Below are 120,977 nucleotides of genomic sequence, written 5' to 3'. Positions count from 1 at the left end.
TGAAGCATGCATCAAAGGCTCTCCCACCTTTACAACAATGCGAATACTACCAGTGTCCACATCTGTGGCCCAACAGCAGCATCTCCCGAGAAGAGTTTCACCTTCATGGGTTCGAGAACCTCTGATTACAGTCAGTCTCTCTGCTGGACTAATTACAGCATGAAGGAACCCGAAAATGATGCCCCTGACCAAAAAGCACTGTTATTTGGTTTACTTGTCCCAGAATGCTCAGCTTTGGTTCCCAGGACTTGTGCAAACAATTCACACTTTCTAGGCAATGCGATAATGCCTGCATGTGTACATAATTGTACAGCCTCTAATTGCCCCTCTTGTGCTTTTCACTAGATTCTTCCCACAAAACATGTCAATCAAGGAAAAGTTAATAAGTATGCAAGACATGGCTGTGGGACAGCTATGTTTATTCTAAGATCGCTTCAGATTTGAAGCCCAACACTTTTGGAAAGCTTGCTCAACACAGGCCTGTACTTACCTATACAGCAAAACCCTAGTTATTTTTTCTATCATGTCTGTGCTACTTAATGGACTATTACAAATATTATCATTTTTGCTCATTTTGCTTATAAAGGTAAGCAAAGGTCTGACTATAGCCATTGACAGTGTCTACAGTTCCCTGAAGCAGCCACCAAGTGACTGTCAGTGCACTATAAATGGGTAATTAGTGGCTAATATCGATTAATAATTAAATTATCCTGGTCCCACTGAAATGTAATTCCAAGAGCAATGCCTGCTCCTTTCCATTGTTCATTTATTATGTACAACATTATTCGATGTTGCAGCTCAAAATATGAAATGGTCCTGTCATTGTTCATATGCCCGTGAGAATGTCTTACAATGGATTTTTAAATTTTATTTTCCCCTATTGTGTTGCATGCAGTCATGACCTCCAAGCTCACCCCTGAGTTTTTTCTTTCATTCCTAGGGAAAATATTAAAGGTTCATGAGTAAACTATGCAGGAACTGGAAATATGTCATAACTCATTTGATAATACAGATATTGTTGATCAGTTCTACTGGATGAGATGCAAAATCTATTATGTTTCTTTTCTTAATCTGTTCTGATTTGACTTTGCAGCCATCAGTGAAATATGACGGAACAGATGTGTCAGTGAGAAGAGCATTGATCACTCAAGCGCCAATTCAAGCAGTATGTTACTGATGACAAGACATGTTAAATATCAGGTAGCATAGTCGTTCCAGTGGCTGTCTTTGTGCTCAGAGGTTGCAGGCTTGAATCCCTGCTGCGATACCCTTGAAGCAAATTACAACCCCTGACCTGCTCCAGTAAAGGTGACCTGCTGGGCAAATGGTTAAATAAGTGTAGGTAGCTTAAAAGTGTCAGCAAAATGAATAAATGTAAGTAAGCTGGGCTGATATTAACCAGGCTCAGAGATAAACACTTGGGACGCCATGCGGAGACCTGATTTTATCCCTAGTATGTAGGCTCGTATTGTTACCTCGAGCTAAAGGATTTAAAAGACTTTCATTAAAAGGATTTTGCAAGAGGAAATGAGTCAGTCTTGTTAATATAAGCAGCCCAGATAATAAACACTCTACAAACATTTTGAACCTCACTTGCGTAGTTTATGAGAAACACTTCTGTTAAGGAATGCCTCATGTCTCAGAGGTGCTGGTAGGAAACAGCTGTTCGGTGGACTCAGAAGGGCACCCTGTAAACGTTCTGACATTGAGAACACACACTGTATCAGAGCTACTGTCTTTTCACGGGCCAATGCTCCATAGCTTCATGCCTGGGACATCATTTGCTATTGAAATGTTTTATTTGCCGTTATCATTCTTCCCTTTAGATTTTTTTTCTTAATCATTTTTGTATTTAAAAAAATTATTTATGAACATTCATTCACCGTGATCCCTAATGAGCTGGAAATCACTGTTATGAAAAGCTTTCTAGATGGAGATTGTAATTTGATAACAAATACTGAGCTGTATTAGATCTAAGGCCTTGGAATGTAATCCAGTGTAATTTTAGGCTTAAATTCAAAAGTTAGCATTTAAGAACAAGCAATTAAATTTCCTTGATCGATTATTATTTTTATTATTTTGTTTGACAAATAATTCTTTTGTCCAATGCAGCTTAATGTTTTCACCTATTTTCACAAGAAATATATTTTCACTGGGCCAGTGCACTGCTCAAAGGGCCTTAAATTAACAACCTAGAGACTATAAATTATGGCCCTTTCTCCACCTACTGCCACACAAATTTTCCAGCTTCTTTGCACATGATGAGAAAAGTTTTCAGAAAAAAAGTTCTTACTCTTCTTCTTAAAGAGTGTTAAAAAACACCAGCCTGCGCACTGAATGTAGGATGGAGATTCCCAGGGGAATACATGGGATGGATGTCAATACTGAGATCCTCGCAGAGCCTGTGCTGCCAGATGAGAAGCTACAAGGCTTTTCTGACATCAACAGGAGGCATGTGGTCGGCGTTGCCGTCTCATTTCCATCGTGTACGATGAAGTGAAACACCCCAAGGCGCCATTTCCAGGGGGCTGCGTTGCTGCTCACAGAGCACCGCCTTCCCATCTTTGGTTCATGTGGAAGGCACATGAACAGCACATGAAAAGGGACTTCGAACAGGCTGAGGATTTCCTGCTTCTTGAGACCTGCCCTCAACCTTTCACCCTGAGGTGTCACCCAACTGAACAAACAAGTGAAAAGGGCAACGGGGTCCGTTATTTGTTCTCAGGGTGAATAGAAGGGCACTGATTTGGCAAAGCCACCCCCCCAGAATGTGGCAAACTGCTGTGTAGAAGGATGAAATGCATTGAAGGAGAGGAGGGGAGTAGAGAATGATAATAGAGGTGGACGGAGGCCCAGAGGTAGGGATTTATATCTGATATTGGATTGGTTTTGTCTGCTGTTGAGTCTTACAGCGAAACGGTCGCCCCCACCTCCGTCCTCTCGTGGCCTCCCTGCACAACCCCTCCTTCTGATGGAATGGGTCAGTCATGCATGGAACCATTGTCTAGCCATAGCCTCAAGAGCCACAGAACACCGCAGCCTGAAAACGTTGCATTGAGGCCAAGCCAAGCGAGGAAGTCCAGCCCCCTGCAGTCCAGCTGCCTGGTTTCTTTGCCCCACATCGCACTGCCTCAAACAAACCATTAAAAAACGAGCCAGTGGAGTGCAGAGCCTGTGGCCGAAGTTGCTGCCCATGGTGGCAAGTGTCCTTCAGGATGGGGCGGGGATACTGTTGCTAAAGGTCCCGCCTCCATATTGTTAGTCCTGAGGCCATCTTGCAAAAGAACACCTTCATTTCAGCGACCTCCAAGTGCCTCAAAGCCATACAACCCGACATATATTCAAAGATTGCAGGGTAACACTGACATTGTAATGCTGACAAGAGCTGAAGCTGATCGCATAGGCAGAGTGCAACATGTCAAGTTCTTCCCTCCCGGTGGTCACAGAAATAAAGCGTTAAACTGGCTCATTAAGTTCAAGGGAGAAAAGACTGTTAAGCATCATGGCATCAGCCAGTCTTTAAAATGATTAACAAAACTGACATTTAGATTTTTCCATTTAGTGGACTTTTCTCCAAAGTGATGTGGAGCTCAGAGAACACAGATGTTCACTCAAAGCCTTTAAGGCATTCTGAACAGTGTGAGGAGTTTTACAAAGAATATTACACATATACAGCAAAAGAGGCCTTGCAGTCCATTCTGCCCTTCTCAGTTTTTTTAATAGTCTCTGCTGGAGGGGAAAGTACGTCTATGGTTGTGGGATAACAAAAAGTTGAGAAACACCACTTTTCTCCAAGAAGTTAACACTTTACGATCAGGGATAAGTGTTCGGCTCATATACATAATTTTCAAGACTGACCTTTGAGCTCAGAGCAAAACACAAGATGGTAAAAAATGTTATGTCTTTAAAAATGTAATAGGATTTGTATCAACATGTTTTCTGTAAAGCCACTTGACATTTTAATAAAAGTGTCAATAAACGAATAATACCTCTAACTGCTTCGATACTCCACTGGGTAACTTCAGCTTAAGCATTAGCCGATGCCTTTATTCAAAGTGATTTGCAAATGTGCATTGAGCGTTATTCCAATTTATACTAGAACGGCATCTAGACCTTTTCCCATGTTACAAATCAGACCTTTGACAAGGTCAAATGAAGAATAAAAGATGCAATTATTCCACAATTCAGTGAAGTGCAGCTGTTATATAATTACAAAACAAGACTCAACCAAATGATTAATTTGCATAAATAACTGAATCCTCGCAATAAAAAATTAGCTGCATGGGCAACAATGGCGAAAACAGCTTTAATCAGCTGTGGCTTTCAATGTTAGGGATAAAGCGGATGTCTTTGCTTAGAGTCATAATTTGAGGCCTCATCTTACACAGTAGGACCAGTTCGAAAAATATCCCTGCACTTTGGGAGTTATGTGCTTTGTATTCTTGTTTTCCAGCCAAGTTCTTGCATCTCCTACTTAGCTATGTCAGTTTTACAGGGATGAACATAGACACACACCTCCACTCATTTATTGCCACTCTACAGGCTCCACGGGGCATGAGGTGTTTGCCCGAGAGCGCTGTTTGCTGATTCCACCCGTAGCCATGTGGACACCTGGCTGTCGCTGTGAGCAATGAGGGGGAGCAAAGCCAGGCTATCTCACCCACCCAGGGAACACAAGTTAGGTTAATTTATCTTCCCTGATGTTCCTTGCCATACATCCTAGCTCCATTCTCCGGGTTTAACGTACATCCATGCACGGTAATTTTGCCGGCTCTTAATATGCTTTGTATTTGTCACGGGGCAAGTCTAAGTTCAGCTGTTTCCACACAACAGACCAAATCTATAATTTGACCGCTGGCTTTTAAGCACACAGACAAGAAGGAAGACACCTGCGGTGTAAAGGGGATTTGCAAAAGCAGCACCTGGAGGTGAGGGGGTGGGCGGACTCACGGGGTCGGAGGTCACCAGCTGTCAGCAGTTCCACTGGTGTGTGTGTTTGCCGGAGCCATTGGAGAACAAACATGAACTCTAGGGTTTCTGTATCCACAAGCAAGTCGGTGAAAGGTGTCTGATGTTGCTATTGAAAATTTTGGACTCTTGTTGCTTTTGAGAAAAGGATCTGCTAAATAAATAAATGCAAACATATTTCTATATATAGTATATATATCTTATAATTGTTATATGTTCTCATTTGTGCAGAAATTCCTCAAAAGGCTCCAAATACAGTACATAGGTTACTTATACCTTAACAGCAATCACTGTGGCAGGAAATAGTCTGCAACGCTGTGTTTTATTTCTGCATAAGTATATGTAAATTTAAAATGCAAATATAATTTTTCTAATTTTCAGCCCAGCCAAGGCTTTTAGTTTTCATTTTACGGTAGTTATACTTCAGTCAGTCTATTTTTAGCAGTGCTGGAAAAAACATGATTGTAACAGAGACACAGCTGAACATAGATTTGTTTTTCTATCAATATAAATAGTCCCATACAGTGCCATATAGCATGATAAATAACAATATAACTTGAAAAAATAATATAAATAACAATATAATATAACAATACAAATCAGCAAATTAGTTTTATTTAAAAAGGGGAAGGCACTGAATGGCTATGCATTTGTGTGTGTAAACATATGCAAAGCATGCTAAATAATGCAAAACTGACATTTGCAGCAACTTCAGAAGAAAGAATATTTCAGTAAAAACTAGAATTTTAAAAAATATTTATTGTTTTCCAGCAGACAGCCACATAAACTTACAACTCTATAGTTTACATTTCACACTCAGTTCATTCTTTTGGTCACAATTACAAAAAAAAAATTAAATATTTTTTAAGATTCTTTATAATGTTGTTAGCAAGTTATTATTAGCAAGTCTGAAAATGTTTTGAGGGTACATATATATATATCATTTACTTTTAACCTTGAATTGCACTGCAACCCAAAATGAAGCACAAAAAATCTACACAACTAATTTTCTTACTGGAGATTTTTGAAAGAATACTGCAATAAGAAGGCATTAAAAGTTGTTCTATGTCCTGTTAATGAAGATCCCATTCTCATCTGAAATGAAGTTTAAAGCTACAAAAAGGAATGTACATTTTTAGCTGTTGCGAAAAAGATTAAACTTCCCATGTGCAATGAATCTAAAATGGCATTGTCAGCCTCTTTATGTAAATATTCAACATTGTGCACTTGGTACAAGTAACTTTGAATAATAATAATAATAATAATAATAATAATAATAATAATAATAATAATAATAAATTTGCGTAATTTTTATTTCAAATAATGTAAAGTACACGGAACAAAATTAACCAAGGTGTACTTTGCTTGACATTGTGGAAAAGCAGGACTACAGGTAAAGTATTAAACCTCATAATCATAACAGAAATGAAAAAGCCTTCGGTGTTTCTACCTACATCATTGTGTCACGACACCACACTCACAGCCAAAAAAAGCATGCATTAGGTCTTAATACACCGTGAAAAAGCAGGTTATGTCATCACACTGGGCAAAGACTCGAGTCCTTCAGATGATTTTAAGCCAAAGTGAATTTCTGTGCATCAAAAAAGAGTCTAGAATGGGTATAGGAGCCAATTAACATTATAGCATTACGTTTATTTTGTGTAATTGTATCAAGGATAAGTAATGCTAAGTAAGTAGTACTGGGGATACTTTTATCCTACATCATCACATAACAGCACTCCATCATGACACTCTGATTTGTCTTGTACTTATACATTAATTTTAGGTTCAAAATTATTAAATATTTCTGATTATTATATTGACATTGTTAATAAAATAAAATTAAATTGTAACATATACATTACAAATATATAATTTGCATTAAATGTTGCACTCAAGGTAATAACCACCTTCCAGGTAAAATGGGTCTGTGAATACTGTTGCAAATTGCAAACTGCAGACCAAGCTGTTATGCAGGGGTATTTCCAGAAGGAGATATAAGAATTTGGACATTGGCTGCAATGAAATTGGGGAAAAATAGAGAAAAATGCAAAAAAAAAAAAAATGTCTTCAGGTAGTTTTGGTGCCAAATGTAGCTTATTTTTCCTTTACAGAAAATTGTATTCTCACACCTGTCCTGGAAATTTTGGCATAGTAGCCCAGTTGGCGAGAGAAGGCATGTTATTTTCAATTTCCATATTCCAGAGGCACATGAATGCAATAGTTTTGGCCACAGTCCCCGCTGCAGAGAGACGCAGCTTATTTAAATGGAAATGGAAATGGAAAACAAGTGTCCCAAACTGATAATAGTTTTCTCCTTGATAAAATGCCATCCCATGATGACCTGTTGTTGCACCATATTGTTAACACTCAGTTAAAAATATGACCAGGTGATGGCATTTCTCAAACAGGTTACTAGGACTTCCAGGGAATCAATATTTGCCGACACAAACAGGTGAACAGACTGCAAAGCAACACGCTGTCTGGGATACCATCTAATATACTGCAAAGCCAGGTACTTATAAATATGTCAATAGCTATAGAGCTGATTTACAAAATAGAAACAAAGTCTAAAAACCAAGAGTCATCACAGATATGTCACCGAGCACAAATACAGTGAACACTTATGTTGGCGTGTAATACACGGAAAGAAAACATCACGTCTGACTTTCAAGCTGAATGTTTAATAATGATTTCAGTAACTTTACATCAAAGTACTGGCGCAGTTTTTCGATTAGCTGAATTCAAGAGACAAAAGGCTACACGGTTATATTTATTCCTGAGGGACGGTGTCATGTGAATGTTGAGTAAAGAGGTCACAGCTGGAGTTGGACACCTTCAGTGCTCATTCCTGGACACACAGATTCAACCAGGGAGCCCACAGTATTACCCTCAACACCAACAGTGATTTCCAAACCACTCCTTCTTCTCACACTACAGTCACTAAGGGGAGTGCAATTCATCAATAAAAGAAGGTGTTTAAATGCACTGTGTCTTTTCAATTACCCCTTTTCGTAATTGCCATGTATTAATAAATGTGACAAATGAAGTAAATGGACCTAACACTGAAACGTTTGTGGCAAGTGGTGTTTAGCAGTAACAAGTCAGTATTTTGATGATGTCATCTGAGGTCATATTGAAATAATGATGACCAGCAGCAAGCAAAAGTCCAAAAATGGCCAAAGGCGTTAAGAAATGAATATCTACTACTGGATAATGATTTCAGTAGATCCAGTTTACAAAACTTTACATACATTACATATATTTTTAGCATCTACATTATGTTCCTTGCTGAAGTGCCTTTAAGCTAGAGATGATATGTTAGCAAATTTAGTATCTCTTTAAACTGTGATTGTAGAGATAGCTAGCAATGTACCACGTAGAATATAAAAGAAATGAACCGGGGCGCACAAGACTTGACCATTTTATGACGGATTCCCCATATTTGTTTCTCTTAGCTGTTCTGTGACATTAAGGAACTCTGACATATCATTACAACAGACTAAGCAGCCTTCGTTAATATTAACTAAATCATACATTGACATTTTGCTAGTAAACTAAATATAAGCAGTTATGGTTGTCAATGTAAAACACAGTACAGCCCACCAAGGCAGCCAGGGGCCTCCACTAAGGTTTTTCATGGCGGCTTCATAAAAATGCACACAATACATACAGTATGCTATCGGCACTCAGAAAGAAACTAGGACCACACATTTAAGAGCATCTTGATTATTTAGGCCAACTGTGTCACAATCAAAAGCTAGTTATATGTCTTTATTTTGGGACAAAACAATACAAAGTTATGGATCATTACGCTGCTGTCTGTCCAGCAATTATGGCAAGCTATAAAAGAAACTCCTCCATTAACTCTTTAATGAGAATGACCTACATCTTGCCCTGACTCATCCATAAAAGTAGGAACATTTGTTACATTTTTTGCTCTGGATGTACATTTAAAATACACACACATTCTAAAGTACTACAAAAAGTAATTGCAACTGTTTAAAATGTTAAAAACATACAGTAGATATAGAGTAGCTATAGAATCATAAAGCACTGCATTCAGGTAGCATACCAAAAGGGGGACTTCTTGCATGCAAAATGATCGTTCCTACTCTGTTTTCTATTATTTGAAACATAAATAATGATATTATGCCTATTTTAACAGACTCCAATTCCTTAAAATAACACTTCATATTTTCCTTGCAGAGCCATGTTATATACAAAAGAAAAAGTTTCTCAAAAATAAATAGCCTCCACAAAGCAATTTGTAAGACATAAAAATATGTAGAAACTACACTTCTTTGAATTTCCAACTTAGGCCTAAAATTCATTCATTTTCACTGAAAGCAAAATCAGTTTTTTTTTTTTTTTTTTTTTTACACTCTTACAGTTTTAAAAGAGTCAGGAGAGCTATATCTCCCAAAAGAATCACAAAGTCAACACAAACACCCTTTGCAAAAAAAAAAACGTAACAGCAAATAAGAACAGACACAGCTATCAACTTGAAAAAAATATATATATGATTTACATTTTTATATTACAAACATGACAAAACACAAAATAGTATTTTTATACATCTATGCCTTATATAAATATCTATTTACTTTAGATGGTAGTAAGAAGTGTAACATTAACCAGCGCGAAAGAGAAATTCAAGCAATCAATGGTACATGGAACGGAAAAAAAAATTTTTATCAATAACCACAGCTCTGCAAGAGCTGCTTCGAGAGAGAGCTACTAAATTACAGTACCAATCTTCTTCATTTAAACCAGAACCTGACCTGAAGCTAATCCACTCACTTATTGCCGTTAAAGACAACTGCTTAATTCATTGGTTTAATTGTGCAGTGGAAAAGAAGCTTTCAGCATGAAAAGTCACTCACTTGAAATTACATTTGAACACCAAATTGTGGTGTGATTAAAAAAAGTCAGTCAGCAAATCACTGAAAAATGATCGTGATCATAAAAAAAAATTCATACAAAAAAGTCCAACTAACCCTAATTTCAGTCAAAAGCCAAAATCTGTAATACTAATATTGTGATTTGTCACCTCATCCCTTGCAAGAAAATATCCTTTTTGAAATTCAGATGTTATTTTCACACTGCAACACAACACACTTGACAGGGTGAACAGTGATTTTTGCAGTAGAACAGTAACGTCAGTGAAAACATTCATATGTTCTATTCCTACACCTGAAATTGTGCAAAACTCCCTTTGCAATCCTTTGAAATCTTGCCTTTTGGACCGGCTGCAGCAAAGCTCAGCAAAACTTCTGTGCACCAAGACCTAAAAAATAGCTTTTTCTCGTGCATTTCAAAAAGAAAGAAACACTAAACAATATTTGTTTTGGCAGTGCAATGAACTATAAAGGAAAAAAGACGTGAAGACGAACACTCCTCCCGTCTCTAGGAACCTTCTGTTGGCAACACAACCACAGGAGGACCCTCCATTAGGAGCTACGGAATGCTCTTTCTCTGTCTTTTCTACTTCCGTCTGCTTCTCAAGATCATTTTGGCACAAGGAGGTGGGCAGAGGCTGGTTACACAGCAGTTTCCTGGTCTTCTCGTTGGATCATCTGGTAGTGCTGCCGGTTCTCTAGGTAGGCTGCCAGCTCGGGATCCTTGGCTTTCTCTGCCCTGTGTTTAGGAGTGTCGCCCTGGCAAGAGAGAGCAATGTAAGGGACATCTGCAATCCAGGTGGTGGCACATGGCCGACCGCTAGCACCTCACCGGGTAGTGCAGTGGATAAGGACTCAGAAGGATTTTGCTTTGAGTCTATGGAAGAGCCTTCCTGCTGGACCCTTAAGCAATAGACAGTCATTAAACTTCTGCTGTGTCTTTGGTAAACACTTACAGTGCGGTATCTGCAGTGAGAACTTTGCTTACATTTACAGTTACATTTACATTTATTCATTTAGCAGACACTTTTGTCCAAAGCGATGTACATCTCAGCAAAAGTACAATTTATGCATTACATTGAGAGAAGGAGGCATAGCTGCAGAATGAAAGTCTCAAGCAAACCTAGTTTGTTCCCTACCACTTGCTGCACCAAGGTTCATCATTCAAGTAGGCGCATAAGACACAGGATAGACAAATCCCGATACCCACACCAATTTTTTTTTTTAATTAAATATTATAAGATGCAGGGGGCGCGGTGGCACAGTGGGTTGGACCAGGTCCTGCTCTCCGGTGGGTCTGGGGTTCGAATCCCGCTTGGGGAGCCTTGCGGCGGACTGGTGTCCCGTCCTGGGTGTGTCCCCTCCCCCTCCAGCCTTACGCCCTGTGTTGCCGGGTTAGGCTCCGGTTCCCCGCGACCCCGTATGGGACAAGCGGTTCAGAAAATGTGTGTGTGTGTGTGTATTATAAGATACACAAATGAGCAGTACAATACCAGAGTAATGGCTGAATAAAGGTTGTATCTGGGGATGCTTATGGAGTTACAATATGTGAACAGTTACACCATAGATGAGCTGGAGAGATCTCGGGCAAAATGGATCTGGAAAAGGTGGGTTTTCAGACCCTTCTTGAAAGCAGACAGAGTTTGCGCAGTTCGGAGTGACAGGGGAAGGTCATTCCACCACAACGGACCCAGAACCGAGAACCTCCGAGCTTTGCCTTTCGTGCGTGGGACCACCAAGTGAACAGAAGCAGATAAGTGAAGGGGCCTGGCTGGGGTGTAGCAGTTGATCAAGTCCTGTAAATAGCCGGGAGCAGTTCTATTGATGCATTTGTACACAATAACCAGGGTTTTGAATTTGATTCAGGCAGCTATAGGAAGCCAGTGCAGAGAGATGAGTAGAGGAAATACATGGGAGCGCTTTGGCAAATCAAACACAACTCGTGCAGCAGCATTCTGCAGAGGTTTGATGCCATTAGCAGGAAGGCCACACAGAAGAGAGTTGCAGTAGTCCAGACGGGAAGTCAACATGGCCTGGACAAGTAGTTGGGCGGAGTCAGTAGTGAGGTAGGGACGGATCCTACGAATATTATGCAGGATGTATCTGCATGCCCGGGTTGTGGCTTCCATATGTTGAGAGAATGACAAACTCGCATCAGCCGTTACTCCCAGACTCTTAGCTAAGGAGCTAGGCGAAATGAGTGGGTTGTCCAGTTTGATTGAGAGGTCATGACAGGAGAACAGGCCAGCTGGGAGGTAAAGAATCTCTGTTTTGGAGAGGTTGACTTGGAGGTGGTGATCATACATCCGTAAAGAGATGTCTGACAGGCAGGCAGCAATGCGTGCGGAGATGTCTGACGCACCAGGTGGAAAGGAGAGGAAAAGCTGGGTATCATCAGCATAGCAGTGGTATTTAAATCCATGGGAGGCTATGATCGGACCAAGGGAGGAGGTGTAGATTGAGAAAGGAAGAGGACCCAGTACCGAGCCCTGTGGAACACCAGTTGAGAGAGGCAGAGGAGAAGAACGAGAGCTCCGCCAGACCACTTGATAGGATCTGTTAGAGAGGTAGGACTCAAACCATCTTAGTGCCGCACCTTTGATCCCAAGCTAGTTAAGAGAGGAGAGTGGTTGACTGTGTCGAACGCTGCAGACAGATTGAGGAGGATGAGGACCGAGGAGAGGGAGGCAGCTCTAGCAGCTTGGACAGTGTCAGATACTGCCAGAAGGGTGGTCTCAGTGGAGTGACCAACTTTGAACATTTATTCATTTACCTGACATTTTCTTCTTCAAAGTGACTTACAAGTGGACCATTTTTAAGGTAAGTATCTCAGCGGTGCTGCAGTAGGAGCTGGGATTAAAACCTCCAACTTCTGAGTTCAACAGCCACATCTGTAACCACCACACTACACTACACTACACTACCTGCAGCCACTTTTATCACAAGTTGTATGGAAAACAAACATCCTCTTAGCCTGAACAAACATCCAGATATTAACATGTGCCATCTCGTTCTTTACTGTTTATTCTGTATGGAAGTGGGTGCTCTTGTGAAATCCTATCCTTCAGTACCCAGTTCTATTCTGCCTATGTGTGATGGATACACACAGCCCAGTCCTCTGGATTTGCCTCGTTTCAACACAACCAGTGTAACTAACATGACATCTCTTGTCAAGCTGAAAGAGCCCTTTCTGCATCTTCTCCTCTCTGCTGAAGATGTCCTGGAAGTTGTTCTGCTTAAAGGAAGGAGATTTCTCTCTGAAGAGTGTCGTGGTGAGCATCGACACTAAAACAATTTGCTTTCCCACTCTCTGCTGACAGCTCTGCATAATCTCGCCGGGATGGCGGCGAGACGACATGACAGCGGAAGGACGCATCAAACGACAAAAATGAGGACTCGTTTGTCTTTTGATTTCTGTGTGGGTGTGTGCACATTCACTAGGCCGAGCTGCAGGACTCAACAGGACGAGAAGTCGAGATACTGCCTTCACCCTCATCACCACCACTGAAACAGCAGCGTTCATCACCATCTGTTGTGACCAAGAGGTGCAGGACTTGAAAGATTGATTGGCATGATCTGATGAGTCGTTTTTGCCATATGAAGCATTTACTACAACAGTTGCCTTTGCATTCGTACCCTGCTGCTATATTTATGGCTATTTATGAAGCAAAGCTGACTCACCATTGCTACAAGAATTGTGCACGTTTTTTTCACCCAGCCATGTAAATTTATGATAAGGCAATACCCTTGTTTCTTGCTCTGCCAAGTGCTGTGCTCTCTGCCAACTGATTCTTAATTAAAATCTGAGATCGGTGGATGAGACGTGGGCTTTTATTCTCTATTTTTCAAGGCCACAAAGAGTTTAGACTCATCTGGATGTCTGTCTCCAGTTGTCTCCCCATATCTTTATCTCTCTGGTTTCTCGGGTTTTAATTGGTTACCCCTGCCAACTGGACGTTGCCCCGTAATGAGCTCTGTCACTTCACAAGAATCCACATCTATCCAGCTGAATGAATTATGTGCCCCCCCATACTGTCTCTCCAGCTCACTCTACGCTGCTATAACTGCAGATGCTTACATGGGCTATGTGATTATTACTAAACCTCATGTACATCTGTCTACCAAAATATTGTTCAGACTTAAACAAATGATGAAAAAGGAAAGCGAACACAGAAGGACCGTGTGTGGAGTTTTTTTACAAGGAATATTTCCCAGAGCCGCAGTGCTTTTGACAACTTTCTGTACTGCCTTTGGTTTCAGCATTAAGGAATACAAATATGGTTTAGTGTACTTTTAAGTGGCTTTTTAAAGAAACAATAGTGAAAAAATAATGGTACAAATGTGAACGATCACTGCTTTGCTATTCTTGTTATGTTTTGCCACAGTGGGTGTCCATTTTGATTTTCTTTTTGGTTTTCCACTCCCCTTCACTTGGATTGAATCCCCAAGTGTCCAGCAATATTAGTCAAGCAGAGATGGACCTAATTCACTGCACTGGGAAAGGCAGAACTTCCGAGATATTGAAAAGACACTTCCTGGAGGCCATTGAGAAGCTTGCTCTATATTAACCAGCTGCTCTAGTGTGATTTTGATAGTGCTCTTGCTCTTCATCTTCTGCCCTCTTGTTGGTACTTTGATAGTTTTCCTTCTTTTTTTGTTGGTATCACCTTTATAGTGCTTGTATACTTGTTTGGGGGGGTGCAGTGGCGCGGTGGCGCAGTGGGTTGAACCACAGTCCTGCTCTCCGGTGGGTCTGGGGTTCGAGTCCCGCTTGGGGTGCCTTGTGACGGACTGGCGTCCCGTCCTGGGTGTGTCCCCTCCCCCTCTGGCCTTACGCCCTGTGTTACCGGGTAGGCTCCGTGACCCCGTATGGGACAAGCGGTTCTGAAAATGTGTGTGTATACTTGTTCGATTGTTCATTTTATTTGATTAAATAGTGTAAAAGTAGTGTGGTAAGGAAGGTGGCGGAAAACATTGTTTTGGGTTTTTACCCCTTTTGTGTCCAGGTTGAAGTGAGAAAGTGGTTTGTCTACAAGGGTTAGGTTAGTTAGGCTTTTTCATTATTTTGTGATTACTTTTTACTTTCTGTCCGCTTTGGTAAGTTTTGCTTGTTGGCTCCTTATTTTTGTACATTTTGATTCACTGCCCTCTCACCAGGACATTGTTGTCTTGGTACAAAAAACCTTCATGTTACACTCTTCTACACCCCTAGTCAACCTTGAGGTTGTAACACTTAATACAACTGGTAGCACTGGTGCCTCACAGCTCCTGGGCTGTGGATTCAGATGGTGGATTCAGCTTAGTCTCTGTCTAGTTCCCCGTGTTTGCATGGGGTTCCACCCACAAGCCAAAGACAGGATTTTCAGGGGCAGTGAAATGGGTAGCAGCCAGTAGTGTATTGATTAGAGCTGCAGCCTTCTACTTGAAGAACCTAGGTTCAGATCCCTGCTCATGCTATAGTACCTTAAGGAAGCTATTTGAATTGTTCCAGTAAAATTTACCAAGCTGTACAAATTATTTTAAGTAGCTTAATGTACAAACCTCACAAGCCATCTTGGAAATCCAGGGCAAACAAATACACTCCTTTAGAGCTGCTCCAGATAGTGCGCTACAAACTGCTGATGTTCACAAACCATACAGAGTTGTCAATTAATTGTCGACTCAGAATACACAGAAGAAACAATGTTCAAAACAAAAAATAGAGACCCTGATGAACTTTCTGCCCAGTGTCTCAATGTGCATGAAGTAAACTAGTCCCAAATTCCACAGGGTTGAACTGTCCACCAGAACAGTCACTGCTGAGAGCTCCCCAGGCTCAAGAGCTGGGGAAAAGAGGAAAATAAAACATCTCAGGAGGTCAGATAGCTGAGGAATTAAAAATAAAAACAACCCCTAAGTACGCAAACAAAAAGGAATGACAACATGTGGTTGCTTTGACCATATTTCTTCCAAATGTTATCGTGTCCTTTCACCAGTTTGTAGGGATAACTGATCTCCCTCCCTTGTCAGAATGAAGCCCGCTTGTTTCCACTGCAAAAGGGTCACAGTGACAATGGACAAGTAGCACAGCCCACATTCAAACTTTTATAAAAGAATTGCCCCAGACACTTCAAATCCCATTGTGCCAAATATTTCAGTTCTTTGTATGGTGGCAACAGCCAGGTTAAGATATACTGTATTTCCTTAATTTTATGCACTGGAGTCTGCCTATTGCATCAGAGGGCATTGTGTCTGGGGATTGAGTCCCTGAGAATGCGTGACAATGTCAAGCCTGAGCATGCGAAAAACACAAGGCATTCTGTTTGCAGAAAAGGGATGAGGGTACTTACTGCATATGTTGTGAGGAATGTCTCGGATTCTCATAACTGTTTTCAGCACACCTCTTGGATGTGCCAATCTCAGAGAGTACTGAAACTCTAAAAACTAAAACAGACCCTTTGCAAACAAACTTTTAAAAGACAGACTTGATTTGTCATGTGCTACCAATCAGGCTGCTTGATTATATTGCAGCCCGTTCTATCTTGATTAAGAGCAGCTCCAAGAAAATATCTTTATGTAACCATAAATGATTTATTAACCACTATTTTTGGGACACCTCTGTCCAAATGTTGGATCTGTACACTAAGCTTCTTACAGTTGGCATGGCGGGTTTGGCCAGTGCCTGCTGTGTGGTAGGTCTGAGGTTCGAGCTCCGCTTGGAGTGCCTTGTGACAGACTGTCGACAGACTGTATTGGCGGGTATGGCTCCGGATTGCCATGACCCACTTAGGACAAGCGGTTGTTGACATTAGTTGGCTGGGTCGGTTGGCTGCTTACAGTAATTTACCTATTTATACAACTGGGTCATTTTGGCTGTATCAGCTTTGGTTAAGTACCTTGATTGAGGGTAATACAACAGCAATAAGTATTAAAACCCAGATCCAATAACTGTATAGCAATGGCTTGCCAAAATATTACGCTACCCTCTGCCTTTGCTTTATGTCCATGAATGGGCTCTTAAATGGTCAATAAACGACTACTGATCCAAAAGCAATGGAAATATTCATGTATAACTGCAATTCCTTCCTTTTTTGTAGGTGATTGAGAAATGATTGATTGTCCCACCTGCAGGTCCGTCTTCATGAGGGATGCCCCGGCCTCCACCAGGTAATGGCAGATTGTCCTCTGGCACAGTGAAGCTGCTTTGTGTAGAACTGTCTCTCCACTGGAACCCACAGAGAGATCGGATCATTACCCGTGCCTTTCCTGAGCCCAAATCACCCAAGGGCTAATATTACCATATCAAAAGACCTGTCGGACCAAGTGAGATAATGTGTTTCTGCAACCAAGATCCCCGGTTCCGCCTCCTGGCGTGCAGTTGCTCAATTGCGGATAAAGAACTGGCCTTTTTATCACTTGTACAGTATAGCTTGATTTACTCAATACCAACACAAGTAAAAGTGAAAACAACAAGTTCATAACTTTTTGGAAAATTCCATACCTCTCTTTATCTGCTACATCCAAGATATCAGTGGATGCTGTTTATAAAAAAACAGAAAGAAGAGAGGAAAATGAAGCATAACAACAGTAAAAGAATGAGCAGATGTGACCCACAATAGATTTTCCAGATCTTTGCTAAAAACTTCTGCATTTCTGTAAACGTGAAGATTAAAATCTATATCTATCTTCCCTCCGTGGCCAGTCGGCATACTTATAGCTCTATAAAAGCATTATATTATGATAGTCAGTAGTCAACTGTCTTTTTTCTTTCTTTATGTCATATATTTGTTTTTCTTGCCTTATACCTGTGTTAAAGGGCTCTGTGTCACTGCATGAGAAGAGCGCTCTATAAAAAAATAAAGTGATTGAAATTGATATAATGATATGGATTAACACATGGTAAATATATGTATATATGTATAATTAAACCCTGAATTTTTCAGCATGTGTACATTAGAGGCTATAGGTGGAGTTCAATGTATTTGCAAAATTACTGTAGCAATGTAAAAAATGTAAAGGCAATGATGCTCACTATGTATGGTATCATGTAGTATTGTATTGTTAACATTTTGTTCATGTTTAAGGATCATTTATATGGGCTATCATATACTAGCATCAGAGTACATATAAATAACCCTGAAATCTTCTTTACGAGATATTAATTTACATTTATTCATTTAGCAGACGCTTTTCTCCAAAGCGACGTACATCTTCTAGAAAGTATAATTTATGCATTACATTAGGAGAAAGAGACATAGCTGCAGATGTGTGACTCATAAGTACAGTTAGTTTCCTTCACCATATGGACTGACGTTCATCGCACAAGTAGCTGCATAAAACTTTACCAGAATATCACCGATTCCTAAGCACCTTCCTAGTAATTTTTTTTTTTTTGAGATATACACAAACATTTACGTTACATTGCAGGAGTGCTCTGTAAAGGACTGATCCGAACATTATCATGAACAGTTATACCTTACATGAACTTAAGAGCTCATGGGAGAAGAGAGTCCGGAAAAGATGAGTTTTAAGACCCTTTTTAAATGTGGACAGAGATTCAGCAGTTCTGAGTGAGAGGGGAAGGTCTTTCCACCATAATGGAGTCAGAACCGAGAACCTTCGTGTTCCAAGAGCCACCGTAATTTTCCTTATGGATGCTCCTCCATAAAACATTAACTTTTTTCAGGTTAAACAGACAGAGGTTTAAAATGAAGGCTATTCTTCATTGATCTTATGTGTTTTGCTTTTTGGATGGGTGCAGTGAGCCGATTGCCCTACTGTTGTCAATGATGTATTTGACGATCTCCTTGCTACCAGCATCCACAGCATGGTGCAGCAGTGTGCAGCCAGAGGAGTCCTGCACAGCCAGGTCCGCGCCCAGTTTGTGGAGCTCCTTCAACTGGAGAAAGACACGGTGGGTCCCATTACTCTCGTGTCATCCTTAGATCCAACCCAACACCTCCAAGACATCAGCTAGTCACTCATATATGGGAGTGGGACTGACGTATGGGACTTATGAGACTGACTATAAGGCTACAAGGACTTACAATGGCCATCCAATCAACCTTATGTTATTTAAGTTGTGAGTTCAGTCTTAAGGTTTAACGACCACCACTCTGCTGTACAAGAACATTGGCTGGCCATGTCAGCACAAGGCACCATATTTGTTATTGAATCAGTCAGTGCGTCTATCAGTGACTGTGTTTTATTTATTTAACATTCAAGTTAGATCTTCTCAATGGCAAGAAAGCAAAATGCGAGTGGTGCAGAAAAGAAAATGTAAAACATCTGATTTAGAAATAAAACAAGAAATAATTCTGTAGGATAAAATGTAATTATAATATTGCCCTGCGGTTCCATTATTCTGCATTAGTAGCATTTCAAGATAAATACTGTGTGGAATTAAAAGAAAAATATAACAAAGCCCTGTTATACAACATAACGTTCATTCATGTTAATGGCGTATACAGCTTTAAAGTTCCTTTAATAGAGTATAAGGGGATCTGTGACAAGGTCATCGGAATGGAACCCCTTTGTTAGTCAAGGACCACGTATACATGACATGGAGAAGATTCTTGTCTTTTTAAGGGAGAGGTTCATTCCACTTTTCAACAAGTATCAGTGTCGAAATTACAATTCAAACATTATAAATTGCACCCTGATCAAGTCCTCATTCAGAAAATCCAATTCAATGCCAGTTGCCACCTGTCAAGAATGTCTTTTTTTTTCCCGCATGTGTTTTTTCTGTTCTCTGCTCTTATGTTGTTTGTGTTATGTTTTCATTTACAAGGTGAAACATTTTAATTGGGTGGCCCTTGAGATTGAGCAAAATTAGATGTAAGCACATAGAAGATTGATCCCGCCGTGCCTCATCCAGCAGAGATTGTGCTCCTGGTCTCGTTCCAACATATGGATTAACATTGTTACATTTATTAATTCTGCAGTCTTCTTTCAGATAATACACTGGATTACGAATGTTTACACTGCAAATTGATTGCTACATTGTCTTGTTTTCTGTGACTTTTGTTATGTAAACTAAATAGCCTAGAAATGTTTTCTCTTAATTATTCAAGTTTTGTCTCATTGAAAGGCAATATTTCTTCATATTAAAGCATATGAACAGTTCGGTCATTGTTATTTCTTTATGTAAAAGGATCTTTGCTAGATGGAATGTATAATTATAATTTCTAATTTAATTAAATTAATTTAAATTAAACAATTATGGCTAATCTATATCACTTGTCATCTCAACAATTAAAAAAATCAGATATTGTCTAATTTGCAGTAAGTTTTATTATGCATTTACACTTTACATTCAGATGGACACATTTTAGAACATTTCCAGAGCACTTCTAAAAGATGATTTCGTTAAATTTGTAGATTCACTACAGCCCTCTGGTATTTTGCATCAATTTAAATGGAAGATGGATTCATGGGTCAAAAAATTCTGGGATTTCCTCTTTTGTGTGAGTCTGTGGAGGTTACCAGGCATTTTGTTCTGCTGAAAGTGCACAGTGATATTTTTAATCGGTTGTAAAGACATCTGGTTTTACAATGCAAGCTAATAAATGCCTTTTTCACATGAAATTAACTGTAAGCAGAAATGTTTAATTAGTGGATCCTGGGTGAGATTTGATGAAGACGCCCCTTTTTCGGGACAGGTAACAGATTGTGAACGAATTTAAAATCATACACACAACTCTGTGGATGAGAAGCTGACACTTTAACCGCGGTCATGACAAGACCCTCTCACAAAGGGAGGTCCCAGCAACACTTGGATCTGATGTAGCCCTCACGGACACTCTTTTGTACTCCTGATTTCATGAAGGCATACCTTTACGTTAACGGCGTTATCACGGAGCTCATCTCAGCTCGCACTGTTGCTGCTGGCTTATGACCTTCTCCACACATCTATTCGCAAGGAGATTCAGGAATTCCTTTTGTAGCGACTTGCCACTCACACGTGACGCATTTTAGCTGGGTTTTATTTCATCTCTGGTATTTTGGCTAAAATGGAACATTTCTCATCATTTTCATCATTCCATTTACAATATTTATATCTGTAAGTGCCACTGCCAGTCGTGACCTTATACCTTTACAGGAAAACATTTAAAGAATATCCATCATTGCGCTTACCTTCTGATGGTCTTTGCTTTTCACACATTCAAACAGTATTTCTGCTGATACTGAAAAAGAATAAAAATCAATGTTTGATACGGGTCTGCTTCAAATCTGCATTCATATCAGATTTGCTCTGCGTCATTGTGCCAGCCTAGCCCATTTCCATCACTATTCTGTATCTGTAAACCAAGTTCTGGTGAAACAATAAATCATGATGAGGCTTGTTATGGGACTCTCTAAGTTCCTTTAATAAATCGTACAAAGTGACATATGTACATGTTTTGCTTTCACAATTAATGTCTCGAGCGTTGTACTGTTTCAGAAACTATAACTTTCTGAGATCTACTTCTGACAATCCTGTCTATGCTCTCCAAATTCGTACAAGCAGTGCTGAGACATCAAGGGACTCTAGGAAACCGTTTGTGCAGAACCAGGTCGAGCCTCAGCAGCGCATTCTTTCTCCTGCCAGCCAAATCTTGGCCCACTCCTGCTCCAGAATATTAATGTTGTGGCAAATGAGACACAGCAAAACGAGTATTTCAAATACCATAAAAAAGAGAAAAAGGAGAAAAACCAGGGAAAAAAAAAGTCAGAACTTTTGTTGGGGGGCAGCCACAAGTACTGGCAGGTTCTGCAAGCCATCAAGGAAAGGATGAGTAGTTCATATTGCTTTTGTGATTCTTCTGCATGAAGTATTTAACTCAGATTTTTAAAGGGGACGTCTACTAAGTAAAAATCTTTCCACCTCACATAGTCAAAGGAGAGCTATTCCAAAAGGGACGGCTCCAACTAGAACGCATTAGTGCACAACTAGCACACTATCGAACATGTGAAGTGTTTAAAATGATAACTTTTTTTCATATTTTCTTATATAATTCACTTCTCTTTATTACAGTCCATCAGGGGTTAAATGCAGTGATGTTGCTAACTTTACCTGTGTTGTTTGCGACAGTCCTCTCAGACCTGAGGAGAAAGAAAGAAAAGGTCAACATTAGTCAATGCTGTTATTTAACAAAATTAACGGTTTATCTTTCAAACAAATACTTGAGATGGGACTGTCACACCTCTTTGCTCTCATAATGGATGTTGAACTGGATACTTTTAAGTGGAGTCACTAGAAATATCGATGTTTCCCAGCCTTGTGTGTTTGCTCTGAATTAGTGAGAACCGCTGCTCTGTTATTACAGTTAAACACACCCTTTTTCCATTGTTAAAAGAAGCAGAAGCAAACGGAGGGATTCCAATAAACTCTTTGTTTTCAGTTCTTGTAAGAGTGTCGGCTCGGGTCATTAGCTGGTTCCTGAAGGAAAAGCCCGAGGGTTTCGGTGGTTTTTCCAGGCGCACCTTGTTCACCTCCTGGCCCAAGATAAGATGAGTCTGGCAGGAGGCTGTGCACTCAGTGAGCCACACGATTCCTCCCCCGTTCCTCCTCCCCGGCCTGCATGCGCTCATGGGCACACACACACACACACACACACACACACACACACTCCAATTCCATCTTTCCCGTCAAGCTGTGGGAGGCCTCCCAGGACGGACAGAGAGGCCGAGCATGGAGCCGCGTTGCTGTCACTGCCAGTTAGGCTGCGCTGGGCCGAGCTGTCAGCTAGCCTTGAGCGAGGCCCCGCCGTTAATCCTCTGCAAGCAGAGCGGTCGGGGGTCCGAACCGATGGGGAAAGCCAGGCCTAATGATAGCGTTGTAGACTGTGTTCTGGACAGCCCTTTGAAGAACACACTAGTCCAACCTCATTTTTCTATCTGACTGCTTTACTGAAAGGCCCTGCTCTTGTTCTTTTGAACATTATGAGTGTCTTGCTCATAGTAGGCGTCTGGCCATCCATACAAAGAGGAAAATCATAATCACATGCAACATGCATGAAGCCTCTACTTCAGTATTTTTTCTGCAAACTTTCCAAGAAAAGTATTGCCTGCAGATATATAATTTAACAGACTACACAAGACTACACTTTGTGTTTTATTTCACGGTTTATAACACTTTTTTCCTAGGATGTACGTTGCACCTTGAGGAAACAAGTTTATCCACTATTTGTATAGCTCATATTTTCTCGAAAAAAGCGTTGCACAAACCGGAATTCATAATTGCCCCTCCACTCTTACATTCCCCCTTCTCTCAATCCCTTGCTTTATCATTATGCTTTGAGATTAAGACCTGAAAGAGATTTCACTGTGACCTACCGTTGCATGGATTTCCAGTCTGCACTGTGACTTATTTACAACTTGATTAAATGCAATTGCTTTAATAAACACAATCAACAAACTCCAGGTTCCAGCCACAGTTTGGCAATAACCATCTTAAAAGGAAATGCATTTAATTTTCATTTCATTGTGGTCTATAACCCAGTAGTGTTTGGCTACAGAAACTGTACATTAAGATGTCTTGATAAACTCTACTAAATCCATTACAGCACTCTGTATTATTATTATTATTATTATTATTATTATTATTATTATTATTATTATTATAAGAATACGAAGAAGAAGAACAAGAAGAACAAGAACAGCAAAAACTATAATACTAATAAGAACTGCAGTTTACAGATCTGAGTCTCCACAAAATTTTTCTGAAATGCACAAAAACACAATTGTATGAACTGCTGAGCTCTTTGCAATGGATGCTAAATGAAAATACGATGCGGGTAAATATAGCAAACAGGCAAAGGAGGAGGACATCTGAGAAAATGGGATTAATTTAGAAGTGTCTGGAATTAATCTGTAATTTGACAAGCCATCGTCATCTTTTTTTGGGAGGTGATTCTAGACAGTGGTATGATGACAGTGAAGGCATCTTGTGCGAGCAGGTAGTTCTTCTCTGAAAACAGCCCTTCAACTCTCTGGGACACTGGGCAGAGCTTTGGCAGCAAAAATGAAAGAAAGAAAGAAAGAAAGAAAGAAAGAAAGAAAGAAAGAAAGAATGGTTGTGTGTGCAACAAAGCAATGCCAGCAGCGTGTTCCGATCGGGAGAAATCAGTCTCGGAAAAATGCATTAAGGATTCCCTTTCCGTCTGTGATTCTGCCTCGGAGTCCCTAATGAGACAGCTTTATCCTGTTAGGATAATTAAAGGGTGGTTTGGCAGCCTGAAACCCCAGTGCTTCTTATCTACCACACATATCCTGTTTCTGAGACTTTTTTTTTTTTGGTTTAAATTAATTCCCAGATAAATATTTGATGAAAGCTAAAACTAACTCATCTTTTTCTTGTAGCAACCCTTGACAAAGCTGCCATTCATTGACCATAACAGTCTCTCTGATTTTATTATAATAACTTGAGACACACTTAAAAAATAGCTAGGAGAATGTTTTTTTTCTAACTGGAGGGAGAATAAAAGCATGAAAACTCGTAAGGAAAAGCCACTTCGGGGCAGCAGGTGGTACAGTAGTTAAAAGCTTGCAGCTGAAGTTAAGAAGGTTACTAGTTGAAGTCCCAAGACAAATCTCTGTTGTTGTACCCTTCAGAACAGCATTATCCCCAACTGTTTCAGCAATAATATCTACATGTTTATTTAAGATTTTAAACTGCAAGCTATTGACATGGGTTTGGATAAAAGGAGCTGTTAGGCATTTAGAAATACATTAAAATTTAAAAAGGCAGAGCAAGGAAGTAGTGCAGTGGGTTCCACTTCAAGTCCCTAGATGGTCGGTACTGCTGTGCCCTTGAGAATGGCTATTTTATAACATCCAGCTTTATAAAGCTGGGCAAAAGACTACTGAGGTGAGCAGGTCCCAGAGTCCCCACCTTGCATTGAAAGGACCTGGGTTCAAATCCCATTTCTGCGAGATGCAGTACTTTTCCGGAACTGATACAATAAAAACATTATTGCCTGAAAGGGTAAACAATTTTAAACAGCTTAGTGCAGAAACTTAACATTTAAGTCATCTCGTACAAAGGCAACAGCTAAATAAATAAAAAACATAATAATGAAATCATAATCCACTTTGGCTGAAAGCACTCTCTAAGCAATATTGTTCAGACCCATTCATGTTCACAGGACACAGAGTCTGGCTTGTCGAAGGACAGCCTGTGGTGAGTGACACCAGGTTGGAACATGTAAAATTGAGCTGGGACCTGGGCACATTCCATCACGTCTATCGTGGACAGCACCTGACGCTAACAGTCATCGGGATCCATGATGGATACGTCTGATGGCCCCGGAGCGTACAGAACTCCAGACACACTCATTACCTGCATGACCCTGAGGCTAAATAACGTTGTGCTTTGCAACCGCAGAACTGTCAGTCAAACAATGGCTGGGATTCTAGTGCTTCAAACATACTGACATCCACAGCCAGATGTGCCAGAGGAAAGAAGAAAACTGTTAATAGCTAAAACACTGTATACCGAGGGCAATAAGTGCATGTCTGAAACGGGTTAACATAAGCAAAACACTGCTTTTCTCTCCATTTCATTTCATGTTCACCTGTTACAAATGCAACTTCTAGTGGTTAAAAGGCACATTTCCGGTGAAAAAAGCCACAAAAAAGGGATGTGATTCTAATAATGACAGAGTTCCATAACTATAAAGGTCCCCATCTGGCACATTTAGTGGAGTCTTTCTGTTTGATTTGGGGACTCCAGGCCAGGATAACAATGCCATGTATTCAGCAGGTTGCAATTCAATGTCTCATAACCATTAGTAATAAGAGGCCTCAGATTTCGGTGCTTCCTTCCATGCGGAAATGCAGCTTCTTCTGAATATAGTCTAACTCAGGGTAGGGGCTGGACTGCTGTGACCTTGATCCAGACAAGCGGTTAACAAAAGTGACCTAGCTAGTGACCGAATTTAGTCTATAAGAAACCGGAGGACGCATGGGGTCAGAGTCATGGTCACATGTTCCAGGACATTGAACAAGAGCGGCAAGAGACCAAAGAGCTGGAGACACAGTGCTGATGTTCAAGCCAAGACAAGAAAGAACCATTTTCAGCACAGACCACGGCACAGGAAAAGTGTTTCCCAAGACGTCTCAACCGAGAAAGCGATTCATAGGAATCAGGGCAGATCTAATAGGTGTCTACTCCATATGTCATTTATTGCAGCATTTTGTTCAAAATCTGGATATTTTGAGTGTATCAGTATTGCTCCGTCTCTTTCAGTTTCCCACATTGCCTCATATGGGCTTCCAGCAATAATTCTCAGCACGTAACTTTGCATAGAAATTGCCCAAATTTCCAAGGTCTCCCCCATACATATATTTGGCAGAAGGAGTGACTGTGTTCACTGATAAGTGAATAAACAAAGCACTGGTTGGGTTTGGGACTAGGTGTGCTCTTATGCCAATTTCAAGCCCCATCCAGAGAAAGTTCAGTACAAAGAAAACATGTGGGGGAAGAGTTTTAAAAAAAAAAACCGTTTGGTTTTTCCAAAAAAAATTAATATACGTCTTTGTTTCCGTGGGGGAAAAAACCCTTTTAATTGGCAGTTCTGTGAGCTGGAATAACCCAGTGCAAGTTCGAGCATCTCTAAAGTAATCCAACAAAATGAAATGGCACTGCTCGTGTTTTACCCGAGGCAAGGAGTCACAAGGAAAGGGCCGTTCAGTAAGGCACAACCACTTGCCTTTATTTTCCTGTGTTTCAGATCATTTGCGTAATCTTAATTTCACCAACAAAAGGAAAAGAAAGTGTGTTTCTGTCAACTCCGCCACACTGCATTTCCTATTAACACGACCGTTGTGCAGCAGCTGCTCTGACATAGTGTGATTAGGAGGCAGTCGTCCCCTTTCAGACAAAGAAATAGCCCTCACTATCGCATAAAACCTTTATCTGAGGGAAAACATTAAATTCTAAATTAATTCCCTCTTACAAACCAATTTATTATGGGCTGTCAAAGGAGAAAAGCTCCCATAAACTAGGAGTGGAAAACAAAGAAACTAAAGGCAAATTGCTTTAGTGCAGCACCTCAACTGAACACTCACTCACTGAATATCAGCTGCTCAGTATGTACATCAGGTAACATAATTCTGAATTAAAACAGGAGCATTACAGCATAACTGAACACTGTATGGCAGCTGCAAGCATTTAGTTAGCAGATACTTTTTGGACCTTCTGGACCTTCTGAATGGAAGGCAAGTGTAATATTTGTTACTATTACTGTTACCATTATTTATTGTTATTGCTGTCACTGCTGCTGTTGTTATTTACTGTCATTGACACTGTTTTGTTTGTCATTGTTTTGTTTGCACAGTATTCCTATTGTCTTTGCCCATAGACTGTGGAGAAGCATTTGGGAAGATTTTCATGATACATGTACATGGTACTTGTATCTATGACAATAAACTTGAAACTAGAACTTAAACTATTACTACTGCTGTACAGTGTCAAGCTCTACTGTAACGTTTCTGTTTAATCGTACTATTAGGTAACTAAAATTCCACAAACTGACTGAAAAGAACATTGCAGTCACAAAGAACAAAACGCTTTAGATAACCGAATCCCTGCGTAATTAAGCCGAAACAATATTTTAAAATAAAATCATTTCTTGCATTTTCTTTAGCAAGTACAGTTACATTCAAAAAAGCTTATGAAATCTTTCAAACATACTGGATTTTCTCTTGCAGTTTTTGTTTAACATCACACTCGTGCAAGGGAATGTAAGGTAAAGAAATACACCAAAGCTTGGTACACGGAATGTCTTTTTCACTGTGTATGTGCTTCAGCACTGTAACATTTTGTTTTTGAAGGAACAAGACAAAAGTAGTGTTTCTTTAACGATTGTCTATAAGTATCATAGAGACACCTGTCGAAGAGACGCTCACTGAAAAAATGTGAAAACAAGAGCATGGCGCTGGATGCTTTAAGCTTAGTCTCTCTTTTCAAACCGCGAATCCAGAGCACAAGTTTGTCATTGTAAGGGGACAGATAGGAATTCTGAACGGCTGACTGCACATTAAGGTTTGCGTAGTTCTCGGAGTCCGTTGCCTTGCATTCGGAATGTCCTGGATTTGAACCCCTCTTCCTGTTGTTGTGTCGTAGGGTGACGTACTTACCCTGAATTGCTGTAGTGAAAATAACCCAAGAAATAAAGTTTAAATAAATTAATTATTGTAAACACACATTGACTGAAACCATTTATCCCAAGCAAGATCACGTTGAGCCGGAGCCTAACCCAGCAACACGGGGCATAAGGCTGGAGGGGGAGGGGACACACCCAGAACGGGACGCTAGTCCATTGCAAGGCACCCTAAGCAGGACTTGAACCCAAGACCCACCAGAGAGCAGGCACAGGCCAATCCCACTGTGCTATACACCAACGGGAGTGACTCTAGAAGAAGGTGTGAGCTAAATGATTCAATAATAAGTAAAGGAACTATGCAGAGTAGTCTGTGGTCAGGTTCATACATAAAGGAAGGGGAATTGTTCATTGTCAGGTTGGGGGGGTAGGATCTGGAGCCCTTGGAAGAAAGCGGAGACAAGAGGAAAACACTGGTCTCTCACCTGGCGACCATACTGAAATCGGCAGCAGTTGTGTTACGCCGATGAACACTGACCATTTCAACCCCCGTCCTTCAACACGAGCACAAAAATACAAATACAACAGAGACAGTAAATTAACACATAAAACAGAAGCATAAATGTCCACTTGCACTTGAGATGTAAAATCAACAGAAGAGCGGGACTCCCAATGTGAAAACCGGTGCCAGCCCCTGAAAACATGGCCGTGTGCCCCAAGATGAGCGAGATTAGCACGTTACAAAGAGAAATTCATTCAGCAAGGCAATGCTTTAACTCTAGTTCCGAGTTCCGTTTAGCGAAACCAGACCCAGGTGATCAATGACTGTCACTGAGCGCCGAGAGGAGTGCAGATGCAGCAGTTTCAAGATAGGAATCCTGGTGTGTCCTCAGGCCTTTCTTCAGTTAGGAGTTATGAGAGGATACGAACGCTGACAGGAAGGCAACGGCATACATCATGTCTGTTCTACCGTTAAGGGCATAAAGCAAGATGCACAAAACTAGAAAAGTGCAGCGCTCTTTCACGGTGCATATTTTTTTCTCTTTGTCTTTGTTTTCAGCGTACCTGTACTGTGCCCTCTGTTCAATTCGAGTCATTTGTTTTTTTTTTTTTTCCCATATTTACAAATTTGGGATGGTAACGGCTCCGGGAAATGACTGCACATAATATCATTGCTGACGCCTTCATATCAAAGAACAACCAGACGACTTAATATTTCACAGCGGATTAAATTCCAAGGGGCAATTCTGCGGCCGGTACAATAATTACACAGAAAATCGTGCGATTTCGCCATCTGTCTTTGATATGGGACAGTAAAAAAAAATAGAGAGCAGTTCCCACCTATTAGTAAATGGCAAGATATCTGGCACATGCCAGTGCCTGGAGGACGTCAGCCGTCCTTCTGCCTAGTAAGGAGTGTTACGTTCTTTCAACGGTTCAGTTGCTTTGCAAAAAAGAATGCTGCTGGGAGACCAAGTTTATGATCAAAGGAGCAGAGATGGACTCACACAGAGCTAATTATGAATCAGAGAAGATGTTATTGTCCTTCATGCTACACAGCCTGTAAATTTAACAGCCTGGATGGAGCCAGAACAGTTCTCAACACACCTCACATCTTTAAATAAGAATTAACGGGACTATGAGTCCGTAAAATCGTGCAAAATACACAGTTTACGTCTTCACATGCAATATGTATCTTTGCAGAGAACTTTAGATGGCCTTCATAAAATTGCATTTACATTTGTGTGCGTTTTCTTGCATTATAGTTATTGAAAAGGAAAATTAAAGCTTCCACAGACTAGCTGTGCTTCAAGTATGATGTTTGTAAGCTGAGACTGCACTCAACATCTTAACAATTTGGCAGCTGGGTTTGCCTTTGCAAGTTCATACAATGCAGCTGGATAGTTTCCATGGTGGAATCATACAGCTGAGTTTACTCAACTACTGGGTTTAACCCGTCAGATGATCGGAGTGTCAAGCATCAGAAACCGTGAGCCGTATTGCTTTTCACCAATGTGAATTACAACGAGCACAAATGACCCACTGCAAGTAGTGTACAGTACAGTGTAAGTCACCTTGGTGAATAAGGTGTAGGCTGATAACACTACGTAGAGTTCATTGGAAGTTGCTTTGGAGCAAAGCATCTGCTCAATGAATAAATGTAAATGTAATGTGTATCGTATACTGTCCTGCCCCATATGTACTCCTTGGACACTGCCACCTTCTACCGAGACCAGCTTTGAAGTTGTAGCTATTAAGTCATTTCTTCTGCAGGACACAAGATGGGCTACCCAAACACAAGAAGGTGAGTGGGATTGTTCACCTCTCAGGATCATCAGGACGTCTTTGCCCTCAAGCTCAACGCTGATCACTCTCAAGCATGACTGTGACATCCTCCAGCAAGGCTGGTCTAACTCACCTGCTGAGAGATGGTTTGGCTGACCTCAGGGAGTCACTATGGGCCAGAGCCTCGGTGATGGAGCTGTCGCTTGAGATGCGCTTCCGCTGAGTAGCTCGCTGGAGCTCCAGAATCCTGAGGGGCAAAGAGGCCATGGTGAGAGAGGCCAGGCGGGTCAAGGTTGGCAAAGGAGGTCAAAGGCCACAGGGGAAGTGGTGACCAGGCAGCAAGAAACTGCAGTAGGTCCATTCCTCACTGACATCTAACCTAGACTAAGAGACAGAAATGAGAAAATATTTTTTAAGAAACTGTGCAAATTTAATACTTTTGGGAGAATCCTCGTATTTGTACTAACTTGTACGTCAAAGACAGAGAAACGGGTTGTGTGAAGACAGGGTAGGATGCAGTGGCTTGTTGTGTGCTGGTTTGCTGGTCCCACGTCTGCTGCAGTGATAGCACCTTTAATAAAAGTACTTGCTGTGAAATACTCCAGTAAATACATGCATTTATATAAACTAGCCAAACAAGTAAAGCAGCTTTGCGTAAAACTGTCAGCTAAGTGACAAATTATTAAAATTAATAAGATAATCTTTGTGGGTTCTCATATGAAAAAAAGAGAAACTAGGCTGGTTTTAAGCCCAGTAAAAAGAATCCGCTGACATTACAGCACCCACCACTTACACCCACATGCTCAGTTCCCTTTCCTGGATATTGCAGTTCCGACCTCCTAAGACAATCTGCTCAGCACGATTTACTGATATTGCAACAATAACCATTAAACTCAATATGTTCAAGTCTTTTCATTTATACTGTTTCATTACCCACCTAAAAACATGCAAAGATGCTTTTCCTGAGAATGCAGCCCTCTAAAATTATATGGCCCAACCGCTGTTATTGTAGCACACAAATAAAGGTGTACAGCTTGTTGCAGCTAATGCCCAATAACAAAGAGCTCAGCTGCTACTTGCAGACATTAGACATGAGAATAAAGACAATACATGCAGTAGCGATGGATGAATAGCATGGCAACAACCAGCAAGATAAAGGTAGGCAGCAGGAAAAATGTATTCAGTGGAAAGATGAGTTCATTCCCACTTGAGACATTCTGTGGTTATGATGGTACATGAAATACAGCAGAGGGATCAGGGCTTTTCACAGCAAGTTCCACGCAATTCATCACTCACTTTTCCAAGAAGGCAACACATAGCGGGCATTTTACTTAGCCAAGTTAAGCACATGGTACCAGGTGGTGAAGAACCCTGTGATAGGTACTTTCACTCAGAAAACTGGAATGTGCCACTGTATTTAGCTCTCCAAATGGGAGTGGCCTGTTCCATCCCCCCCCCCCCCGCTCCTTTCTCGGACTCTAGGGCTTCATCGTGCCATTACCTTCCTCTGCTAAATGCCACCTAGACTGCTTTGCAGTTGAAACCACAGTAATCACCTCTGTAACTATGGAGGAGACTGAAGACTGTAATCATTCACTTTGGCAGCAATGCTCTCAAATTGTTTGTATGAAAACACTGCTTTGTCCCACCAGCACTCAACCCTAGCTTTTTTCAGCCATCACTGCCTTGTCCACATACATTAAATTTATTTATTTAGCAGACACTTTTCTTCAAAGCAACTTCCAATCAACTCTATGTAGTGTTATCAGCCCACACACCTTATTCACCATGGTGACTTACACTGCTAGATACACTACTTACAATAGTCACTCAGTGAAATACAGTCTCTCCATCACTCACACACTATGGGTGAAGCTGAACAGCATGTCTTTGGAGTGTTGGAGGAGACCAGAACACCCAGAGGAAACCCATGCAGACACAGGGAGAACATGCAAACTTCACATAAACCGAGCGGGGATCGAACCCACATCCTCTTGCCCCACCCAGGCACCGTGAGACAGCAGCGCTACTCTCTGTGTCACAGTGCTGCCCATATGAAGAAAATCCTTTAGGTGGAAGCATTCAAGGAGCTACCCAGGCATCCAAAATGATACAGGGACAGATACACTAGTGTATAAGGTGATTAGCAAATATTTGGTTTTCTTTAAATACACCCTCATTTCATTGGTCAACCATGACACTCTTTGTGACAGAAAATACATCATAACACCAAATATTACTCCTGTAATGAGTACCAGAAAGTAGCAATACATAAGAGAAATATCAGCCTATTGCTCAGATGTGAGCTGAGCAAATAGGTTTACATTTATTTACATTAAATTCATTCAGCAGATTGAGCTTTTCTCCGAAGTGACTTACATCTCAGAATTTATGAGGAACTCTCAGATTTACGAGGAGTAAAATGAATTTGAATGGATTTTTGACACTTGGGAGACACGTTGTATGTAAAAGACACTTCAGAGGACTTCCGCTCATCTGTGCCGTAGGCAAGTTTTGATTGCACGCTTGCTTGGTTCAGGCCATTTTAATCACACTGCCCAGTGGGTTAGTTTAAATACAAAATAATGAAATATAATAGATAGCAATGCATTTACAGAAATTGAACTTCTTTTCCTCCCATGTGTCTAAACACTGGCAAACTGAATTTGCAATGCACCATGAGAAGAAATCTATGCAATTACCCAAACCGCACTGCACAGTAGCATAACACGACAAATAGTTTGGTTATTATAAACTACATGAACTTTGGAGTGGTCAGTCAAACATCTCCGAGGCATGCGGATCATCTCCTGAATCTGATGACTGCGGTGAAGCTTCCCATAGAGACTCTGAGTCCAATGGGAGGGCTCTTGGGCAGGAGGGAACACACAGATGTGTGTGAGGTGAGAGCGAGGAGAGGGTGCGGAGGGGTCGGAAGCGCTCAGAGGGTGTTCTGCAGCAGGCGTGTCTGGAAGCGGGCAAGCGAGCAGGCGAGCGCTTAGAAGAGCGTGCAAGAAAGGCCGATACCTCTTCTTGACAGGAAAGGGGAAGCCAGAGTGAGAAGAGAAGAGGGGCTTCTTCTGCCGCCGAGCAAAAGCCTCACTGTCTGAGTGTGGGCTGGTCGGACTTGGAGGTGAGAACGGCAAGAGGAGGGTGCGAGGCAAGTGGGTGGACAAAATGGGGTGAGGAGAAAGAGAACAGGAATATTTCAGTCAGGAGCAAAAGATAGATGTTAAATCCAAGGCAAGTGAAGGATGGGGACGCAGGGCACTTCCGGGAGGTGACCTGGGGGCTTCTCTGAGAAATTCTCACAGGAACTGTTTTGCGCATGGAGCTCCTCATAACGTGAGGGAAGATGGCACCATCTGGTGATAGGGGTGGATGGTTGAAGACACTCAGCCTCAGGGTCAGGTCCCTTCCCACCAGCTACGCCATGCAACCCCATCAATCCATCAGGGTGGAGGACATGCCTGGACCCTCCCCATGTCTTGGGGATGGATTCCTTTTGGGCACGCCTCCCTACTGGATCTCAGTTAGCACTTCAAAAGCCTGGAAAGGTTAGTCACGGATCAAGAAAGACACACCCACACACACACAAAAACACCTTAAATCAATCAATAACCCTGACCAACATTAGACCAGAGCATACATTCATGTAGGTCTGCTCGGTCAGGTCAACAGAATTTGAGTTCTGCTGTGGTCCCGCTCAGGGTTTTGATGTGCACCATCTCATGGACAGCAACAGCAGGACCTGAAAGACCTTGAGAGGGGGGATGTCCTCGCACCGCCCCCACCATCTGTCTAGAATGCTCAGGATCCAAAGGGGCTTTTATTAGGAATTCCATTTCAAGCCCGGGCAGGCCGCAGCGTGAGGGACCACGCCGGCCCCGGGATAATGTGGCCGTCTGCTTTGAAAGCATCAAAAGGCATAGTTGTGCAGCTACATCAGGAGGCCAGTAGAGAGAATGGTGAGACCACTGACATGCCCTGAGAGGGGTTGGGGAAGCAATGGGGGTGGGTTGGAGTGTTGAGGAGGGTGGCTTGGCCACGGGCCCCCCTGTCTACACTGCCCATAGCTGAGCTCGCTACATCCAATCTGCACCATGTACATTGCAGTCGGGGAGGTAACAGGAAATTGTTTCTCAGAACCAAAGGAAAAAGATGTCTGGCTGGTGATCTGAATTTCAGATCTGTGCTTAAGAAAAGACTCCTGATACGTAGTGCTTAACAATCGTGAGCGACATCATTTCGCGACAAAAATGAAGGCGAACGGGTGTCACCAGCGGCCGAGCTTCTCCACCGAACTGCAGCTGCCAGCACTTCTCTGCTGGGGCAAATGAAAAGCAGCGTCCTTATCTTTTTACACAAATCCAGGCTGAACTGCTGGCCCAACAAAGAAATCCGCAGCAGTTCGCACGTTTTTAAGCACCTGTAAAGAAACTAGCTGAACGTCGGCAGTTTTTAAAATTTAGTTCTCTTTTATTTCGTTCATCTAAGAATTTTCCAATTTGCTGAGTTACTTTACTACACTGAATAGTGATTTTGCCATTGTAATAAGTTTTTCTGTGTCTCTTTGTGTTATACACAGGGAAATGCAACTTGGCTGTCAAACCCAGGACGAAGCGGAAGAAAATTGCACAGATGAATTAAAATGGATTAAAACCTTAATAACAGATTAAATTACATAACTAAGTTTAATACTAAATAAAACTGGACAATGTGGAATACTGAGTAACTGGAGGAGAGCATGTTTTTATCTTCTAAATAACCTCAGGAATAACTATACAACATAAAATGAGACGCTGTGGCTGCAGTAGACATGTTTATTCATGTAGAAAATGTGTGTTGGAAATATGATTTCACTGCACATTTTGCACAGCTGTAATTACACTCGCTGGAATCTTCACATACTGACCTTTGCCTGAGTGTAAAAGCTACAACCAGAAGTAAGAAGCTTGGCGAGGTTCCAGGTGAACATTTTGCCCGTTCTTAAAAGTGTTTTGGAGAATTCTTTTGGCTTACATAACGGACGACACAAGAAAAATCAAACAGTGTTTTAGTTTGGTTCATTAATGATATTTGCAAATTCATTGAGAAGGGATTAGGCATTCACTGTGGGGAAGTCAACATTTGTTTAATGCCACTTGCCTGGGGACGGGGGAGGCCGGCGGAGAGGAGGACGATGGGAAGGCAAACTGGTGCGCTGCTGCAGGGAACTCTCCCGACCTATCGACGAGGTCCGGCATTCCCGGGGAAGTGCCCACTGTCTCGGTGATGATGAGCTCCGGGTCGAGAATGAAGAGCTCATCTTGCGAGATCTCCGTCACATAGTTTAAGTGCTCCTGGGATGAATGGAGGTCGCAATCAAGGCCTCGGTGCTCTGAACACCCAAACTGAGCAACTGATAAGGTCTAATTGGTTCGGAAATTAAAAAGTCTTGACTGTCACAATGTAACTACTTTGAAAAATAATCATACAGTGCTAGTAGTGATACAAGACAAAAAAAATTATCAGTTAAATATGCTTACCTGAGCACGATCTATTCTATAAAATCGATCTGCAGTTGTGGCTGCAATAAAGAAGGCAAAAACATCGTGGTCATGAAAATAATAATTAATAAGCTTTTTTTCAGCAAAATCTTTATTCATGTTTAAACATGTAGAATATCATTTAGCATGAAAACATTGTCCCAAACGAACCACGGACCATTGCCTGGGATTTGCTAGTAATAAACAGGGCCTCTTGTTTCGCACTCAGAGGCAGCGATATCAAACTAAATTCCCCAAATTTACATGACATCTTAAATACAATGTTGCTCACATGTCACAATAGATTACACTTCTCCATTACACATTTGCCAATATCTACAGAGCACGTGGCATAGTCATTAGAGCTGTCACTTGTAACTAAGGGCTAGGGTTTGAATCCCTGGTGCTATAGTCTTGATCACAGTACTCTGTACTGATACAGTTAAAGTTACCCAGCTGTCTAAATGGGTCTACAATATAAGTCAGAGCCAGAGGGGGTCTACAATATAATTTGCTAACTATAGGAATCTTAGTAAGGTGTGTATATAATATCGCATGTTAACTTGGGCAGAAGTATCAGTTAAATAAATAAAATACAATAAATATTGTACAATATAATTCTCACCTGAGTTGAGCCCATTTTTTCCAATTCTGAATCAGACTAAGGTGCCTGTAAACTGCCCCCCCCCATGCCCTACATTGCCCTCCATTGCTCTCCAAGAAAAACTGGAGGCTCCACTCTTTTCATAGCCTCCCCTGCTATGCAGATATCTCTTTTTACACCCTGCAGGGTTCAGTACACTGGGCGCTGGCGCTGACTGAAGAAGGCTCTCATCTTTCGTCAACCACTAACCGGCAGCCCACAACAGCCAAACAGGAGGCGCTTAAAGCAAAGAAACTGGAGCCAAGCCCCAAGTCCTGCCTCCCTCAAAAGACAATGCCAGTTATGTTCCACTGCATTGGATCGCCGAGCCACTGGGGGATCCTGGCAGAAGCCACCCTCAAAGCGGTGCCTTGGCAGCGGGACCCAGCCTACAAACTGAAACCATTTCCCTCAAACCTGGGCTACCTCTACACTCAAGTCCAATTCACAGCAGCAGAGGTAAAGTTAGTAAAGCTGCAGCTCAGACCTACAAAAAAAGAGTACATTAAAATGAGTTCCGATGGGTTAACTCGCCCTGAGCGCAGGACAAAGTTTGGCTATGTAACAGGATTACAGTTATAGATCTGGAGATACACGGATTAAATTAAAATGAAATCTTTAAACCCCGAAGGTATGCGTCTTGTTTTGCCTCTTTCATTTCTTCCAAGCTTTTCTGTGTAACAGCACATCATTGCAGCAGCTTTTCAGCAAAAACTTACAGAGACAATTTGAGTACACTATAGACATATATTAGACTAACTGGGTTAAAACTCAAGACTTTATTTTACTAACAGTGGTAGCTAAGCTGGCATGTTCAGTATTGCTTTAGTCTACCTTGATATCGAGTATTGCAAGAGCAGTCGGTAAGGTTTGTGAAAAAGCTGCTACACTTAACTGATTTGATTTATTGAATTACTGGCCTCTTCTATCAAGATACTGAGAGTTTTTCCATTAACCACTTTGGTACTGAATGTTGGATAATATATTGGTTCCTTATTCTCATCTGATCCATGTGCCATGTGAAGTGTAGTGATTTGCTGAGCTTTCTTCTAGTGGCCATGCTGGCTCATATCAGATTGGAGCCAGCAATAAGAGGATAGCTGGAACAAGGTCTGGAATTTCTCAAGCTATATTCAAACACATTTAATTTTTTTGCTCCTCAATTTCAGTTTTTTGTACACTTCTCACACTGATAAACAATATGAGATGTTTCCCCTTTTCTGGTTGATTCTGATTGCAAGAAGCCTTCCAAAGTTTTCGTCACTTTGACTTGGGTTCTGTAGCATTCTTCATCCTGTTATCCGTGGGCAGCCCAGCACGGGGGTTCAATTAGGAAGCTAATCACGTCACACAGAGAAGCTGGAACGCAGATTTGTGAGACTTTTAGACAAAACGACATATTTTGGAGGCATGCAAGCCTTGAGATACTGTAGACCGGAAAGGATTAAATTTAACAGCGCCAACGCATGTCTTTGGGAAGTGAAGCACTTGGGCACCATGTAACACAACTGTAACCCTGTAAACCTTATGGTTCTGATTTAAATATGCATGATAGAGCCCATGTAGTTCTGAAGACATGCTCCTGCTGTGGGTTAACCTTTTTTTTTCTGTGAGCTGCTCATGCCATGATTTATAGACCAACTAAGATTACACAAGGCAAGAGCAGTCGATGAGTGGAGTATGTAGGCAGTGGACAACAAAGCTGACAATCAACCAGTGAAATCAGTCACCAGTTAATGGAGAAGAAGGAGGTGCAGCTCATTGGCAGGAAGAATTCTATTGTCCTGAAGAAATACTTACAGTCCAGAAAACACCATTTTGGTGAGAGCTTCTGTGAGGAAAGTGTCTTCAGTTTTGCACCATCTCCCTCCTGAGAGGAAAAGAAACGTAGTTTCATTAGTTTTTATGCATCCTATTCAACTGATAAGCTTTGTACAAAACACTTGCTGAGTAAGGTACTGCCAAAGTTTTCGTAATAGTTTACTGGGGATAAATTTGGACAAATCTGTGTGATCAGTTTCTTCTTGGTTTGTTTACTGTGACACAATTCTTATGTCTATGTTAAGAAATGGAAGCCCATCAGTGTCCACCACAGACTAATGTAATACAGAGTGTTTACAGTATTGTCTCAAAAAGTGCCATCTTTACTAAAATATTCTTCTCTAAGGGTGAATGTTAAAAGTGCAAGTTTAAGTTCACCAGTGTACATACGTGTGTGACCTAAATACAGAATGAGATGATGATTTTCTTGATCCTCTGTTCAGATGAATGAGACTCAGTGGAAAGTGACCCTAAGGGATTGTTCTGCTGTCATTGTTGAGCCTCCTTAGGGTGCCTTGACTGACTTCTGACACCAGAAATGCTTGCTGAACTCAATGCACCACACAGGATCTATAATCATGCATGCATTTCACTGGCACGATGAATGGTCATGCGTAGCACAACACAACCCCAAAAGCATTCCCCGCCATGCTGAAGTACACCAAGAAACAAGCAGCAAAACACAAAGAAAGATTTCAAGTTTCGAAATATACATCAATGGAAATGCACTGTACAGTATCATGCTGAAACTGAGCTTCCTGAATTTTGGGTGAATAATTTAAGAGACAAGAGGGACTTAAATTCCCAAATGAGTGAAGGGGATTCATTGACAAAGAGATGTCTGGAATTAGATTGAAGGCAATCAAGAAAAAGTGGGCACTGGAGCCCCCTGCAATTGCCCAATGTGTCTTACTACAAATACAAGAAGATGCTGCAAAATTTTCTTTTAACAAGTTTAAAAGGAAGACGAGGGAGGGCAATCAAAGTCATATGATGTAAACATGTCATTATTAGGTACTGACTGCATACTATATATCTTCTCACATGTTGTTCTCTCACTGAGGAATTCAGTGACACTTTCAGCCCATACCCTTCATTGGCATGTGTCATTATGCAGCTTAAAGAGTTGCATAAAGACAATAAAGGTGAAGAGAATTTTTGCCAACTAATACAGGAGTTTTCAAGTTTGATGCTAAAACTGTTTTACCGCTGTGCTTGTGACTGCTTTCTGTTTTTGATTTTCTCTGGAAAAAAACGACTGTCCGGAGTTTTGTGGCAATTGGAAAAAATGCACTATGATAAATAAAAAAAAGACTGCCTGAATTTGAATTACAGACTTGTTTCACACAACGACACAAGTTCCACTGCCAGCTAACACTGTTACAAACCTGAAGCACCAGTCGCTGGAAGGACGGGTGAACGGATATGAAGTCCTGCAGAGAATACCAAAACTGTGAGCCCAGGTCGGTGAGTGTGTCCTTGATGGCATGACTCTCACACAGCCATTTGCACATGGCAGCCAGCGGCAACGGCTGGTTTTCATTAACTCCATTCACAGTTACCGGAAATCACACCGAGTGGCTCATGGAGTGGGTCGTCGAGGAGAGTTGCTCAGAAACCCAAACCCATTGTGTGGTTTGAATTTTATTGTTGTGCAGAAATGTAAAGATGAATGAGCAATAATGGGGGAGAAAAGATTCTCAAAAACTATTCAGAAATGAAATATATTTTTTTCAGTTATTAATAGGGAGGGTCATTGGGGATTTTCTTTTGAAATAAACATGAATAAAATAATTAGCTGGCTGTACAGCTGTATGAGAAATTTAGCCCTCAAATCACATACAAATTTCATGCACTATTTAATGCATTTTTTTATCCTGTTTAAAATACCAAGGGACACAAAACAAGAGAGCTTTGTAGCCAGCTCCCAGCTCCATTGACACTTGAAGACAACATTTTCCATGGCTCACATATTTTTCATTCGCAAATAAATATGACATATTTTGCTGGTTCTGCATAGAGAGTGGTAACATGTCAATAGTGAGATAATGTGTCTTAAGTGGTCTTCCGTGTCCCTCTTTCCATTTCATCTGTTTTTGCACGTTCTGTTTTTGCATATTCCCTGAGGGACTCTCACCTCCTGTAGTCTCTCGATGTGGGTGCGACAGGTTTCCAGGTCGCTGTCTCCAGGGATGACAATGAGGCCCAGTGGGATTGCTGTTGGACACAGACAACAGAATTCCACCTGGGTTCCACATCGGCACGTTACACAAAGACAAAGGCAACGCTCAAAAGGTCTTTGCAAAAAAGCAAGAGCTTCCAGTCTACAATATCCTGAGCTTGAGTCTGACCTATGACATGTGCTGGCCTGTGTAATGTTAGTAGCTAAAAATGTGGTTTAAAAAAAATGTCTAAAATACACATGCTGACAGAGTTAAGCTCTCAGAAAGCTTTTTCAAACCAACAAAAACATTTTGCCTGAGACAGGAGATAAGTTCATCACCGGTCAAATACTCTAACAGATAACATTTGCTAGCTGAAAGCATAACTCCTGACCCTGTAACCCAAACATAGGAGCATTTGTTGGAACAAGACTCATGACTGTGTCTAATGGCTGTAAAACACACACTGTGCTACTTCATCTCCAGTGGCTAAAAATTGTGACTTGGGATTCATGTACTCGGTGCCTGCGCTGCTCAATCATAAAAGACGGACATTAGGTAGCTGAACCGCAATGTTGTCGGATGTAAGACGACAGGACGGACGATCGAAAGTTTTCAGTCTGTGCATTGTAGAGGAGACTCCCAAGTTGCCTTGGCAGAGAGAGAGCACACTTTATTAAGGAGCGTGCCGTTGCCAAGCAATACTGAGAACAGGCGGTACCTAATTTAATTCCATTTTCCCTCCCTTTTCCTTTTCTTTTCTCGCCACGCTCAGCAGCGGCAGCCATTATCGACATCGTGCATGAATGCCCAACACCGGACAGCTGGTAATGAACAACAGCCTGCTCAAAGTTCTGCCAGAGCAGGTAATAAACAATAGCCTGCTCAAAGTTCCAATTTCTCAAAAGTGGAATCTGAAAGATTAGCCACCACCGGTGCATCTGTAGCTTCATGAAGACATGCACACCTGTATTTGCTCGTGCTGACCCCTAGCGTTTCGTTCTGCATGTACAGCTTGTTGGACGCAAGCAAGTTTGGGCCAGGGAACGTGGTTATGCAACAGCAACGGGGGAAAAACATATCCCCCACATATTTAATCTCTTTATCATTTCTGGATCTCCTCCGGTTGAAAGTTCAATCAAGACTTTCATGAAAGGAGTACCCACAAACCAAAACATCCGTTGTCATTACCGTGATTATAGAGTGATTAGAGCTGTAAAACTGCTGAGACCTCAGTTCACTACTTGAAAGGTTTTGGAGGCCGAACACTCAAAAACAGCGTATTAAAACACAGACAAAACATGACTGACTATGTAGCGTTGCCCACAGTGCCAATGCAGGGGTCTGTCTGAGGAGTCCTTTTCCTTACAATTGCATCCCAAGGGCATCGAACTTCAAAGTCCAGACACAAAACCCACAGAAATAAAAATTCTCAAGAGAAATAGTAGGCAAAGGGCAAAGTTATGCAAACACGGCTTCTGGGGAGAAAAACAAAGCAGAGATTTCAGCAGACGCTCAGTGGAGTGTTATTATAATTCACAATCAAACTTTGTTCTGTCTGCAACAAAGAAGAGGTCATTCTGGGTTACAGATGCATCTGTCTTCCTGCCCAGGTAGACATATAGTTTAAGAGATGCTTCAGCCACTGATTTGGACAATTTGGATCCAGGACATGAATTACATACCATACTGTCAACCTCTCATTAGAGCCCTTCTCACCTCAGAGGAGAGGTGAGAGGAAGGTAGACGGAGGAAGGAGCAGAATGGGGTAGGGATGTGTGATATGGGAGCACAAGGACTCACAGGCCTCCTTCAGCTTCTCCTTGTCGTAGTGCAGGGCCTCGTAGTCGTGCATGCTGATCCGGCTCACTCGGATCCGGAGCCTCTCGGGAACGGGCTGCTGGCTGCAGGAAAGCAAGGGGAAGCTGCCGCTCATCATGCAGGACGGAAGGACAAGTCTGACCCATTGGAGTAATGTCAGAACACTGTCGCGGTTAAAGTCTCCGTCTTGCAATCTAAGGGCCTCCACTCTAACCCATGAGCAAGGTGCTTTGTCTGAGCTAATACAGTAAATACATATTTGCCAGGGAAATGGATAAATAATTATAAGAACTTTTAATGTGCAAATGCTTTGGACAAAGATATCAGCTCAACAATAGTTAATAATGTACAACATGTAACAGTAGTGTCAATTTTAAATTTAAATATAAAGAAATATTGGATACTGATCTAGTTTCACTAAAATAATGTACTTTTTCTGTGTAATACATAAATATTTGTTAAACCAAAAAGTAAATGTAAGTAAATGTATTATGCAGCAGCTTATCCCTTCAGCAACCCCAAAATGTTCTTTAGCTTACATTAGCTTTCAGCAGCATGATTTACAATATTGACACTTAAAGTTGAGCCATTTATGCAGCTAGGTAAATTTACTGTATCGTTCAAGGAATGTACCTTGCTCAAGGCTATGACAGCAGGAGGTGGGATTACAATTTGGTCCTTTTAGGCGGAACCCTGTAGCTCCAACCTCTACACCACCTGCTCTGCAGAGCTAGATGGATGAGCTTGAAGGGCTGGTTAAAGGAAATCACTAGCATCAAGGGTTAAAAGAAAATTGTAAGAAGACATTTCAGAACCTGTGCACACAGCCCCAAAATAAAGATTTGAAGAGTTCGTTCAGGTTCTCCTATCAAATGGGCCCTAACAGTGAAGTGATCTGAGCTCTAACTATACTTCCTGCCCACAAGGCAATAATTCTTACAAATAATTATGGATTGAATTAAGGTAGTGAAGGAATCAAGAAAATAGACTGGACATTAAATGTTAGACCCATAACCCTTTATACAAAAATACATCCTAGGACGAAATATAACTCAGTGAAATGCTATTAATTTATTAATTTGACAAAAATTAAAAAAAAAAAAAAAAAGACAAATACATGAATATTCTGCTGTCCTTTGCTTTCCTCCTTTGGTCCAGCGAGAGAGAAGCCGTGATTTCATACAGGTGAGGTGTAAAATATGACACAGTTGCAATCATTACCGCTTGGTTTAGCGCAACATTATGCCCTCCTCTTCCCGCTCTTCAAATTCCCAGTAGTGCTCTGTACTTGACTTGTGTTCTGATAACTGTATCATTATGGCAGCAACTAGAAGAAGTGTAGCTTTTAAAAAAATTACAAGCTGGATACTGCCAGCTATCTCCCTTTTCATGTATTTCTCTCCCATGTGGTAACGGCTTTCCAGGCTGATAACACAGCACGCTCCTGGAATGTCTGCGTAATTGTCTGGTATTACAATGTGGCATCCCTGATAAAATTAGGACATAATAATTACTTTGCTTATCACACACATTTTGACACATGGATTGTTCTGTTTTGGTTATTAATTAAAGAAGCGACAAAGAGGAGTTCTACGGACAGCAGGTGGCCAAAAAGCTGAGCGAAACATTGTGGGTTCAAGTCCAAGAAAGGGCTCAATTGCTCAATCCATGGTGGTCTGAAGTACATAGTAGAAACACAGGGTGTGAGGCAGGGGGTTTCAGTTAAGAATCACCAGACCATCTGAGACATATCTTTGGACTGCAAGAGAAAATCCATGAGGACATGGGGAGAACGCAAGCTCTACAGAGACTGAGTTGGATTAGAACCCACAGCCCACCAGCACTATCTGCTGTGCTCCTGTGCTGCCACAAAATATTAATATATGTTCAAAATGTTGCAGTGGTACCTCACGCTGGTATATAAATGGGTGAATAGCCAAGTTTTTTTGTATAAAAGGTTGATAAGATGAATATGTAACCCACTGGACCATACTAACTAGCCCATATAACACATTAACGATTGATGTTCCGTCACAGTGGTCTGGAGGGCACTCTTACTCATTGAGCAGAGGAATGGAAGTCCTTCTCTTAGTCTTCTGCACCATGTTGGCCTGGTTCCTCAGAGAGATGCGGATGATGGAGGGGGCCAGCCGGCAGGGCTCCCCATCCACCTGCATGGGGATGGACTTGTAGGTCGTGAGTGTCACCTCCCTGCATTGGTTCAATCTCTCTCCGTGACCTCCAACCTGAAGCGTTGCCTGGTGAAACAAGGAAACGGCTTGCAGAAATCCATGTAATCTCTGTACAGTAAGAAAAGCCTGAAGTTATTTACAGCAGTTATGTACATCACTGGGGCCTTAGCAGAGTTTCTAATTCTTTTCCATCACAATCATCAGTACTCATCATCCATTAATAATCCAATATCAATAACCGATTGTCTCATGTAGGACCGCGGTGGTTGGGAGGGCATCCTGAAAAAACAGGGTTTTTTCATTCTTGATGGGGTACACATACATAAATACACACACAACACACAAAAGGCAGTTTAGAGTCACCAATTCATTTTTCACAAATGTGTCTGGACTCTGGGGGGAAATCCATGTGACCATAACAGCAAAACAACAACAACAACAATCATCATCATCATCATGATCATTATTACTATTGTCATTTATTAATCAGACTTCCATCCGGACAATTAAAGCAAGATACATAAAGCATGACTGCACACATAATTGCTTCTACACTGTAATATAGACACATATCATCTGCTGAAAAGCTACAGCACCTACCAGGGAGGTCATGGTAAACCCAATGACTTCAATGCAGCCATCGTCATGCCTCTGTGGCTCAAAGTCATGATGTTCGCTGGGGTTTCCCCAAGGCATTGTGCCGGCACAATATCTGCAGCGCAGACAACAAGAGTGTATGCTGTCAACAGGGAGATGATGGGTGGGAACACGGGGCCTGCTAAGACGGTCGTTATTCCAATTTAGTAAAGTCACGACATGGAGGGACCTGCTTATGCTCAAGGGCTTGTGGGGGATCGTTCAGACATGAACAGATTTAATCATTCGAGCATAAATCAAGTTATGTGTAATGACAGGAAACCAAATTATCTTAACGTGTATTATACAAGTAATATTGATTTAGAGGTCATAGCTAATTTTCTTAAGCTAGAGTCCAAAAGAGAGGGTAACCTTCAGTAGGAGTGGAGGTGAAGTTAAAACAAAGATATTATGAAGCTATTCACTTTCTCTAAAGCAGGCTTCAAATTTCATTTTTGGGTAACCACCAAACCTTAAACCGTGTGCCCTGGGTGGCATGGTGGTACAGAGAGTAGCACTGCTGTCTTACAGTGCCTGGGTGATATGAGAGGATGTGGGTTCAATCCTTGCTCAGTCTGTGTGGAGTTTGCATGTTTTCCCTGTGTCTGTGTGAGTTTCCTTCAGGTACTCTGGTTTCTTCCCAATGACATGCAGTTCAGGTTCCCCATAGTGTGTGTGTGTGTTCTACTGATGTATGGATGAGTGACCCAGGGTAAGTAGTGTATCTAGCAGTGTAAGTCACCATGGTGAATAAGATGTGTGGGCTGATAACACTATGTAGAGTTCATTGGAAGTCACTTTGGAGAAAAGCATCTGCTAAATAAACAAATATAATGCGTGAATGGTCTTGACCTCCTCAGGTAACAAACAGTGTACAGGCAGTACCTGGGAATGTTGAGGAACACAAGACACTGCAGCTTGAGCTCCTGGACCTTTGATGTCAGATCTGTGCCATCACACTAGGGGGTACATAACAAAACACACGTAGTCAGTCACTGCATCACTGTTGATGGTGGTTTACATTAAAAACAATTGCATTTGAAACTGCTAGTGTTCTGTATGGGGAGTTGTGTAAAGTAGTGATGTATGGTTAGCAGGATTTCACAGAAGTACTGGATAGTTCCAGAAAAGCAAGGCATTTGGTTGCCAAATTTGAGCAGAAAATTAGCTGTAACATCTTCCCAGCTTTTCTGCAGTAGATCCCAGAGATTTAGAATACTCTTGGATTGCTTTGCATTTACTCTTCTGTCCAGTTTGCCCCAAACAAGCATGGTCACAGTTGTCCATGTTTGCTCAAACTTTGATTTTTCCTGTAAGGCAGACTTGGCTTAAAAATTCACTTAGTTTATGAGTGCAGCAGAGCCATCTTGAGTGTATGTGTGTGTGTGTGTGTGTGTGTGTGTGTGTGTGTGTGTGAGATGGTGTAGTGCCTAAAAGGAGCTTTACAATTCCAAACACAGGCTAATCTACTCACCACCACTTTAATGTGTTTGGCTAAGTCTTTAGAGCTGCCCATTAGGAAGTCTGAGAAGGCCGTCTGCAGATAAAAACAGAGCACAGGAAAATGTCAAATTTATGGGAACCTTATCAGTTAATATCTATCCAGACCCTTTTTTTCAGTATGCACATCAGTCTTCGAAAGAGCTCATCCAAGATCAGGGTGGTGGAGACTTCCACATAACTGATGTCAACACTCACCCCTGCGTAGAACATCTTGTTCCTAAAGCGGCTGTTGAATTTCTCTGGGTTGGCTTCTGTGGACATAGGAAAAAGAAATAAGAAACTCTTTATCGGCCTACCTTCTACGTGTGTGTTATAAAATTGTAAATGATTAATCTAGACACACTTATCAAAATGAGATGTGCACCACTGGTCCTGTATTTTCTTTATCTGATTCAGTGCATAATGACTGAACTGTCTCATTTCATAGCTTACAGAACAAGTCATCAATTCCGTTAAAAAACAAAAGACATAGAATATCAGTTTTTTCAATCAAAGTAAAAGCTACCATGATTATAACTGATTCTTAATTCTATTAGGATGAATTCATTCATTGTTCTTAAAAGATTTTACTTGAAAAACACTATACTTATTTGAAAAATGTGAGGATGCATTATCGAGGAAAGTTTTCGTTACCTCTAGATTCATGAAACTCCAGTGTTACATGCGCGTCAAAACCAAGGCTGAAGTAGTTGTTGAAAACATCAAGGGGAAGCTGCAATACAAAGAGTCGGGAGGTCAACAGTAATTAGTTTCCCTTTCCGTCAAAATTCACCATGATTATGCAATATATACACATTTGCCATTGAAGTCAAACTATTGAGAGGAAAAATGCAAGTTAAATTTATCTGAGCTAAACATTTAATCTGCAATCCCTGGCCATTTTATAATGAATTACACAGATTTTGCAAATGAGCATTAGAAAACCCAAAACAAGTCAAAGCTCATGCCTATTTTTGGAAAATAGATTTTTGGCTTCAGCTGGATGTCATGGCAACATTGATTGAAAGTCCCCATTTCTAAATAAACAACTCTCGGTATTTCCAAACAATGTCTGCTGAAGAATGGCACGCTATTATTTGTGGGTCAGGTCATGATGCCCATCATTGCCTAGTCAGAACCTACATCCATTGCTCTGTCTCTCCTCCACTTTCACACACAGTGAGCTGTGGGATGAGAAAGGTGGGTGGGCTGTCACTGGCTAGGGTCTGTGTCACGATGAAGGGGCTGCTATCTCCCACGGCAATATCCCTGGCCACTGCATCTCCATTGCCTCCTCATTTCTTTTGCAGACCTCTGATAAGGCTTATCACCAGATGCAGATATTGAGCTCTTTTCCCCACAGTCATCAGCCAGTTATTAAGTTCCTTTTCCCAGACACTAACTCAAAGCCATCCATCAGTCTGAGTTTGCTGGTACAAGATCAGCCTCTGCTCTCCACCCTCTGTGCAATTAAAAGGACCCTACAAAATTTCCCTTGAACTAAAACATGAATTTATGTCTGTACACCCTTATACACTTGATTTTTAACTTACGAACGTAACTGGGACTGGAAGTCGGTTTGTAACTCAGAATTATATTTAAGTTCACCTACTGGATCACCGTCAACAGAATCGTAATTAATAACAGAGTTTGAGCCCTTGATTTTTTTTATGGGTTAGATTCCGTAAAAATCAAATGAAGCTGAAATGAACAGAAAATTAGCTATAGGACATATTTAGCCTGTTTTCATCAACAGCTCATAGTATGTGTTTGAATACGAGATGAGACAGGATACAACGTGGACTGAATGCCATGTTATTTTATCATGTTTGTACAACATTGAGAAAGATTAAAAAATTTGAGTCAACATAAATGACTGAAAATAAAAAAAAGTAATAATCTCCACAGCCTTCTCAGAGTTCTGTGTTTTCTTTTAAAAAATGTGAGGCAGTGCTATGTTTCTGCCTTAGTGGAGAAAGAATAATGAAACACTGGGATACAAAAAGAAGGGTGAGTTGCAATGTAATGACAAATTGAATGGGGAGAAAGACATAAAAAGTGTTTCACCTTAAATGCCTAATGCATTTCCCATAATATATTTTACCAAAACTGGCCACAAGGAAGCAAGCAATGCATAACGTAAACATTTTTATCAGCATTTGCTTAATTTAAGTTTTATGTCAAGAAGCAGGGGGTGCGGTGGCGCAGTGGGTTGGACCACTGTCCTGCTTTCCAGTGGGTCTAGGGTTCAAGTCCTGCTTGGGGTGCCTTGTGACGGACTGGCGTCCCGTCCTGGGTGTGTCCCCTCCCCCTCCAGCCTTACGCCCTGTGTTGCCGGGTTAGGCTCTGGCTCCCCGTGACCCCATATGGGACAAGCGGTTCTGAAAATGTGTGTGTGTCAAGAAGCATAGTGATAGAAATACTGTGTATTTGCTGCGTAGTTTCTATAGAAGTCTCAGGTATGGCAATAATAAATAAAAAAATATGTTTGGTGAAATCAGTGCATCAGGCTGCGTGCTCCTTTTCCCTCACCCACAGAGACGTTTCAGTTCTTATTCTGAGAGTATTTTCCTGCCATGCAACGGTGGAAAGTGCAAATGCAGGCCATTTTTCACTTGGCAACTGAGAAATTTTAGAAAATCAAAAAGTGAAGAAAATATGATAAAAAAAAAACAAAATAGGAAACGCATGTCTCTTCAAAAATTCTTAACCCAAATATCCATAACTCTCAGTACTAGCGTCTATGAACGGATTGCAAAGTATACATCCCATGTTCCCTCCAGTGCTGATCTAGGGTGGCCAATTGGCTCACCTTGTCTGTCTGCTGCTCGTCCTTCTCCTCCTGGCTCGCTTCAGGGTTGGGCTGCACAATGAGGTTCCAGCGGTCCAGCTGGACGATATTCCCATCCTCCACATGCGACAGGATTTTGGATACTGGCTCATCTGTGTATCCCTGAGGCATGATCCAATTGAGTCAACAAAACTATCAAAATAATAAACTATCCTTTATCTAAACACCGAGAAAAACTTCCATTGCTCTGTGGTGTTTCGATAACATACATTCTTTACCAATTAGATTACTCACCCCACCCCAGTTGAGGGTCCTTGCCAGGTCATTGCCGGTCCCCAGAGGCAGGACGGCCACAGCCGGTTGGGGATTCAGCTGAAGCTGGTCCAGCATAGACAGGATCCAACCCACCTGCACAGACAGAGATTGAGGGGAAATGACATCTTCCATTATACTTCACCTCAGGTATTCATTAATCTCTGAACAGACAGCTAGATTTCCTGAGGGTTTGCGCCTCCACTAGGTTTAGTGTGTGAGAAACACAGTGATAAACACAGCGAAATAAACCAAACGCGAATAAATCTGCTAAGCAGGCAAAGGCAAACAGATTCAAGTATTTATAAACATTTTAACTTTAAAGAAATTAATGAAATAATTTAAAAGAAAAATTAATAATGCAAGTTCTTGCTAATCCAATTGTACATCCATCCACCTCCCCAGCTTAAATAACCACTTGTCCTGAGCAAGGTTACAGTGAACCAGAGCCTTTCCCAGAAGCACTTGGTACAAAATAAGGAAGGTACATGCTGGAGAGACACACACTTACTGACCCATTCACGCGCTAAGGGCCCTGAACATCACCAATCTAGCTGAAAATCATTGAATGTGGGAGGAAATCAGAGCACCCAGAGTAAACCTGCACAGATACACAGACCATGCAGACTCTAGAGAGACTGAACAGGGATTGAACCCACATTCTCTTGCACCACCTAGACACTGTGAGACAGCATCTCTAGATGCTGTCACCATGCCACGTCTCAAACTGTGCATGAAATGATGAAATAAAAACAACTCGGCTGCAAACTGGCCTGTCATCAAAAAGAAGTTGCAGCCATTAAATATTTAAAAACTGAATGAGTGAACAAATGTGTGTGGCATCCTGTCCAGGGTGTACCCTCCCAGTCTTGCACCCAGTGATTCCGGAATAGGCTCCGGACTGCCGCGACCCTGATCAAGACAAGCGGTTCTAGAAAATCAGTTTATGGAAATCCTTTAAGTGTACTTTTAATGCTTGATTCTTAATCTTCTTATTATTCGCCTTTGTCCAAGCAATTTACAGTTTTGTGTACTAAGCCACTCACAACAATTTACCCAATCATATAGCTGGGTACACACACACACACACACATTTTCAGAACCGCTTGTCCCATACGGGGTCACGGGGAACCGGAGCCTACCCGGCAACACAGGGCGTAAGGCCGGAGGGGGAGGGGACACACCCAGGACGGGACGCCAGTCCATCACAAGGCACCCCAAGCGGGACTCGAACCCCAGACCTACTGGAGAGCAGGACTGTGGTCCAACCCACTGCGCCACCGCACCCCCTACAGCTGGGTAATTTTTGCTAAATCACTTCAGGCTCAGTACATTGATCAAGCGTATTTGGAAGAAAGAAAACGGAATTAAAACAGCAAAGTTTGAAAAACAAGGCCTTCTCTCACAGAGGGAATACCTGCTATAACACTTTCCTTCAGAGGAACTCACCAAGGAAGCATTGAAAAGCCGTGGCGACAGGTAAAAGGTTCCCAATAGAGATTACATAACACAACATGTAAGATGCAGCTCTGTTGGCTGGCGCACTGACAACCTTTGAGTCTCACAAAAAAAAAAATTTTTTTTTTTTTTACATTGCAGAGCACAGTGGGGTAATCTTCATGAATCCTTAATATTCATAAATCCCAAGAGGAAAGAACTCAACGGAAGGGCAAGAAGAGAAATTTCCCCCAAACTTGAACATAAAGTAAACGTAACGTAAACTTTTAACAGCTGTATGCAGCTTAGCGTGTAACTCAGACATGATAGGCCACCTTAGACATGATAAGTGAATGAAATAAAATGCAAATGTAAATAAAACTGGAAGGTTTTCTTGTATCTTGTCAGACGTATCTCAACAGCATGGCCATTGGGGATAGAAAACGGGTCAAATCTGGTCCACGCGATCATAAAAGCCTTGGAGCACTTACCGTTCCGTCCCCACCGCAGGCCAAGATGCGCAAGTTATGCACCCTGCGATACATTTCCAAACTGGGAAGGAAACAAGAAAGATGGCACAGTAATAGCCTGTTATTGAGCGCTCCTTGCCAGATTCAATAGAGCGCATCCTCAATAACTCACTATAATATCCGCATCGTGAGCCCATTTGAAGCGCTTGTGTTCAGGTAAAATCATTTAGGAGAGGACATTCCTCCTAAATGATTTAACACAGATCTAATATAATACATGGGGCAAGTCTGCTACACATCTTTTTTCTTTGCATTATTCTCCTGGGTTTCCACAACTATGATTTAATGAAACTGGGAATCTAATTACGCAAAGACACACACCTGAAAAAACAGAGTTGTTACTGCTTGTTAAATTGAATTTGATGTCGGTCAGCACAGGAGGGAATACTTGGGATCAATACGGCAAAGATAGCGTTGTAAATACCCCGTTCCGGCAAACTGAAGGGCACCTCACATGGTTTGTGAAGGCTTCATACGGTTCCTATGTGTTCAGATAAACTCCGGGAGATGATTTAACGCTGAGCCTTTAACGTGATGAGAATCATCCTGCAGGTGTTTGTTGTATTCAAATGTAAGATTATTACATTTTTCACGGTGGTTACGCTATATGTTTGCAGTATTACTGAAACGCTGGTGTTTCATCAGATTACAGCAAATACTTCAGTTTGATCAAGACAAATTTTTGCTGACAGTGAGACCTTGACAGGTTAAAATCTGACTTTGTGGTGTAATCAGATGAGTTGTATAGCAGGTTGTTGGAGTGGAACTGAAAAATGGACTTTACCCCTCTCTGGGTCCTCCCTGACTGAGGTCGAACACTTGTCGGGGGTTCAGGTACCACATAAAGGACTGAATTATCTTGGCTCCCTGGAATGAAAGAACAGATTCAAAGGTTCTTTGGTAAAGAAGCTCTTCAATAAATAATTCCACTAGAATTCCTGAAATAATTATGTTTGCCACATGGGTACAGGTAGAAACACAAAAGGAAGACTTTTTCCATGTCTGGCTAATCTTATTTGCATAATTGTCTTTCCAGCACTATTCTAGCTACAGCCTACAAGACAGAGAGAGGATTCGAACCCTGAGATCTATAAGACCTGATCACTCGCTACATGGACAGTACAGCAGCACAGCAACTAGAACCGCTGTCTCACAGCATGTGGGTGGTCCAAGAGGACATGGGTTCAATCCCCGCTCACTTTGTGTGGAGCTTGCATATCCTCCTTGTGTCTGTGTGGGTTTCCTTCCATAGTCCAAAGACATGCTGTTCAGCTGTACTGGTGACTCGGAGTCACTCATAGTGCGTGAGTTTTTCAGAGAGTGTCTTTTACTTATGTATGGATAAGTAAGTCATTGTAAATAGTGCAAGTCATCATGGGTGAATAAGGTGTGGGCTAATAACACCATATAGTGTTCATTGGAACTTGGTTTGGAGAAAAGTGTCTGCTAAATGAAATAATGTAAACCCCAGTCAGTGCATTGTGCTCCTCCAGCTCTGGCATTTTAGTGGTTCTACTCAGAGGTTTTGGCTCTAGTATGGGTAGTATGGGGGAATTGTGTGCCCTCTGTCCCTCAGAACTACTGAATCCCTCCCAGTATTTGGCAAGAACCTCAAAACATCTCTTTCAGACACATTTCTCTCTTGATCTACCTAAATATTCACCACACCATGTGACATGATCTGCTCTGTGTCTCCAGTCACTCTCATTTCAGTTGGCAACTGCTTGAGTAAAGTGTACCAGCAATATGACAGAGTCAAATAAGCTGGAGCCTCATAATTTTGTCTATTGTAGCATGAATTTTTACTCAGCATTTCACTAAATGTACCAGTGTTTCCGAATTAAAGCAGTTCTGCAAGGTAGAGCGAGCTAAAGTTCCTCCTCTGTGATGTACAGGACTGAACTTGAATTATAGGAAGCGCTTCGTTGCAGCTAAAGGTGCCACAACAGTTATTAAATTCAAGGCAATGACTTTTTCACACTGTGTTAGCTCATTTTGATTGTGAAATAAACTAAAGAAGTAAGAAATGTGTTTTATATTCGTTCAAGTGCCTTTTATGTAATATTAGATTTTGGTGAAAGATTTGAAAACATTTTATCTAAAATTTGCAATAACTGAGGATATCAGGCAGGGGCACTCTACTGTACTTTTTCACTGCAAGTGTCTGCTAATATTTTCACAATATCATTTGCTTTATTGTGGTTTTGTAATAGTTTCAGTGATTCAAATGATATACAGCTGATTTCACCTGTTCTCCTTCAAACTTACCAATGCAGGGCTATAGCTGGGACTCTTTTTCAGTGCTTTTTAGTCTAGCAACTAGAATCTCAAATTAGTAAATCTTCAGACAGCACCTAAAACCTTTCATAAATCTTCATCAACACTAGAAGCTTGATTGACCACCTGGCCTACTCAGTGTTGGTTGTGCCACCAACGTTTACCACCAACATACGTCTTGTTCAGTCCGGATCTAATGGAGCAGGAAAATCATAGTCTCAGAATTCAGGCTTGCTCAGAGGAAAGGAAAACTAAAGAAGACATCTAATCTTTGTCCCCTTTACTGCCAGACATATGAGCTCTGCTCAACATCAAAATGAGATTTAGGGTTTTTTCTTGAAATTCCTCTTCCTAGAAACAACCAGTTCCAATCTCATTTAATTTCATGACAATGTTGCGGTCTTAAATCAAGTTAATTTGTCGGAAAGAGGTCAACAAACCTTTCTTCTCGTTGATTTATTTTAATTGATCCTCAGGGGTCTTAAGGAGACACAACTCAGACATGAGAGAGCACTTAGCAGCTAAGAATGAGGACTGCCCTTGAGGCTGGAAAAGCCCTGCACGAGCAGTATGGTCTTCATCTTGGACGGTCTAGTGTCTGTGAGAAAGCCACTCGCCTGGTTCCCTCCACTCTTTGGGTTGACAAACACCAGCAAGGGTTTCATGAGCTGCGAGGGAATGGGCCTCACGATGAACGGCTTCCACTTCGCCTCCTAGAAGGGGAACCAACAAACTGAGGTGTTAATAAAAATGACCCATACTTTGTGTTCTTCACCCAAAAGTCCAGGGATTGCTATGTTGAAGCGCGCACACACACACATTTTCTGAGCCGCTTGTCCCATACAGGGTCACGGGGAACCGGAGCCTACCCGGCAACACAGGGCGTAAGGCCGGAGGGGGAGGGGACACACCCAGGACGGGACGCCAGTCCATCGCAAGGCACCCCAAGCAGGACTTGAACCCCAGAGCCACCGGAAAGCAGGACCGTGGTCCAACCCACTGTGCCACCGCACTCCTTACCAGATGAAACATAATGGAATTAAATGTAAACAGGCCATATGACAGCTACTGTTGACCTGAAACATGTAGGTTCTGTATTTACTGTAAAGGAAATTAATGAACCAGCTGTACCCAAAAGTTATGGGCATATGATCTGCTGCCTGTACAATAAATTCACGATGACTCCATACAAAAATATATTGCACTGATTCCTTATCTTGTAAACACAACCAGGATTGGAAATTTGCCATTCTTTTTCCTTTTAGCTAGTAAGTCACAATGAATAAAAGCTAAGTAATACAGAGATGCATCAAATTGTTTACATTGTACTCTGCAAAAGTCTCAGGTATAGCTACAATAATAAAAAATATTCTGTAAAACTTTTGTACTCTAGCATTTTTATTAATTGTAACCTGTGTTAAAATTTAAACTATTTCAAAGTGATTGAACATAAAAAACATTGTTTCCACAAACTCTTCCATTGTTTACAGATTGATCAATAAACATGTGCAATGTTTGTTTATTGATCATTAACCCTCAGGAACATCTGATAAGAGCTTTAAATATTCTGGAAGTGGCCAAAGCTGCTACAGCCATTCTTCTATTGTTATACTGCGTTCAATGAATTAATTTTTATAGGTAGATTATATAAATTTTGTACTTAGTGTTTTTCTCAAGTGGGGGGCGTGGTGGCGCAGTGGGTTGGACCGGGTCCTGCTCTCTGGTGGGTCTGGGGTTCGAGTCCTGCTTGGGGTGCCTTGCGACGGACTGGCGTCCCGTCCTGGATGTGTCCCCTTCCCCTCCAGCCTTACGCCCTGTGTTGCTGGGTTAGGCTCTGGTTCCCCGCGACCCCGTATGGGATGAGCGGTTCAGAAAGTGTGTGTGTGTTTTTCTCAATAAAGTCTGGAAGTGGGTGGAATTAAGGCATGTAAGTCCCATACTACTCATCCATGTGGGTGCCCTTTACTGCCATGTATTGAATCATCAGGTAAACAAACTTGTGCATGTTTGCCAGTGCACATCTACAATACAGTTGACTCAATCTGAAATAGAGCACAATGTACCTCTGCGCCTTTCTTGCTGGACTTGCGCTTGAATGAGGTCCGTTTCTTCTTTTTACTTGACTTTAATGAGGTCTAAAATAGAGTAGAAAAGAGGTCATGTTGTCACCAGATGGATCAATTTTGACATCTCATATGTTACTGACATGGTACATTTCCCCTGGTGATCTACTGAACGAAAGTGTCATTTTCATGGATGTTTTACAAAACAAACTTGATTCTTTGCTTGGTGAAAAGTATGAGCTGTAATAGCAAGTGAATCTTAATCGTGTGTCAGAAAATCTAAAACTATGTGTCTGCAGCCCTCTGCTGGTAAGTCAGGTGTATGTAAACCGCATCACAATGTGCTGTCAAGACTGCCAGCAAAGGAACCGTTTCCAGGGTATTCTGGGATGTGGTGCAATACCTGATATCAGGTGTCGTGTAGGATAAACAGCTAATTAGGGGATCTAGTGCATTTTGTGAGCTCAGGAGGTCAAGCGGGACACGATATTTTGCAATAGGTTGTGGGGGTATTGTGGGTGCAGCACTTAATTTTGGAACATGCTTTGTTACCTGAGGTCAGAAGGTCACACGTGGGGTCCTGAAGTTAATTCAGGAACGTGGTACATTACCTGAGGTCGGCGGACGTGGATGATCCAGGTTGGGGGGACAATGACAGCAGCATGTGCTCCTAGTGAGCAAGCCTCCTCAATGTGCTGGAGCATGAAGCACGTCACCTTGTTGTGATACTGTGTGGAGAGAGCAGATGCCCCTCAGAAAGGTGGACCTCTCCACGGTCTCCAGAAAAGCTGTCTACATGCTTCTGCCAGTTGTTTATTCCTAGATGCTGTTAGGTCAGGAAACACTTGGATAAAAAGCCCCATGGGGCACTTACCGCCTGTTTGCACCATGAGCAGCTGATGGCCACAATTTCTTTACTGTGAAAAGCAAATTTTTGCTGGAAGCCCTGAAAAAACAAGTTTGACATCCAATCGCTGTCTATGAAAGACACGGAGAAAATGCCCCAACAACTGTTCGACAGTTGACAGCTACAGTTGTACAGTAGGTCTACAGCAGTGATAGGCAGCCCATTGCATGGTGGACACAAGTGAACATTTCATAAAAAAGTGCTGCGAACTCAAATTACACATATCCCTCGATTTACTAAGTATTTTTATCCAAAATTTTGGTATAACAGTTCTTGGCTTTTTGATCCCAAATTTTCGATTTATGGAAAAGGAAAAAATCAGTAGAACGAAATCTATCCCAAGCATGTCCAAAAAATTTGTGTGAACTGAAAGTGCGGTAATTTGAGTGCCTGCATCCAAATCTCTCTGTCTGTTGGCATTATGGGAAGTTTATGAAATTTCGCAGAAATTTCTTTGTCATCTAGTTTGAGTTGTTAGTTGAATGATTTTGGAGACAGCAGAGCAATTAGCAGGAAAAGTCTGGCTGACGGTTCTTTCGGTATGTATGCACTTTTTAGCAGAAGTGTGCAGCAACTTAGAACTTAGGTGATGGAGGCTTCAGCAGTGACAGAAGACTGCCCTGGGGTTTCCAGGGGATGGTCTTAAGTCAGGACAACGAAGGTAACAGGTGTAATGCACTTTTTTATAGTTCTCTAATATGTTTTATAGCTTACTTCTCGCTTTGGAGAAAAATGTCTCCTAAATAAAAAAATGTAAATGCATAATAAACATTTGATATTGTGCTGAAATCTTGGGTTGATGGTTCTGTTGGTGTTTTACAGTGTTCTAGTGGTTGGGAGAATTTGTTAATCTAATCATTCCCCAAGCACCAAGACCTGTTGTTAATCAGCAGGGAGGAGTATAAAGGGTGCCACACCACGACACCAAAGCAGAATCTCATAGACAACTGTGCTCTTGAGTTTTTCTTTGACCTTGCCTGTTCCTTGCCCTGTGTCTCCCCATCTTGTTCCCTTGTCCACCTCTTGCTCCCTGTACCCAATCTCCTACGGCATTAACCTCCGCATCGCTCCCTTGACCACGACCTCGGATCATCCCTGGAACCACGTTCACGCCTTCCTTTGCATCCACGCCCATCTCCGACTATGAGTATTGCCTTGCCTGTCGCTGTTCAAGACCCTGGCTCCCGCACCTAGGTTCTACCTCCAGTCTCCGCCGTCAAAAAAGATTTCGCCTACCATCATGGACTCAGCAGAGATCCAGAAGCTCCAGAGAGCAATTTACACTCAGGGAGACTGGCTAAACACCCACGAGCAGACTCTGCACCATATGACCGAATCCCTCCGCGAAACCCTACGGGACCTACAGCAGGAAAGAACTCTGGAAACACCAAGCACAGTGATGACCACTGCATCGCTCCCAGCGTGATCACCAGTCGCCATCGTGTCGGTTCCTGTGACGGACCACCGTTGAGCCACACCCATAAGATACAACGACTTCCTGGAGACATGCCAGGGATTTCTCCTCGGCTTTGAACTAGGCGACTGCGATATGGAAGACACGCACCTCCACTATGACCTATGCTCAGTTCAAGAAACAATTTGAGCCCGTGTTCAACCACCCGTCACCCATAAAGACCGCGGGGAAACTGCTGCTGACCCTTCAACAGAGTAATCCACAAGTAGCTGCCTACGTGTTGCAGTTCCGGATGCTGGTCTCTAAGAGCCAGTAGAACTCCACCGCCCTGCTGGCGTGCTTTCAGAATGGCTTGAACCCCGTATCCAAACCAAGTTTGCCTACCTGGGGAAGACTGGATATATAATCATCTTGTGGAAAAGGCAATAGTAATAGGCAATCTAATGCATAAATTGTACTTTTGCTGAGATGTATGTCGCTTTGGACACAAGTGTCTGCTAAATGAATTAATGTAAATGTAAATGTAATAGACAATCTGGCATGACAATGGACTCGATGCCCATTGCAGTCACCCACGCTTTCCAGCACCTTGCTTTTGCCCCCAGTGCCCATGCAACTGGGAAAAGGCTGCCTGACCCCAAAAGAACGACAGCACCGGTTCAGGAGGGGCCTCTGCTTGTACTGCAGAAGCCCCGAATACTGTCTTATGGCCTGGCCCCGAAGGCTGACTCCCGTAGACCCCGGAACAAAAGGTGAGTGACCCCTTCAGCTCTCCTCGCAGCTCCTGGTTCCTATTGTCTTACTTTGGGGGGTGATTCAGATCTCGGCTATGGCATTCATAGACTCTGGGGCAGCCAGCAGTTTCATGGATATTGCCTTTGCGGAATCTCAGGGCTTCCCCGCAGGCTATTGTGTCATAGCATTATGGGTTAGCGCTCTCGACACAGTGCAGGTTTTGTTCTTCACCCATTTTAGGTTCACAGTCTGGTATAGACCTGAGTTCAAGAACACCGAAGTCAACACCCTGTCCAGGGCGGATGACAAGGACCTAGAGCAGGCTGAACCAGAGCCCATTATGCCTCCCCCCTGTTTTGTCCCCCCGGTCCAGGGGCAGTTCCTCCAGGACTTCAGAGAAGCCAAGGAGTAGGAACCAGGACCAGCAGGAAAACTGGAGGGTGAAGATCATATCCTGGTAAGGTTCAGACTCTTCCCTGCTGATTAGTGCCAGGTGCTGGTGCTTGGGGAGCAATTATGGGCATAATAACTAAAAATACATGATTATTTTTCCCATTTAAAATAATGGGAAATACGCTCTTGATATCCAAAACTTTGATATCGGCATTTTTATCAAAATGTATTAATTTCATAATCAAGGGATACTTGTATTATAATGTTTATAGTTCTTATGGATTATTAGAACATTTTTTATTATTGTATGAGTACACATAATTGTTAAACGTATTTTTTATTTTTTACGGTCCCCTCCCCTAACCATGGTGTAAGGCATCTCACCTTTCCACACTGTTTGCACTTGCCCTCCTGCCTCCTCCGGTGGACCCAGTGGTGCCGAACAATGGTGGGCTGAAATCCACACATCTGCATTAATACATCATTTTCATTCTTCATTCATTTTCTCATTCTCTAGGGCACAGGGTCCATCAATGCATGAAAAACTGGTTTAAATTCCGACATTCTGTTTTAGGTTCGGCCTTCGGAGACAGATGGAACACTCAGACTGAGTGAAGGAAGGACACCGTATTATGATGTAAAAGCCAGAGATGAGAACATCTGCCTGGCATCTTTCCAGTCAGACAGTGTTGCTAAGGGAGGGAGATGATACCTTGGTCTGGACCATGCAGGCCGTCGCTGTGCGGTTAGCCATTGCTATGAGGCTCCGCAGGGATGAGGGCTTTTTTAGAGCTCTTCGGCCAAAGATCGGCTAAGGGGAGCACAGCGTGACGGCAGAAAAGGGGATGGAGCAGAACATGGAAATGAAAAGGGATGAAACAGACAAGAAAAGAAAAAAATGAAAAGCCAAAAGATGGGTAAAGGAAGGTGTAGAACAGAGTAAAAGGAAATGCAGCATGGCTGATGAGGGTGAGACAGGAGAGGAGAGTGGACTCTGCACACAGACACTGGTGTCCAACACATGAGGGGCCATGCTGGAACATGCACTCTGATCTGTGTTCACCTTACACTGCCCTGTGTGTAGGACTCTGGCTTAGCGTGCAAGTGATATAATTTAACCTCCCCCAAAATAATTAAATTAAAATACTGAGATCTCCCTTAAGGTCTTTAAAACTGCAGCATCATTGTTTCCATGATCAAAGTTTTAAACGTATCTCAGAAGACGCCTACCTCCCGTATGTTTCTCGATCCTGATTCCCGAAATGATGGCTTACACCGGAAATTGATCTGCAGGACAGAAATAAAAGCACACAACCAGGCAGTGTTTTTAACATAATATTTTACTTCTCAATTTTATATCATATTAAATATTAATTACTATTACGTTCCATTAAATATAGATTACTGTAATTTAGCTAATATGCAACTTGAAAGCACTTGAGTTTGTGTCAGTGTTGGCCTTTATAATAGTTACAGTACAGCTGTGAAAAAGAGGCTTCCAGAACATTCTCTGTGTCAGTTCCGGCTGCTGCACTCACTTTTTCCAGCTGCTCAATGCAGATCGTGTGGACCACTATCTTGCAGGCGGCACACTTCTTTCGAGGTACTGATTTTTGCTGGGGTATCATTAAAAAAAGGAGGAGACATGATGAATAAGGACAAGTCAATGTAAGCACACTTGTGAGATGCAGGGATGACACAAAAAACTGTGTCTCAACTTGATAAATCTTTGCAAACAATTTCACAGATGAGGTTTTACTCTTCTCCGCAACTCTCGTCCGAAATTTACAGAATTATGCTCAAAGAAAATTTTTTTGTTTGACATGGGGAACAAGTTTTGACAGCATGGGAATAAGTAACCACTTGACAATACCAGTTATCTTATGTAGAAAAATAACACCCTGCACTTATAGATGAGGATCACAAGGGGGGGCCATCAACACAGATTTTAACCTGTTCATGTTTTTAAAGTAAGTTTCACACCAAATCCAGACAGCACCTTTGAATGAGACTATGTAAAGAACAGGACGAGTAGGTATTTCTTCCTATTTGTGTGATGTTTTACAAAGTAAAAAGCTCAAATAATTTATTAATTATTAAAAATTAATAATAATAATTAATTTTTAAGCTCTATTCGACGTCAATGCCCTTTCAAATCGAGTTCTGACTCCTGCAGGCACGGAGCCCTCACAGGGAGCCTCTTCTCCCATCTGTCACCCCGGTCTCACTCGGGCAAAGGGAGCAGCTGTTCCCTCCAACAGGAAGGGGGCTCAGGGGCTCACCAGTGTTCTGGCGATACAGTGCTGCTCTCCAACGTAGCAGAAATCCCCGGAGACGTTGGTCTCGAACCAGATGTGCTCCCCATAAAGAGCGTTCTCCTGAAGCCGGAGAGAGGAACACATGTGACGTCACCAGCAGAAATGCTTTTCCTGTTTTGAGGATTAACAGACATAAACATCTGAAACGAAACCTGGAAACAATCGAAAGAACATTTTTGTCCTGGCACCAAGCAATACACAGCAGGGCAAGTTCTAAATGACTGCATTTAGGTATTAAAGAACATCATTGTGGATAATGCCCTGTTCACTTTGCAGTCTTTTACAGAACGCATTCCCTTGTTTAGTTGACGCCTTTACCCAAGGAGACTTACAATGATTTCCCCATTTATACAACTGGGTCCTTTTTCCTCCAACAGTTCAGGAAAAGTTAAAAATCACACCTAAATGCTATTTACATTTGCCCCCTTTATGGTAAAACCATCTGGGCATCTCCTGTTTACTGCTCAGCTGTTTGATGGTGCTGCGCCTGATGTGAAGCAGCATCGCTGTTCCGTTCACCTTTGTGTGGCTTTAATATGAGGAAATCACACATCAGTCATCAATAACTGTAGAATGTTCACAGCTGCCTAAAAATGTGTTAAAATAGCAGGGTAACGGAAAATGTATTCACACACACACACACACACACACACACTTTCAGAACCGCTTGTCCCATACGGGGTCACGGGGAACCGGAGCCTACCCGGCAACACAGGGCGTAAGGCCAGAGGGGGAAGGGGACACACCCAGAACGGGACGCCAGTCCGCCGCAAGGCACCCCAAGTGGGACTTGAACCCCAGACCCACCAGAGAGCAGGACTGCAGTCCAACCCACTGCGCCACCGCACCCCAAAATATATTCATCTATCCACTATTAGTAAGTTCTTATCCAGTTCAAGGTCATCGGGGCTTGGAGCCTATTCCAGGAACATACGGTGCAAGGGGGAGGAACCGTAGATGGGATGCTGAGTTTGGACCCACAGTGTTACCTACTGCAATGCCATGCTGTCAGAAATTGAAAATGTTTATGCAGATTTTTTTGGACAAAAGGGGCACCTACTTCATCTCCTGTCCACCCACAGCCCCGCCCCCCCCAACCACGCCTTCTCTAGCACAGCCACGCTGTGAACTCACACTCCAGTCCACGGTGCTGCGGATCTCCCGCTCCTGGTCGCTTCTCACCACAGCCGAGGCGCAGGGCTGGCCACTCAGGTGCTGGAGGCCCGCCTTGGCGATGGCTTTCCTGCAACCACAAGAACGCAGACCCTTTTCAACACCTTGCTCTGCTCGCTGTGCCGTTACTTGCCTATCTGAGTTGTACGAGTGGAGACATAGGACTGCATGAAGACCTCAGGTGGTATTACAGTATGACAGCCACAGAGAGCTACCAGCTCTACAAGTGTTGGATACCTAAATCACATATCACACACAATCTCATTGGCATTAGGATATTGTCATCTGATGAGCGTAACGGTGCGAAAATATTTACTGCATTAATACCATGAATGAAGTGAGAGCTACACGGCAGCGCAGACAGTGATCCGCTTCCACATGTTGGCAATGAATAGCATAAGAGTGACTGTGGATAAGATGATACAGCTTAGAATGAAAAAATCTAAAATCTTGAACCTGTTTTTGTTTTTTACATACGTGTCAATTAAAAGTTCCTTAATAAACCATGGTTCTGGACCATGGACATAAAGCGCCTAGTTACTGGTTTCAGTTTCTTATGTGTACGGTCCATCAGGCCTCATCATGAAACTGAGAGCTAATGTTTCGCTATTTGGTACCTTTGGTGGGCAGTTTGTGTACTAAAGAAGGACCTGGGAGGAAATATGTCTGGGAGGGTCTCAGCACAGTTAGCTTCCAAGGGACCATGATGATGTGGTATTGCATCTAAGTTCAGGTTAGGATGGAAGGAAGGATTATGGCTACTGATACTAGGCACAGTGATTTACTGCACATAAAAAAAACGTTCTTAGAATGTCAGTGATTTTCTTTAGAAACAAGAAACTACTGTAAAGTTACACGCTGTATACAGTGAAGAAATAAGGCAGCCCCAACCATGAGAAACATCTAACTATGCCTGCATGGGCACTTCCTCTGCTCCAACAGTATGGAATCCTACATGTCCCACAGCAAGAAAAACTCATGTGATCAATGCTGCCTCATCTTCATCGCAAACCAGAGACACAGCATAATGGGAGAGAATTATGTTTAACCTTCTAAAACATTCATCTTCTATCTGAACACAGAATGGCCATAACCTACAAAGTCTGGGACAAACTCTTAATGGGTCTTTGGTGATTAAAAAAAAAAAATCATCATGAAATACTGTGGACCATTAAATGGTACAAAACCAGAAACCATTCCGCCTTCTTGAAATTGCAAAAATGTGATGAAGTGAATCTGGAAATACAAAAACTGCAGGGTAAGGAGTACAGCTGTGCACTCTTATGGAAGTAATGGTCTACATACGAGAGAAACCCACTCCATGTTTCCAGCCGGGGGTCATAATAGGCACCCTGAAGGTGGCTCAGAGAGCCCTTTCGGACTGGGGACCTCCAGCAAGAGGAGCAATTCCGGTACAAAGAGCTCCGCCCCCCAGCGAGCGAGCTCCTCCGACTGGGCGGTGGCCAGGCGCTGGATATGCCAGAGACTACGGAGCTGCGCCGCTGACTGGTGCGCCAGTAGCGTCCGTAGAGGCCATTGTAGCTTCTCTCACAATGCACAGCATCTGCGGGCAGCAGGTGAGACGAGTTGCGGCGCAGGCAGCGAGGGGCGCGAAGGAGGGATCGTGACTGGAGGTTTTCCACGGTCACGCCTTGGCAGACCTCCTGGTCCCACCACATGGTGGCATCTTCAAGCTCCTTATCAGACAGCCCTACCCAGCCAGAGGCCGGGGGCTCGAGAGGTTCACTGCTGCTGCCCTCTGATGGACTGCCTGAAGGCAAACTCTCCTCATCGTCTTCTTCATCGGAGTCGGTGCAGGAGAGACCGTCCCCACGGGCCTCTGCCTGTCGTTCTGCAATCTCCTCTTCCTCGGCCATCTGGATGAGGCTGGCCAGCAGCATGGAGGGGCCCAGAAGGTGTGTGTCAATGGTGCGCAGCTTGCCACCCTGCCGACGCCGCACCGCAAAACGAGGGTTCAGGCTTGGAGTGGTGGTACTGGACCGGCGCCGGGCGTAGTAATCCTCGGCCAGCCGACGACCAGCCGGACCCTGGGTTTCGGCTACAGAGGAGGCTCCTGGCATCTGCACACTAGAGCGGCGCCGCTGGGTGAGTACAGCAGAAGGGAGGCCCACGCTGGAGCGTCGACGGGCCTTGCCAGTAGGCACGGCAACGCTGGGCCGTCGGTGCCGGGAGTACTCCGGCCCACCCGCCTCCTTCCTCCTGAAGTGGCGACGGAAGAAGGTGTCCATGTCGAGTGCGGAAGTCTGGTAAAGGGCTGTCCTTTGCTATGTAGTCCGCGGTAGCTGTTGGTGTGAAAACCATGCTGTCAGCAGTGGGCACATGGGGTCTCTTTCTGAGGGAATGCAGTACCAATCGCTCAACGCCAGAGGGAGAGCCAGGATGCAGTGCCGTTGCCGTAGCTACATAAACAAAGCTGTGGCATAGAGAAGATGGCAATTCTCACCGTACCTGAACTGAGATCCTAATTATTGTGAAAAAGTTTACAAAATTTCAAACCCATCCACAGAATCTACCTCACTCCAGTGCTTCTTCATAGCATGTCCCCTGGGATATCTCAGCTGTGTTTTAAATGCAAGACCATGGTAGGTACTTTGGTACATTCATTCTGGGAGTGTGACAGGACATTTTCTCTGTTTTCTGTTAAAGGACAACCCAAATGCTTTTGGTGGACAACCGGGTAACTTTTGCTAAAGCAATCTGGGGTATGTGCTATGCTAGAAAATAATGCAACACGGGGCAGGATTCAAACCGCGGAGCCCAAAAGGTGGCAGCTCTAAACACTGCAGTACCTTCTACTTTTTGGGAAGTTATGGAACATGGACTAATTTTTTTTTCCTTACTTAGCAAAAAACAAAAAATTCATTTATTTTATTTATTTATCATTTGATTAAAAAAAAAAAAACAGATCTTTGACGGCATGGGGCAAGCTTTAAGCTGTAAAAATGGCTTCATGTAGCCAAAGTTAATATTTCATTGTTGTCGTCTACACTTGAAGATGCCTCTGTAAATGTGTGGATGGTGGAGTTGTTTCTTTTACTTGAACAAATAGTATTTGAGGTGTATGACAATCCAGAGAATTCTCTCCCAGACCTTATTAGATGGTGTTATGTGACCACACCTATGAAATAATGAAGAGTCTAGACCTTTGGTCCTTGTTCCATGTATGTAGCTATATACAATAGTCCAGTTTCTCAACATTTCTGCGACCTAGTGCTCTTAAGAAAATTTAAGAAATGAATAAGAAGCCACAAAATCCTGGCAAAAAAAAAGTGTACCAACAAACTATCCCTGGAAGCACCTCCAATAGTACAGTAAACCTTTTACTCGCGAACTGAGTGCGAGGCTTTACAGCAGTGCCTTCGTTTATTTTGGGTGCTCGCCAGTAAGCCAATAAGATGCAGTACTGTCAGAAATCAGGGGATATTTCTGCCAAAGCCCGTGGAGGCTTTTTAAACAGCTAATCGGATATCCCTTCTTACAAACGGTGCCCCACAATTCCGTCATTCACACTAGCAGCAGCATGAAAATGATCGAGAGCTTGGAGTAAAACGAGTCATAGGAGCACACAGTACAGAATAAAGGAGCCTCTTGGTCTAGAACTATACTAAAAATTATGTTTTCATTTATTTTAGTGTGAGACAAAATATCTCCAAAGCACACGTAGCTCTTTAGTTAATAAATGTGTGGACCATGTGTGGCGCCGCTTAAGAAGGAAGTTGGTGACCACTGACCACAAACTTCCGAACTAATCATTTTCTGCACAATTCCCTCTTCTGACCAGAAGCACTTAACCACATGTTTTATGCTCATACTTCTCCTTTTGTGGCTTCCGGTGGAACATGCTAACACGTGAAACACAATTTCCTGTAGCTACAGTACAGTATCAGTGTAATGTATGATTCCATCTGGGCAACCTGGACAGAAGAGCGAAAGCAAAGCAAGCCACAAGTGTCTTACATCTATGGCTACCTTGCTCTGAGGAGCTTGGAAGTGAAGATTAGCGATTACTTTGTTAGTTATCACAAATTAGCTATGGCTTTTGGGCCAACCTTGTAGCGAAACACCACTCCCGAATGAACAATAATAACACAAATTTCTCATATCAACAAGGGAAATCGGGGGCAGCTGGTGATGTAGTGGTTATAACTGCCACCTTTGGACTTGAAGGACCCAGGTTTAAATAACCTCTAGTCTTAGTACTCCTGATTTGTACCCTGAACTGATACAAAAATACCCCACTGCAGTATATACTGTAAATGGTTAAATCACTGTAATTCACTTTGGCGAAAGGCATCAGCTAAAAAAATGAACTTTGCTTGCTTTGCTGATGGGATATCACAATCAGGAGTCTTCATCAGGACTGCACCTCTATGACATTTCTTTATGGAAATAAGTCTGTTATTAGCTGGAGAAGGACAAGGGTTCGCATCGCTAGGGCCCCCTGACCAAGTGAGATACAGCAGGGTACTCTTCGCACCTAGCCTCGCTCTGCTGAGACATTACTGTTGTGTCGTTGCAGCCCCTGAGCGTCTCTCCCTCTCGGGGAAAGGTCAGTTATGTAAGTCCCGATCAAGTGTCTAGAATGAGACACACCGTCCATTTAAGGAACGTTCTCGCTGGTTTTCCAAGCCGAGGCGTGGCCTTCTTGCCGCTGCCAAGTCGTCTCTGCAGTGTTGTGAGAAAGTTTGGCACTCAGTGGACCGAGCTCTCGTCTCAGTTCATCACAGGGCTAAGCTTGCGAGTGCTCGGGAGAGGGAGCATAACGCAAATAACTTAAGTAGAACTTCTCAACCTCTAACAGAGCTGCAGTTTACACTAGTCTGCTTACAGTACCGATAAAGCGAAAAATCAAATTCAAGAAATTGGAATAGTAACTGTAACTCTTGTTCAAAAATGTAAAACTGACCATTTTATCATTTAAATTGGATTATTTGACAACAGCTATTGCAGACTGAGACATTGAGATTCTTGATGAGATTGCATTTTCACTCCTTGCAAATGCCTAAATTTGTTGTGGAATAGGTTAACTTGCTTAATTTATGACAACATAGAGGAGCACAAACCTCAGGCAAAAACGTATTCAGCACTAAAAATCCAGCACATTTGCTGATCTCAGAGACTGGAAGCAATAGCCCTTTAAGATGTCATCGCTCTTGATTTTTTGACATCATGCATGTCCCAGCAGGCATGGATGCCAAGAAAAGCTTCAGCTCAGACTCACACCACCCTAACTCTGAAACCTGAGTGACAGAATTGAAAGTTGCATTAAAAATGTCACTTTTTTTGTATTAGCAAAATCTGATTAGAATAAATGGATTATTCATTCGAGACTTATTTGCTCAGAATGTCTCACATGCAGAAGTGACCACGTTACACTAAAATCTTGCAGCCGTTCACCTACGGGAGTTTCTTGGAATCACTACAGATCCCCATCTGCATATCCTGGAACACTTGACTGTTCCCATTATGATGGAGATATGGTATGGGTTTCTGGAATTTGGTGAAACACCACCGTACTTCTCAATTTAACGGTTTGATGAAGCACTGAACCGTCAGCCTGCCACCACTTGCTCAATAGCAAGGGGCAGCTCTTTAACTCCCGGGGTCATCTGCAAATACTGGCACCCATTTTCAATGACGTGGTCGATGGGGCATTTCTCGTGAACGGAGTCAGGCCCTTGTATCACCGCAGTGTCTGCTTCTCACTGAGAATCAGAACATCTTCCTAGTTTATTGAAGCACTTAATCTGCTCTGGGTGTCAGCCAGATGTCTTCCCCTGACAGCCATATGACCCCAGTATAAGTGATCTTACAGAGTGTGTAGGGGGGGTTAGAAAGCAGGAAGGCACAGCAGAGTTTATCTTTTGCAGTAAAGAGGGCAGGTGGACAGTTAGAGGGCGACTGAGTGATGGCGCCCGTCAGAAGGTTCCCTCGTGCTCTTACATGTGCCAGGCACCCACGCATCTCTTCTCCATTTCAATCTAAAACAAACACTAAATCCTCCTGGAGCTCTTTGATGTGACTCATTGTCTTTTCTTGATAGAACAGGAGCTGGGGGGGGAGTACAGGCAAATGAAATAGGCGATTCAGGGCGAGGGGTTGGGAAAGGGGTGAGTTATGTGAATAATAGGACAAGGCAGAGAGGAGATTGTTTCTGCTGCACCCAGAGAATTAATTGATTGGTGACAGTGCTCACAAAGTGGAAGGGGGGCTGCCAGGTGAGAACAAGACATACATGAAAGTAATACACGATGCTCAAAACGAAGACAAGTTAAGCATGCTGTTTGCATAATGAAAGGCCGACTCTAACAATAAATTTGTCCTATGGCTATCAATCCAAACCCAGATTTAATTCAGCTGTTGAACGGCATTGGGTCTTTTTTTACATGTACATTAACATATTCCTTTAGCAAACCCTTTATCAAAGCTGATGCTTTTCAAACATGAGCTAAAAAAACTCAGCGTGCAAAATTTCATTCAACAGCAGTTGAAGACCTTTAGATACAGACAGTTGATCAAAGCACAGCTTGTCTGATACCACTGTTTTGCTGGCACTTGTGACTCGAGCAGTTGTCTATAGAAAAGAGCCTCACATTGCAAAAGCATGGTATCAGATGTCCAGAAGAGGGTCTGTAAAATAAAGTGTTTTAGACCATTCTTTAATGTCGGGAAAGATTCAGTGGTTCTGAGGGAGAGAGGGAGCTCCCAGCCACATCCGAGAAGTAAAAGGCTTTCCATTTTGGACCTTTCAGTAGCAGGACAAATGTTTTCAACAATACTGAAAGCTCAGAAGAATTCACAAAAATCAAGCACTGTGGTTCCCTCCAAACTGTTTGGGGGAGATGGTAAGAAAAATAGACTCACTGTATTTACTCGAATATAACTCATACTTTTTTTCCCCAAAATTCAAGTTAATAAATTGGGTTGCAAAATATGCAGGATTTTTCAGAAACTAAAGTTTATCAGGAAAAAATTAAATTGATGTTTATAATTAAATTCTCAGTATTCGGTGTTTGTAATGCAAGTTTCTGTTTACGCCAACATCGCATATTAAACTCAGTCACTGTAAACTCGCACCCTGTTGCTCGATGGCCATGTTTTTCTGCGAAATCAATAACTTTGAGTTTAAAACTCGCTCTGTAACTTTAATGTTTCTCCATTTTTCAAGCAAAACTTACCAGTAATTAACAAGACTTGAGATACGTTAGGAACAAAGCTTCACAAATGACTCATGAGAAGTGATCTGAAAGCGGAGCATAAAACGAACAACGGTAGGCCGTTACGCATATGATTGGTGCGCCATTAACAAAGATTGCGCGACTCAACAACAAAGGCAAGCCGACGATTATCGAAACGCTGATTCTATTTAACCAAATTCCAAAATATATAAAACTGCCATAACAACACTGATTATCTATTTCTTACGGTTTCAAACTTTTTTCATGTGCAAGGTATTTGCGAAACTTTTTTGATTTCTTTTTTCGTATAGTAAAATTATGAGACGCGAGGACAAGTTATATTAGAGTAAATATGGTATCTGGCAAGGAGAACTCATCAAATAACAGGCTTTTGTTACAGCAGTTTCAGTTTAAGTCAAAATTTAATCTAATCGAGTCACATGATGCAAAAACTCGCTATACAATCCCACTCATTGATCAAGCACAATTTCTATCCCCACTACATTTTTCATTATCAGAATTCATAAGCCACATTTATGTCACTAACCAAACACAGTTTACAGCAACCACAAAAAGTCTTCATAGCTCTTAGACGGAACTCACCACATGGATTTGCTAAGCAGCATCATTTAGTGGCACACTTGAAAGTAACAGAGTTGTAAATAAATGTTGCTCTAAATGTGACGAAAACACATCACAAATATGTATAAAGTGCACAGCATGGAGGAAACCAAACTCAGCAGCCAACCATACTGCACAGCGTGTGGGCCACTGCAATGTGCCGGTTAAATTATGTGTTTGACTTTGTTTCAGGAATATAATTCACAAAACAGACATAAAACACATCAATGAAAGATTATATGGATCTGACACTTTTCTCCAAAGCAACTTAGAATTATTTCCCCATTTATATAACTGGTTACTATTGCTGGAGCAGTTTAGCATAAGTACCTTGCTCAAGGGTAGGATAGTCCAAGGTAGGGATTGAACTTGCAACCTTTGGGTCCAAAGACAACAGCTCTACATGCTACACTACCAACTGTCCAACACACATGGCCAACACAGGTGTATATGAAACTAACAAATAGATAGACAAAGTAATTAATAAATAAAAGCTACAGCCCTTTTAACAGGCTTCGCCTGCTCCAACAAAACAGAGAGCCATCATGACTCTGGACTAAGGGTGTGTGGGTTCAGTGGAGTCCCCCAGGGTTGCCATTTATGAGACCAGGAAGCCCCAAACAGCAATCCCACGACCCCCTGCCACATTCTTCAATTATTTACATGTGGTTGTCAGCCCCCGTAGGTTTCCCTCGGAGGGTGTCTTGTGGTTCTTCTGCACTACGTGCGCCTGAAGGGGGCCGGGGGGAAGTAACGGGGGTGTATGTTATGCAGTCTCCCATGAGTAAAGTGTCCTCCAGGCGCTGCCTTCTGAAACAGCTGACAAGAACAAACAAGCTTGGAAGGAAATTGAGCGCAGGACTGTTTCCTACACCGTGCGTTTAGAATTCTTTACAACTACAGCAAAAGCAGTTAGTCTACGAACCACTTAGTAAAAAACTATTCTCAAACCTCCTTACACAGCATCTGATTTGCTTTGCAGATACACTTTTCTACCCGGGATCATTTTGCATAGTTACTGTATAAAGTTCAAGCCAGGGTGAATGTTCTGATGAACATTCTGATGAACATAATGGGGGCCTGGGGACATACGCTATATCAGTCAAGCCAGATGCTCCCCAATATTTGTGTATAACTCTAGTTATTAATATTTTTTGGTTCTTCCAAAAACCACTTACGTTTCGTCTCCTCAAACAGCCACAGCAGGCAGTGGGGTTTCAATAAATCACAATGAAAAATATTTACTTCAAAGCAGAATGAAGATAACCCTTTGAGAATTATGTTTCAGCAAGCAACGTAAGAACAGAGAGGAGGTCAAATTCTACCATGGGAGAATGTGGAAAGTGCTGCTCAAGAGCCGCAAACGGAGTCAGGGAGACATTAATGTTTTCCGTCTCTCTGAATTGGGAAGCCAGAAAAAAAAAAACACAAGCTAGATGCAGTTCTCGGAGGACCCTGACTCCCGTGACGGTTATTTTCGGGTCTGCGTCACAGTCACTGACGAGGGCTGCCTGGTATTTCTGAGCTCTGAAAACTTTTTGGTTCATACACAGCGCACAAAGACATCCAATGGGAACTGAAGAAGCTTTACAGAATCACCATCTTAAAAACATGCACATCAACCAAGACCCCATTGCACGTTATTTACAGAGATCTACTTTTTAACAATATAACAGTGCTGCAGCATTTCTTGAATGGAACGAAAAGCTGAGCCTGAGCCAAGGTAAATTAACGAAGGGTAAGCTGGTGAAACCCCGTGTTTTATCAAAGTTATAAAGTCAAGGACTGAATGTTGCTGATTTTTCTGAAATGTTCACGCGCAAACCGATAACATCTGTAAAGAAATGGCACGCTAACCCAGTGTAATGTGGTAATAACACACTATTGACAACGGCTCATTGCGTGAGCTGTTTTAGAAAAGTAGTCAGCCTGTGGCCTCTCAAGGATTGTAAATTAGCCTGTGACCCAAGGAATGTGACACACGCACACGCATGCGCACACACACTTGCAAAGGCTGACGTAGATATACAAACTGAAACCCCGGCACAGGCAGACAGCAAAGTATCTGCCCTTCGAGTTCCACGTTAATGCAGGAACTGACGGACGTGAAGGCCAGAGCTTTGGTTGAGTGAAGTAGCGTTCAGCATCAGCATCTTCATCACCATGGAGACCAATTGTTTCATAACCAGTTCCTTCTGCTTTTTCTAATAGTTTCCAGATCAGCTGTGTAGCACACTGTGTGTATACTTCCAGGAAGAGACAGAGAGCACAGCTGGCAATTTTTGCTCTTTCATTTACTGGGCGCCACAGGTTAAAATGCTACAAGACATTGGAACAATACTTTTGGAAATGGAACAAATTACAGTATATTGCTGGTACAGTAAGTTTAAAGACCATTGCCTTACTCCAGTAATCTTGTTCTACTTTACGCTCCTCAGTCACTACGAAACGAACACCCCAACTGTCATGTTGCGCAGAACATTTCTGTGCTGATTTTCATGTCCAAACAGTTCCACGGTCTCATAATGTTCAGCATTTTTGTTTGCACCCATGTAAAATGCAAAATACAAGAGCATCATTTCCATGGAGTTTTGACTGGGCTGGTGAAGAATAATACAGTGTTTGATGATGTGTTAGAGGTGTGCGGTAATGAAGTAGTGCAGGGCTGCAGTGGGTTGGACCTTGTCCTGCTCTCTGATGGGTCTGGGGTTCGAGTCCTGCTCGGGGTGTCTTGTGACGGACTGGCGTCTTGTCCTGGGTGTGACCTCCTCCAGTCTTACGCCATGGGTTGCCGGGTTAGGCTCCGGCTCCCCGGATGGGGCGAGCGAGTGTGTGAGATGATATGCTTTTATTTTTTGTTCTGCATGTTTACCGCAGTGTATCTGGAGTTTACAGGAAAGAATACAGCAGATGTGGTGAAAGCGGTAAAGCTGGTCACCACCATAAAGAACTCCAGCAAGTCAGGTTAAGTACCTTGCTCATGAGTAAAAGAGCAGGGGCTTTAATGGGATCTTTGGCTGGAAGTCTTCCAGATACAATTGTGAGTCCTTAAATAGCGTGCCATCATTGTTGCCAAAGGATGTCTTCCCCTCACTGTTATTCGCTCCTTTCCTTGTTCACAACGGACTTAATCTCCGCAATATGATGTCCCACACAGTTTGTGGTATCTGGACTAATAAAGACTCTCGATCAAAAGCAGAACTAGGGGCATCGCAACAGAACAAGGCTCAGGCAAATAGAGAATCGTCAACTATGATCAGAGACCTTTCCTTCCGAGAATTGCTTGGCGGGAATGATTTAACGGTCACGCAACACTTGAGAGGATATTTTTTTCCTTTCCTTCGAGCCAATAAGGTCAAACGCAGGAATAATTTAGTAACATCTCGTTAGGCCACATCTGATGAATTGCAAATTTCCATTGAGCGAACGTGGGCTTGCTAAGGCGGCTGCGAGTCATTGTTTGCCACCGAAAGGGCTTCAGCCAGTGCTCTATCCAATTCAGACAATCAAAGCGTCACCTGAAAGGATGTTCCGTTTGTCTCAGAGCTTAAAAACAGGCCCACGACACTTTAATGTCAACGATGAAGCTGAAAATGAATGTTGCTGTTTACGTTTAATGTTAATGTCATGCGACCTCAGTGTCATTAAGGTCAAATGTCAAACTGAACAATTGTATTAAAAGTGCACAGGATATGTTAATTATTGTATTTTTTTAAATGCTATAAGTTAACAACTGTGACTTGAACAAATCTAAAACCTAAACAAAGTAACAAGAAAAAATCTATCAAAATATATATTACAGGAAGGTAGCTTCAAACAGGAGATATGTTACAGTACTGTACTGACTTTTTTTACACCTATGATTTTTACACCGTATGGTGTAATTTTTTTCCTCTCATTCCTCATTCGTATAGGCCTACTACTCATTCCACTCTTTTTTTTTAACATTAACTCATCTTATTTGTCAAAAAGCTGCAAAAGCACAAAAAATTGGAAAAAAATCACAGCACTGCATGAGTTATTCGAGTAACATCTGATGCTTTTTTTGAGAAACTATAGGATCTGAGACAACAGAACTTCGGTGTGTTCATTAATTAATCATAAACCTGCAGTGCGGGACTTGAGAAAAAGTCAAACGGCCAACTGCACAGGAAGATAAAGTGATCAGAGATTACAAATGTTGAAATTGCGCAATCATTTATTTGAACATGGAAGTAGAAGCATCTAATTCTCTCCATCACTCGGTGCGATCTTCTCTACATACCCTACAACTCCTAGTCGTGACATTCAAAAGTTTCTCTTCATGGTGAGCAGACTTCATTCTTAAGCCCACCATCCCCTTCCCAGCCTTTCTTTCAAGAGCCAGAGCCACAAAACTGGAAATGAAGAAAGTTCCGTTGAGTTTCTGTGTCTATATTTGTGTAAGGAGAAGCATCAGAAAACCATGGTGCACCTCTACATATTGAGGATCCCCGTACTTTGGCCACACACATTCTGCTTTTGCTTCCCAGCCCATGAAATTGCTCAGGTGTGAAAAACTAGCCATGAGTAACACTTTCTCCTGCTCAACTGCTAATGTTTGCTCACGAATGGGGCAAAGACGAGTGCACAGAACCGAAAAACAAAACTTCTGAGAATATTTTGCCTTATTTTATTTTGTAATACACAGTATGACTCATTATTAATATGACTCAGAATTTTTTAGATTCATCAGGCACTGCATAAAGCAGGATGGCAGGGTCGAACTGCAAGCAGGGCTGCTGCCTCACAGCATTTAGGTGGTGTGATGGAACGTGGGTTCGACCCCTGTTCCGTCTGTGTGGGGTTTGCATGTTCTCCTCATGTCTGTGTGAGTTTCCTCTTGCTGTCCCAAAAGAGGCTTTTCAGGTGAATTGGTGATGCTAAATTGCCCAGAGTGTGTGTATGTTTGGCTGCCCTGTGATGGACTGGTGCACCCCTACCCCCCTCCCCCCCTCAGTCTCGTGCCAGTCATCGGATGTATTAAACAGATAAAAGCTTGCTATTTTTATTACACTGTATGGTTAAACGATGTTTTCTTAACAGTCTGCGCATGCTGTATCAACAAAATTATGGAAAAATAGCAAAGATCACAAAGGACCCATGGATACTGATTGCATAATTCCATCCATTCAGTTGTTTCACTTGAAATATGGAAGAAGACTGAAACTCTTTCTATGCATTTCAATGAGGAAACTATTAAGAACATGTATGCATGTATGTATGTAGTTATGCATGTATGAGAAATGTACGAGAAAAAGAACATACAGCATTGTGCTTTCTGAAGGTAATACATACAAGTATGAAAAGCGAACCCGAATCCTCAGTTAGGAGTTTTCTTGTGTGACAAAATTAAGAAATTCTTTGTCCTGTTTGTTCTTGTAAGCAACTATGCATTCCAGAGTTTAAAATTGGCAGGAGGAGGACCTCTTCCTGGATGTAGCGATGTTTGTATTAAAGACACGACCTTATAGACTCGGAATGCCTCCCATCTCTCCGAGAGACTCCAGTGTAAACAGGGAGAAACATTTCCTTGGGACGGTGTGTGAAGAGCATGATCCCCCACCCCTTCGAGAAGGGCCTGGTCATCACACTCATGCAAGTTTTTCGAAAACGCAACTTTACCATCCGAAGGTGTGAACTAGAGCCGCACTAACTGCTCACCGCATAGCCATTTTAGTGGAAATCCAACTGTGCCCTGTTTGGACATTGATGATATGGCAGTGCTGCTTTTAATTTTGTTTTTCTCATCATACATTACCACTCAAAAGTTTAAGCACACCTGGGCGACCTGCACAACACTTGTTTATGACAAGCTGAACAGAAGAGTGAAGGCAATGCAATCCACAGTTTTCCTACATCTCTGGGAAGTTCTGGTAAGACATGGTGCGTCATTTCCTGATCAGAATTGTTCACCAAATGTCTCGTGAATCAAAAAATACCTTCCACCAAGTGGGATACTCAGAGTTTTGACTGGCACTGAACACTTCTTACAAATGCTTTAACTTTCTTAACAGGTTCCACCACACTTGCATCCGCACATGCTTTGTGAGTATCTGACAGCATAGCAGTGATCGCTACAACATCAGCTCAAGAAAACATCAGTTTTGCCCTGGTTACATGTCTATATAAAAGTGCAACAATATTATAAGCGGGAAAAATCATGTTGGAGGAACACGTGCTTTACACAAGCGCGCATAAACAAGCTCAAGTGGCATACGTGCCATGTCGAAGACTAAAGGATTAAAGGTAAAGACATAAGTAAATTATTTTCAGACGCCCATGCGGAGGCTCATTTGTTGCGAGAAGGAAGGCCAGGCTGTCGGTGCCGCTCGGGTCCTTGCCATCTCTTTTCCAAAGCAAACATGCCAGCCAAGGACATAACTTCCACAGTTACTGAAAAATAAGGTGAGAGTAGTGTGAGTCAAGGTCTTCTGAATAGATCAGAAAGTGCAGAAGAGGAGAGGAGAGGAGAGGAGAAATGACCAGTTAAGAGTCCCAAAACAACAAATGACCATTTAAGAGTCCCAGTTCAGTGGTCCAACAGCAGAAAATTGGACTCGCCTTGTTCAAATCAAACCCCTGACCCTAAACCTCAGCCCTATCTCCTAACCCTGACTCGAAGTTTTCTAGCCCTAACCCTAATGTTCATTTCTGTCTTTATCGCCTTACATAAGTTAGAGTTAAGCGACGGGCGAAGGGAGCCGTAGCTTTGCTGACATCTTGGCCCCCGCACCTCGAGCGAGTCGATACGGTACTGCATTCCGCTGCACAACAGCAACAGTACAAGAGGATATAGAGAGCGGAGGAAACCCCTCGAATACAACCTGAGAAGCGCCGGCGCCTTGTCATCCACCTGCTTCGTCTTCTTTTTTTTGGCCCCTGCACGTGCAAGCGTGCACGGCCTGAGGAAGAGTGCGTGGACAGAGAGACTCAGCCGTGATGCAAGGATTTGGACACAATGCAGGCGGCGTAACGGAGCTGTCGGCGCACGAGAGCTGGGCGGGGGAGCGAGCGAGACATAAGAGGGCCGTATTAAAATAACTCTTCAGCTGGTAGCTGAGTGCACTTCCTCTGTGAGCGAACGAGAGAGCGAGCGCACGTGTGCAAGCAGACACACACAACAGCAGGCGCGCACACACACACACACACACACACACACACACACACACACACACACACACACACACACACACACAGACATGCACACGCACACCCTCATCTGCATGGTGAGCAGGGCGCATGGATTAAGCCTCGGTCTCTACAGCAACCACCCTCAGAGGTGACCTGACCCCCCCCACCCATCTCCCATCTCAAAGACACACACACACACCTGCCAAGTGAGACCCATAACATTTTCACTCAACAATACATAGCGCATAATGCCAAGAACAAACACACACTGTGTAAAAAGGGTAAACAGGATTTGAAAAGTTTTTTTCTCTACATATATATAGTATATATACATATCATATATATAAATATACAGTATATATAAGTGAATTACTAAAAAACAGCGAAAAAACGAAAACCAGTAACAGACACCATAAAACTTTGGATGTGTTCAGACTGATGAGAGACGGCCATGGAAGAAGAAACAGTGAACACTATTATGCTGCCATGCATTTAAACCCTCTCCCCACATTGAGACTTAATAACTAATAACTAATCATTATCTCTGCCTGAGAGGGTGCAGTGGCGCAGTGGGTTGGACTGCAGTCCTGCTCTCCGGTGGGTCTGGGGTTCAAGTCCCGCTTGGGGTGCCTTGTGGTGGACTGGCGTCCCGTCCTGGGTGTGTCCCCTCTCCCTCTGGCCTTACGCCCTGTGTACCCGGGTAGGCTCCGGTTCCCCGTGACCCTGTATGGGACAAGCGGTTCTGAAAATGTGTGTGTGTGTGTGTGTGTCTCTGCCCTCAGACAGGATGCCATGCTCCCCCCAGCTCTACTGCCAGCACTTCTGTAAGTTCCCTTTTAACTTGGCATGGTGTGGAGATACCGGGCCTCCACGCACACACACGCACGCACGCACGCACTCAAACAGCGACCAGGCTTTCTCTGGCAGAAGGACACGGAGAGGAATCCGCTGGGCGACAGAGAATTAGGAAACAAAGTGTCTGCGTGTCTCACCGTGCATCGCAGCGCCGCACATAACAAGTGTGTATATCTGTACAACGTCTCCCGTCACCTAGAGCAAGAGCCGGTGTCTTACAAGAATTATTTCTTTCTTGAATAACAGCAATTTGCCGTCCGCTGTCTTGATAGCAGAAGTACTGCACGTTGAACGATTCTTTAACACTGTAACGTCTCCTACCGTCTTTATTCTGTTAACTGTGCTTCTTTTCTGTTTGCATGGGCTCAAATATTGTACGTGATGCTTTTTTGTGTTCGGTGTGCACGAACAATGCATTTCTTAACTTTGCCAAGGTAGCCAGTTATATCAAGAAAGAGAATCATGCAGTTTATTTACCTTAAAGTACAATCAGGGTACAGTAATTGTTACTCGGGCCTCTTTTCACAACCTATAATATCTTTCTGTTACTTTTGTCAAGGCAACATGTCTTGTCCACTGAATGACATCAAATCTCCCTTTGCACTCAAAAGTAGTCATCATGAATTTTATCTGTCAACAAACATCATTCAACACTAGATTTGTGGCAGTGGTGTTGGTTTTTTGTGTACAGCATTGCTTTTCATGCTGCCAAAAGTCAAAGAAGCGAAACCACTGGACCCGTGAGTCAGCAGGCCGCTAACGTGGGCTCTTCCCGGAACCCGCTGCTCTGTGGTTTACAGATCTCTGCTTGCCAGTCGCACCTGAGTCAGTGTGGCGAGGCCAACAGGGCCGTCTGCAGGGGACAGCCCCAGGTTCGAACCCGTGACTCCAGAGCGGAACAGGCCTCTGGTAACACGGCCTCCTCTTCCACGATCAGTCATCACTAATACATTGGTGCTCATCCGCTGCTCCTACACAGAGATTATTACAGCCAAAAAAGGACCAGTCAAACGTGTGACTACGTGTGTAGGAGACTTTTTCCCACAAGTCATGGGGTTAACAAACTTGATCAGGAAACGAGCCACTGTGTCTTCCCAGCTCTCCTATAGCAAGTATTGCTCAGGTTGCCATAATGTGTACTCAAACTTATGACTGCAAGTGTATCCATTTGAAAAGCAGTTAATTTTACATTGAGGTTGCATCACACACACACACAGCCTGAAACCGCTTGTCCCAGGTAGGGTCGCGGCAAGCCGGAGCCTAACCCGGCAACACATGGCGCAAGGCTGGAGGGGAGGGGACGGGATGGGACACGGGTCCATCACAAGGCACCCCAAGCGGGACTCAAACCCCAGACCCACCGGAGAGCAGGACCTGGTCAAACACATCGCGCCACCACACCCCCTCTTTGGAGGTTACATGTGTTGCTCCAAAATACTACTTTGCGCCAATCCAGTAACTGCCAGGTTAAAAGTCGGTGCCTTTAACCCCTGCAGTGCTGCCTTATTTCTCCTTGAAATCTGTAAGCCCCTGACTCAGACGCAAAAGGTTCAAGCACCTTTTAAGCACCATACCTCCATGGAGAGGCAGACCCCGAGGGCGGCTTGAAACATCCTTCGGCGCTGCACTGTGCACCACGTGTCCGCCAGAGTTAGGATCACGTGAGCAGCCGGTGCTCCAGCGATGGGGCCCCACTGATAACAAACAAATAGACTCTCCTCTCCCACTAGCTGTGTCTGCGCACTATTAACGGTACAAATCGGGCGCTACAAGCCACCAACCTTAGCCTAGTGATCCGGCATCTGCAGACTGTCTCAGGGTGGAACAAGGAGAAACCGAGCCACTGGACAAGAGTTTCACTGGACAAGAGCCTAGAGTCTCTAGAAACTGTTCTGCAGAGAGTCCAGAAAGTGCGCCAAGAAATCTCATGGCCTCCGCCAACGCCAAATAGAGCCGAAAATGCAGGCGACATATAAGTGAACACTGATGATGCGTACCCTAGAATCACCTTGGGGAAAAGCACCTGCTGAATGAATGAAAGTAAATTTATCACCCACTGGTACATGTAGATGAGGAAATACACACACACACACACACACTGTCTGAACCATTTGTCCCATACAGGGTCACAGGGAGCTGGAGCCTAACTCAGCAACACAGGGCTGGAAGCACACTCAGGACAGGACACCACTCCGTTGCAAGGCACTCCAAGTGGGACTTGAACCCTAGACCCACCGGAGAGCAGGACCCGGTCCAACCCACTGTACCACCACACCCCCCCATGAGAAAACCTTGCTGTTGAAATGCTATATTTTCTATTTTTAATCCATGAAAATACAGGATGTAAGGCAGGTCACGCCCTGGACAGGATGGGATGATAATAGTAAGTCATCAACATTTTCGAGACAGTATGTTTATTTACTCTATATATTTGCGTATTTATTCAAATACTTATTTTTGTTTCTATTTCTTTCTAACATAAATAGCTCCATTTCCCACTGCAGGCCTGGAAACACATTTCGTCTGCCTCCAAAACCCGAGTTAAAACACACGCACGCTTTCTGAACCGCTTGTCCCATTCATGGTCACGGGGAGCCAGAGCCTAGCCTGGCAACACAGGGCGTAGGGCCGGAGGGGGAGGGGGCACACCCAGGACGGGACGCCAGTCCGTCACAAGGCACCCCCAGCAGGACTTGAACCCCAGACCCACCGGAGAGCAGGACCCGGTCCAACCCACTGTGTCACCGCACCCCCCCGCACCCCAAGTTAAAACACCGGTATTAAATTACCCCGAGTGTCACTGGTTGGAATTCATCAATGAAAAAACTACAGGTTTAAAAAGTACTTGTTCAGATCTTAAACCACGGATACGTGCTGCAGCCCAGTCCTGCACAGCCTCTCAGCTCGGGTTTATCCGCAGGCTGTCGAGATGAGAAGCACAGCAGTTTTTCATAAGAAACGTCACGTCTAAATGAATATTACGGAGCGGTGATGTTTTGTGTGTGCTGGTGTGTGAGCGTGTGCCTGCGTGTGTGTGTGTGTGTGTGTGTGTGTGTGTGTTTGGTTTCTGGACCCAGTAAAGTACGGCGCCTATTTTTAGACAAGCGACGCTTCCTGTCGCCGAAGCGATAGACCAATATGTAAGGCGGTGACAGTTTGTCGGATGCAGAATTACGCAGGACTCCACCTCCGGGCCTCTGTCATCCACGGGTCAGCTTTCATCTGCACACACACTTTAAAATAGAGGGTCTTGTTAAACAAGTATACCGTATATGAACAGAGCACTATCACTACTCAGTTGCTCCTCATTTTTGCTCTAGCTCTATCTCTAATCCACATAAGAGCTGCATATATGTTATTGCTATTAGACTGTGTGTTACATTATTCCATCTATCCATTACTAATAGCTCTTTGACTTATTGCGGGGTCTCAGTAGTTCACAATTACACAGGGTGTGAGAGGGCACCCTGGCTAGGATACCAATCCATCGCAGTGCAACACACACACACACACACACACACACAATGGGCAGTCACCAACCCACCTGAAACACAGGTGTCTGGACTTTGCGGAGTCCAAATGAACATGGGGAAAATATGTATCAAGCCTATATCCAAATCCTTGGCCCAGCAGCAGAGAGACAGCAACACTACCTGATGTGCTGCTGTGTTTCCCCTATTATTCTTCTTATTATTATTGTTATTATTATTATTATAATGTTGTTGTTTATTAACCTTTACTTGTCAGGCCACATTGCTTCTTTACAAGCATAAAAGGAACGTTGATATGTGTGCGTGACCCCTAACTGTCCGATTTCGCTGGCATCCCTCTTCGGCCCTCTTCCGTGTGTCACACAAATGTCCCTCTTCCCCAGCGGGGAAACAGCCCGAGGACAGACGCACACTCCATGCAATACCCATCACTCAGCTGCCATTTCAGTTGGCTATATTAATAGTTATGATCCCCTCGAAAAAAGATCAACATGGTGAAATTTGCTCAAGACTGCAGTTTCATACTTAATCGATTAACAAACCGTCTTTTTTTATGCTCAAATTAGGACTCATCACCGTCATACTTTAATTGTTACTCTAAATACACACACACGCCGTCTCAACCGCTTGTCCCATATGGGGTCACAGGGAGTCTGAGCCGGCAACACAGGGCGTAAGGCTAGAAGAGAAGGGGACACACCCAGGATGGGACTACATTCCATCGCATGGCACCCCAAGCGGGACTCGAACCCCAAACCCACCAGAGAGCAGGACCCGGTCCAATCCATCGAGTCCCCGCACCCCCTACTTGCTCTAAATATATGTGCCCATAATAATTTTATCTCATATGTTATTAATTGCTGTCCTTTTTGTTTCTGATGGTTGTTTCTACGAAGGGCTTAGCACCTAGACCCTCTCCCACATGCACGGGCTCTGATTAATGATCCTCTAATTGGTAATCGAAATAACCATGGCTTAATTATTTCCAAACTTCAATGGATGCAAACTGCTGTGAGATGGCTGTGTGAATGGATCACTGCTTTGTGAGCAACACTGCTCTGTAGGGCAGCATGGTGGTGCAGCGAGTGGTGTGGGGCACTACCCTGTGGTGGACTGGCATCCTGTCCAGGGTGCGCTCCCCTTGGTTCTGTGCTCACCGAGCCTGGGATAGGCTCCGGACCACCGTGACCCTGCTCAGGACAAGCGATTGTTGAAATCGGATGGATGATCGCAAGGCAGTGGCACGTATTCCGCCCCGTTACCAAAACATGCGAGGCACCCTTTCCCTGCTTGGGATTTTGTGTCCGTGGGGTAATTCAACAGGGAGAAGTCACATGGCACCAATTCACTGAGCTCCTCCGTGAGGGCTGATCTTGGGTAGGATATGAAAAGAGCAGTTCTAAACCAACATGTGTCGCTCAAAACTAACAGAAGTGTAAGGATAATGAAACCAAAACGGTCACATTCTGGAAATCAGGGCAGTGTGTAGCATTAAATTCTCCAGTATTTCTCCAGGAGAATCGCCCGGCTGTATAGAAACGGACACAGAATCGTAGGTAGCTCAGCACTGGAAGTCACTCTGGAGAAAAGCGTCGGCTAAATGAGTAAATGTAAATGCTTCGCTTACGCGAAGGACAGATTAAGTAAGATGTGATGAATATAATGGTATATAAGACACGTGTACGAGTGTTGGGGTTGCTACACCATCTGTAAGCAGTGCAAGGAGCACTTCCATCTGTGAACATAGAATGCAGGTGTTGGACAAAAAGGCACATTTTCATCTTATTTGCATTTCCTGTTCTTTTATTCAAACGTGCAGCACATGCAAAAACAAGGGCAATGACAGGGACACCTATTCTGCATGTAGACAAGTAACCTGCTTCCTTCCCCTCTTCGTCCTTGGTGCGCTTCCATGCACGTGAACGTAATGACGGCAATTGACAACCAGTCATCTAAACTGTCATCTAGATGTCCTTCTCCTATGAGAGAATAAAGATGATGTATTTACTGCGTGTCGAAGACATTGAACAGATTACGCAGACCGTGCACACGCTTCCCTGCGTTGGGAAAGAGAGAACTCCAGCATGCCAATAGCCGATTGTTGCCCGCTGAAAACTGTCAGCAAATGTTCCGATTTAACAGAAAACACCGAGTGTTTACCACCAAAGATCAAGAGTTGATGACTTTTCAAAAAGTTATGGAGATCGTGACCTTTAAGAAGGAGTCGGCGACTTGCTGCGAAACACACTGCTCGACGCAGCCAAACACAAAGGAAACGATGATCAGAGATGAGCGGGAACCAGCGGAGGCGTAGCGGTCGTTACATGAACGCGGCACACACCCAGACCGGCGAACAAGCTACCGCCACAAAGCTCAGTAGGCCACGCGTGGGACTCGTACCCGAGCCCACGCGACACAAGAACGGCGCACCCCACACGCCATGAGTCACAGCTTTACACACAGAAGCAAAACAACTGCAACTGCTCAACTGCTCCAAATAAAATGATCATATAGGGAAAGAGAAGTTGGTCCAAAGTCGGGATGAATTCCATGTGACTCCTCTGCCAACAGACAACAAATGAACTATGCCTAATGTGATAACGTATAGAAAAACACCTTTCTCGTAGAGTACACTTCGAGACGAATCGAGAGCAAGTCTAGTACTTCTACATCTGCCCTTTCGGTTACAAAGGGCACATATGCAGGACCAAAAGGGTGTCTTGCTCATATACATATTAACGTATGGCTGTGAAAGCAGCGAGCAAACCATTAATTCCCACACACTCTTTCAAGTGTGAGAGATGAAGAAATTGACAAACCGCTTCAAAACATTACCGTTCTGTTGTTTTCTGTTGTGCAGTGGCGCAGTGGGTTGGGTCACAGTCCTGCTTTCCGGTGGGTCTGGGGATCGAGTCCCGCTTGGGGTGCCTTGTGATGGACTGGCGTCCCATCCTGGGTATGTCCCCTCCCCCTCTGGCCTTACGCCCTGTGTCACCGGGTAGGCTCCGGTTCCCCGTGACCCCGTATGGGACGAGCGGTTCTGAAAATGTGTGTGTGTGTGTGTGTGTTTTCTGTTGGCCGTATTTACCTAAAGAAGCTTCCAGTCATCTATTCTGTTAAACAGGTCGGCATCTTACAGAGTAATTCTCAGCGATACAATAGCTGGTTCCCTCCTGTAATTCAAACTAGCAGCTTTCAGGTTACAAGTACGTCTGCTGCTCTACTGAGCTGTTACTCTATATGGCAACGAATACATGTGCAGATAAATACATTGAAACAGAAGGATCATGTGCAATGGCAAGAATATTCTGTCATTTCACAAACGTTTGTTACATTTCAGTCTCGGTAAATGTGAAACAGGCTCCTTGTCTTGTCCGCTATTTGAATGTCTCGTCATCTAAAAATTTTCTCTGTACTTTTGTTTTTTTTTTTTAAATTAGTCGATATCGACCAATATTGCATCCTGAAGCATTTTGTGTAATACTGTAGTGACTGAGACATCTACTGGCTGTGAGTAGTAACTGCATGCTCATGCTCTAAATGTAATGTATTTCATTCAGCCAGTACAGACATATTTTTATTAGCGACACAAAACTGCTGTTAAATATCGCTACGCATAATTATTGTCAAACGATTAGCTACACTGAGCTGCTTGAGCAGCTACAACAGTAGTTGTTTTCATTTCATTTTTATTTATCCATTCGTTCATTTTGCAATTCGTTCGGCTTACGCTTTTCTTCAAAACACTTTCAGTGATTTACCCATTCATACATGGGGGTTGGGGGATACGGTGGCGCAGTGGATTGGACCGGGTCCTGCTCTCCAGTGGGTCTGGGGTTCGAGTCCCACTTGGGGTGCCTTGCGACGGACTGGCGTCCCGTCCTGGGTGTCTCCCCTCCCTCTCCGGCCTTATGCCCTGAGTTGCCGAGTTAGGCTCCGGCTCCCACCGACCCCGTATGGCACAAGCGGTTCAGAAAGTGTATGTATGTATACATGTGGGTCATTTTCACTGTGTCCATTCAGGTAAGATACCTCTTGCTCAAGGGAACTAGAGCAGGAGTGGAGTTTTTGAACCCAGGTCCTTCAAGTGCAAGGCAGCACATATTGCAATGTCATACAGTATGTTTGCCCTAACTATTAGAATACCAGCAAATATGCGTGCATCCTTTGAACATGCAGTCTTCTGTGCTGGGAGAAATATTGTGGGATGTCCTGGATGAGGGCTTTTCCTTGCCAGGTAAACAATGGCACGTAATGTTGTGCTCTACTTGCACGAACCAGCAAAGTGTGTTTTTGCATATCGAAAGCTGGCTAAGGTTTTTTTCTTTTTCTTTTTTTTTACAGGATTGCTGCCCCTAGTGGGGAGCGGCCTTGTTGCATGGGAGTATGTTTCGAGAGAGAGGCGGAACCTACTGGGGGTGGGGGGCGTGGTTATGAGGATAGAGGGGGTTCCAGACCTCCGCAAAAAAGCAGGCACAAGACAAGTAAACGAAGCAGGCGGGTGCCAGAAGCCGGATGTGACGGAGGTGCCGCCAAATCTCTGGAGTGGGGGAAGGAAATGCTCTTAACAAACACCGTTACGCACACACTTGACTGTTTTTCAGTTGGAAAACAGTACCATCGTGGTCAGTGAGGTGTCCAGGCGCTGTGTTTCCACGTACTCTCGAGCCGCCCGCGGTGCGCAGCTTGATTTCTGCATCCAAACATCCCTGTCAGCCTTCTGCTTTGCCTCACATGGTGCAGCACCACGCTGGAGAGCATTTCTGCAGCTGCTCTGCTCTCTTCCAAGCCTGCTTCCTCCTAACAGTTTACTCAGCGAGAGCGCTGGCGCTGCAAGCATGAGCGGCGTTGTGCACTTTAATGAACACGCATTGCTATTCTGAAGAGAGAAATGAGCACAGGAAATATTCTGGAACATGTTGCGCTAAACATTTCCCAGCATGCTTTATATACTAAAATGAATCTGTTTTCTGTAACTTTCAAAAGCTATAGATTATTTTTCCACAGAGGCTCAAATCACTCTATTATCCAACTATGCGGTATAATCTCTCTTAAAATATCTTCATAAATGAGAAAAATGGCACCATTACCTGGTCAAAAGTGCTCAAAGTCAAAAATGACTTCCGCAGTGCATGTATGGAGATGTTTTGCTGAGATGTCCCAGTGGGCAGTGTAAGAGGGTCCATGATAGGGGCCAGGGGGAACGCCACCGAATTGATATGACCCTATCCCAGAGGGGGAGCCAATTCCTCATGGATGGAGGAGGGTAGAACATGGGTCAGTCACCCAGACCCGCTTCTGCGGGATCCCGCACACAGAAGCCACACTTAGGTAGAGTTTGCAGGAGGGATGCACCAGCCAGAGGAGGCCAAAATGAGACATGCTAGCTACTGAGTACTGAATGAATTCAGAGTGACAGGGACCTTTAAAGTGCTAGGAATTGGTCAGCTAGACCGAAAGTGGTAACCAGTGGTCCAACTCATAGCAAGAGCAGTTTACATCTAGACTCTGGTATAGTTTAGACTAGGACATCTGGACTAGAAGTGCTTCGTTGGTAATATACTATTACTGTACCTTATTCATCTTCATGTTTAATTTATATTCATACTTAATGTGAGTTCATATCATCCAAAGTCAGTTCAGATTTTATGTGGGTGTGTGTAAGTGGTATGCACATCAAATGTGTTGGCGCTCACAGTCGCAAGCACTTGACGTGTCCTTCCTTTTCGGGCCACAAGGTGGCCCACCACTTCAATAAAAGGAGTCCCATGCGCCGTAATCATCTGCTAGTAAGCGCCCCGCTAGGAACGTCAACGACTTCACGTGAAGCGGCAACGGGACGCACCGGCGAACCAGGAGGTGCTGAAAGATGAAAATTAAGGCCTGTCGGAATAAATTTGTCAAGCACTGTGCTGATGACAGGTTCGTCCCATTGGCAGAACACATTTGGTGAAGTATTTCCCATCATTATGGCTCCATGGCAGCAATCCATCGCATTTAAAAGTATGACTCAAGACATGTTCCGCTTTAAAACATTACAACAAAGTCCTTCGAAACATCACATGCGGTTACGAAGTCCAACGAGGGTGTCCCGTGCAGCACAGACTAGGGTGTTACTCGCACATACCATCAGTACAAAAAACACACTGTGAAAGTCATGCTCTTGGGAAACTCGGCCCACCAGCAGCTGCAGAGAAGAAGAACAAGACTATTTCTGCAGGACCTGCATGTTGCTGTGCTCGGTACACCCATGTGACCTCAGTCAGCTCCAGTGCTGCTGAAAAGCCTCTTCTTGCACAAGCGAGCCCACACAGCCACCCCAGTTACGCTCCAGCTACTGGCTCGGTGGGAGGACACCCACCAATGGTGCATTTGAGATCTAGCTTATAGCCCTGTGCTGTGGTACAACATAAGAGCTTGCAAAGAGCCCCGAGTGGGAGTGAGCTCCCGTACGGACACACACTCACCTGGGCCGGGCGCAGCACTTGACTATACTAGCAGCCCTCGACACCCAGTCCGACACCTATAGCGGCGTCAAACTAAGCTGGGAGCAACAAAATAGTTCCGGTAACACAGTTCACACTAAAATGGGGTAAAGAGGTGGGACTTTCTGTTTCTGACAATGGTCCTTTGGAAAGTGATCACCCTGATCACTCCTTATATCCCAGCAAGATGACTATGCTTCTCTACCGCTGGCTGCTCGGTGGTCCCACGCACAAAAGAGTTCGAAATCGAAAGTGTGCACGGTCTTGGTTTTGACTCCGATGTGGTCGAACGAGCTGCCTCCTTCCCTCAGAGCTGCTGAATCCCTTTCGACATTAAAAAAGGGTCTCAAAGTAAACATCTTTCGGACCCACTTCTCTCCTAGTCTCCTGGTGGCTGTATGCGAACCGTAGCTTCCGCCACGTGTGTCAGCAAAAATGTAGGTATCAGACAAACAAGGTGTAATTGTTTGATAATCATGCATCGCTATCTAATGCTCTTTACCTGTTGGCAAAATGCACATTTGTTTATGAGACAAGTGTCAGCTAAATGCTAAATGAATCGGCGTAAAAGCAAAAGGAAGAGTGTACTGTATCTTGTCACGGTGCTGGGCACAGCGTCCCTGGTGAGCATTTTGGAGCACAGCGAGAATGTGGACTTGTCAGCCAGCCCTGCGCTCCTGGTACCGCTGTCCTTTAGCTCTCCATCCACGCTATGATTAAAAACAGGTCCCTAAAGGGATCGCTTCTATCCCCACACAGCCCCCAACCCAACCCTTCGTGGCTGGAGCATATTGTTCGAGGCGCCACCTTGCACTGTATCCACGTTGCATGTGACCATAAACAAGCTGTTATGGCAGAATGCAAGAAGCACTGCGCCTTGTTCCATCTGCGAGGACAATGGTAGGAAGCTGACATAGAGAGAGGGCTTCACACAAACGGGGCTGCATGAGCTGTGTACGTGTGTTTACAGACCTGGAGGTGTCTTCTAAAGTTCACCGGAAGTTTAACTGCTCCCCTTTCATATCTCTAAGTCCTTCTCCTTTTGCTAAGGGCAACCTTGGGTGACCTGACTCTTTACCACTAATGACTGTGGGCACATCGAGAGCATCCATGGCCCATGCCAAGCAACTTCTGCGCAATGATTTCTGAAACATTTGTTTTTTACAGTCATAACATACTGATTAAATGTGTCTTTTGGAATCATAATGCTGTTTAAAATATCGTTTAAATCCCATTGCTGTCAATTTCCCTGCATTAAAATAATACATAATCTGTATAATTACATTCCATCAAAAACAATATCATTAAAAGGAAAATACTCCAGATATGTGAATACAGCAGTATTGAATACACCCAGCAGAACAATCCATATAAAACCCTTAAAAGCTTTTTTTTAATTAGATCTGACGTCTAAGTTCTAATAGCTATTAGACACTACAGATAATTTTGTGGCAAATTCTAAGCACTACAAAAGGGGGATATGCAGAGCATATGAAAATTACAATATGTGGCCAGTGAAAGGAAGCATAGTTTTCTGAATACCTTCTGCTGCTGTAGTACCCTTGAGTAAGGTATTCATTGTGTTTTGCACCAGCAGAAATGACCAAGATAGTGTATATAAATGGGTAAATCATCGTAATTACCACAGTGCACCAGCCTAACATTGGTGAAAGGTGTCAGCTCATAATAATAATAATAAAAAGTGATGATAAAATTAACACGGATACTCTGCTCCATTTGGGTAGTGGAGCGCTAAATGTACACCGCCTCCTGCTCACTTAGTCCGGATCGCTTGTGGTTTTCCCATCAATGCTGCTGACGAAAGGTCAATTAAGGGCTAATGCGCCTTCACAGCTCATACTTCTGAAGGTGCGCCGAACACTTCCTTGTTGTCCTTGTTGTGCTGCAAAACCCACATGTACTTTACATATTAATCATTAGGCCTCGTAGTTCATTTGCTGTTCGGGGAGATCAGGGTGCAGTGAGTAACCTAATTTTCCAAGCCGCTTGAGGAATGGGGTGCCAGACGTATGGGATGTGTGATGCTATGGGGTTAAGAAGCGGAAATCCCAGCAGGCCACTTGTATGAGTAAGAGCAGAGTCTCTTACGGTGCGTAAGAGTGCAAAGGGGAGGACGGACCGACCATCTCTTTGATCTAAATGGGTCTTGTTCTGGTTGAAAAAGCGCCAAGAACATGGGAGCAACCGTCCTTAGATCCTAAAACAAGCACCGTCCGGGAAGCACTTTGCATTCGGTCACGCTGCAGCGGCACATGTGCCGCCCGTGTTCGCCCATGTGGGGGAGTGGAAGGCTCTTTTCAGCCACCCCCACCATGTAGCCAACGGAGCTGTGCCAGACGGAGCTATTCTCGCCATCCCTCCTCCAGCTTATCTTCATCTCTTCCTCCTTCCTCCCTGGCAAAGTGTCCCGAGTGGGTAGGGAGGGGGATTAGAAACTGCGCCCAATGGGACAGGTGTGATTTCTCTGGCAGACTCCTCGCTGAAAAAACCTGTGCCAACACTCACATTGAGCTTCTCAGCACGGATTAGTAATATATCAGCATTGTGTCGGGAAGCTCAGACATCCGGAATACTACGCTGGCTAACTTGGCACTTAAAATATGGGAAATTAACACATTCGCATTTGCATTCGCTAATTTCCATTTCATCCACAACTAGATGCTTTCCAGGTCTCAGGGGTCAGGACAATGCCCTTTAATTTTGCAAATGATGTACAATTTCACCCTTTGTCAGTGGGATGGATACTGAACTGAAGATAATGAGGTTAAGTATTTCATATTGTGCTCTTTAAATAGCACCTGGAAGTAAAGTCTTTGGCAGCTGCTCCTGGGGACCAAGGAAAACAATCCTGGTTGGGCAGGAAAGGGTAAATATGACACGAAGCTGCACGCAAACACGCATTTGCATGCTCACATGCACACACAGACACATGCCTCAAGAAGAGTACAGCCTCCGGACAGGAGCTCCAGCGTCACATGTGCTTCGCCTGGAGCCCTTTCCACAGAAGGCACCGGGGCCACGAGGCAGCCGCTCTGCATCGGGCATCACGCTGGCACACGGTCCAGAGAGAACCGAGAACTGAAACTGTGAATCATAACGCCACGGGGAACAGATAAAGAACCAAACACCATCATTTTGGTCCTTAAAGCAAAAATAGAAGGGGATTCTTCTGCTGTTATATATTGCACATTTCACAGCCAGAGAGCTAAATAATAGGTGCTGTCTAAATGCACAAAAGAAGCACGGTGAGATTCACAAACACGTATTTTGGAGTTAGAATAAATTTTGAATGCAAATGACGGCGGTTCAAGAAAAAGGCTTCCAGGCCCGAGTTGTTCAATCCCAGCCAGGAACCCTGCTGCTGTACCTGTGAGTTCCCTGAATTTTTCAGACTAATGTCTGGCGCTGTATAAATTGGTAGAGCTAGAAGTCACTTATATGATACATGAATCACAACGGTATAACGATACAATGTTGTAAACTACAGCATTTAAAATTTGAAATACAGACGGTCCCCGACTTACGATGGGGTTACGTTCCGACAAACCCATCGTAAGTCGAAAAATTTCATAACTCGAAATTGCATTTAATACACCGAACATCATTGAACATCAAACATCATCATCATCACCGAATATCATCGCTTCTTATCCTTTATCCTTGCAAAAGTCCAAGTTCACGTGCGATGGCCATTACGGGCTTGCCACCTTCATGCTGGGCAATTATCTTGAGTTTCTCCTCAAAAGTAATCGCCCTCACCATCTTCTACTTCTCACTAGTAGCAGGAGACACGGATGGGCATTTCACTGACATGACGGATGCACAAAACACAAGGTAGACACGGGGAGTATCCAAAAAAACGCTGGAAACACAGAACACTGTAGAGTATCGGTTGTAAACACTAGTGACTGCGTGGCAGACTGGGAGATGTGGATCGCTGCTGCTATCCATCATCGCGAGGGAGTATTGTACCACGCATCGCTTGTCCGGGAATGAAAAATCAAAATTCAAAGTAGGGTTTCTGTTGAACGCGTATCGCTGTCGCACTATCGTATAGTTGAAAAATCTTAACTCAAACCCTCGTAAGTCGAGGAGCGTCGGTTTTTCATCGATTTTACGATGACACAATCAGAGACCATGAAATCACTCGAGTTCATACGGCGTGTTGTGTAAGTACATTGAAAAATGGGTCAAACTCCGTATTTTAGACAAATTATACAGATTTCAGAGGGTTGCATGATGGTTTTCGTTGGATTACTTTCATTTTATCACTGATTGACAGTTGTAAAAATACATAAATAGAGGCCTAAAGACAATCAATACTCCTGTACTTAGTTATAAAAATAATATGCAACAATGAATGCTATGAGTCAAACAAATATGAACTCATATTCAATTTTGAATACTGTATATAGAAAATTCTTTGATAGAATTGTGGGAATGCGAAAATGTAAGAAAACTGCTCACCATGTTGCACATGTAAACATGTCAAAAGCACCATAATTCAAAACTCCTGAGACTCACAAACATACAGTATGTCCGAAATCCGTACGCTTGGACGATGTATGGAACGCCAAAGCTCAGTAACAACGGGATAAGGAGTAAACCCAAGACAAATGCACAGATGAGTACAGACAGAAGTACAGAAAAATTGTGATTGATTTTCTGAACAATTTTGTAAAAAAGATTTAAAAAAAAGAAAATCCCTCAGATATGACATGAGCATGTTATGTTCTATCATTACTCATACGCTCTTTTTCTCGCTATGAATAAGTTGTTTACAGGATGACAGTGGGCTGAGATGCAAAGGGTGCTTGGATAGGCAGGGTACACAGCAGTCACACATACACACACACACACACACACACACCCGCACACACGCACACACACACACACACGCTCTACAGGCAATTAACACTCTCCACGACAGCTGACGGTCTTTGCATTGTGCTAAGAAAGCGGAGGAATGCAAACAAGGGGAGGACACACCACCTCCACACAGACTGATGGTCAATTAAGCCTACGTCCGGTAGCATAGCCCAGGAGTCACACACACACACACACATCATTTGAAACCGCTTGTCCCATATGGGGTCGCGGGGAGCCAGAGCCTAACCCGGCAACACAGGAAGAAAAGCTGGAGGGGGAGGGCACACACCGAGGATGGGACGCCAGTCCATCGCAAGGCACCCCAAGCGGGACTCAAACCCCAGACCCACCGGAGAGCAGGACCCGGTCCAATCCACTGCACCACCGCACCCCCCTAGCCCAGGAGTATTTTATGATATTGTAGTCAAGTGAATCATTTTCATCTTAACTGGCTCTAACGTGGACAAGGTGCCTACTGCATGGACCTCAGACGTGCTGCTATTCTTGCTCCGCTGTAATTGGCTGCTCTATTTCCATCTCACCTCAATCAACAGTGGGGGCTCCCTGGCTCGTGGGTCGGACACCCCTGTAGCCATGATTAGATCGAGTGCCCAGGAGGGAAGCACAGGCCTCGCCGGGAGTCCCTGTTCCTCTGCACTGTTTCAGAAGTCACCCCAGGCAAAACCACCGAGACTGGGCCTGGGGGTGGGATGACAGTTTGAAGCAGCCTGACCCACTGCTGTTTTTAGCAGGCAACATGACCTCGGGCGTTCTGGAGGAAAGGAGCAATTGGGACAAAATTTAATGAGCGCACCATTTATGAAGGTGTCCCCCAGCCACGTGCTTGGGGAGGCGATCCTCACCTGTCGCTGCTGTGATGGTAGGATGTGAACACTTCACACGTGTACGTCACAACACATTTGTGCAATGCTGGAATTGTAGAATAGCGGAGCACAGAACAGAAAGGAGGGAAAAGGGGGTTAAAATGGAAAACATCTCAACAGACATCTTTCATACAAGATGAACTTAAAAGCAGTTACATAAGAGATATGCACCAGTTGAATCATATATTTAAAGGCAAAAGCAGCATCATGGTTCCCACTTATTCCTCCTCTTTTTCCATGCGTGTGTGCACGGCTCTCCCATGTCCTTTCCTACACTCGTCGATAAAACACCATGCACGTATACATTTGTATGACCGCAAACGTGCCAGACATCAAACACGCTGACGCTGTATCACTTTAAACTCAGCTGGAGATGAACACACACACTTTCTGAACCGCGTGTCCCATTCAGGGTCACGGGGAGCCAGAGCCTAACCTGGCAACACAGGGCGCAAGGCTGGAGGAGGAGGGGACACACCCAGGACGGGACGCCAGCCCGTCGCAAGGCACCCCAACGGGGACTTGGACCCCAGACCCACAGGAGAGCAGGACCTGGTCCAACCCACTGCGCCACCACGCCATGGTGCCCCCGTGGAGATGAACACGATAAGGACAAATACTCTGAGAGTCACATCTCGATTCCCTTGAGACCGGACATATACCGTGGCCATGGGATGCAGGCTGCGGCTTCTAGAAGTCTTTGGAACTGATCAGAAAATGCCCATGACCAGAAAATCATGCGCTGCTGTATAAAGGTAGTCCTGTTGTAAACTGCCCTTGATGAAAGTGCTTGCCAAACATTTATTTACTCAGCAGACACTTTCCACCAAAACAACTTCCAATGAACTCTCTGTAGTGTTATCAGCCCTCACACCTTATTCACCAAAGTGATTTACACTGCTAGATACACTACTTACAATGGGTCATTCATCCATACATCAGTGGAACACACACACACACACACACACACTTTGGGGGAACCTGAATAGCATGACTTTGGACTGTGGGAGGAAACCAGAGCAAACCCACACTGAGACAGAAAGAACATACAAACTCCACAGAGACTGAGCAGGGATCAAACCCACATCCTCTCATCCCACCCAGGTGCTGTGAGATAGCAGCACTACTCACTGTGCCACTGTGTTGCCCAAACAATGCACTTTTTTTTTTGTGCTACACCCAGTTATTTCCCAAAACAAGGAACGCATCACCTGCCAGCCCTAAACACACTGCTGAAGACTTCCCCCTTCACAGTATTGTTCAAACACACTTTGAGCTGTACTTTTTTGAGCCCACTTCATTGCAACTGGTGAGAGCTAGAGGTGTTGAAAGTAAAACCGTAGTCTGAGTAACTGACAGGTTTGAAACTGCATGGTGTTTGTGCTTAAAAAACAGTCCATCTTTGGTTAGAGTTTCCTTTTAAGGGAAATGTGAGAAACGGAATATAACAAGAAAGGGTTGTGTAAGTGAAGAAACTCAAAAAAAATAGAAGAATTGCAAAACTGGTGAAAAACAATGTAATCATTTATCTACTTGCTGCAATACATCAATAAATTTCTTAAGAATTTTACAGGCAAATGCTAACAGTGCCATCGAAGTCTTTTAGTCACAATCTTTCAACACACACACACACACACCATCTGAAAGTGCTTGTCTCATATGGGGTCGCGGGGAGCCGGAGCCTAACCCGGCAACTCAGGGTGCAAGGCTGGAGGGGGAGGGGACACACCCAGGATGGGACACCAGTCCATCGCACGGCCCCCCAAGCTGGACTCGAACCCCAGACCCAGCAGAGAGCAGGACCCACTCAAACCCACTGTGCCACCACACCCCTCCTTGATCTTTCAATAATTGTTTGTGAAAATCGATTTCAGGACACCAAAATTTGAATAGCGTTCAAGATGAACAAAAGATGAACAGGTCAGAAAACAAATCTAAATGTTTAAGAGAAATCATTCTAGTTACAGGTGACAGTGTACTTATAGAGGAAAAAATCCTCCATTCTATAACGCTGTGCCTGGACTAAGTGGAAAAGCAGGTAAAACATTGTACTACAAACCCACAACGAGACCAGGTTAAAATCTGGTACGGCAGAGGAAAACAAAGTGGGACCAGGACTGTACTATGACAGGAGTCTGCGCAAAGCAGCTTTAAAAAGTATTAAATTTAGTTCAACCTTAATTCCTCCTAGTAATAAGGTAGCTACTATTTTAAAATGATATTCTGCTCAAGAGGTTCATAGACATGCATTTGTGAGGCATGTACAATGAATTGATAAGAAAATATACAGAATTTTGCATAAGGCATTATGCACCCAAATGTAGACGTAGTTTATGCGATGTAATAATCAAATTAATTACCTTAAGCTGAATTTCTGTTGTTTTTGTCATTTGCCTGTGGAACTTGCTAAATGCATATTCCAGTGCTCTGGTATCTGACAGCATGACTCGTTTTAATACAAATCATTTTAAAGCAACATTTTAGAATTAAATGCACAATTACATCTCAAGTGGCGTCCAGCTTCCCCATGCAATCATTTGCAACGCGCTCATACACTTAAACATGAGGGGCATCTCCATGCTGAGCTGATTCTGCCTGGCTTACAGATTTTACGCACCCCCCCAGCTCCCAACCCCCTTACATTAACCAAATTGCTTTCTCTACTTTTCATTTTTCAGCTTTTCGCAACATTGCTGCCTCAATTAAGGTAAAGGATCAATAGCTTTAGATGATGTGATCCACTTAATGAGACCATTCGGGTCATGAACCTTGCCAGGACAGAAACAGCACTGCCCCAGCTGGGATATGACCCTGCAACCTTCTGATGACAATAGAGCTGCAGTCAGTTTAAGTAAAAAAGCAGCAGACTTTCTACTGGTGTAAAGGTCATTTTTTAAAAAGCACACTTTTAAAAATATTTAACATTTTTCACTTAACGAACTAAACACCTTTAGTGAATCAGCAGGTGGTATTGCAGTGAAGGAGCTGAAATCACAGTCAGTGCTTTCACTTTAAACTGGAAGGTGAGGGGACACTGTTTTTAGCCGGTCGCCTGTTATGAAAGTGTCTGTCTCCCTTTGCAAAAAAAAAAAAAAGAAACATCCAAATAAACGGATATAACATTGCTTTGGAAAGAATAGGTGACTTTAAAAGCAAGAAAGAGGAAGTAATGGCAGAATTCTGGCACCTGACTTGGTGGTTGCAGAGGAATGGTGAACATGATGCAGGTAAACATTATTTACATTTACATTTATTCATTTATGCATTTAGCAGACACTTTTCTCCAAAGCGATGGCGAATGTGTCCATTACATTAACAGAAAGAGACACTTAGATGCAGACACGCGATTCTAAGTACAGTTAGTTTATTACTTTCCACCATATAAATCAATGTTCGTCACACGAGTAGCTGCATAAAGGTTTATCCTAATAATCGACAATTCCTAACCTCATTTTTTTTTAAACAAACATTTACATCACATGAGTAGCTGCATGGAAGTTTATCAATTATTCAACAGCTATGGCCTCAAAGTTATATTACATCAGGGAAAGAAGCCTCCGATGATACAGCAATTGAGAGTTTGAAGCAGAGTAAGTTATGCAATCTGCCAGTCTATTACTGACAGCTTTTTATACTGAAGTTCCAACAAAAGAGCACAGCAGATGGTAACATCACATCTTTTCCACTTATCATGGGCAGAAATCTATCTTGCAGAAATTCGTAATGAAGTTAAGTAAAGTACTGCATGGAGACTTTCATCTTGAGGACATCAGAAAGGGTGGACTGGAGTGCTGTTCTACTGATCTGGAAAAGGTGCCAGTCTATTGCAGGGAAATCACAGTCTCTCTCACACACACACAGTCTTTCACCCACCACTGGCAATTAGGAGTTATCCGTTTACCTGAAACACACATCTTTGGACATTACAAGGAAGAGCATGCAGAGGAAACCCAAGGAAACATAGAACCTGCACATTTTCACCACAGCAATTAAGTGTAAGTACTTCAGGGTACTAAAGCAGGGGATGGGATTCAAACCTAGGCATTTCAGATGCAAGGTTATTGCTCTAACCACTACACCACCTGCTGCCCCCGAATAGAGAGTGTAAGGCACGACGAAGGACGAACGCCAGGCAAGACAAGAACACTGACCGTGATGAACACTCCATGCTGGCATTGCTTTACTGTAGCACAGCGAGCCGAGGACCCAACCGCTGAGACAGATGAGAGACGTGGTCTCTGCTGTGCATTATTGATCTGCCATGAGGAAGGCCTCCGGAACACCAGCAGTTTGCGCTCAATGGGGTTACATAACACGTAGGTGTGGAGAAATCACACACTCGGCAGAAAGCAAAAATAAACTGGCTCCGGTTGTTCTTTCTCCTCTTCTCCCTGTGCCAGTGTGGTGTCTTAATCTAGAAGAACAGGCAAAAAGCAAAGTCCTATGTGATGGCCTACATGGGCTGGGGGGTAGAGGGTAAAAGAAGCAGAAGGATGATGGTTTTAACTACAGAGGGGGATGTATTTTGCATTTTCTGTTTCCTGGCTAATCAGAACTTGTACTCTGTCCTTTGGTACTTTTACCACACGCAGATTGTCTGAAACCGCTTGTCCCATACAGGGTTCCGGGGAGCCAGAACCTAACCCGGCAACACAGGGCGTAAGGCTGGAGGGGGAGGGGACATACCCAGGACAGGACACCAGTCCATCGCAAGGCACCCCAAGTGGGACTCGAACCCCAGACCCACCAGAGAGCAGGACCCGGTCCAACCCACTACACCACCACACCCCCCCCTCAGTACTTATAGACAAGCTGTTTTAATCCTTAAAATATAAATTTGTGTTTTATGCATACACATCTATATATATATATACTGTCTGTATGTGTGTATATACTGTATATATGTGTGTGTGGATATATATCTGCCTGACATGTTGGCAGAGCAGCTGTCTTATCACAAGCCTTCACCTATGGAGCCAGAACATGATTACTGTATCAATTCAGGGTTAGTACTTTACTCAAGGGTTCCGCAGCAGGAGCAGGGATTCGAACCCAGGTATTCTGAGTACAAGGTAACACTATATAACAACTATGTAACCTGCTTTCATTCAATAAAGGAATGACTGATGTATGCATTTCAATATTAATTTGAGAAAATAAATTTCAGTATGCGGAGGTAATTTGGTATGTCTGAAACCTACATCACATGGTGGTCTGATCATGTTTCAGGAACAGTTGTGACACTACCTTAGTTCCACATTTGAAAATAGTTCTTTCTTTATGTTTCTTCATGGAGTTTCCCTCCTTTTGTCTTGGTGTCTGCTATCTCATTTCTCTCCTGTGTGCGTTTAACCCAGATGAGAAAGTAGCCCACACACACACACACACAATCGCATAACAGTATCAGTTTCTGGGGGCAACGCTGCTTTAAAGTCTACAGCTGTGACACGGCCGTTTTCTCTTGCTCATCCATCCAGAGGCTCGTGGGCAGCTGGCCACAAAGGCTGGTTTCTGGTCGTTAACATCGGACAGGAAAGCGTTCAATATCGGGTGAAATTTTAATTTGAAAAAACTATGCAGACTACAGCATGGATCAACACGTACAGTGCACCTCGTAGAAATGAAAACGCACATATGGACCTCCTAAAAAGAAACCTTGAAAATGTTTGACCTTACCTCATCTCGCGAGTGCGTTTGTTATGTCTAATAATTTCTAAATAACAATTTGCATAGGGAAAAGCCCACGTGCAGCTACTCATGTAGAGTGCACTGGTTTATATGGTGGCGTGTGACAAATTGACTACTCAAGAATCATGCAAGGGTACCCAAATCTCTCCTTCTGTTGGTGTATTGTTCCCATAGAGGTGCGTTGCACTGGGAAAAAGCGTCTGCTACATGAACAAATGTAAATGCCAATGTAAATGTAGCCATGTCCATGCGAGGAATGCATATTTGATGGAAAGTCACTTTGCAGACAGTCACATCTTCCAAACTGCCGAGCACTGCCCTTCAAAAAACACCTCAGTAAGCAGTCATCGGCACAGTGCAACCATGGACATGAGGAGTGCATCGGTACTTTTCCCATATGCCTTACATGTTGGCGGAGCAGCTGTCTTCTCACAATCCTGTTGGAGATCAAAACACTTGAATGAACAGCAGACAGAAACGTTCTAGTATCATCTCTATTAATATCTCGTGCTCCCCAAGCCTGCTTCGTATTTCAGAACCCATGAGTGAGGACTAATCGCTGTTATGTTTACTCCAAAAAAACTGCATTGTTCAGGGATTAAATATGGAAAATGGTGACTGAAGGGCCTTCACATGAACCCCTCAATGCTGCCGGTAACTCAGAATGCGGGACGTTAGACAGACACAATCGGTTGTGCGTCTGCGTAGTTGTGTGTGGCACTTTTATTAATTTATTTGTTAAGTTGTATTTTGTGGTTTGTTAGGGCTCACGTTCTCCGGAACGTTTCTGTGTCCCGTAGCGTGAAGTGGGCGTGACTCCGTGGATCGATTAATCGCATCTGGTTGTTTGTTTTAGTCGCCATTGTTGGAGTGGTTTCGGTTTCGATTAGAAATCTCAGCTGGTAAGCACTAGCTCGGTTTAAATAGCGGCTGGTGATCCGTAGCAGCAGCGGTTGCGGCAGCCTCTTGGCGCGAAGACTCGGGGTGCAAAGACAAGGGAGTCTACTTGTGGGAGTCCACCGAGGAAGGCCACCGAGGCCGTGTTCCGCAAGGGATCACGCATCCAACATGTCAACCATCAAAGTTTTCCATGGCAACCAAGCCACGTGACATCGTCAGCACCAGAGACCTGGGTGCTCTTACTGCTACAGTAACCTGGTGTATCCTCACCCGTCAAACCCTTCACCCTGCTTGAATTTCTCCATATGACTCTGGAACTGCCAGTCCGCTGTGAAAAAGGCTGACTTCATACCAGCCAACGCCTCCCATCTCTCACTGGATCTCCTGGCACTAACTGAAGCCTGGATCACCCCAGACAACTCACCCACACCTGCAACACTCTCCACTAACTACTCTTTCTCTCACACCCCTTGTTCCTCCGGCAGAGGTAGAGGCACAGGCCTGCTCATCCCTCCCAGGTGGAAATACTCTATTATTCCTCTTCACCTCCATGATCTGTCCTCCTTTGAATGGCATGCTGTCTCTATCACTGCCCCAGTCACTCTTGTTGTGGTTGTTCATTATCGCTCTCCTGGCCCTCTCGGCTGCTTCTTGGATGACTTTGACATCTTGTTGAGCTCTCTGCCAAGGGACAACACTCTGTTGATTCTCCTGGGTGACTTCAACCTGCATGTCGATGACATTCATGCAAGCGGCCTTCTGTTCCTCCTATAGTCCTTTGACCTCTCCCTGTCCCAATCCCCTTCTACTCACAAAGCAGGCAACTGTCTTGACCTTGTATTTTCCCACAACTGTGGCTGTCCCGTCCTCTCTGTCACTCCGCTGCATGTCTCTGATCATTTCTTCATTTCCTTTCAACCCTGCCTCAACACTAATTCCTTGCCTCTTTCTGCACCCGTCGTCACCATTCGCCGCAACTTAAAATCTCTCTCACTTTCCTGCTTTGCCTCTGCTACTCTGGCTGCTCTCCCTTCTGCTGCACAATTCTCGGATCTATCTACAGATGATACCACTAATACTTTACTCTCTGTGCTATCCTCCTCCCTTGATTCTCTCTGTCCACTGTCTTATAGACCAGCACGTCCCAGTGCTACCCAATGGCTGTCTGGTATGTTTTTCATTGTCACTGACAAGTTCTCAGCAGCACCTTACCCGGTTCGTGCTGGACCTCCCTGTGAAGCTATCCTGTCCAAATTCAAGCTGCTCTGAAAATCTGAAATCTCTGACCTCCTGATATTGCGCAGAGCCACCACCTGCTCGCTTGATCTGATCCCATCGTCACTCATACAGAACATTTCCCCGCAACTCTCCACCTTCATCTCTAAGATCATCAACTCCTCGCTCTCCTCTTGCTGTTTCCCAGTTACCTTCAAAACCACTCTCATTTCACCTATGTTAAAGAAACCCTCCCTGGATCCCAGTCTGGTCCAAAACTACAGACCGGTCTCCCTCCTCTCCTTCCTGTCTAAAACTCTAGAGCGGGCAGCCTGTGATCTGATTTCCTCACCAGGAACCATCTCCTCAATGGTTATCAGTCTGGTTTCACAGTTGGTCATTCTACTGAGACAGCTCTTCTGGGGGTGTCTGAAGCTCTCCAAGCCGCTAGAACCGCCTCCCTCTCCTCGGTCCTCAACCTCCTCGATCTGTCTGCAGTGTTCGACACAGTCAACCACTGGATTCTACTCTTCTCTTTTAGTCAGCTTGGGATCAAAGGAGCGGCACGAAGATGGTCTGAGTCCAACTTATCTGACAGATCCTATAAGTGGTCTGGCAGAACTCTCGTTCTTCTCCTCTGCCTCTCTCAACCGGTGTCCCGCAGGGCTTGGTTTTGGGTCCTCTTCTCTTCTCGATCTACACCTCCTCCCTCAGTCCGATCATAGCCTCCCATGGATTCAAATACCACTGCTATGCTGATGATACCCAGGTCTTCCTCTCGTTGTCACCTGGTACGTCAGACATTTCCGCACTCATTGCTGCCTGCCTGTCGGACATCTCTTCATGGATGTCTGATCACCACCTCCAACTCAACCTCTCCAAAATAGAAATTCTTCACCTTCCAGCTAGCCTGTCCTCCTGTCACAATCTGTCGATCAAACTGGACAACTCACTCATTTCTCCTACCTCCTTGGTTAAGAGTCTGGGAGGAACAATTGACTTGAGTCTGTCTTTCTCTCAACACATCGAAGCCACAACCCGGTCCTGCAGATACATCCTGCATAATATTCGTAGGATCCATCCCTACCTCACATTTGACTCTGCCCAAATACTTGTCCAGGCCATAGCGACTTCCCGTCTGGACTACTGCAACTCTTTTCTGTGTGGCCTTCCTGTTACTGCCATCAAACCTCTGCAACTTCTACAAAATGCTGCTGCACGAGTTGTGCTTGATTTGCCAAAGCGTTCTCACATATTTCCTCTGCTCATTTCTCTGTACTGGCTTCCTATAGCTTCCCGAATCAAATTCAAGACCCTGGTAATTGTCTACAAATGCATCAGTAGAACTGCTCCCAGCTATTTACAAGACTTAATCAACCGCTATACCCCAGCCAGGCCCCTTCGCTCGTCTACTTCTGCTTGCTTGGTGGTCCCGCGCACTAAAGGTAAAGCACAGAGGTTCTCGGTTCTGGGTCCGTTGTGGTGGAATGACCCTCCCCTCTCACTCAGAACTGTGGAAACTCTGTCTACATTCAAGAAGGGTCTGAAAACTCATCTTTTCTGGACCCACTTCGCCCAAGATCTCTCCAGCTCATGTAGGCTGTAAATGAGCATGCACCGTAACTTCATGATCAACCCCAGAAAAGCCTTTATACAGCCACTACTCCGGCATTGTATGTGATTGTTTGTGTCTCTTATTATTTAAAAAAAAAATTGATAGGAGGTTATCAGGATTCATCTATCCTGCATTTTATGCACCTACTCAAGCGATGAACATGGGTGCATCAAGCTGAAGGTAACAAACGAGGTTCACTTAAGAGTTGCATGTCTGCAGCCATGTCTGTTTCTCTTAATGTAATGCACAAATTGTATTTTTGCTGAGATGTATGTTGTTTTGGACAAAAGCGTCTGCTAAATGAATAAATGTAAATAAGAAAGCACAAGCAGAACGATTAGACAAATTCTGAGAAAAAAACCTTTTTAAGTCCATGACCAGCACAGAAAATACAGGTACTTGCTGTCCAAGATATCCAGAACCCAACAACATGATTTCAAAATCATGGGCAAGGAGGTGTCCCTTTAAGAATCCTGTTTTGCAGCATGATGATTGTGGAGGCTATACAAGGAAAGAGCTCAAAGGTCCACTGACAGCAGATATAGATGGTGTCTCATCAATAAGACTACCTCTATCGGCAGTTAAGAAAAGTTATGATGACAAAGTGATGGCAATTGCCCTTTGCTCTTAAGCAGAACCTCTGAATGTGGCCCCTTTGTGAGGGCTGGCCTGAGGGTGACCTATAAAGTCTTCTTAAGACCAGAAAGGGCTCTACAGGGTAAATGTTTCCAGGAGTGACAGATCAATGCCAGGTCTCCTGTATGGAGTTTTAGGACCTGCAGTGTGTAAAGAAAGTGGCCCTGCAGGAGGGGGTGTTTGGAAGGGTCACACACCTACATTCGTGGCACTTGGCTCACCGGAGCAGCTGTAGTCTGTGGAATTTTATAAAGAATTTCAACCAAGCCACAATAAATACCACCAAAATAAAAGGCCGTCACTTTGTGTTCAGAGCTTGACTTGGGTTTTGAGACAAAACAACAGTGGACCTCAGCCTGCGGTATGTCCTTCAAAATCCCCAGCCACACAAGGAAGCTGGTTCCATTTCATATTTCACCAAGAAACCCTCTTTCAAAAGCATGTATTGAGCGAAACCTTATAATGTCTAAGAAAAATACAGCACGGTCCAGTGGTACCATCATTGTTTAAATTTGGACAGTTTTGTGTCTTTACACTTACACCAACACTGAAAATACACACACACACGGGCTGAAACCACTTGTCCCATGTGGGGTTACGGAGAGCCGAAGCCTAACCCGGCAACACAGGGCGCAAGGCTGGAGGGGAGGGGACGGGACACGGGTCCATCATAAGGCACCCCAAGCGGGACTCAAACCCCAGACCCACCGGAGAGCAGGACCTGGTCAAACACATCGCGCCACCACACCCCCTCTTTGGAGGTTACATGTGTTGCTCCAAAATACTACTTTGTGCCAATCCAGTAACTGCCAGGTTAAAACTCGGTGCCTTTAACCCCTGCAGTGCTGCCTTATTTCTCCTTGAAATCTGTAAGCCCCTGACTCAGACGCAAAAGGTTCAAGCACCTTTTAAGCACCATACCTCCATGGAGAGGCAGACCCCGAGGGCGGCTTGAAACATCCTTCGGCGCTGCACTGTGCACCACGTGTCCGCCAGAGTTAGGATCACGTGAGCAGCAGGTGCTCCAGCGATGGGGCCCCACTGATAACAAACAAATAGACTCTCCTCTCCCACTAGCTGTGTCTGCGCACTATTAACGGTACAAATCGGGCGCTACAAGCCACCAACCTTAGCCTAGTGATCCGGCATCTGCAGACTGTCTCAGGGTGAAAATACACACACACACACACACACACACACACACACACACACACACACACACACACACAATGTCTGAAACCACTTCTTCCATACAGGGTTCCGGCGAGCCAGAGCCTAACCCGGCAACACAGGGCATAAGGCTGGAGAGGGGGAGGGGCCACACCCAGGATGAGACACCAGTCCATCACATGGCACCACAAGCAGGACTCAAACCCCAGACCCACCGGAGAGCAAGACCTGGTCAAACCTGCCACGCCACCGCCCCCCCCCCCCCCATACAGTGAAAATAAATAATGCATAATAATGGAAACAATTATTACAAATGAGCAGTCTTTACTGTCTCCCAACACAATATCTTCACATGTTTTAGAGCACAATGTCCACCTTACGGAGTATAAGTATTTTTCACATTTATTCATTTAGCAGACACCTTTCTCTAGAGTGACTTACAGCATGAAACTGTCTACAATTATGCACCTGTTTTTACCATTTCTTGAGCAATTGAGGTTTAGTACCTTATTTAAGGGTATTATAGCAGTAGGCATGATTTGTACCTGTGACCTTTGGATCCAAAGGCATGGAGCTGCTCCATGATATCCGTAAAACAGAGTAATTACTTTTCTTAATACTGTATCAACTGTTCAGCAGATAAATAACGTGCAGTATGTAACAAACAAAAATAGAGGACCTTTTATGTAATGATTACTTGCAACTTCATTCTTGTGAGATGTGTTGATGATTTTTGCACTTTACTGTTTTACCTACATTATCTCCATTAGCATATGTTTAGAGAAAATACACACACACACACACACACACACACACACACACACACACAGTCTGAAACCACTTGTTGCAAGTGGGGTCGCGGTGCAAGGCTGGAGGGGAGGGGACACACACCCAGGACAGGACACCAGTCCATCGCAAGGCACCCCAAGCAGGACTCAAAGCCCAGACCCGCCAGAGAGCAGGACCCGGCCAAGCCCACTGTCCCACCGCACCCCCTGTAGAGAAAATAATCAAGTAAAATTCATCTATAACTACATTTATTCATTTATTGTACTGTAGAATAACTACATACTGCATGGCTTTTGCCAGGTACCCAAGTCCCTCCAGCCCACCACAGGAAAACATCTAAAATAGCGTAATTTATCCCGAATTTTATAAAGCTAGAGGAATGTACTGAATGATATTTAGTCAAGAAACTATGGACAAACCCAAGAAACATCTGAACATCTCCCTGTAGACATGTGTGTGTGCGTGAGTGTGTTTCCACCGAAATATCAGATGACCCAGATAACTAGAAATAGCCTTTCTGGATAAAACTCTGTGTGTTTCTTGCCACATTCAGCTTGAACATGCTAAATTTACTGAGGATCTTTCTTCCCTTTCACACCGCAGGATTTCAAAATCAAGAAACGGGCCAAAAATAGCACAAATTATTTTTCTGAGACAAGCTGACTATTTCATTGTTTTATGAGTGGAATAACCAATGGTAGTCACCGTATGTTTACCCATTTTTTTGTCATGTCCAGGCAGGTGTGGAGCTGATTAATATATCTTTGTAAACTGGCAAAATAATTTCACAGGACCTTAAGTCAACCTGGAGTAATTTTATCTGAAGAGACAACATCTGCTGGAGATTCAGTGTGGGAGGACTGAGTTCATGATCATATGCTTTCTGGGAGTCACGTTCTCTGGTGCAGGAGCATCATGGGAGCTGAGCCACGCTGTCAATACGGAGTTGTTGATATGGGGGATTAGCTGAGTGACTCAGTCATCGGATCGTTCATCTTGACCTAACAAAGAAATGTTGAATTCTCAACGCATACGGGTGCACACACAGTTTGCAAAGGAGGACAAAACATCTCCAGTCCTATTATAAGTCAGAAAGATGTTAATGCTCAAATGGAATGAAGTAGTCACTGAAGAAACTGCCAAATTACATTTAGTTGATGCTTTTCTTGAAAGTAACTTATAATGTTAAGGTAACAGTTACTACAAGTTTACAAGCTACCAGTTGACATCTTATACAGTAAAAGAAGATTCTTGTATGACGTACATATGGATAGGAAATATGCTTTTTGAGTCAGAATATACTTCACTTCATGGCTCACCACTGATATGAATGAAGTTCTCATCAAGCATCTGTTAATTTCACTTCCCTCAACTTGCTTGTGCGCTGACGCAAAATGCAAATTAATGTTGTACCATTAGATTTCTCGTTAAAAGTTAAATAATATTTCAAGCACACGCAGGCCATGACAATTTCACTACCTCCACAATGCATCCAGTCCTTGAAGCAGGTAAGGTCATGCATTGCTGTCCAGAAGAAAGCTGGTCTGAGACCCACTTCCGGCTGCTTGTAGTATCTCTAAGCAATGTAATTTCCCAGAATTCCTCCAGTAAAAAGTAAAAAAGTCAAAAGTTCCTTTAGATAAATGCATCGACTTCAGTCTTTTTGAATCAATTTGTCTTTACTGAGTAGACACCGGAAATCCCTACAGCATTTACATTAGCTGTCATTAGATGACAAATCCCATTTGATTGTAAATTGGAAATTTTGACAAAAAATATCGTCATTTTGACTGTAAACTGTCAAGCCCCCAATTTCACCCCAGCTGAACACACCTCGCAGAAATCAGCAGGGGTGAGCATAAAGGAAGCCACACCACTACTCCTACGTTGTGGAATCTCCATCGAGACAACCGTCCCCTCTGCGTTCCCAACCTGCCGTTTTGCCTTGCTCGTCCCTCGCCCCGTGTTTCTGCCTCATCTTCCCTGTCCTGATTCCTCGTCCCCAAGTCCTGACACTTTCGTCTATGACCTTCACTTTGTACTTTGTACTCAGGACAACGTTCGCTCCTCGATTCTTTGACCCACACCTGTCCTAGACCACGATTCTTGCCTTGCCCTTTGGACAACTAATGAAAGATCCCACACTTGGGTCTAACCCCCTGTCTCCTGCCTTTGTGTGTATGACATAAACAACATAAACAAATAGATTGAGTCACACAACCTTGAAATAATTCTAAAAATTCTTAGAAAAATCTGGCATGCGTGAACTTTGGTCTATATCCTTTTGAAAGTATCATACATTATTTCCTCAGTAAATGCAGGGAAGCAAAAAATAATAACAAAATATTCAAATTATATAATTATATTTATAATAAAATAATAACAATATATGTATACACACCTCTGCTTCAAATGTATGAACTATCAGTTTGTGGAGAATGAAATTTGTAGAATATCTTGTAAAAATAAAATAGTCTGTTTCCTACATGGGCATTTGTGCTGCTAGTTCCTTTTAATACATGTCTAATGGACAAAAACAAAGAATGCGTTTTTTTGTCTCCACTGATGAATTATTGGCACTCTTTACTCATGTATTGTTCCGTGTGCAATTGCAAAACTCTGAAAGGTATTCTGAGGTGCACCAACCTTGATGAAAGGTGTGATATGTTATCATAACACTATTACACAAACCATTCGGGGTATTAATATGTATAAGGCATTTCAGCAGTTAGGAAAACTGGCGAGCAAAGAGAAAATGAAAAAAATGCTCTTTCTCCATTTCATGTGCTTTTGAATTGGATACCAACTCTTTGCTTTTACAGTTGCTTTACCCAAGCAGAGGAAAAGAAAAATTGCAAAACAAGGTGATTCATGACAGAGCTTACAAGGGTCAAAATTTGTTAACTTCTATTTGTACATGCTAGTAAAAATGGTCATGCAACGAGACATCCATGCTTCATTGTACAGCTACGTTTTGTACTAGACCACACGGGATTTTGAAGGTACACTGCAACCATTCAGCAGCACCCTCCGATAAGAAACAGATAACTGCAACAGATAGGGCACATGACTTAAGAACAAAAGAAAGGCAGGCAAATGTTTGTAGTGTAGACATTCTGTATACTGAGAATATTAATGATTCACAATATTACAAAGGGCACTATTCCACAATGGATTTTGATTTTCTGACAAAGTCATTAGTTTATTATTGTTTTACTATTTTTAATTATCTACGTTGCACAGTGTATGTACTGTACACACACACACACACACACACATACACACACATTTTCAGAACCGCTTGTCCCATACGGGGTCACGGGGAACCGGAGCCTACCCGGTAACACAGGGCATAAGGCCGGAGGGGGAGGGGACACACCCAGGACGGGACGCCAGTCCGTCGCAAGGCACCCCAAGTGGGACTTGAACCCCAGACCTATCGGATAGCAGGACTGTGGTCCAACCCACTGTGCCACCGCGGCCCCATGTACTGTACATTCCCTTTGTATTTTTCTACTGTAAAAACCATTCTGACACAGATACAATTAGATGGCGTGCTGGGTTTTCAATAACCAAAAGTTATCTCACAGATTTTTGAACCAAAACACATCCTGACTTTATTTGTAACACAGTTCCATTTAATATCAGAGTATTAGGGCAGGTGTTCAAAGGTTCCACTTTCCAGTTATACTCATGGGACACTGAATATTTCAATTTTTAATTACCATATGATCCAATGATTGATGCCCTTGTCACATGCCGCAGTGAGCATTTCAGTATTTATGATGATGTTCTGCAATTTACTTTATCGGTGTGATTTTCTTCTATGCTACAAGGAATTGAGGAACGACAATGCAACTGTGTCAACAAGTGTTGTGACTGGTGCACCCAAGAACACCAAACCAAGAAAATGGTTCATGGTAAATTAGTTGAATTTTCTAAGTGAATCATATAAAATGGTTGCTTCCCCATCTCCAGAAACAGCCCCATAACTTTCAATTTTAGCCTGAAAGAGGAAATCCTTCTTGGTTTCCTTTTGTTTCTGTTGGGACAAATTAAAATGGCAAGCTACTGAAAGCCAATGCTTTCGTCTTTGAAAAAGGGCCACTTTCAGAAAACTATAACTCGTAACTTCCGTACAGCAAAACAAATTAAAAATGTTTCGCTAAACAAGAGTAAGAGAGAGGAACAGTGTTATCGGGATGTTTTTAAGCAGGCATATCTCTGTGAGGGCAGCAGCAATGAAGGTACATCCCAATGCATTCAGTCACAGAGGAATTGTCAGGAAGCTGAGCCGTCTCGCCCTCTCCAGCTACCAAATGCCAAATAACGGCAGCACGTCCTGCCCCCCTGTACCGATCCTCCTTTCATAAGAGGACAAAGACAATCAACTCTTCGCAAACTCCTCAGCAGAAGGCCTCAGATATTATTCGCATCAGGAATTCCTCACAGATATTCACATCAAAATTCCACAGACAGAAAAAATGCAGTGCCACCTTGATGAATAATATAGTGCTGTTTCGCTTGAGGCCTCTTATTTTTGCCTTCTGAGTAAAATATCAGAGTAGTTTTTGAAATGTTTAAATATTTCAAGAAATGTTTCAAAAAGAATGAATTAATGACCTCCTGCAGTTCTGTTTCATTGACACCCCCATTTCTCAAGAGCACTAATGAAGGTATAACTGCATATAGACGAGGTGTCAACACAATACGCAGGTGCATGTCACAATACATAGTGACATAAAGGTATACGACTCTTCACATTCTGTATGATTTTTATACATGACTTCTCTCACTCTTGCATCTCCAAGAGTATGGCTGTTCCACTCCACCTCTGAGCAATGAACAGAAGCGGAAGAGTGGATAATAAAGTCACTGTGTCTGGCTGTTAAGATGGGTACAGCAAACGTGCACTTCACAAATATATTATCGTCCCATTAAAAATGCCCTTGTGCATCCAAAAGTCATTAGTCACAGTTGGACACTCTTACTGGAAAATTTTTACTAATCTATTCCAGGTTCCAGAACTTATCTACCAAAGATGCTAGCACTTAGCCAGGATTAGCATTAGCATTAGCATTAGCATTCACATTAGCGAAGAGCTGCAAAGTTGTTTTGAACTGAATAATAAGGTTAACGATGGATCATTACTCTTACCAGGAAGGTGGAAAAACTCAGAAGACACCACAATGAACGTACATTTTAATGATATTTAATGCAAAGCACAACAGAGGCCATTCCACATCCATATCTTCATACAACTGACAAGAAAAGATTGTGTGACGTAAATGTGTCGAGTGTATGTATTTATGAAACACAACAATCTTCAGCCACTGAGATAACAACACAAATCATCATGCAAAACATTTAGCCCAGCTATGGTGTGCTGAAAACAGCAATTTAGCTGTTTTTAATAGTTATTTTTTTCTACTGATTTAGAAATAATACAATATCTGACAGAAATATTTCTGCACTGATGTTTTGTATGTGTGTCCCGTGTCCTTCTGATACAATGCTGGGGTGTAGAGGCTGCTATGATTGACTTGATGCTGTCATTCTGTAATCCTGTTATGAATCCATCACAATTATGAGTAAGTTTCACCACTGAAAACAGAAACTTTCTGATTTTCCTGCCAGCGTCAAGATTTCCACTGGTTGTGGAAATATTCTCTTTGTCCCCCTTCAGCGTTATGCCACATACATATTAATTTACACATTTCCTTCCTGATTTGAAGGATGACACTGATATTAATTTCCAAAGAAATGAAAATTCACCACTGTTAAATTTGAGGGGATTTTGTTCAGAGGATTGAGGCTGACATTATCTGTACTGTGGAAAAAGCACGACTCCTAACCACAACCCTAACCCTACGCATAACCCTAACTCTGACCCTATTCCTTTCCCTATCCCGATCCCTACGCCCAACCCTATCCCTCATCATAACTCAAACTCTAACCTTAACCGTAACCCAGAATCCTTCTCTAACCATAACGAAATTCACTTTTCACAGATGGAACGTAAATCAATCAAAATCAAGGCTCAAAACATTTCCATTCTGGCAGTCACGTAAATGAAAGATAGTCTTTCATTTATGCATAAAATATGTGTAGAGAATTCTTGAGACAATGGCAAAACTTTAACATTTTTGTTAAATAGGGCTTTCGGAAATACCGAAGGAAATTAGTGGACAAAATGACTGCAGATGCATGCAGAAGCAATAAGCAAAGAGATAGAGCAAAGACAGGGCTGGGGGTGCAAGAGGTCTCTCAGGGCATTGTGCTTTCCCAAGGTCCTACGAAAGTTGGGCAGATGTTGTGGCTACATTTAGTCATAGCCAGACCAAGACTTTAAATGACAGAACCTAATGTGAAAACATGGAAAGGCTGCTTGTTTGCTGGGTCGGAGCCGGTGGAGGGGGGGTTCCGACTTACCTCCTGCCAAAAAGCCGCAGCCCGGTGAAGGTCTTGGCGCCATAGCGGCGGCCGGCAGCTGGCCGCTCCCCCTCGAGGGGTAGGCAGGACGGCAGGTCCGAGTTGGATGAGGAGGAGGAGCTGGTGGAGGCAACAGGATCCTCGCCGTGTGGCGGGGGTGTTTGGCCGGAGCATGCCGGCGCCTCCTGGTCCTGGGACCGCTCCATGGCAGGCCCTTGATGGCTGAGGCTCTCGACTCAGTCCCACTCCAGTCTTCCAGCCCACAAAGTCCTCATTGCTCAAGCTAAGCCATAAGAGACCAGTCACACTAGTGAAAACCCCAGGAACAAGCCATGCCTAATGGAAAACCATGTGCTAGACCTTCACCCAGAGCCCTCCTTTTTTTAAAAAAAAAAAAAAAAAAGAAAGAAAATATCAGAAGCAGGAGACCAGATGTGTTCTCTCTCCAGCTGTGCCAAGGGGAGAGGTGTTCCTTACAGCTCCCTCCTGCATTCCTCTCAAAGTCACCACTGCTCTGCACAGGAAGTCAAGCCGCGCGGCCACTTTTAAACCAAACTTTAAGTGAAAGCCTGGAGGCTGGAGCTGCCAGTGGGGGTGGTGGTTCTGCCACCTCTCCCCTCGCGTCTTGCGCGCTCACTGTCCCCTCGGGGCACGTCTGGCCAAGCCTGCCTCTCCCCCAGCCCTCATGGTTGCCGGCTCCTGTCCCGTTTGACCCGGTCTCTCCCTGCCGCTCAGCTTCCTTCCTACAGGATCGTAACAATCCAGGAAGCGTCACCCAGAGGACCCAGACACTGGCGCCCCTCAATCTGCCTCGCACTGCATGTGACCGCAACCTCTTTAGCTCTGCCTCTTGCTCTCCTCTGTCGCTATCTCATTCACACACGCACGCGCATGTGTTACCTCTTTCTGTTTTCTCTCTCGTCCCCCCGTCAGCTCCCTCTCTCTCTCTCTCTCTCTCTCTCTCTCTCTCTCTCTCTCTCTCTCTCAGAACAGATTGGCCTGGGAAGGAAGCAGATGCGCTGCCACCCACTGGTGGTGCAGGGGAAGTGTGTGTGCTCAGCAGTGTGGCTTCCAACACTGTCCCAGGCCAGAGTGCAGCAGCCCTGAAAACCTCAAAGCCCGTCTGCAGTGGGACACACAACATCACCACCATCACAGCCAGAAGTCACATTCCACAGTTACACTTTTATTTATTACACAAGTCACAAAGACAGACCTCCACATGCACAACCAATGCTTGTATGACTTGTGTTGGTTATTATAAGATCCAACCCTAACCCTATGATGTAATATATTAGGGTAATATAATGTATCGGGGAACATACCTCAGGCATGGGGTAAAAACATGGGGATAAGACTTGTTTTGTAAAGAAAAATGCTCTCCAAAAGATATGGGCTTTTATCAAAGCGAAATCTCAATCTATTTAGCCATCTACTGAGATAAGAAGATGAACTACTGGGGAAAGAGCGCGAGCGTGCATGTGTGTGTGTGTGCTCCATCCCAATCGATTCCAAATCTGACTTGTTCCTAAAGAGTTGAGTTAGTTAGCTCTCAACACAGCGCACTTTATGCCCGCGCAGTGCATTTTGCTTTCACTCCCACTCACGCCTTACATAAAGACGAACGCAAACTATACACCATCCCCTGCCTTCAGCATCACATGGTGCCGCGAGCACCGCAGCTACACGCTTTCGTGTTTCAAACTTTTCACATTTGACACCTGCAGCCCAATTGGCTGTGGGCGGAAAGTGTGTCTGTGGATGTTTGTTCAGCTAAACACAGTCACACGCTGTGTGTGTACTGCAATCTATATGTCAAGGGGCACAAGGAGCACACACAAAATCCATATGGGGGAATATGAGCTGCTGAAAGGTGTTTGATCAATACCAAGTGGATAAATAATTCAGAGGTGTGCATTGCACTGCTTGCTTGTCATCACTAGCTGTAGACTTTGCTGAAAGTTCTGTATAAATATTATTTCTGGCTCTAGGTAGTAGTGAGTCACATTTTTCGCACCCAGAGAAACACTTGGGCACTGGCTCCTATGTAATGTGTCACACTCTCATCATATTAAGTCATAGCGACGCTTCTTAGTAAATCAGATTAAAATGTCTGCATGCTCTTTGCTTCAAGCACATCAGGGTTTTAAGTGAGAGCCGGCCTTCTAATTTGTGACATAACAGGAGCGGATTTAGTAACATGAAAGTACAGGTTGTATTCCGAAGCAGCTGAGATGAGCATTGAATCATGTTTTGGTAAGTGACAGAAAAAAGACAGGAAAATATGCATGAGAGTGTGTGTGTGGGGGGGGGGACACCATAAATTAATGTGTTTTGCAAAACAATACAAGGTTTTTTCTGAACTTAAAGTTAATTCAATATTTAATAAATTATTGAAACCCTAAACGGCTTAACCGCCACTGACTTAAACTTCAAATAACCTAAACCTAATAAGTTTAAACTGCAAAGCTACAGGGAAACTGTTTCTAGATCACTGTCGTTTGGAATAAAATATGTAAACCTAAAGCCACAACATTTCTGCTCAAAAACGATCTTGAAAAGAATTTCTTACGTCCAGGTAAGCGGTCCAACACAACTGCTTCCATGTGGGGTTGCAAAGTGGGGACAGACTGTATCTTCAGATTTTAAATAATTTCAGAAATTATTGCAGACTACCTTTAGCACCACTAATCACTCTTTCAGATAATGACACACACAGTATCCATATATGAAGCCCAAACTGTTTGATTCCTGGTTGTAAATGAAAAAAAGCAGCGCGCTGGCCCTTTAAGGGCTGCCCGCGTGTTGGGAGCGTCGATTTCCATGTACACCTCAGGGATTCCTGGTTGCCATGGCAGCTAAACGTGCCCTGACAGATGGCTCCTCCGCGGGCAGGTAAGCCCTGTGTGGATCTGCTGAGCCACGGTCAGCGGCCGCACGTTTGTTTAAAGCAAAGCCGGAGGAGTCAAATGGCAATTTGCAACTCTTTGGTTATAATCAAAACATAAAAGTTTCCTCCAGGTCATCTATTTTTGTCTAGGCAATAGGTGTAATTCCAACAGCAAAGCTTCATATTAACCAGCCTATCCCCGCCATCCAACCTGAAAATAAAAGAAGAGTAGGTGTCACCTTTGTTAATAATTCATAATTGCACCAGTTCATTTGAAAGGGGACAGAGATCCAGGACCGAGGTCCAGGGCCGATGTATGATCCCATCCCTGCCTGGGGAATGGACCCCCCCTGTGCACACAGACCACCCACAGCAGAGCCCACCTGTAGCTGTCCACTGTCAAGGAATTTTGCTTTTGAAAGCAAGTAAAAGAATGAGAAGATACAGCAGCAGCCATGAAATACAAGCAGCATAAATGTTTAACAGTCTTTTTTTTAAATTGTAATTATTAAGAAATGCACTGCAGACATCAAGGGGATAATACTCTCTCTCCCAGATTAATTCAGAATGAGTCGAACTGCATAATGAGACAGGGATCTTGGAATCTGGATCATTTTCTTGGGACTAACAACCTCAGATGTGTTTTTCTTCATCTCAGAGTTTCCCACTGAGAAGTGTGAGACGTCCCTACCTACACGTGTGAGAACAACACACGTGTCTCTAAACGTGGCAGTATCGCACCCAATGCCTGAGACTGGAGAGCTGGGCCACTTCAAGGCAGTGAACGTAGCGGATGTGAAAGCGGGATCCTTTCACCCACTTCCCAGAAACGCAGGCCTAGTGGAGGTACAGACCCTCCGCCAGGGTTCCTCATTCATACCGGCCTCAACTGCTCCAGCTATTCCAGCTGCTTGGGCAGGATGGCATTGAGGGTTTCCCTGTTCCGGTGGGCCATCTTAGCATCACACTCAAGTTCACATCGTCTTTCTTCTGAAGTAACAGAAGGGAATTATCATAATCCTTAAGAAAGTGATATTCAAAATGTATCCTTTCCAGTTAACACCACATAGGCGTAACCAGGGAATGAACAAAAAAGAGCTTCTTTACATAAAAACAGCCTTGAAAAACAAATACGTGCTTTCCTGGACACGTGATGAGCCTTATGGGTGGGATCGCAACAGTTCATCGTGAGGGAGGAGTGTTGCAGCAGCATCCTACACTCACTTTGACGCATTTATTAACTCAATTTTACACACACACATTATTAGAACCGCTTGTCCCATACGGGGTCGCGGGGAACCGGAGCCTACCCGGTAACACAGGGCGTAAGGCCGGAGGGGGAGGGGACACACCCAGGACGGGACGCCAGTCCATCGCAAGGCACCCCAAGCGGGACTCGAACCCCAGACCCACTGGAGAGCAGGACCCAGTCCAACCCACTGCGCCACCACGCCCCTAGCTCAATTTTATTTAATTTTAATTTTTTTTATTTATTTAACTTAGTTTTATTTAGCCTTTGTCTTGCCTTTGTCCTGGCTCTCAGTGCAGGATACTCTGCAAAAAAGATGCTTTTTTTTGCTACTACTTTCCTTCCACAGCAGAGCAATTCAACACACACTCACACAGTAAAGTAGTCACCGCTCACACACTACTCACTTGTTCCTACTTTTGTTTCACTGCTCATAGCACATATTTGCCAACTAGGTGAGGAGGCGTGCCCTTGGACTGGACGTCACTCCATCACAGGGCAGCAACATCCCAGAGGCATCAGCTCACATGAATCACATGTCTTTGGAAAGCAAGCGAACCAACGTGGCACCGCCATTCTTTTACAGCCAGATCAAAATCATTATTTGTACACTAACAGTGCACTGTACACACATACACTGTTTGAACCGCTTGTCCCATATGGGGTCGCGGGGAGCCGGAGCCTAACCCGGCAACACAGGGTGTAGGGCTGGAAGGGGAGGGGACACACCCAGGATGGAACGCCAGTCTGTTGCAAGGCACTCCAAGCGGGACTCGAACCCCAGACCCAGGAGAGAACAGGACCTGGTCTAACCCACTGCACCACCGCACCCCCCCAGTGCACTGTGAAGCATGTCAAAAAGTTAGAGTCATCAGTAAAAAAACACCTTGTGAGTGGATTTAATCTGAGCTGCAGCTTTGCGGAATGATTGCGGCACCATAAGCACACCAATTTTCCAAAATAAGTGTTTCTTGAAAGCGATATTACTTCTGACCGTTCTTCATTATCTAGATGTAGCCTAATGTGAGGTGTGTGAAGCACCACTTTGCAGGTGGAATCACGTGTCTGGAGTTAAAGATCATGAGGCTCTGTCGACTTGCTCTCGTCCCGATTCTCCGATGGCACCCAGGATGGGTACCTTGTCATACAAGCCTCCCCACTGTGAGCCAACACCCCCCCACCACCATCACCACCATCACCACCACCACTGCCGCCGCCCACAGGATGGAGCCTTGCTGGATCCGTCATGCATTTTTTTCGCTCTCACCGGGAAGGAAGTGATGTCATCGACTGAAGAGGCGTGCACAATAACAGTTTTGCCACAAACCACCGGTTGTTTCCTGCCATTCTGCTATTAGATAAATTCTCCCTCCTTTTTCCCCCTTTCATCTGTTAGAACGCACGATAGGGTGGCAGCGCGTTCTGCAGAAGACCATCGACCATCAGCATTCAGGCTATGTTGGATGGCGATGAGTTTCAGCGTAGCTCGCTGGTGAGCAAAGTGGAGTGCTGCGCATTCAACGCACGAGTGCTACGCATCCGACAGACACACGACTGCAGATCCTGCGCAAACAGATAACAACCACCGCAAAGTTCACAAAGCTCATTGCTTTAGCACCTGTCACCTCCACGTACCCTCGACAGCTTGAGTCAATAGGCAGAAGTAAAGTGTTCCCAGTCTGCCGAAGCCCTTTGTTCTTTGCTTCATCATCCGCCACCTCACTGCACAGCTCAGTTCCACCCCGAACGGAGCAGTAGAGAAAGATCCAAACAGTTCCCTGTTCACAGACAAAAGGCCTCTTCCGGTCTGGCTGTTCATCCCACGTGAAGGCTGGGAGCAGTTAATTCGGCTCTTTTCGATAAGTCATCTGGAGGACCGGGACCACGCAACTGCGGTCGTGACCTTTTCCTGCTTTTTTTTGCATCGCATTCCTGGACTGAACGAGCCTCTTCCTCAAAACTGACCAGGAGACACCGTCTTCTAACCGTTGATAATATGTACGCGACCCGGTCACTCGCTACACTCCTTTACCTCTCCCCGCCCGCATGGAGGTCCCATGCAAATCAAAAGCGCAAAGGTCTTGGGATCTGACTGTAAGAAAGACCTCAAAACTCGCCTCTTTCGGATTTACTTCTCCCCTGATCTATTACGTGCTCCAAAAACAGGTACAACAAACCTCTATGTGCAGCTACTCGTGGAATGTACACTGGTTTATGCTGCTATATGAGATAAAGTGACTGCAGTCAAAAATCATGCGTCTGTATCCAAATCGCTCCTTCACTTAATGTAAATAACTCTTTGTGCTGCTTTCCTCCAAAGCGACGTACATTTCGGAGAACATCTGCTAAGTGAATAAATGTGAATGTAACTGTAAATCCTAACATCCCCACATCTCCTAGCCCTTGCTGTTATACGTTTGTAATGTCCCCATAATGGCGTAAGAACGACATTAAGAAAGACGGTCTTGAAATATCCACATTAGGACAACACCTGTAGGTGCTATGCATGTGGCCCACAAATTTCAATTAAGCATTACTATTTTCTTGCTTAATTTTAAAAAATTGTACAAAATAAATTTCACAAATAAAAAATAAAATAAAATCTAGCATGTTTAAAAAATTTACAAAGCAAGTATTTGTCCAAGGAGGGCGGCCAAACTTTCGAAGGCTGCTAGTATTGCAGTGGTTGGAGCTGCTGCCTTTGGACCCAGAGGTTCAGATCTCACCTCCAGCTGTAGTACCCTTGAGCAAGGTACTTACTCTAAATTGCTTCAATAACTTTAAGTACATTGTGAGAAAAGTGCCTGCTAAAACCAAGTGTATAAATATAAATTACACCCAGTTTTATACATATATGTATATGCATCACATGATAGAGACACTGCATTATAAACACACATCTCAACATTCACACTGACTGAAACCGCTTATCCCAGTCAGAGTTGCGGCGAGCCAGAGCCTAACCTGGCAACACGGGGCGCAAGGCTGGAGGGGGAGGGGACACACCCAGGACAGGACACCAGTCCACCACAAGGCACCGCAAGCGGGACTCGAACCCCAGACCCGCCAGAGAGCAGGACCCGGCCAAGCCGGCTGCACCACCACGCCCCCTTAACATACACTATACTGAAAAAAAAATAAAAGAAAATTTTTCAGAGATAATTTTTCAGTTGTGAAATGTAAGATTTTGTAGGTCACACACCCCAGATGAGGTGACAGCAATGATTGTGGCCTTTGACCCAAAAAGGCTGGACACCCCTGGTTTGAACCATTGACTACGCGAGCTAAAAATAACACACTCTTTTCTTTGTAAGGTGAAACCTCAGTCAGAGCTTCACAAAGCACATTATGTTCACACGGGTTAGGGTTATTCTGAGAGGACCGAGGCAGCTGCGCGGGACTAAGTATGGAGGACGGGTGTACAGTTGCAGAGCTGTATGTAGGCTACTGAGAGCAGCCGGGGTGCGACGTTGGGGCATCGCAAGGGTGCACAGAGCAAGTGCAAAAACACACCCTATTAAAGGACAGCAGGAGGTTGATATCCATTGGATAAGTTTATGATAGCTGATCCTTTGCAAACAATGGACAGAAGTGTGTAGGATGTGTTCAGCTGCCAAAAAGAGGCAACATTTTCGATCATTTGTTGGTGCTTACAGTCAGCGGAAGCGGCGTACAGTAGCTGTAGGTCACCTTAAACATCACAACGCAACAAAATTGTTCAAGCTTCGTAGTTGTGTCCATTTTTGCGTTAATTATGATTAGTTTGAGTTTACTGATTGGCACAAAAATACCACGAGGTCTTGTAGTGTCTCTTTTAGTTCTGCTACTTTACAGCCTTTGGAAGATTCTAGAAGGCATCAAAACATTCTAGAAAGCATCAGATCCTGAAATGTTCTGGAATATTCGGTGCTTGGAAGCCGGCGCCAAAACTTGCTTAATATTTTTCTAAAACCTGACATGG

At 43.5% G+C, this 120,977-nt stretch overlaps 1 protein-coding gene across 4 annotated transcripts; it reads right to left on the bottom strand.

The window, feature by feature from the left end:
* Positions 1–9,558: 9,558 nt before the first annotated feature.
* On the bottom strand, positions 9,559–113,804 carry LOC108929066 (diacylglycerol kinase zeta-like). 4 transcript variants are annotated; one of them, XM_029253487.1, is made up of 34 exons: positions 77,521–77,670; positions 64,161–65,158; positions 62,817–62,925; positions 61,647–61,742; positions 60,903–60,980; positions 60,595–60,651; positions 59,749–59,817; positions 56,790–56,861; positions 56,527–56,643; positions 55,916–55,987; positions 54,470–54,565; positions 52,360–52,442; positions 51,537–51,597; positions 49,591–49,704; positions 49,318–49,458; positions 47,160–47,238; positions 46,722–46,777; positions 46,498–46,560; positions 45,909–45,982; positions 44,988–45,099; positions 44,254–44,453; positions 42,178–42,278; positions 40,350–40,429; positions 39,601–39,645; positions 38,192–38,261; positions 35,749–35,789; positions 35,369–35,562; positions 30,354–30,467; positions 21,904–21,932; positions 20,985–21,034; positions 18,627–18,747; positions 17,350–17,386; positions 16,974–17,073; positions 9,559–10,628 (listed from the first exon to the last, which is right to left on the bottom strand). In XM_029253487.1, the coding sequence occupies exons 2-34, from the start codon at positions 65,102–65,104 to the stop codon at positions 10,512–10,514; spliced, it is 3,792 nt and encodes a 1,263-aa protein (XP_029109320.1). In that variant the 5' UTR covers positions 65,105–65,158; positions 77,521–77,670; the 3' UTR covers positions 9,559–10,511. The 4 variants fall into 4 exon arrangements, with proteins under 4 accessions (XP_029109320.1, XP_029109322.1, XP_029109321.1 ...); XM_029253489.1 differs by lacking the exons at positions 64,161–65,158; positions 77,521–77,670 and adding an exon at positions 112,878–113,804; XM_029253488.1 differs by lacking the exon at positions 39,601–39,645.
* Positions 113,805–120,977: the final 7,173 nt, after the last annotated feature.

This window comes from Scleropages formosus, chromosome 7 (assembly GCF_900964775.1).
Source record: "Scleropages formosus chromosome 7, fSclFor1.1, whole genome shotgun sequence".
Taxonomy (NCBI): Eukaryota; Metazoa; Chordata; class Actinopteri; order Osteoglossiformes; family Osteoglossidae; genus Scleropages; species Scleropages formosus.
The sequence above is the reverse complement of the archived record's forward strand: the minus strand, read 5'-3'. Positions and strand labels throughout refer to the sequence as shown.

Excerpts from the sequence above, each read along its gene's own strand:
- LOC108929066 (XM_029253487.1), bottom strand. The coding sequence starts at position 65,104 with ATGGACACCTTCTTCCGTCGCCACTTCAGGAGGAAGGAGGCGGGTGGG. Across the intron at positions 56,644-56,789 it reads GCTCATGGTGCAAACAGGCG|TATCACAACAAGGTGACGTG; the intron begins GTAAGTGCCCCA and ends CTCTCCACACAG. Across the intron at positions 46,778-47,159 it reads GGAGTTTCATGAATCTAGAG|AAGCCAACCCAGAGAAATTC; the intron begins GTAACGAAAACT and ends CTATGTCCACAG.